This window comes from Melopsittacus undulatus, chromosome 7, assembly GCF_012275295.1.
Source record: "Melopsittacus undulatus isolate bMelUnd1 chromosome 7, bMelUnd1.mat.Z, whole genome shotgun sequence".
Classification (NCBI taxonomy): domain Eukaryota; kingdom Metazoa; phylum Chordata; class Aves; order Psittaciformes; family Psittaculidae; genus Melopsittacus; species Melopsittacus undulatus.
The window spans coordinates 26,661,061-26,805,239 of record NC_047533.1 but is presented as its reverse complement, the minus strand read 5'-3'; the positions used below and the strand labels follow the sequence as shown (position 1 = coordinate 26,805,239).

The following is a 144,179-nucleotide window of genomic DNA, read 5'->3' as shown; positions in this document are numbered from 1 at the left end:
TGTACTCCAGCTGAGATCATGCCTAGTACCTTTTCCTCTCCGCATGTGAAGTCATAGAGTGAAATTCCTTTTCTGTACAGTATTCTGGCAGAGCTTTAAGTTTTGCATATCCCACCTGACACAAAACCCTATTCTATTGTGCAACTTAGTCTCTTGAAATTTGGGATCAGAGTGGCATTTATTGTGATTATGTACATGTGCAAAATGAACACTTGGAGGATTGTTATTATGTAATCAGCTAGTCAAGCCTAGCATTTATAGTAACATGTCATTTATAGTTACATCATTGCATATTTTTGCCATTAAAAATGAAAATCTTCTGAAATTCAAGCCTGGTTTTACTGTCTGTATTTCACAACTACATTAGACTGAAAGATTGTAATATGCCTTACAATTTACATAATGAAATAATTTTCTGAAATAAAGCCTTCAAGTTTTGTTTCCCAGTCTCATTTGGTGTGAATTGCCTTTTCATTGTTTTAGATTTGTGGGGGTGTTTTGTTTTGGTTTGATTTGTTTGGTTTTTTTTTTTTTAATTTTTTCTTTTTTTTGCTAGCCACAAGCCCTAGCTACATGCTTGCACTGAGTACTCTTGTCCATTGCCAGACCAAACAACATAGGGTGTGCATGAGGGTGGAAGTTGTGAGGTTTGCCCTTGGGCCTGATAAAATTACCCTCTCAAGCTGAAAACACTCAATATAAGCTTAACTCTGAGATTACACAATGGGAGACTGCAGTGATATGATTTGAACTGCTATGTACAAGCAGAGATGTTTGTGTCCTGTAAACATCTGGCCTAAGGAGTATTCAGAAAATGTATATATGTATGTTGGATGTATGCATGGATGGATGGATGGGTAGGTGGATAGATGGGTGGGTGGATGGATGGATGGATGGATGGATGGATGGATGGATGGATGAACAGATGGATTGACTGGGAAGAAAGCTGACACAGAAAGCAACCCAAACAAAGAGGAGCTAATGCTGTGCTGACTGGACCCATTTTGCACCAGAACACCATTGGCAAGTGGGAGTTTTTATATCGTTGCTCCCCAGCCTGGCCTTTCCTAAGGGAAAGTAAGTTTGGAAAGGCATTAAAAATTTTATAATTTAAGAGTATTTTAAACCATCTACATACTGTGGCTATACTACTGAGAAGTGCACCCTCCCTGAATAATCTAAAACATGGATCATTGACTGCCACATTTCTTGAGGATTAATGTGCACATACAATTTCATCTTTTGGACAGTGTATAGTATTTGGTTCAGGTTAATAATGACTTAAAGTAATTAGTCTTTCTAGCCTATATAAAACAAACTGGGTGTCTCAATCTTCTAAGGCCATGTGACACAATAATGGAGAAAATAGGAAATGAATACGTTTTACATCAGTATCTTCAGTCTTTTATCCAGGTTTCCCTATCTTAAATGCTTAATTCAGCAGGATGCATAAATAAGAAGCCTTGTCCTTGGTTTCCTTCTGAGCTAAGTACAATTCAGCCTCTAGTCCTTATTTCTTCTCATCTCCAAACTCTTTCAACACTCTTCCAAAAAGCAACCATTCAAGCCTTACTCTTAAGTATCACATGGGAACAAGTATCTAATGGAGTCTAGAGTTTAAGATACTATTCAGGAATCTCATTTTTTTACACTGCAGATAAATAACTTGCTAGATATTGAGGTGAATCTTAGCAGTAACTCTTTTCCAGAGTTCTTTTCCTCCCGCTAGATCAGTTCTCAGGCATATTTAATGCTAGTTTGGGATTCTTGCTGACTATTCCTCAAATCAGAACAACTTCTCTTTTTTACACTTTCCTTGAACTTCACTGTGGTCATATCAGTTCTCTGACATGAAATACTCCAGTTTTGGGCAGAATTCTGGAAACTATTTTGAGCCTTTTCTGTTACTTGTGGTCACTTTCCCTTACTGGGGGCTGTTCTGTTTGTCATCACTGTGGTTCAGCTTCATTCCCCAACAGCAATTGACCTACATCACCTTCGCCTTCTTTGCCAAGTGGGAGGTAGTCCCAGTTCATAACCCAGAAACCCAACCTCTGAGCTGTGGATTTCCACAGTGTTTTTAATAGTAACTCTCTCCTCTCCCTTCCTAAAATGTGGTGTAACTTTTCAGCCCACTGAACATTTTCATCTGGACATAGCAGAAGGTTGGAGATCTCAAAAATATGAAATTGCTCCTAGTTTTGAAGGAAACTGATGAGAACTGCTGTGATAGAATGTCTGTGGCTTCTGAGCTCTAGACTTTGACCTGCTTTTGGCTTACTGATCTGTCAGTACAGTGCGGGCTAGCTCAGAAATCACATAAGCATGGGTTGCTTCTTTCTCCATATACAAGAAAACAGATTTCATGAGTTTTCCTGCTCAGTAATGATTTGTTCTCCACTTGTGGCTCTTAGTCTCTGTAGACACCAAGGTCAGTGGAGGAGGGGAGGAGGTTCTGCAGGCACCAGGGCAGAGATTCCCCTGCAGCCTGTTGTGATTACTGTGGGTAAGGCACACTGTCTCCCATGGGAGGGATCTCACACTGGAATGGGAGAAGAGTGTGAGCAGTTCTTCATCTGAGGAGGATGGAGCAGCATAAAGAGTAGGTGATGAACTGACCACAACACCCATTCTCCATCCCCCTGTGCTCTTGACGGGGAGAAGGTAGAGAATTCAGAAACAAAGTTAAGCCCAGGAAGAAGGGAGGGATGGGGGAAGGTGTTTTGAAATTTGTTTTTATTTGTCTTATTACCCTACTCTCAACTAATTGGTAATAAATTAAACTAATTTCCCCCAGTAGAGTCTGTTTTGCCTGTGATGATAATCGGTGAATGATCTCCCTGTCCTTATCTCAACCTCTTAATCTTTCTTTATATTTTCTGTCCCCTGTCCAGCCAGAGGAGAGGAGGAAGAGTGGCTTTGGTGGGCTCCTAGTGTCCAGCCAGGGTCAACCCACCAAGGTATCTTAAGGAAAGCCAGGAGGCGCCCTGAACACCTAAGAGAGATATAGTCTCCTACGTTTGTGTATATTGCCATTATAAGAGGTATGAAATGTATACACACTAAGTTTATTTCCCCCAGGTACATTATCTTGTTTAAAACTGGCTCAGAAACCTCTTCTTTTTATGGCTGGAAACATAGGCATGCCAATCCTATTTTCTTCCCCCTGAACTGTGCTAAACTGGGCATAATTATACTTTATATATTTGTACCATAGTGTCAATTTAAACTTGACTAAATCAGTTACATTCCTAGTAATGGCCATCTAAAAATGATAATAAAGGATAGTAATAATTCCTAACCATAACTCCATAATCATGGTCATAACTTTTAGATTTTTAAAGTAGGTATGATCAGTAATGCAGTGATGAGCCTCAGTATTGTTTCTCTTGCCATATATAGCTGCAAATTTTACCTGTGATTGATGGGTATGACTAGATTTCAACAGTTACATCCACATGTGATCAAAACAGAGCTTCTGACAGTAGACCTGCGCAACCATAGCTCTTAAACAATCACTGTACCATGTCCTTGTGTATGCTTCATTTGCATCCACCAATGTAGAAACTACTTATTGTCTATTCCAGTCTGTTTAAAGCACTGCAAAGCAGTGAGTCATGACAGGAGCAAAGATTATTTCCAGTACAAGAGAAATTAATATGTTATTGGTTCAGAGTTTTACTGTTATTTGCTTATGGAAAGTAAAAGCTCTAACTCAACTCTAGTAACTGAAAGAAAAAAAAAAAACAGTGGTTAAATGGTGTTGCAGTTCTTGTTTTGACATGTTCTGTATCACACTCCCTTCCACAAGCAATAATGTTTAGACTGCCTTAAAAAGATAATCTAGAAAACACCTCTAATTATCTCTTTTGCTCATACATATTGCCTAGTACTGCAAAAGTCACAGAGAGTGAGAGATGTGTATTTGTTAATTAATAGCTTAATGAGCTACTCCCTCAGAAAGTCTATTAGGTCATCCTTCTGGGTTACAGCCATTATTTTTAAAACAAACAAACAAACCCTATTGATAAATCTCTTTCTTGGGTTTCTTTAGGTAGGTGTTGGATGATGATGTCAAGTTCAGTGCCATGCGCTTTTGCCAATGATAACATTGGATCAAGGAAGACACTAACTGTTACAGATTTACCAGAAGCAAGAAATCAGCTGACCCAATGCTTGCAGCTGTAATTAAACTGAGCCCTGTAGCTAACAAGAAAATTGGGATAAATGAAGCGAAAAATTGTTCATTGTCTTTTGTGTCCTCTTTGACATTAGTATTTGTAGAATAAAAAAGTCATGAAAATCTTCTGCCATGTTCACAGTTGCAAAGCATTACAACCATTACCATAATGAACAAGGCTGATGTTTGGGATAGGCAAATTGCTTAGGGTGGGAAAAACCCCAGCAGAAGATTGGTAATCATCCTTATCTGTCTTTGATCAAAATAAAATTACCTTTCACTGCTAATCTGTTAATTGCTTTTGTCTTTACTTGCTGCCTAGAAGCTTTTGAGTCTTCTGATGCAGTCTGACTGGCAAGTGACTATGCAGGTCAGTATTTTGCTTTGCTTAAAACCAGGTTTAACCAGGTGAGTGTGCAGGGGGAAGGGCTGTTTCCCTTAATGTGGAGACTGTTAGATAACTGTAGACTACCTAGGTAGGGACTTTGTGTTTCTGAAGTCTTATGAAAGCTAATCAAGGCATTCTAGTCCTACTAATTCTTAGTTTGATTGTTAATTGGTGTATTTGAATTATTCCATGGCTATAATGATTAAATTCATCCTAGTCATATGTTGAATAATACAGCTCTGAGCATTAGGCTTGTTGGTATTACCAGCAATGAGCTATTGAAAAGAATTAATGGCTTTGTGAAAGCAAAGATGCTTTGACAGGAATCTGACTGAAAATATGTGGTGTGATTTTTTTTAGGCTTGTTGTTTCAGCAGCTCATGTGTGGTGTTGTCTCCCTCACCCTTAACTAACAACCACTGCTTAATGCTAGTCTCTGTGCCTCCTGCTTTTTCCTGCCAGATTCTGTGCCCCAAGTTCTGTGTCTGAGCCCATGGACCACTGTGGCCATGGTTTCCCTCTGCCTTTGCTGAGCAATAGTATCTGGCTGCTCAAGTCAGGAGCTCAGAAAATGTGCTCCTGTGTCTCTCCAGACTTGTCTCAGTATTTTTGGCTTGGCGTGCTGATCTAGCTCTCTTATCTCAGAGTAACTTTAAAGTGAATTGTATTCCTACCCAAGGTAGCTCCAAAATCTCTGCAAGTCTCTCTTGTGTACATGTTGAGCATATGCTAAAAATCTGGATGCAATAGAATTTTGAATTATTAGGAGTGAGTTTTGATCTGTTCCTACTACCAGACACTGAAAATCTGTGTGGTCTTGAAGTCAGTTTTCTGACAAAAAAATGCCAAAAAGTATTTTGCAGCTCCTTTGTTCTTTTCTGAAAGCTTTTAAATACACTTTATCTGAAAAGTATTCCAGTGCATAACAATCAAAAGAATCAATGGCTGCAAGAAAGCTCTTAAACGTGAGTGATTAATGACTAGAAACATTGACGGTTTTAATTACTTTGCAAGTAATATGATTTACTTGTAAAAAAGATGAGGTTATAATAGATGTTATGTTACTCTTAAGGCACTATTAATAAGGCAGATTTCCTTATTGACTTTAGTATGTTGTTCTTACCTGTTTTATACATGTGATAAAATGAATGATGATAAATGCAACAGACTGCTTGGTTCAGATTGCTTGTGTCATCATGTTAACAGAGATTTCTAATGATGGATGATGCTTACAGAAAATGTTTTCCCTGAGCAGTTTCTCCAGCACAATTGTTTGCACTGATATTGTTGAGAAAGGATGCTAAAAGAAAAAAAACCAACCCAAACCAAAAAGCTGTTTAAGAAGACAGTCACTGTCAGCTGTCCTGGTAAGACATTTTCTTTACCAAACTGGCCATTAAGAATGTTGAAGCTATTATTTCTTGCTAGACTTTCCTGCTCCTCCAGAATTCCTCTGGAAGTTTTCAGGACTGATTCTTAAGAGGCTGCAGTGACAATATTCTACAGCCACAGGATAAATCCTGTACCTCTTCAATACAGTTCAAGGTTTTGCTAAAGTCAGTGGCATGTGCTGTTACCAATTTAGTTCACCCCTTCTACCCTGGCTGACAGTTTCCTATTTCCCCCCGACACTCCTTAGAGAATCTGCATTAAAAAGCCATCTGCTGGATGAAACCTATTTGAAGATGTGCAAAAACAAAAATAAAAAGTCTGCCTAGCAATGAGAAATAAGAGGCCACCGTTTTTCAGTGTAGCTGAATGGCCATTTGATCATAGCTGATGCATACCTGTGTTGGGAGCACTGCAGAAAAATGAAGAAGAAAAGGCAGTCAATTTAATCTGAAGCTGAGCAAAATTTAAAATTGAAATGAAGCCACTGGGCTCATTTGCAGCCCAGCGGTTGTACTTCAAAGAGATATGATAAGCTCCACAGCAATTGCAAGGTGACATACAGTGGCCTGTTTATGCTACAATATGTCACTATAGAGGATTATGACATGCTGAGTATGAAATTCTATTGAAATTAAGAAATAACACCATAAATTCCTGAATTGAGCACTTAATGCTATTTATGTTGGTCTCGTGCTGTTCCATGGATAAACAAACGTTGAAATTATGCTATATTTTGACATACAACAATTGCTAAAGTCTTAAAAGTCTTCTTGGGTAACATGGTTTAATGTGAGGTGTTCCTGCCCATGGCAGGGGGTTTGGAACTGGATGATCTTAAGGTCCTTTCCAATCCTAACTATTCTGCGTAAAAGTAGAGTAGTATGTAAAATAAAACCATATCTGTCATAATTGTGCTTTGTTTTCTTTAAACATTTTGACAGTGTAATTTATCTGCTAAGTGTCAATGTCCAAGAAAAAAAAATAATCTGCTTGCTAATCTTTTTAGTTCTAGGGTTTAATGTGATGTTAATAAGCATGCCCACAACTTGCATAGATTTAGCAAAAGCATGAATCACAGCACAATTATATCTTGGTGAATTGAGGAATTTGTAAGTGAGCCAAAGTACTTAGCAGTTCCTGCTATAAAAGTAGTATAAGAATATGGTATAGTGTTTCCAGATGCAGATCTATTACAAGCTGCACCAAGAGAAGTCAAGGGGAAATTTTCATATTTTTGTGTGAAAGCAAAGAAGAAGCTGTTAATATGAGGGTGGTCTTAGTCGCCACAAAGTAGTTTAGATTGAGACAAAACCAATAGAAGTGTGATTGCTAAATATAGAAATCTGGGAAATACTTATCTAAAACTATCCTGTAGTGATGCACATTCATATTTTTTTGAAGAAAAATAAAATATTATAAAAATTGGCATTTGAAGGGGTGCTTTATTTGGATTGCACAGTAGTTAGTGGTTGCCCCATATCTCTGCTGCCTCACTTTTTATTGCTGAAGAAAGATTTACTGCCTTCTAGGACTGACAGTGTCCTGGGAGCTTGGGCAAGCTCCAGTTCTGCTGGTGAGAATGGGCAAAGGCCTGGCAGATGCTCCAGCATGCCTTATTCTTGCTACAAAATGATTCATTGGAGTGTTTGTTTTTTTTTAAACAAACAAACAAAACCAACAAAAACCAACAAAAAAAACCCACCAAACACAAAAAAAAAAAACAAAAACAAGCCAACAACCAAACTTTCTAACTGTTAGGCCAGGTAGGATGCTTAACGATCCTTTAAATTGGTTTAACAAAAATCAGTTTTCATCTGATTCCAGACAGTCTTGTTTTCAGATTAGAATTTAAGTTTTAAACTGTAATTGCTTTGTCATATGCTAAAAAGTTGAAATGCTCTATTACTATGGCTCTAACTGAAAACTGTAGGAAACAAGGTTAAAGAATAGGGGGAGCCTGTCCAGTCTGGTGCAGCTGAAATAATTTGGCCAGTGCTTTACATCTAACTGATGAGCTCCTCTCTGGCTTTCCAAGTTAAAGAAGGGAAGCGAGTTTGATGTCTGCCTGTTACTACTGCAGGGAACTGTGGTTCTGGCCTTGAGAGTGAAGCAGGAAAACTCTGACCTGGCCAATTCCTCCGACTCAAGCAGGGCCAATTATGTATAAATATTTCCTGACAGGTGTTTGTGATGTGCTCTCAAAACTGCTGGTGAGGGAGATTTCTCCACTCCTATAAGAAGATCCCTCACAATGCTTAGTGCTGGAAATATTTCTCTCTTGATCTCTAGCCCAAATCTCCATAGGGGCAATTTAAGTCCATCATTCCTTGGCCTTCCTGCAATGGTCATGGAAAACAGATTAATCTCTTCTTACTAGGAGCTTTTGCATATTAGAAGACTGTTCAGTCTCGTGTTAGCTTTCTCTTCTCCAAACTAAGTATCTGCAATTACTGAGAACATGTTGGATGCCTTGCAAAAATCCTTTTAATTTATCTTTTTAGTACATATATATATATATATATATATATATATATATATATGTACCTCAGGGCACAAAGATAGCTTTTCAAGATTGACATTGTTGAGGACTATTAAGTTGAAAGGCTTCCTTTTCTTGTGTTTGGGCAGCTGATCCCTTCTAAGCACAAATAGAAAATACCACTTTTTTTCCCCCTACACATAATCATTTCACAAATTTGTTGAGATTATTTTGAATTCTCAAGCATTAGTTATAAAACGAAATCAAACAACCCCAAAACCCAAAACCAAGACAACCCCCCCCCCAAACCCTGGGTAAAAATAATCCACACAAAAACCCTAAACAATTAAAAAAAAATAAAAATCAACCAACTGAACTCAAACTTCAATAGAATCAAGGTGGAAATCTTATGTCTCTTATACCTGTTGAGTTAAAATAACATGCACCCTACCTTTCCATATGGTTACAAATGAAGTATTGTAAAGGACTGATAGCATGATGCACTTATGTGCAGTGAAGGCAAAAACCTATGCCACTGTTATCTGCCTTTATCATAGAATCATTTAGGTTGTAAAAGACCCTTTAAAATCTATGTGAGCAGCAGGTCAATGGAGGTGATTCTCCTCCTCTACTCTGTTCTTGTCAGACCCCACCTGGAACACTGCATTCAGCTCTGTGGCCCCCAACAGAAGAAAGACATGGAGCTGTTAGAGTAAGCCCAGAGAAGGGCCATGATGATCAGAGGCTGAAGCACCTCTTACAAAGACAGGTTGAGAGAGTTGGGCTTGTTCAGCCCTGAGAAATAGAAGGCTCTGGAGAGACCTTAGAGCAGCTTCCAGTACCTAAAGGGGGCCTACAAGAAAACTGGAGAGGGACTTTTTACAGGGGCAGGTAATGACAGGACAAGGAGGAATGGCTTTAAAACTGAAACAGGGTAGATTAGATTAGATATAAGAAAGAAGTTCTTTACTGTGAGGGTGGTGAGGCACTGGAATAGGTTGCCCCAAGAAATTGTGTTGTCTTCCGCATCCCTGGAGGTGTTCAAGGCTAGGTTGAACAGGACTTTGAGCAGCTTGGTCTAGCGGAAGGTATCCCTGCCTGTGGCAGGGAGTTGGTGATTTTTAAGGTTCCTTCCAGACCAACCCATTCTGCGATTCTATGAGTACAACCGTAAACCTAACACTGCCAAGTCCTGTACTTTTGCTTCTGCACAGCTGTACTTTATTGTGCTCTGATGTTAGAGGCATTTTATTACAAAGGACATCTTCCAACTTATCTCACAGATGGTAAGTGTAGAAATGTACAGGTACAGAGAAACCAGAAGGTGTCAAAATATTTAGAATAGTTCTTCTTAATCTTCTTAGTAATCTTAATAAATTTAATAATCTTCTTAAACAGATTTCAACAATCGGGACCAAACTCTACCATTCATTTTCATGCAAGTCGTCATTTGTATGTTTGTAAAGTAACTTCTAACTGAGGCAATGTGACCTTTTTCTTCCTCTTGGTTCTGGACTATTATTTTACTTTGATAAAACCTTCAGCAGAGTCATATCTTGCCTATCACTTTATCCTTATGAGTGTTCTTTCATGACTTCCTTGAGTTTCCTGCTCTGTTTACTTCTATCTGTATAATTCACTACAATCTTTCCAATATTCTTTCAAATTTCAGGAAGCATCAGCACATTTTCACTCTTTTGTTCAGTGACAGTTTGTCTGCAGCTGAAATCAGAAGATATCTGCTCATTGCTGGTAATATTTCCATTGAATTCATCATATTTCTTTGCAGGTAAGCCACTGATAGGAGCGGTATAATTAGTTGCCACAACTAAGCATTAGCTAATGACACTTACTGCAATAATATTGATGTTTGAAACAATATTCATTGTATTATCAGTCAGAAACCTAGAGGTTTTTCTAAGACTGCAAATCATATCCCATTATATTGTAGTTCATTTTGCTGTATATAACGATAAACGGAATAGCTCTTTAACAATGTTAGAATGGCTGTGGATTTTTTCTTTTTCTGTATGAGCTAAGATGGTAACAGTATTTTTCCTTCCTTTGATGCCTAAATGCTTTCTGGGACTGGAGCTTCTGCGTATATAAGTTAGAAAAAATTACCCTGTTCTCGACTAAGTTATGTGTACTACCTGCAAAAGAAGCAAATTAAAATTTATGGGAGTAGAATGGCTGCAGCAGTAACTTGGAGCTGTCTAAGGATGAAGAAATTTCATGATGGGTTTAGTACCTCAGAACATTTTGTAGCAAAGCTTTTTAATTTTCACTGCTGAATCTGTAGTTCAGGAGGATATCTGCACTGCTTAGCCACACCTTACCAGTGTAGGTAGTACCTACAGTGTATATGGTATCTATGTACTACTAAATGTAGTTATAAAGGTGGAGTCTTCCAAACTCTTCCTTTCTGATGGTGCTCAGAGCTCTGAAGCCTCTGTAGGAGCGCCTCAAGGCACTTCACCCCCTGTCAGAATTCCTCTCATGGGCATGTACTTTAAGTGCCCAAGTACTTTCATGGGCTCAATAGAAGCCTTAAATCCTGTGGAAGTGCCTCTCATATTAGTTGTCTCTTCTGTAGATTTTTCCCCCCCCCCCCAGTCCCCCGGTGCTTATTTTAATTGTATTAAACCCTAAAAGGTAAGAGGGTGCGAAGCAGGCAGAAATACCTTCCTGGGTCTGCAGGGTTCCTGACAGAATAGTTCTGAGAGGTGTGACTTGCTGGTGTTGAATGTTTTTTTATCTCTCAGTCTTAGCTGTTATGATATATTCAACACCTCTATTCAAATTTCCAGGCAAAGCATGCAAATAAACATTGGATGATCTATATAATTTACAGCAAATGATAACTAAATTGGATACCAGAGTGAATAGACCCTGGTTTGTAGGCAGGATATAACTTTTTTTTTGCAAATTTTATGTCTTGTTTGATAACATAACTCTGAAAGAAATGCTGTAATTATAACAAAATAAAATAGGCAAAAATGGCATAAAATGGAAATGTAATGGGAATATGTAAAGCAGAAACAATTGACATTGTTCTTTAAATTTTTCCCAAAGATGTCATAACCCATCAGACTGTGGCCATTTGTCTGATTTGAAGATTTTTCCTTTCAACAAAAAGTGAAATGTTTCCATGGAGATCAGCCAGAGATAGCCAAATGACGAACTTCTTGGCTGTACTTTCAGTTTGGTTTCTATGGTTTCCAGACAAGGAGGGGGAAAAAGTGAAGTTGCTAAGGTTCTCTTTCTTTCTTTCCTTGCTTTTTCTGTATGTAAAAGGTTACTGTAAACCAAATAATGGAGTTGAAATTACTGTAGGGGTATAAGAAGCAAAGGTAATTGTTGTGTTCTTGGTTCTTGAAAAAACTTGTAGAAGTCATATTGTACAGTTTTACACCCACAATCATCTCTTTGTTGGGATTTCTTTGCTCTACAATAAGACTTTCTTAGTATTATGAATAAAGTTCTAGGGAAAATCTGTCTATAATGACTAGACTTACCTTGGTTGCATCCTAAACAATGAGAAAATGGCAACAGGATTGACTGTGCACACTTATTTTTAAAGGACACAAGAGCTAGCAATGAAATATTGTATCTTGGAGAGACCCAAAGGCCTTCAGAAAAAGCAATGCTGCAAGTCTTGCTAATAGAACTAAACTGGATGGGAAATTTTAGGTATTACAGTAGTGAGCAGGGCCGCTCATGGATTTCTGTACAGAGTCAATAGAACTGTATATTGCTAAACAAAACTGCCATCTTGATAGCTAAATTCTCATTTTACCTCTCACCCAGCACCTTACACTTTTTCTTGAAGTGTCACGTGGTGGTTTGCAACTGGTAAATATATCCTTTTTGTGCTGCTTCATGGAATGTTGCACAGACAATGTTCCTTCTTCATAGATTCAAACTATCATTATTTTCCTTTTGTTCCTGCTTCACTGCTTATTCTTTTGCAAGAACAGGGAGGTTTTAATAATATTTATTTAATTTAATTTTTTTCAACATCTATCAGATACACGCTTATTTTCACTTCTCCACAGGTCTTTTTTTGGTTGTTGGTTGGTTTGTTTTTGTTTTTTTTTTTTTTTGTGTGTGTGTGTTGGTTTTTTTTTTTTCAGGGCTAATTCCATTCTCTTCTATCATCTCCATCATGTTTCTGAGAAGCCAACTTCTGTCTCTTGCCACTGATTGCATCTTTCTTTTTCTGGCTTCCTTGCAGAGAAATTGTAGAAAGAGTCATAACTCAGAATAAACAAGATGTGATGGTATTGCTATGTGAAAATAGCTGAAGTGAAGATAAAGTGAAACTTGATGACTTGTAAAGCCTCCTATATCTGCCCTGTATGTATGACTCTGCAAAGTTAATTGCACATGCTGTCTCCAGGCGAAAAACTGATGAAAAAGGAAGCTATGTATATCACATAACTCACTGTAATGCCTAAAACCCTACTTTAAAAAAAACAAAACAAAACCTAGTTTAAAATCCAAACCATTCACTTTCAATTGAAATGCATGGTTAAAGAATTGAAGAATCTGGCAATGGTAAAACAACTTCTTGGTTCTACATTAAGTAAAAAAAAAAAAAAAGCCTTTATAAAACATAGGAAACTCAAAAGTGAATGTGTAATGCAACTAAGACCACAGAATATTAATAAATTTAGGTATATAATCTCTTCTTTCTGAAGGCCTTTGAAAAGGTTTTCTACAGAAAAGAGATGGTTGATGCTAGCTGAGGAGTGGGAAGAATCCAGGAAGCATCACTAGCCACACGATCCACAGTAACTTGGTGAGGGAGGGCTACAGTACCTTAAACATGTGAGGTAATGGAAGGTGACAGCCAACTGATTCCTGGGCACAGTGCTAGTTCTTCTGCTGGTGAAATAAAGCGAGGTGGGAACTACTGTGTATGAACTGCACAGAAAAAAGGCCATTCCTTCCACTTATGGCAGTATCTCCTTAAATTGTCCTGTGGATCACTGTGAGAGTACAAACAGCAGAAAGAAGGTAAAAGAATCAGTGGGAATCTGGTATAATGCTGTTCTCAAATAACCTTAAGTCAGATGCAGTTTGCAGAAGCATTACCAGGGGAATTGTGTTGAGATTGGTCTGTGTGGGTATGAGATCTGGTTAATACAAATATTTAAAATATTAATTAATCCTTTACTTCAAGATCACTGCATGAATGGAATCTTTTAAGTAATTAATTTAGTATTTACCTTGATTAAGTGCTAATGAAAATAGTTCACTGATGCCCACTTAAATTATGACAAAACAGTTTTCATCTGTGTAATGATTTTTAACTGTGTGGTACATGAGAACAGGGCTTATTAGTGGCTTGCAGAATGGTGTCTTAACTTGTGTAGGAAATACCTTCCAAGATGGAAAATATTTTCCTGGAGCATATAGACTCTTATTTAGTGGATTAGCTTTCAGAAAAGACTTAGTGTCATGTTCATCATTGGTGATACCTTGATTTCCTTTCTATTGCCTGTTAAAAATGAAAGATCACTTTCCTAATATTTGTTCATCAAACTAGCATGAGCTGAGATAGGGCCCATGTGCCAGATGCACTTCACAGAGAAATTCTTCCCCTTTACAGTATGCTCCTGTTGCCATTGTCTGGGTGCTGCTGAGGATTATCTTCTACCCTTGCATGTGGGGAGGGGTCAGAGAAACAAAATGCTGCCGTGTCAGTCAGAAGCTGCTTTCAGTTCATGGAATCATAAAATTGTTTAGACTGGGAAAGACCCTTATGATTGAGTCCAACTGTTAACCAGAATTGCCACGTCCACCACAAAAGGGTGTCCCTAAGCACTGTATCTACACATACATACACATATCTACTGTATCTACCTTCAGGGATGGTGACCCCATCACTTCCCTGAGCAGCCTGTTCCAATGCTTGACAACTTTTTCAGTGAAGCAGCTTTTCCTAATATCCAATCTAAACCTTCTCTGGTAAAACTTGAGGCCATTTCCTCTTGCTCTATGACTTGTTCCTGGAGAGAGAATGACACCACCTTGCTACAACCTTTTAGGTAGTTGTAGGGAGCAATAAGTTCACCCCTCAGACTCCTTTTCTCTGGGCTAAATAACCCCAGTTCCCTCAAGACTTGTGCTCTAGAACCTTCACTGTTTCACTGCTCTTCTTTGGACATGCTCCAGCACCTCAGTGTCTGTCTTGTAGTGAGGGGCCCAAAACTGACAAAGTATTTGAGGTGCAGCCTTGGCAGTGCTGCATACAGGGGGACAATCGCTGCCCTAGTGCTGTTTGCCGCACTATTTCTGATACATGCCAAGATGGTCTTGTTCATTTTTGGCCACCTGGGCACAAGCTGGGTGATATTCAGACAGTTGTTGACCAACATCCCCAGGTCCTTTTCTGCCAGGACAGCTTTCCATCACTCTGCAGCATTTTCTCTGCTGTGACCAGCCATGTCATGTGAAAAGCATGCCTCTTTAACATGCACCATATGTGCATCCTGTGACATCTGTGACCTGCAAGAAGGAATGCAGAAGCTAGCTCTTCTGCCTGCTCCCCCATGCTGCAGTCCCATGACTGGTGCTGCCACACAGCAAGGATGTGACTGTACTTTAGCTGGGTAGTAGATGTGCAAATAATCGTGACAGGAGAGGGGGATGTGGTTTCCAGTGCAGCAGAAATAGATCTATGGCCACCCTCTGGCTGAAAGTGTAGGTGTCACTTCCCTCCTCTGCACGTTTTTACTAAGTTGAAATGAAATTCACACCATAAATGAACTTCAAAAATCCATACCTTCTCAGGCATACCTTTCTGCAGTGCTCTCTGATCCTTAGAAAGGAGAAGAAATCAACAAGCAGGAGGGAATTTTACCTCTGCTTGGGTCCTGGGCTACCTCTGTTATCAGAACTTTGCAGTAAAATGTTGTTCACCCTTCCAGGGAAATCTTTTCCACCTAAGCTCATGAATATGCTTTGCCTCTTTTTAACTTAGCAGAAACGGCTCTCCAACCTGAAGCTTTGCTAAACATGCTCTGAGATGCCTGCAAAAATACTTGTTGAGTTTAGTTCTGCCAATAGTAAAAACAAAGAAAGACTTCCATAGTAAATCTGAATATTTGGCTTTTACAAAAAGACTGGAAACAAAAAAGCTGCAAGTAAAACAAGCCCGATGTCATCTATCTTAAATTTATAGACAAGGCAACTAACTACCTGATTTTACTTAAAATCCCTGATGGACTTCTGAGAGATTGTGGTCAGCAAAGTCAAAAGAGGCCATAAAGCTGGTAGATGAAAATGCCATAGTCTGTGTTGAAGGTAGGTTTTTCCCAAAGTTAGAATGTCTCTCTGTATTTCCAGCAACAGGATTTCTGAGGAAAGGGAACAGGGGGAGGGAAGAAAAAGGTTCCTAAAACTGCCGGGAGAGCTGTGTGGTGTGCTGAAGCACTCCTAGCCTGATCAGCACGTGTTTCCTAACCTACTCTCCACAAACCTAGCCATCTGCCTCCAGCTCAACTTACTGTACCAGTAAACATGGACAGTATGACACTACTGATAAGAAACTAGAATTTAGTGCAGTTCTAACTGCCACTGCACCCATAGCCACTTCTGCTTAGACATACAGACGACTGAGAGGAATTTATAGGGTATGCCGGTGAACCTCCTGGGTTCACAGCACTATCTCTGTTGCTGCTGATGTTAAGGTTGGTTTTGGACATTCAGAAATGATGCTGTGGATACTGCGTTTAAACTTTTAGTCAGCATCTATATAAGAAACTGCTAGTTGCTCCAGAACTTGGCCAGTCTAAAGCAGAAGATACAGGTCTGCTACTGAATACAATAGCAAAATACCAACTTCTTTTTGCAAAATTACTTTTTTAAAGTGTATAGAATGATTCAGGAAATGAAAGGTCTTGTGGTCGATGTTCTGAATCCTTTTAATATAGAAAATGAACAGCGAAATTCAGTGTTCTGAGACATTTTTTGTCTGAATGCTTCAAAGAAGGCATAGTTTCCTTTATTACTGGATAATTATCTGCTCAGGAAATAATGTTGAAACATCCTTTGTGTGGAAAAACAATGTTAATGGTCTGCTTAAATAGTTTTGTAGCTTAAATATTTTTATATACAAGCAGATATAGCTAAATATCATCGTAAAAACTGTGTCCCTGACAATCCTAATGCAGTGCCTCTTTTTGTGTGGCAGTAGAAAGACTTAAGCATGTTCATTCCAATTTTGAACATTCTTCAGAGGCTGCCAGTTTGTTGCCTAGTTGTGATAACCTGTCCAATGCAGTGAATTTACAACATGTGGGACTGGAAAGAGGTGTTTTTGTTTGAAGATTTTTTCACTCTATGATCACGTAAAATGAAAAAAGGGAAAAATAGAAAAAAAAAAGAATTATGCACAAGGGGGGTGTGTATAGGGGAAGAAAGTTTATTTTGTAATAAAAAGATATTTTAAGAACAGAAAGTAATATTCTGAGTAGAGGAATTGTTAAAACAGGAGATTGGAAGCTTGATCCAGAAAAAATTAGTTAAATTGAGGACAAGAAGGAAGCATGAAGTAACTTTAAGACTCCCAAAAGACCCATCTTTGCTATTTTTAATACACATCCAAATATTCATGTAGTCTAAATTGCATCTTGCTTCTAAACACACAAACTGGACAAATTGTTTACTGAGTTGTTATCGAGGTCTCACAACTTCTGCAGCCTTTGTTTCTGTGCAGATGACTTTCTGACCTGACTTAGCTATTGCTTTCACTGATTGTTGTGCTTCATTTTAGGATTTTTAACCCATACCATTTAGGATACAAACAAACACATGTGGAAAATGTATTTTAATTCCTATAATTGACATGTTTTTGATGTACTGCAAACCTGTCAGGACACTACTAAATGGTCATCTTATGAAGTTCTGCACTGCTGCAGAGTATACTAGACATTCCTGAAGACGCCACAATACATGGCAGATAACGTAGTGTCTGAACTCTGTTGGAAAGCTTGTCTCGTGTTTCTGCCAGGCTGTTATCTTCCTTCTCCGACGCTCAGGAGAGAAAGAGCTTCTTGCTGCCATCTATTGATACAGCGGCGGAAGGGACCATCGGGAGTCAGACCCCCTTGGCACGGCGCGTGGCCCTGCGCCTCTGCAACCGCCTCCGCTGATCTGGTTAATACTGGTTTTTAATCTCTGTTTATGGAGATAATGAGGTGTTGTAACCTTCCTGACTGAATAAGCAACAAATGACTTGAATTTGATACAGGGCGAGTGAGGCTTCTGTGTTACCAAATCTCAGCCGTAGACTGCCGAGCACGTGAGTTCCGTGCTGCAGGGGCATGGAGAGAAGGGTAAAGAGGCTCTGGGGCTTTTGCCAGAATGAAATTCACAATGAATTGCAGTACGAGTTAAAAGAGCTGACAGAGTTAATAATGCTTGTAAAGCAATGATTGCTAGACAGTTAGAGAGCATGAAAATCCCTTTCCAGGGCTGTATTAAGGGTAGAGGACCAACAAGTGAAAACTAAAGTGTGCAGGAGCAAGTGACACAGCCAGGCAGTGATACAGCCAGGCACATAGCAACATAAAGGTACCTCTTCATGACAGAGCAAGTCCCTGGGAGGTAAAAGCAGCATACGTAAGGTTGTGCCAGGGTCTGTAGCTTCACTGACCATAGGTATTATGCAGGGGATCTCTGGAAGCTGGGAGGGAACCATGGGACTAGAGAGGCCTTCAGTACCAAATATTCACATCAATAAATGGGGAAATTGGGTCAGAAGACTCAGAATGCCAAAGGTGTGGAAGTGTGTGCTTCATTTTTTGTGCAAACACCTCTGTGATTTATTGGTGTTTAATTCCTTGAATCGATGTAAAATTTTTCTTTTCCATAGAACTTTTTGTTTCATACACAGAAGGATACTGCCTGCAGGAGGTTTTATGACATTTTTCTTTAAATTTTAGGGTGTCTTCAAAGCTTCTGTCTCCAGTGTGTAGAAGTAATCAATAGATATTTGATCCGTACCACCTTTGCTTGCAAACACCAGTTAAGGGTTAAAGTGCCACCAAACTGAATTAAAAGATTCACATATAATGTTTATATAACATTTATTGCTATTAATTTAATATTAATGGGAAAATGCTAAAATCAGACAATATGAAATTGATAAAGGGCAAAAATCTAGCTTAAAAAAAATCTAAAAGTGATACAATGATTATGTGAGGCAAGTGTGGTTTTCTCTCACAGTTTTTGAATATTTTTAAATGTAATTTAAAAGATACTCAGAAATTGCATTTTACATCTGGAAAAGGAGAATATTAATGCCATTTTAATTCCTGCACAGGCCATTGGGGTAGAGCAATACTAGATATTGTGCAGATTGTCTTTGTGTCTATTATCAATAGAAATGCATGCAAGAAAAAAGATCTCTCTAAAAAAATAATCTAGGGTTTATTTCTGGTACTTTGTAGTGTCTGCTTATTAGAATCATATGGCTCCTCAAAGCAGGAGACCCATAACTGCTCCATTTTACGAAGTTAACTGCTGAAGAACACTTTGCCAAAATATAGTTGCTGCTGCTCATGGTGAGTAACCTAGTCTGTATGTCTGTCTGACCTCACAGATCATCAGAAATGCTGTCTGCCAGAATGCGTGCAGCCTTTAAATTGTCTATGGTGTTCTTTGGTGAACTTGTAAGGGCACAGTTTTGACCAGGTGATTAGATCTCCAGGCCTTTTGGCCACTTCAATAAATGCCTCAGGGGTTTGTTTGCTGGCTGTCCTCTGTTTGCTGGCTGTCCTCACACTTGCATACTTCGTCTGGAAATTCATGCTGCTGGAGACTTGGCTTACTCTCCTACATCAGCCATCTTTGTGTAGGCATGATGTCCCCTTCTTACTGGGGAACACTTAGGCTGCCTTTGACCTGGTGAAATGAGCAAGGTGCTGCTGAGGTACCTCCTTTCATGCTGGCATTCTCAGCGTAGCGGTAATAAATTGCTCTGATGGTCTGCCTCTTGCAGTCTGTTCACAGCGTCACCACTGATATCTGCCTCACCGTCATAGTTCCTTGTTCAAGTGAGTCAATCCATAAAGCATTTCACTTGGTAGTCCATTTGACTCAGATTAGCAAAAGCAAGCAGCTGCTGTACAATAAGAGATCTCATTTTTAAGATTGCTTTGTCATAATTTTTTCCCCCTAAACTCTGCTAACTGCTCCCTGAAGATGAACTTTTCCTGGAAAGCAGGGAGAAAGAATGAAAGCGTCATGGAGGGGAAGAGCATGTGGTTTTTGATAATGTACTCTATGGGATGTCAGTGACAACTTGAAGGGTTGGCAGCTGCACTGGGGAGCACAAAGGCATGGAAAGGTTGTGCTGAGAGAGCTGAGATCTATGGAGAAGTTTTGGAAAATAATGATAGGAAGAATATCAAATTGTTTTTCGTGGTGCATCATCAACTGACAATCTATACATGAGCTTGAGGAACAATGTCAGGATGATGGTGTTTGATGCTGGCACTATTTCTTTTTCCTAATATCTATATTTCCTTTGTATTTGCTGTTGATGAGATTACTGAAAAAACTCTATGTTTAGTTCTGAAGTACATAATTTACAAAAAGAAAAAAATATATTGGAGAAGGTTCAGAAAAGAAAGAGTGAGAGAATAATAAGAAAATAGGGCTTTAATGAGTTTCTGAAGAATCTCAGTCTATTTAACCTATCAAAGAGAAATTTAAAGGCTGAAAAGCCTATTTATAACAGTTACAGCAAACTTTGATAGATGTTCAGTATCTGAGTTGTGAAAGAAGAATTACTAAAACTTGAAATTTGTGAACATTCTTATTAAAAAGTGACTGTCCATTGGAATGGTTTTTCACAGTGAAATAGACTCCTCAGCTCTGGAAGGTCTTTAGTGGTGCTTGAATGCTTTTCTAATTAGTGTATGTGTTGTGTTTGTTTGGTCCTTTTTACTTTGCCTGTCAGGTAGCATTTTAATGATCATATAAGCATCATATATTCACAACAGTGGAATATTTGAGAGCTACAGTACTAGAAATTTTACCTATAAACTAACTGGAGGTAGTTTAGATCAGAGAAGTAGTATTTGACACTGTGTTCCTGTTTTTCGTTTGATCCTTATTCATCATTACAGTTTCTAAGCAGCTCGCACATACACACTGGTGATTTCATGTTTCATAAATCCATGAGATGATCAGTGTTGTGTTACAGATTATTCTAGAGGAGAAGAACTTTGCCTTGTGAATTTTATCTGAAGTCAATACAGAGAGCAGAGCACAGGTCATAAATATGCATATTTAGTGTTGCTAATGCAGTGAAGGTGTAATTACTTTCACCTCCAGAGTAGAAAAGCTCTTGGAACATCTTCTGATTGTTAATTCTTATATACCATCTTTTTCTTAGGGATCTATTTTACCTATTTGTCACTGTGAAGTGGCTTTTTTTTTCATCTCTGCATTGACCAGAACATGGAGCAGGCAAACATAATTTGGTTTTGCTTGGACCAGAACTTTGCACAAAATGAGAGCAAAAACATTTACTTTAAGACAAAATCTCGAAAACTAATCAGAAATATGGAATTTCAGTTATTTTGCATTTTTATCTATTCTTTATCTTTCTCAATTACATGACCTTAAAAAAAAAATAAATTCGGGTGTGAATTTATCCCTCATTTACAAATGACCTTCATTCACTGTAAAAGGTTCTGGTTTTACTTCTGGTTTACTTTTACTTTTCAAAAAGTTATTTATCTGTCATGCTGTCTGTTTTTATAAACATAGGTGATTCTGAAGTAGTTTTTATAATTGAGAACAACCTGACAATAAATTATGACTTATTATACTAGTATATACAATATGTTACTACTTATGTAGCAAGGGGTTTATGCAATTATATGAAGGCTTGTTTTTTTAGAGTCAAAGTATCTGCAGGTAGACTTGTGAGATCAAGTTCTAGGTGAGATCATGTGTTGATTAAGGGGGTTTTTTTTTGTTTGTTTTTTCTTTTTTTTGTTTGTTTTTTCTTTTTTTTTTTTTTTTTTTTAGCCAGAGGGATGAATATGAGAAAGCCAGATGATACAGCTCATAAGATATACCATCAGTATGACTTCTGTTTCTGTGATTACTATCTGTACAATATTCTCCTTTTATACAGACAGCTCCCCCTCTAAAGTGTAAGCATGAGTCTGGTTTTTGACAAGTTATTTCTCTAACCTGCTCCTTGCTTCATGAGAGTGATGTGTCCTGTGAGAAGACATGCTTGTTTTATTGTGTTTTGACCAAATCGCTTTTAGATTTATAATAATTTCTAGACTGGTTGTAACAGAATTTCTACCAGATGTTCCATACTTGGTATGACTCGTAGTACCATTTTTTGCACATCCTTGTGTTTAGTAAAAAATAACTTGTTTAAAAAAGTATAGGATTCAAAGCAATACAAAATTTACAAAACTTTCTTCCAGGATCATTTGTATTCCTTCAGACTGAGTACACTTGGGCTCACAATTTAGAGGGTGTGTGCTTCCATTAGCAGAAAAGAGATTGCATATAAATTTCCTTGTTTAGCTTAAATATTTCATGTCACTAAGAAAGCAATCAAAATATAATCTCAAGAGCAACTGCTCTTCAAGTGTTATAGCCATGAAATTCACCAGAAGGTTTCTTACAACTGAATGTAAAGCAAAATTGGAATCAAAATAATGGGAACTGTATGGACAAAATAATCACTTTTTGTATCAACATTGAAGTTTGCTGAAAATAACACACTTTGTATTTACTATTAACTTCTTGATTATTGTTTATCACCTGTGGAGAATGCTGACTGACCCACTATATTTCATTGTTCTCAACACTCATACTTTTTAACTTCCTTTTTTTCTTAAAATGTTCTCTAAACTGCTTTCTATTTCTATTTGAATGTTTTTGCCCTTTCCAAATGCCAGTACTTAATGTTAAGACCAATAGCTCTACATGCCATGTAAGTACCCCTTCAAAAACAGATGCCTGTTATGGAAAGGCAACATTAGGAAGACACAGATGTACTGGGGCTCTTAGGGTACTATAACTATTAACTCAGACGTGGTACATGCACCCACTGTTACCTGATGTGACTTGAGCCAGGGAGCAGAGCAAAATAGCTTGCCTTCCTCTTACATGCCATGGTTTTGCCACATTTATGCCACAAAATGAAGTATTTCCTTACATGTCTTAAATTGAGTAGTTTTTCTACACAGTAATACTTGTTTTCATTGCTTCATTAACCTAGAAAATATAAGGAAGGTAACGTACAAAGATTGAATACAGCAATTTTAGACAGCCAAATAATCCACTGCTGAAGTTAATATGAGGTCTTTTTTCTTCCCTTACAGCTATTTATACTGATAGAGTTGCCTTGGTAGAATATTATGCTTTTATACATTAATGTCAGATCTGTCTCAATAATTTCAAAGTTAGTATGTCTGCCAGACAGGAGCCATTAAGCACTCCAGAAGTCTGAGAGCAAACTAAGAAAAATGTTCTTTATATCCTTTCTGATTATAAGGATTAACTGCATGCATCTTTTTCTTTATCTCCTACAGTCCTACTGCCTTGATGTGTGTTGTATGGATTAGCAAAGCAGCAGACTCAGAGGAGCTGCGCTTTGATGGGAAGTTTTAGGTGAAAGGCATACTGTGGTCTTTGCTGTTGATATCCTTTCTTTCATTTGTACTGAGGTGAAATGAAGCACTGAAGTGGTATCTGATTGCCTGATGCTGGGAAACTCCACTCCTGCTTCATGCCAGGGGACACTGCTGCTTTGGGGATATTTTTTTGTGTTTGTTTGGTTTTCTTTGGTTTGCCTCTTGGAAAAATGGGCAAAACCCAACTAATGAAACTGCATGCAGCTTCCTTGTAGGGACCAGTCCAAAGTGCTATGAGCACATCTGTGGTGAAGCACACCACCAGGAGACATTCCTAAACTCTTAAAAAGAGTTAGGGAATGAGAGTTTAGACTGGGAAACAATGCATTCTACCTAAAGGAGATCTGGTTACTTATATTGCATAAATAATGGAAAGCAAATGATAACTGCAATAGAATATATAGTAAGTGTTGATCATATAGATGCCTGATGACGTTGTTTAAAGAAATAATTAAGTACTGGTGATTACTTTGGTTAAAAAACACACAAAGAGTCTCTGGTATATCTGAGGAGTAAAAGAGGTTCAGTCAGAGACATGGCTGTTATTAAACATTGGTTATAAATGATAATGCAGAAGCAAGAGGTTCAATAGCCAACACTATTCTGAAGCAGGGTGATTGATAGCTACATTGTGTATGGTGTGGTATGTAAGTTACCAGTTGTAGCAAAGAGAGAAGTGAAGCATTATGTATTAAAATTGTTTTCAAACTTACAGGTTTTGACAGAATATATTTAGGAATTCTAAAGGGACTCAGTAAACATATATATGTTTTCAATTCTAACTTACATTTCGTCAGCCACAAACCCATGATGGTGTTAAAACAATACATTTGGGTAATATAAAACAAACAAAACCAAAAACACCCAAACACCAAACAAACAAATATTCCCCCCCAACCCAGAATTCAATAATGCCTGTGACCTGAGCAAGAAGAAAGGAAAACATAAAATTGCTGAGAATATTATCCCAATCTTCACCAAAGGGTCTCCAAGACAAAAAGTGCTCACTTCTCCAGCTCAATCTCCATCAAAATCCAGATGTAGGCTGAAGTTAGAAACCTCCAGTTTCAAAAAGGCAAGGTCCTTCACATGAGCATAATCCAGTGTTTCAAAAGAGTAGCATTGGAGGTATGATACTGCTTCACTTTCAGAAACCTTAAAAAGGAGGTGAAGTATTTTCTAAAAAAACATTTGATTTCTGCTGGCCTAGATTCCTTTTTTTTTTTTTTTTTTTACTTTAAAATCCATGGGTTTATGAATTCTGTTGGTTTTGTTGTGGTTTGTTGTTGTTGTTTTGGTTTGTTTTTTCTTTTTTTTTTAGATCCCCAGGTAAAATGTGCACTGCACTCAGCATGTTTCTAACATTTGCAGCAACATAACACAAAGCAGTAAGTAGAACTGAATCTCCAGCTTCACCTGAATTTCCAGTGTCAGCTCATTGTGTAGGAGAGTCTGGAGGAATTTACACAGTTTATTTATTTATCTGAACCTTCAAAATTTGGTCAGATGACAGGGTAAATTAGGAAGGTTGTATTCATGTTGCTAAATATTACTGAGAAACCTCTGCTTAGTGTCCTTCTATGTTCAGGGTCACAGCAACCATCACAAGCATCTGGGTAGCTGACTTAGTTCCCCCCACTTAGGTATTGATCTTTGTTTTCTTGCCTGAAAAAAAAAATCAAATCTATTTATGTATTAATCTAAGAAGTGTAAAATTTCTGCATAACTCAAGTGACAGGGCTCTGTCACTTGAGTATAGATGTGTCTGCAGGAAATTACAATGACCTGTGACAATAGTTACCCAAGCTTTGAACACACATGTATCACTGTGAAGCTTTAGATTTATTTGTACTCTACTATGAAAGTCATAAAAAAAGAAAAAGCCTTGTGCATTTTGTTGTTTAGTAAGCTATAGATCAGCAGTGATCTGAAGGCCAGATCCTTGGCGTAGATAATGTAGTGGCTTCCTCTTTAAGCTCTGTGAACATGGTGTGAAATTGGAGTTTTCTTTCTGTATTCCGTTTAGTCACTTACATTTTTATTACTTGGTTTCTTTCTACCCCTATTTCAGTCTTCTTCATTGCCTTCCATGCCATTGAAAGAGACTTTGGCACAGATAAGCAAGCCAGAATTGTTAGTGGTAAAATTCAAGAAAAGAATTGTGACATTTTTTCAAATATTCCTGTTAATATTCTTAGAGAGCAATGAAAAATGACTTCCTGAAACAAACTCATTTAATTTCTTGATATTTTGTAGAAAAAACCCAGTACTGAACCATCTTTGATCTTAAGGGCTCAGTTTTTAGCATAGCTGTAGTGTGTATTGGTGAAGGCATTGGGAAATATTTATTGCCTGAGAGACAAGAAAATACAGGAGAAGCTGTGATTTAGTGCAAGAGTAGAGAATATGAATCATGGTGGTTTTGTTGTGGCTTTGTTTTGGTTTATTTCCCCAATCTAGTATGAAATAAGAGAAACTAGTCAATCTTCTTGTTAAAGTCTTTGGATAAACTTCTTTAGTTCTGTAAAAATCACTGTGGCTTGAAGAACGTGTGGAAACACTCAATGAGTATTTATATATCTCATTTGACATGGGGAAGAAAGCTATCCCAGAATGACTTCACATCTATTACTGTATATTGAGACATTGCTCCAGCTAAGAGAAGTGCACACAAAAAATGGGCTTCTTGTAATAGAATATTGTTCTTTCTCATTGGCATACTTCAGTGAACAATGAAAGTGAAGTAATGAGGGTTTTTTTTCTGTTAAAGGTGTTATTTCACCTATGAAATTATGCAACCAATTTTTAGATGATGTAATTAGGCACCAAAAAAAGGAATCCAGAGGAAAAATATGCTAAACTAACGTCAAAAGTCTGATTAAACATGGGAAATGCAGGAGTAAGACTCCACCAAACTTTTCTTATTTTTGTGCTGAAGTATTGTACCTCATTTAGTGTGTAAGATTTCCTTCCCTGATACATCATAACAGCTGCAGAAGCAAACCTTTAATGAGGTAAGGACTGATTTAGCCTTGGCTGTAAATAATTTTTACTTCATGCTCCCCTGCCTCAGCTATATCCTTGAGATGCAGCCTTTCATGTAAAAGTGGTTTAGAAAGTAGAATGCAAGAGAACAAACTATAGAATGTACATACTAACAGGAATTTGAGTTTCAGCCTCAATTGGGTTTTTTTGCTAGTATTTTGGTTGATGGAAAATTACACTTGAGCACTCTCACAACAAAAGTGCTTTTTGGCTAAACAGAACTTTTGTATCAAAACAGGTGCTTTTCTCAGGAGAGACTGACCTGCAAAGGGCAGCTAAAGAACAAGTGCAGAATTTTTCCTAGAAAAGCTTCAGCAGTGTTTCCAAACTTTGACCAAAATATTTGGATTTCCATATTTTCCTCATCCATGTGTATAATCCACCATTTTGGTCATGGCCATCATCTACAAGCTGAATAGATTCACTGGAAAACTTAGGAGCAAAATAGAATACATATATGTTATCAGAAGCTAAGTAGCAATGAGTTTCATTGGAAGTGACTGCTGTTGTGCATTGCTCAGAGAGACTGTTAGGGAGCAGATTTGATAGTGAAAGGTTGGAAACGGTTTGAGTGATGAGGCTATCACAAGGATAAAGTTCTGGGTATGTGTATCTGTCTGACTTAATAAATGGTGTCAGACTATGAGACTTGCTCCTACAAGAGCTGTGATTTGTTGCAGACTTTATTTTGCTTCAGTACAAAGTATGCAGAAATCAGCTCAATCTTTTCTTGTAACTCAGGGCTTACTGATTTTGTTAGATGAGTAAAAACAGTTAGCATCTCCCTGGAGTTGAATGGGTTTTGATCCAGCAAATCTGCTTTGATCAAAAGGCCATTTCATATTAAAATGAGGCTATGCTTAAGCTCATAATCTGTTAGTTTTTGCCTTATTTAATGTCTCATCAGGGATTTTTCTGGGAAGTTTTTCCTTACTTGAAGACAATCTTGTTCTTCTGGCATTCTTTTCTATAAAAGCCAGCAAAAAAAAATCTGGATTTGTCTACAAGTAGTAAGAATTTTTCCCTAAGGAAGATTTATAGTTATGACTTTAAAGATGTTAAAATCAGAATCTGAAATTATGTTTAATGACAGTCAGAAATCATGGAATGGCATTGCTGATGTTGTAAAGAGAAGTAAATTGTCTATTTACTGTAATGGCCCACTTTTGCAATAATAAGCTTAATAGGCAATATGTAATGCTTACCAAATTAGCAAGTGTAGTTTGTTCACTGTATATATCTTGAAAGTAAAAAGTCAGACTGTGGAGTCATTCTAGTGGAGGATAAGTGGTATGTGTGTATTTCTGAGAGGTAGATTAATCTAGATAGTTTCATGGGGTCTCTTGCTCTTTTATGTTCACATTTCCTAGATGCTGACAACAAAAGAACATTCAATCAATTGAACATGAAGCTGAGTGAAAAACAATATACATTTTTTTTGCAGTGCATAATTAGCCTCTATCATGCATTGCCTTAAGATGTCATTGCAGAGAGATGGTAAGCAGGACTCCAAAAAAGTCTTAAACTTTTATGTCTCTTCACAATATTTATCGTTCCATTAGAAGAGGGAATTATAGAAGGGATCCAAACATTCATACTGCCACTTTTTTACAAGATGGGAAGACAAAATAAAATTAGTTAGTTTCAAGTTTTCTTTTTTTAGTTAGCCATACACTGTTCTGTATGAGACAAATTATCAAGGTCTGTGTGCCAAATCCTGTGCTCCTTAATTGAGCAATGGCTTTTGCCTGACAAAGGCCTATGGAATTCAGCCTAGTTATGTTTTTATTGGTTTTTTATTCTTGTTGTTTTGGGATTTTTTGAATGCAATGCTGCGTGCTGGGAATTAGGATGCAGTAGTATGACAATGCAAGTCCTAAAAAATTCATCTGTTTTCATGGGTAGGATATTATCTCTCACCCATCATTAATCAGCAAACAGCCGCTCTGTATTCTATTCACCACTGAATGGTTTGACACGTCTTTAAACAGCCATTTTAGTGTGCTGAGTTTAAAAGACTTGTGCTGCTGATGGAGCAATTGCACAGCTGGCTGGCTGTCTCTGCTTTCAGCACTAATGTAGTTGGAGCACAGCTGTGGTGAAGTAAATAATGCAAAAACACTGACTTTTAAGGTTGGTCTAGTTTGTGATACAATGAAGAATATGTTCCCATAAGTTTAGGAAGGCAGGTTTGTATTGCTGTGATAATAAAACAGTAGTAGATTTCATGGAAGAGCTACAAAAATAATTCTGTGACTAATGCTTTCAAGTTATGTTGTGAATGTTGATGATATACACTACTGAAATAAGCAAATTTAGAGGTGTCTTATAGTACATCCAAGTACTACATACAGTGAGTACCAAATTCCATCAGATATTAGTGCATTTAATGCTTTGCATTAAAGTAAACATGTACTGCTGAAAGAAAGATTATTTTTGTGACAAAACCGTGTGGACAAATTGGATGGTGGAAGAATAGCTTTTTAGCCTAGAGCTTATCGTAAAGAGAAAAAGGAGTCAACTGTCTCATAATGTACTATTTTATCATAGAATATGCAATCTGGTTTAGACTTAAACAACTTTGTTTTCCAAAGCATGTAATAGTTTTGATGATTTTAGTGTTGCCAGTGTTTTAGCTAACTAAATTGGTATAATCTTTTTAAATCACTCAGGGCTATTCCATCAACTTAGTACTATCATCTTATGAATCAGTTAGGCAATGTGTGAAAATATAGCCAGATTTTGGAACAGAGAAGCTCCCATTAATTTGGAAATGTCTTTCAGATCTTGGAAACTGTTCTTGTGTCTAAACAAAGTCTTTTTGGTTTTTTGAAGTCTCATACCATATATGAATTTTTGGTTTTACTGTGTTATAGATGACCTAAATGGAATAGAAATGCAAGGAAGTCTGTTACAAGGATGACATATGCCTCATTGTACTGATGATAGCATGCCACTGAAATCTCCTTAGAAAGTGCAAAAGTGCCCTGGAAGGCTCTAAACAAATAATAAAATAAATATTTTTCAAGTGGAGAGAAGACAAAAGTTTGTGTAGTTCTTTTGAGCTTTCATAGGAATACTTCAGTTGTAGAAAAAAAAAAAGACTTGGCTTCAGTGGTTGTTTAGCCCAGATTGAGCTGTCAATCCCCCTCAATCCCCTGAACTACTCCCTGCAGATCCAGTTACAGTAGATGCTAGTGTTGCTGCCTAGACTTTAAGGACACAAAAGGGCTTTGGCTTAAAATTAATTTATAGAGTTTTGTAAGTTAGGGATTGTTGGTTTTGATTTGTTTTTTTGGGGGTCGTGGGTGTGTGTGTGTTGTGTTTTGTTTTTGGTTTATTTTCTTTTTTTTGTTTTATTGTTTTTCAGAAATATTCAGTTTTTCTGATTTGGAGTTGATTGAAAGAGGAAAACACTATATGCATACAAATGCCTCCACAATGCAATGCCCAGCAAATGCTTCTGTGGCTTTCAGTCTGGGGCATCATCTCTCCCAGCTGTACCAATATAAACTGAAATTATCCTTCACAGATAGAGAAACTGGTTATTGTGAGAAGTGTACTGAGAACAGAGTGAGCTCAACAGCAGAGGAGAAGGGAATTTTCAGGAGGATCAGAAAAGGGGTTCAAAGTAAGGAATAAATAAAGAGTACCTACAGGGTTGGAATACATTTTTTGCTATTCAATTAAACATTTGGCTTCCTGTTGCTTGATTTCTCACCAATAGCACAAAATCCCATGCCTCTGTTGAGTACTGGAGATTCAACAAGAAACTCTTTTCCTCAGCCTGTTCAGGCACCCATCCTTCTGCCTGTGTCTCCTGAGCACAACAGGCCTGGAAATGGTCCTCTTCCCATGGGGGAGCCAAACATGTGGCCCTGGATTCTGCTTTTGAAACCTGCTCAGAGAAATGCAAGTGAGAGGTAACTTGTTTTACTAACTGGCAGTGCAGAAGGAATGGAAGAGTGGTCTTTTATAATTACAATAGCTAAGAATAAAAGTTAACTACAGCAGTCGCCAAAACTCTGATTCTCCAGCTAGAACAGAGGAAAGCCCTTCTTGGCCTTTCATGAGAAAACTTGTGTGAGATATTGATGTATTTGGTTAATTTGTCCATACCTCTGTGCCCTGACAAAGCAGTGTACTATGTTCTGTAGTGTTTATAAAGCCCTGGGATCCTTGGATGAATGCAGTCTGATAAACGATTGTGTTTGGTGCTTTGAAGTCCCTTGAGAACATGACTGGGGTAAATACCAATTATTAGGATGTGAGGCACCTTTAACAAGGAACCACCCTGAACATAAGATTTTCTAAGCTCACATGGTGAACATAATAGAAGGTAGGATGATATTAACAGTACTTCACTTCTGCCTGACTTTGCAGAAAGATGGTAACCAAAATGTAACCAGTGACTGAATTTACATTCATATACAAATATTTTCCCTTTATATATCTTTCTTACTATTAGTTACTAAAAATATATATATACATGTTTAATGATCTTGAATCATTATTTGTTCCTCTTGATCATCTGTAGACAAATAAGTCTTTTTGTAAACATATGCAGATTAAATAATAAATTGCACAACATTGAACAGTACATGATGCCAGATAGTTTCACTGTTGGAGTTACATGGGTTTATTAGTATTGATAATTCAGTGCTCTTAGTTATACTTGAATTAAGAGTCATTAGTACTGAGAAAGTAAGTACTAATTAAAGTACTCAAAATCTGAATTATTCTTATTAGGAAAAGAGTAGGAAAACGTATCATGACTGAAGATGCTGAGAGGTTAATACCTGTAGTAGAGCAGCTCTTGCTGTAAAGATGGAAAATTTGTCCGTAAAGATGGAAAACTCTCTAATAAATCAATTTTTTAAACTTGCCAATAACTATGCAAAGCAAATGAAGGTAACTTGTGTAAATTTTCCTGCTATTCAGATGAAATAAAGCTCATGACAGGATTCTTGAGGCATTGCTGTCTGAAAAATGTTCAAGAGATTTAGATCCATCTTCCTGCAGATATTAGAGTTTAATATTTTTCCCCAAGTATCTCTTCTAGTTCATTATTTCAAAATACAAACAAAAAAGGTATTTGAGCTTAAAATTATAAGGATTATTAAGTTAGAAAAACCCTTTTTTCTAATAGAATTTAATAATTATTCCAGGAATATGAGAATCTATTCACAAACAAAAGCTCACGATCTTGAGTTAATAATATACACTTGAGTTTTATAATATAAACCCTACTAAAGTGCATTTTTTTTTGTTTGTTTGCTTGGATTTTTCTTTTTCTTTTTTTTTTATTTTTTGGAATTAATCAATATATTTAAATGGTCATCTATTTTAAACTAAGACGTGTGCTTTAATACTTTTGGAAATCTTGTTAGTTGACTATGTCAAACTATCGAAAGAATTGCCAGGATAGGTGGAAGTAATGATCCCTGTAAATGACCTGGAATTGTGAAGCCATAAATAAATGCCATTTTCAAAATCTGACATGAAGTTTTATTCTCATTGTACAGCATGCATGCAACTCCCAGAAGTGTTTCAAGCAAAGATGATACATTCCCAGTGTATACCAGCCTTACCATGAAAACAGGATGGGAACTGAATTATAGTTTCTTCAGCTACAATACCTTAATTAGATATATGCAATGAAACAATTTATATGTGGAAAACATAAAATGCTGACTTGTTCTACTTATCACTTCAACTGCCAGCACTTCACAGTTTTACATTTAATGCTTCCACATAAACTAGTATCATTTTAAGTAATCACTACAGAATTTTTTTAATCAGTATATGGAAGAAAAATGACAATGTTGCTTCAGTAACAACTGATAAAGCACTACTGTTCCGTTTGTATTGGAATCTTTCTATCTAGGAACAATAAAATTTGTTTAACGACTATGTATTTGTTTTGGTAACAAAGAGTACTTGGAAGTACTGCTGCCAGTATGCTGCCATAATGCTGCCATTACCCTAAGTAATGTGTGGCATACAAAGGCTGTGCCTTTTTGGCTGTTTTTTTTTTAAGCTCTCAGAAGAGCCATAAGTATTAACTTTTCCTTTTGGTTTTGCTGCTAGGTCTATACAGACAGTGGATATTTCCATGCCCTTTTTTTGCCTTGTCTTAAAATACATGATGAAATAAAGGTGCTGAATCAGTTGCAATGACTGTGCAAAACTAGAGGGACCTCGGCAGAAGGCTACAAGGAGGCTGTATGTGAGTATGACATGAACAAGAATATAAGGAAAGAGAACTTCAGTTGTTTTCTTTCTGAACAGCAAATATGGGAAGGCAACCTGCTCATGAAACTATATTCTAATGCAGTCTATTGCACTATACTCATTTCATGGAAACTAACAAAAAATGCTGCCTTTTGGTGTGTCAGTTCCTCAAAAATTACTGAAAGTTGTAGGAAACAAAGTATAGCAGTTTTATGTGCTTGACTTTCGTACAGCAATTTATTTCTTATATTCTTTCTTGAGTTCAACACTACTGGAATAACTAAGTTCTTTTCAAATATCTGAGCACAGTTAATGATTCCATGATCTACATAGATACAAATGAAGACTCATTGGCAATTATAAGTATGAATTGCCTAAAATATTATTATAATTCTAATTTTACATGTGGACTTCAGCATCCAGTAACTTGTTTCATTACCAACAGTGACTGTGATGCCTCCCTTACAACTTAATGTGTGTGTCTGTATATAGAAATACAATGTAAGCCTTCAGTAACAAACTAATGAAGAAAGTAAAATGTGGAAACACAGCTTCAATCATACTCTACTCAACATTGCTGCAACAGTCTGCTCTTATGCAGCAGGCTTCGATTATAACTAACTCCATCTTCACGTAGTCTTCCTCCTATATTAATGTGTCAATTCAAGTACTTTTTATTCTTGCCCTACATTTTTTTAAAAAAGAAAAGAGAAAAAAAAAGAAACATCTGGGCTACATAATTTTAGAATAGGCTCCATTAGTAATGGTGACCTTGATTGACCTTATTTTTTGGTTTGGAAATGTGCATGCCACATATTTGAGTGAGCTAAAGACCTATTTTCTAGGAGAACATAGAAATGAGAACATAATGTTAGTGAAAGGAGAGTGAGAGGCTAATCTGAACTTGGAGTGTAACATGCAGTCGTCACAGAAGAGAGCAAGGGAGAACAGGAGCCATCATAATCTAGCGGCTGTGCATAATGACATGCAATATTCAAAACGTCTCTCCAAGTAGTACGGACAGATTATCTTCACTTATCCACATTTCCCCTCACCTTGCAACATGCCGCCTGAAGGAAGCGAGGTAGCTCAGCAAAATGATGAGACAGTACAGGGAAGAATTCAGATTCTTCCCTGCATTTCAGTGAACTCAACCTGTACAATTGTGCTGCTCCAACATGGGAGAAGTTGCACTGGGACATACAGTCTGCTTTGCCTTTATGTAATTCCTGAATTAGACTCCTGAAATCCTGAGTTCCCTATTCCAGGATGTTAACAATCACAAAAGGTATTCTGTATTCAAATGCAAATGATTCCTTTCATGGTTCTCAGAAAATAACTAACTATCCCCAGATGTGAAGGTGGGAGGTACATCTTCAGAAGCTTGTGAAAAAACTTTCTCTGAGGACGATTATAGAAGAATGGTTGAGGGGTTTGGTTTTGTTTTCCCTTAAAGAGTCTAATCAGACTTACAGGGTTTAGAAATAAGAGGCAAACACAAAATCCAAAACAAATGCCAGGTCCCACTGCACTTACCTAAATGTGCAGATTCTGTTGCTCAATGTCACTGTTTGTGGACTCTTATAGGCAGCAGGACACCAAAACATGCTGCTTTATTGACATATGTGAGGCCTTCATGCACTGGAAAAGTTCTTTTTCCTTTTTATGTAACTTTAATCTTAGCAAGAAATTAATTCATTAATAAAAGAAAAGGAGTGAATTATTTATGAACTGAAAATGGCAAAGATTGAGATTCCCTGTGAAATTTCACTGACATATGTGCACACACAAATTAGAAGGAAGATAAGGTCATAGAGAAATTATTGCAGGGGAAGGCAAAGGAGCAAGTGAGGAAACACCGGAAGTGGCAGAACCTGGGGTAGTTACTGCTCTGGAGAATGTATGGCATGCAGTTTTTGAGGGAACACTTAACCAAATACATATATCAAGTTATTTCTGAGGAGCCCTTAAGTGACCTCAGCCACTGAAGTTGTGGACTGAGCATGAACTGCTCACTTCCATCTCTCCCTCTTTTTCTGCCTCTGTACCTGTATCTCTTGCTTCCTGCTGTAGGAATGAGCACATCAGACACTGCCTCCATGTGGCACTGGGATTCCAGAGTAAGGGAGTGAAGAGGCTCTGCAGCCAGGAGAAGGTGCAGCAGCCCCTTGTCACTTGGTTAAAATTGGGAGAAAAACCACATCTAGCTGTACTGATTTGTGACTTGGGAGTAGAGAGGAAAGGGAGATGGGGAGGGGAGATAGTCACTCTGTGACTTTGTTACATTTAACTTCTGCTTCTAGAAGCATAATAGAATAGTGAGGAAAATGTCTCTAAACATATATATACCCACTTTGAGCAGGAAGTATCATGATTCTTATAAAAGTTTTTTATCAGGCACATTTTGAATTGTCCTTTTGTATTGAAAGTACAACAAAAAACCACTGGTTGTACAGACTGCAACACATCATATGTCTTGGGATTTAATTTCAGAATTTTATCTCATCCTATGAAATCAGCTGGCAAAAAATAATTCACATTCACTTGAACAAAAGTAGTACCTCTTATTTCAGAAAAAGGGCTGAAAGACTACCAGATGTGTTAAAAATAACAATATGTCAAACAAGGTGGGAGATGTCTAATAAGCTGTTTTAGGGACTAATAATTCAGGAGCTAAAGTTAACATACAGCAAAGGTAAAGCATATTCATGAGTTTCAAACAGGCAAAGTAAATTGCAGAGAGAACACTGATTTAGAGTCAAATACTGGATTTACAGACAAAAAATAAAGTAAAATAAAATATGAGGGCTCCAATGTGGAAAGATGGCTGTTATAATGAGAGAGATAATTCTGTCTTTACTGTAGACATAGTAATATTTAACATACCCCTCTCATGAGTGTCTTTAAAGAGGAGCAAAGTGCACAGGGGAATATTGCATGAAAGAAAACCTGCCCAGAAACAGACTTCTTTATATGTAAGTTTGGCCTTAGGGACTGTATTATTTATTATGTTAATTCCACAGGATTTAGAGAGCTTTTTCCTAGAAGTGGAACACTCTGGAAAAATATCTTTAAGAAAATATGAAGTTTTCTTCCCCTGAACAGCCTTGCCTAAAGATTTCATCATGGATTCTGTCCTTACGCAGTTACAGATGAGTCAGACTTTACTGAAGAGCAAATTACCAGATATATAATTGGCTTACAGGTGAAGAGGAGAAACAGAAATAGAAGGAGTGACATATGGAAAAGGATAAAATGGTGTTAAAAAATGCATAGCTTGGCTTCAGAAATGACTTTGGCTGTGATGGGCTTTGATGATAGTTTGCAGCTATTGAAAAGGTGTGAAATGAAAAGGAGGAAAAGAAATTGTGTGAAACTTATGTTTACACCAAGTCTGAATTCAGCCGTATGTTTTCTGTAGAAGTGGCTATACGTTTCTTTCAACCTATATTCTCTAGATTTTTAACTAGACTGCTTGCACACTGTGAATAAAGAGGATATTCAGACCTAATATTTAATTAGGTCTTTGCCATCTGTATCTCTGTACAAATCATGTCTATAGAACAGGGAAGATTGTTATTTTCATTTCACAGATAGAAAGGCTTCCAATGTGACTGCAGGAGCATGTGTGCATCCCAGTGCAGGCTTGTGTGTTACTAGCAGAGCCCAGTGGAAAGCCATGCCATGGTCTGCTGGAAAGAGCAGACTTGTCTAAAGTAACTTATAAAAGTTTACTTTAGAAGTATGTGACACGGCAGGGAATTGAACCTGCTTGGTTTCTCACATCCCATGCCAATGATACTGCATCGTATTTCCTTCTTCTTCCTCTTTAGTTGGACATGCAGTTGTACCTGGGGCTTGGCATGATGGAGAATACTACCATAGAGTGAAAGGAATTCTGTCTCATGAAGAAAAGTATCACTCAATTAAGCATTTTTATAAGAAATTGGTAAGCAGCTAGAAGAGGTAAGTAATCCTGTTCCTATGATGATACCTCATTTTCTCCAGTAGGAACACAGATGTTTCAGCACCTGGAAATCAGTTCCATTTCATTGTGAAAGCTGCATTGCAACTATATGAGGCTGTAGTCAAAATTAAATTAGTGAATGTAGTGTTTTTTCCATAAAGTAGTATCTGCAGAATGGTCAAGACCTTCCTGCAGCTTTCATTTCAAGCTTCCTCTCTTGTTTTTTTCCACTTACTAATTCTAGTAAATTTGTTGGTATATGTAACTGGGTGTTGCTGCCAGGTGGTTAACTTTCTTTTTTTGGTAGTTTTATTCCAAGCAGTTGGCTTCCTGATAGCTGTATGTCTTTTCCCATTAGCTGGCTATTGCTTCTTAATGATTGAGCTGCTGCTTCTTGTTTACCACTTTCTTTTCACAGCTCTCAGCTTGTTGCTTCAGTTGACATGTCAGTAGAATCCCTGACAACATCAAGTATCTCCTTGTGCTACCACTCTTCCTCCTACTGCCTCTGATTTTTGATATGCCTGGTATTCTGGTTCTTGTTTATTGCAGCTGTTGTTTGGAATAAAAATCAGCATTTCCCTTTTTTTTTAAATAAAATCATCTGATTTTATTTCTGACTTTTTACTGTTGTACTTTATTTCCCATTGTATTTTTGGCCTCAAGCTCTAGAATTTTACTCAATACTGTTGGACTATTTTGAATTCTTGTATTCAATATTTGTCATACATATTAAGGCAACAGATAATACTAGGTGGGCCCCAGTGGCTAAGTTTTGTATTTTTCATTTGTGCAAATGCTTTTCACATTTTTAAAGTTTCTGTTCCTAACCATATTTCTGCAAATCATATTGATTAGTGATGTTAACAAAAACTTCAATTTAAGACTATCACCTATTTCAAAATGCAATATAGGTAACACAATTAAGCTTCCTGTTAAGGAACCAAGATCTGGTTTTAATTGAAAGATATAGGTTAATTAGTGTGGAATGTGGATCAGAGACATTGAACAGCAAGACTTTTGTTTTTCAAACTCTAATCTTCAGAAGTGCTTTTCTATTGTGTGCTTTTCTAGTGACTATGCTGACGGATAGGTGGAAGGGATGAATTTCAAAATCAGATTTTAAAGTAGCCTGCTAGAAGTGTTGAATCATTTAGAAAATAATTGAACCCAGAGTACTTACCTTGGTATAGAGCATTAGTTCTGCATTGATGGATGTCTCTAAAATTTTGTATCTGTGTCACATAGTTTCTTTTTTTTTTTTGTCAAAAGAGGCTCAGGCTGAGCTCTCTGCCTACCCTCTTTGAGAAAGCTGTCACAAAACTCTGACTGCTTCATATATGTTTATAATTATTTCTGTGCAAAGAATCATACAACAAACATTCTGAGGCCACTAAACATTTTTTTGTCTTTACATGGCACTACATCGTGTTCATGAGATGAAATAATTTACAAATAGTAGCACAAGAGAAAATGCTCTTGCATATAGTGATATTTGGTTTTCTGTTTAAATTGCATTAATATTGTACATCTACTTCATTGTATTGTCACTATTTATAGCAATGATATGTCAGAAACAGCTTTACACTAAATTATTACAAACCCCACGTTTACAAGATTACCTGAAGTAGCAGATTTATACAGAAGACAGTACAGTGTCCATTGCTTTCCTGATCACCATCATGTGACTAGGAGGTTTAAAAGCACGAATCATGTGACACATAACATTAACAAGCAGTGCAGCTGGATGACCTGGGTGACAAAGCCATCTTTGAATAGCTACGCCTCAGTTTTGAACAAGCCACTAAGCCAGAAGGAATCTTGTGATTTATGCTAGAAGCCAGAGTGGGCTTTTTTTCCTTGAGTTAGTGGGTAGCAGCCCATGAGTCAGGCATTAGGTGGTTGCATCTGTCTCACCTATTTGTGTCCCTCTCATCCTTCAGGCTGCTTGGCTCTTCCCATCCTATGAAAAGGAAAATCTCAGCTATTCCTTTGTACTGTTCCAGAGCTTTATCAGGGTGCAGGAGCTGTCAGAGCTGCCTGCAGTCAATTGTGTGGGAGGTGTGTGAGGGGACTTATGCATTAACTGTGCTGAAGTAATTACTGTATTTGACTTGGGTAATAATCAAGTGGTATTTGTTGCCAAAAAAAAAAATAATCTGGACAGGGGGTAGAGGAGTATTTTGCTCATTAAACTCTACTCAATAATTCCACAAAGATGGAAATATAAAATGCTTTGATGAAAAGAAGCAATTACTTCTGAAAGCGTAGGAAGCACTATTTATGAAATAGGCACCATTTGTTATGATTTTCCATTCAAAGTTTAAACTCAGAATACTGAAGTCTTTGGAGAATAAAATGTTAAGTAATTCTGCAGTCTTAATTTTTTTTAGATGCTGCAGTTTCCCTGTGTTGCCATGGAAACACACTTTCTGTATAATTGCCAGGCTGCCTTACAGTGATGCAAATAAGTAAAGAAGCTGTCATATGGCATGACCCAGGATTATATTTGAGTGGAGATTTATCACCCACAGAGCACAAATGACACCAGATATCTTTCACCTGCAGGATAAGGAATTATACGTTGCTGAAGTGCTGCAGAAACTAATGGCAGTGAATGTGAGGCTCTGGGCCTAGGTTTTATGCAGGAGCACTATAAGCTCTCCCCCAAGCCTGCTCATGCTGAGCTTATTTTTACTTACGCTTTACGTGAGTGGAGGATCAGAACTTCTATTGCTAACACCAGCACTAAGCACGTTATTTAGGAATTTTGTTTGTCTTGGAGATACAAGAAGTCTGGAAAAAAAAGATTTGCAAAGATTCATGGCTCTGACACTTCCCAACAAATTTAGCCCCTTCACCAAGAGGAATTAGTGCTGGAATCAAAAGAACCGTCCACCCCAAGAAGAAGAGAGACATTAAAGTTCTCAGTTTCTTCTTGATAAAGGCAGGTCTTTCATCTTGCACACTTCTTCAGGATATTTTTGATGTGAACCACAAATCCCAGTGATTCCTGGGAATATTCACATCCAGGAGCTCTTATCTTGGCCATACTTTCTCTCCTGAGTCCTCACTGTATTTTGATTTGTTGCTTCATAAAGAAGAAAGCACTCAGGGTAATTTCTTAGTGATGAGCCCTGGGCATTTCAGATGAGCAACCTGAGGGTGTTCATCATCACATGCAGTTCCAGCTGAAAATAAGTTTCTTGAAATATGAATTTTAAAACATAAAAATCAGAAAAAAACCCCAAACAAACACCCAAACAAAATCACACACAACCCACTCCCCCCAAAAAAACCCACCCCAAAATTAAGAAAAAACAACAAAAAATCCTGAAACCTCCAAATAAACCAAAACAAATTCCCAAAATCAAAAAACCCACCCTGAAACAAAAGCCAAAACAAACGCAGTTCTGAACCAGTCTTGGCACTGTAAGGATTTTCTACTTGCTCCAAATTACCCAGCATGGGGACACAGCAGCTAGCAGAGCTGCTCTTGATACCACGTGCTCTGGGGTCTTCGCCTTTTATAGGTCCTCTTTGTTCCTTTATTAAGGATGGATTCTGCTAAAGCTCCCTCTTTCACTGCCTCAGCCTCACAGGTAGGATGGGTGCTGGGGATTGCAATTAGATGATCTTAAGGTCCTTTCCAACCCTAACTATTCTATGATTCTATGATTCATTTGTTATTTTGTTTGGTGGTTTTGGTTTGTTTGGTTGGTTGGTTGGGGTTTTTTTTTAAGGAGCTCTTTCTATAGGACCTTTTTTGAGCTTTATTAAACTATAGGGTCCCTAGAATGAGTTTCTCTCTTTGCTCTCAGAAGGCTTTCCTTCTTGACTTTCTTAAATATATCTGTGAAGTTACTTCCTCACAAGGGTGGCTAGTTGGACATTTGTAGTAAGCAGCAGCGTTTCTCATCCCTTACTACTTCTCTTCCCCCAGATTCGCCTCTAGTTAATTAGAATTGAAGCTACCTCACACAGATACTGTGTTCCTTAACTAGTTTTTCTGTTTTCTGTCTCTTTCTGAAAATTATTTTAAGGCTATAACAGAATTTCGTCTTCCTAGATACGGAGAAAGATTCACTGCTCTTGCACAATAGAGGGCTTATGGCTTCCAGCTTACCATTAGCTTCTTTCTCAGATACCATATGTTACTAACTAATAAAAGTAAAAAATGACATTCTAAGTCTTTGAGTCTTTTTTTTTTTTCCTTTTCCCCCATCTGTCTGGAAAGGTCTTGTCACTATAATGTGTAGCATTGTAAATTGTGAGCTAATATGGGCAAATCATGACTGTCTTCTTCCTATGAGAAGGTTTGCAGCATAATAGATATGCAAACTATGGGAAGTAGCCATAGAACTACAGAATAGATTCAAACTGCATGTAACCCATAGCCTCACAAGAACCATAATAATCTTTTTAAGGAGAAAAGCATTGTGAGTGGCCATATTTCAAATCCTAATTGGATTTCAAAAGTCACTTCTTGCTTTCACAGTATGGGGGGGTCTTTTTTCTGTCCTTCTTGCAGGAATGGATTATCAGCTGGAATAGCAGAATACAAAAAGCAATGTCTGAGCATATCTGATAAAGAATATTGCCCAAGAAAAACTGTAATCCATCACTCTTGCTCAGGAACAGTAAAGCAGCATTTTAATCAACAGGAGCATGCAAGCTGAAGTCCATAGGCTTATGCCACTGACACTCATAGCATGATAATTTGGTTTTAGTATTCAGGATGCTCAGCTGTATCAAAATCAGGTTTTTCCTTTTTACTTGTCCTAGAACTCTTATGTTTACAAAAATATTACTGATTGTCACTGAATAAAAATTACTATACCTATATTAGTTCTCTACTAAGCTTGCCTTAAAATTCTAGTTATTTTAGATTTAGATTTTAGAATTAGAAGAAAAAAAAGTTGTCTTTGAAGGTTCTGTACTTGCCACCATTCAATCAGAAAAATCACTGCAGTACAAAATGATTCTCACTATAACATTTTACACATCCCATTAAAAAGGATATGTAAGTTATCTGAAGGAGGAATGATTTTGTTGTTGTCTTTATAATGACATGTTGGTCTATTACTCCTCCCCAATGATAGTAATAAAAATAATTGTCTATAATTGGGGTGTCCAATAAAATGTTTTTAAATTGGAGGAAAGGAAATTATTGTGTGAAGGCAATAACCTTGGTAAGGTAGATGAAGACTTGTTTATAGGAGTCTATTGGGGGAAAAAAGAATATTTTGAATATATGTGATATGGGAATTTTAAATTACTAGCTAAATTCTTTTTTCTCCTCTTTCTGATTGTATTCTCCTTTGCCCTTTTTCACATTCTCTATTTTGTTTTCTATCCTCTGTTGCTCAAATGAACTACTGATACTTAAAAGCCCAGGGGGAATTATGAGATGTTCATGCAAACTCTTGTCTCATCCTCAAAACATAAGCAAACAAAGACTCTTCTCTCTTATTTGTGAAAATTAAGTTTTCTTTTTACTTTGTGAAATCTACCTAAATTTCCATTTGTCATCACATTGAAAATCGTGAAGAAAAACTATGGATTTCCAGTCTGACAATGACACCAATATTTTTTTAGATATTTTTCCATATGACTTCAGCATGTGAGATAGACTCTTAGGCCACAGAATGCCCAGGCACACGCACAAGTGTGTGTGCTTGTCTCCCATTCACTCTAGTTCTGCTCCTTTTGATGATGTGAATACAGAACAGAAATCTAGAACCTCAGTTCTTGCCCTTTTTTTCCTATCAAAATGCTGTTTAGTCTTGAACATATTACAATGACAGCTTGTTTCCACACTTCTAACGCCTTCTGTAAACCAAGCAGGAGACTGTTTCTTACCAAGTTGTCTCCCTGGGGTGTCCTAAGGATTAATTGCTGTAAGTGCAGTTTCTGGAACACATAAAGTTCCCTATAAGTGTCCATTATTAAAGGTTATATGCCCTCAAATACTTATTCACATCATTTTTTTTCTTACTTAAGTAGCCTCAGTGATATCTGTTTCTATTAATTATTTTTATTATTTGCCTCTCTTCTTAAACACAAGCTAAATGGCTTTGGCAAAGCAAATTCACCAGACAGCTGCTTTCTTCTGTGTTTAAAGTCTATGCAGCACTGTCTTTTTACCTTTATTCACTTACATTTATTTTTGTCAGCAAATTCTTTATTTCAGTGGTCTTCTGACTATTGCTTTCCTTATTAGGGGAAGTATTTGAGAATATTAAAAGTAAGATAATGCACAACCCAATAGCAGAGGAATAAAGTGGAAGACAATCAAGAAATATCATGCATGCTTGCAGCTGCCAGAGGTCTTACAATTTGCCTAACAGCCTGAAGAATGAGAAATGAGGAGGTGGCAATGAAGATTTTGGTAAGCAATGACTTCAGCATGCAAAAATAATAAAAACCTATTTCATTAACTTCTAATTAGTTCGGCATCCAGTTAAAAAATTGCTTAGAAGGTTGTTCTTAAAACTCGCAATCATTATCTTCCATTTTTCTGCTCCCTCCATTCATTGAAACTGCCTCCTCTCTCCATGTGTAGTTTTGCATGTGTAGACATAGAATTTCTCTGTCCTGAAGTTGTGCAGGCAAAGGGCTCCATTTCCCGATTCCCTGTTAGTGTCTGTAGTGTATTTACAACAGTGTCTAAACATAACTAACAAAGTCGGTAAAACCAAGTTAACCCATCCTCTCGTCTCCACCACCCTTCCACTAAACAAATGTAGTGACTCCATTAAGTAATCAGAATTTAAACTACTGATTCAGTTTAATCTGCAAGAAAAATAGGTAGAGAGGCATAATCTGATGACCTAAATGAATTCTTCACCAGCAAGGAAGCTGCTTCATTCTTTCTGCTGATGTGGTTTCATTGCTTTTAGGGGTGCTGTGGTTTAAGCCTAGCTGGCAACCCAGAACAACATAGCCGTTCGCTTACTTCCTCCCTTTCCACTCCAGCTCTGGGAGGGATGAGAACTGAAAGAATGTAACTCCCATGGGTTTTGATAAGAACAGTCCAGTAACTGAGATATAACACAAACCCACGAATGATAAGGGAAATAAGGGAAGAGAATACAACCGCTCACCCCTGCTGACCGATACTTAGCCCAGCCTGAGCAGTCATCTAGCCCTTCCGGGTAACTGTTCCCAGTTTATATACTGGGTATGACATGCTGTGGTATGGAATACTTCTTTGGCTAGTTTGGGTCAGGTGTCCTGTCTCTGCTTCCTCCCAGCTTTCTCTCCTCCCTGGCAGAGCATGAGACTCAGAAAGTCCTTGGTCATAATAAACATTACTGGGCAACAACTAAAACGTTGGTGTTATCAGCGTTGTTTCCAGGCTTAAAGTCAAAAACACAGCACTGCACCAGCTACTAAGAAGGAGAAAAATGACTGCTACTGCTGAACTCAGGACAAGGGGTTTTCCTTGGTTTGTTTTCCTTCACAATTTATTTTGCACTATTAGCAATGTCAAGGTAACTGCAAATTTAGGAGTCTTGTTCCTCTCCTTATTTAAAACAAGATAATAATAAATTATTATTAATAAATAAATAAATACAAAATAAACAAATAACTTTCATCATGAAACTAGCTAAGTACTTAGGACATTCATGGCTAGGCCAAGATAACCCTGGCTCCTGCTGACTTTGAAACTTTCCAGCCAAAGTGCACTCCATCTTCCTTGTCTTAGGAAGTGGTTAGCAGTATTAGAAACTAATTAAGGCTTAATTAAGGCTGAATTCATCATTAAGCCTGAGCATGCTCCTTAGCTGGAGGACACAAGCAGTTCTACTGACTTCATGTTCTTACTCCTAGGCTTAAATTTGAGTACCTTGCTGAAGTGGAGCAAATTATGAAGATGTTAAACAGGAAAAAAAGTTCATTTGCTCTAAGTGAAGCAACATACAGTGCACATTCCGAATGCAGAAAAAAATATGCAGTCCTCTCCCACTCTACTGAAAAACACCCAACATGTTACACATGCCAAGTGCCATGTACTTGCCAAATACAGGGACTTATTACTTTCAAATTTAAAATCTATCTTTGATTTATCTTGGTTCAAAGCCTTGGAGCTGTAACAAATTGTTGAATGCTCTTATGTGGCTTCTGATATGTCCTTGGCAAGGACACATATAAAAGGGAAATTAAAATCTTGGACATTTTGTAGGAGAACTCTTATCCCGGGATTCTGCAAATAAGAACTTTATCTAGGAATACAAACTATCTTATACTCATGTATCAACCAATTCATGTGCCAGATCTGACAAAATATTGAACATATGAAGCTGCAGAAACTGAAATTAAGGGTGTACACTAGGGATCACAATTCACTTTTTTCTGTACAAGTAGTAATACATAACTATGCAGCCAATGCCCAAGGTTCAATATTATTATCAAACAGAAGGACAACCTCTCCACATCAAAAAAATCACACAAAATAACCAGATTATTTCAGCAGTTTTCCCCACACTCCATCTGCTGCATAACACTGTTTTTCACCTGTATTTCCTCCTTTTTTTTTCCATTCAGGAGTACTCTGTATTGTAGCAAGAGCAGTCATCCTCTGGTTCCCAGCAGTAAAGTATGCAAAGCAGATGGAAGCCAGCAAGTTACCAAGGCCAGCAAGCATTGAGCTGGATGGAGGTAGGCATAGTGTCTCATTTACTGCACACGAAGAAAGCTACACCAAGTAAGTACTAATTACAGATGTGCAAGATGGAAAAATCCATGTCCTTTGTGCCTTTTAGAAGTCTTATGCTTTGCCTTGATCTGACCATTCTTCTCCCAGACCCACAGCCTTAATGATTCACACAAGACCCCCAAATTAATATTTCAAATTAACCTGTAATTATTCCATAAAAGCTTTAAAATTGCCCTATATGTGCAACTACTGCTCTCAGCTCACCTCGTTTGAGTGTGAATGTGGTTCTCTTGTGGCAGGCAAGGGACGGATTGAAAGAGCAAGCAATTCACAGTTCTTCAATAAAATTTTAAGCTACAGTTTTAGTGGCAACTCTGGGATCTCTGGCTAAATTAGGCTTGGAACCTTTATGGGTTCCAAACATCTTCATATATATTAGCAGGGATGAAAGACAATGGATAAAGATTTTAGCATCCTGAATGAGAATTACCACATTATTTTTGAGTTTACAGTTTAAACCTGTGCTCTTATTCAAACTTTAATAAAGCTTATTACATGGATGTTGAAGGGCACTATAGTAGAGTCGTCTGTTCTCTGTACATATAATGGCATCTGGGATAAGACAAACGCGTTCAAGACCGTTTCTAAGAAAGTGCATTCTCCGAAGGATCACCATTCTAGGCTGGAATTGTGGACGAAAAAGAATACAGGTTTCTTAATGGTGTAATTACTTGGCCACAAAAAAGCATGCTTTTAAAACAGAAGGTACTTTCAAATCAGGATAAAACAGCTTGTGATGACTTTTTCTTTAAAGGAAGAGAAAGTGGTGAGGCACTGGAATGGATTGTGAATGCTTCATCCCTGGTGGTGTTCAAGGCCAGGTTGGACAAAACATTGAGTGGCATGGTTTAGTGCGAGGCTTCCCTGCCCATGACAGGGGGATTGGAACTTGATGATCTTAAGGTCCTTTCCAACCCTAACTATTCTATGATTCTAAAGTACTTCATGCATAAGCCACAGCAAAACTGAGCTGCTGGAAACTTGGATTTCCTGGATTGTTCTCAAAAGAATATATTGGAAAGGCCAAATAGAGAGGATGAGTTAATGACTCTTAACAGTGTATTTCTTAGGATATCAATAGGAGAGAAATTATTATCATGAACAATGGGAGAGAAATTATTATTGTGAATCCTAAGGTTGGCAACCCAAATAACCTTGTCCTTACAAAGTTTAAAGTGAGTCTGAAAATCTCCCTCTGGGGCAGTAATGGCTTGCGTTAGGAGCCTTAGATACTTCCATCAACAGCCTGATAGCCTTAAAAAGTCCAGCAAACTCAATTGTTGGCATTAAAAGGAAGTGCATTGACCATGAGGCTACAAATTCCTAAAAGTAAGCAAAAAAATCTAGGTGGCAGATGCTTTTGAGTAAATAATAAAGACTGTGAACTGTGGTAGTCTGGCTACAGTCCAAGTATTTACTAAGTCTACAGAAAGTGGATGACATGGTACCCTTGAAGCACACAGTCCCTTCTGGAAAATGGACATTTTTGCTCTTGGGTGCATCAGAAGGCATTCAACCCTGTGACTTTTTTTTATGGCAATAGGTAAAATGAGTCCTTACTATTCTTTTTTCCTGGCTGTGGTGTAAGAATGGGTTTGCTGCCTGTATCTTGATATACAGCTTTCCTCAGTCTTGGACTCCATTCACAACTACATTCCCTGGGCCAATAAAGTAAACATAAGCTAAACAAGGACAGCAGTGCACACACTCATATTATGAATGAATCCTGCAAGTCATGGAATTCTTTTCTTAAGCTGCCAGAAGTGAGTCAGTGGAAACAGCATATTCCTAGGTGAGATTCTGTTCTCACACGAGGCTCTTTATCATTCTGAAGGGAAAGTTCACTGTGGCTAGCAATTGGCTAATAAGAAACAAACTCTCTCTATAAAAAGTAAAAAATACAACTTGGTGGGTATGTTCTTTTTTACACAACAGTTTGTGAACACATCATTAAATACTTATTCGACTGTGGGCTTGATTTATGGCTCAGGGATATATAATCAAGTTCCAGTCTTGCCTATTTAATTGACTGATGGGAAAGTAACTTGCTGTAATTTAATAAAACTGAAAGCATCAAACATTTTTAGAGTGGTGTTATTTATCTTGGGAAATTGATCATAAAATATGCAAGACAACCCTCAGTACTTGCTGGAACCAAAGGTCCTAGCTGCCTTTTATGCTTGTTTTTTTTTCCCTACAACACATCTAAGAGCCTTGTCTTTCTCTCTTTATCAACAGAGACTTAACACTTTCAGGCCTGAAGTCTTATACATTGTGAGCACTCAGACTGCTTTATTCCCCCACAACATTCCCATCACTTTCTCCCTTTCCCCAGAAAAAAAAATAAAAATAAGCCTACTAATGTAATCTCCCTGCTCTGTCTCTGTGAATTGCTCTTTCTTGGAATCCTCATATCCACTGATCTCCATATCATCATCCATAGTAATTTTTAAATGTAAAGTGGCAAGGAGAAAAATCATTACTGTTGTACATTTCTTAAGATATTTGTAAATGTTAACTTGAATCCTTTGTGCAAGCATTTTATTATTTGCATATGTAAGTAAAGCTATGACTAATGAAGTCATTCAGTCAAAAGAAGCCTCAAAGCCTCAAAGCAGAAAGCGTATACCCTCTGGTGACATAAAACTCATTGTGTTTTTTAAGCGAGCATAACATTGGGGCTTTATTGCAAAATGTTGCTGTAAGTTTTTCAGTTATAGAGAAGGAATATAAATATTTTATCTAGAGAAAATTAGCTGAAGAACATACTCTACTTATTCTTGCTTTTAAAGAAAGGTACAGAGAAATATGTTTGCCATTGTCATTGATTTTGTAAAGGTTTTTTTTTGGTACTGAGGTTTTATTTTTACTTTGCAAATTTCCTCCTTAGAACAAATTCTATTGTTAGAAAAGCACGGTGGTAGAGGACATCCCTTGTGCTGGCAAGTTTCTCGAATCAGAGTGGCTCAGTGTGCCTTATACATCTTGGCAGTAAGGATACCCTGCAATGTATGCTAATGCTCAATACAACATTAGCAGCACCTGTGGTGGGAGGTGGTAAGAGTGGGAAGGCATGACTAGGGAGATGCAACAACCCAATTTTCAGATGAACTTAAAAAGCCTTTTTAGGGAAAGATCTGATCAAGGGTGACAATAAAATCTTCACCATGACAGTAGCAAGGATTAGCATTGCCTGGCAGCCATTTATTTTGGTATTAAAGAAATACAGGAATTATAGCTGTGTGGTAAACCACGCACAGAGTGCAATTAGTGCTAGGGGATAAAAATAGCATAAATCCAAAAAAGGTGGTTGGAATCCAGTCTTTCTTTAGAAACTGTTCCTCCTCAAAGTAACTAAATTGAATCAGCTATTAATAGTGCAGTGACCTTCTGAGAGATTCAGCCCATAGATGTGATTTAGTCTTGATGTGCCCAAAGAGCAGTGTTTTAAGAGGATAAGCAGAAGTTTCAGACTACAGGGGTTTTTGTTGATTATGTAGTTATTGATCCTTCACTGGAAAGAGGACAGCAGGTGTATGTTGGGATCTTACTTTAATATGAGACTCAAGGTAAGCCTGGATACACATCAGATCCTGAGAAGTAGAAAACACTCCAGTTTCAGATTGATCCATGTGTCTATTCACTTAGTGTATTTTCAGGTCTTAAGGAATTCATATTGCCCCCCTCCCAACAGTTAAAAAAAAAATAAAAATAAAGTATCTGTTCCTGCTTGTATCATGATGGCAGACATGGTCAGGTGTAACAGAACCCTGTTGAATAAATATCTTATTGGCTGACAGTGTGGCTGGAAGTACAGCTGAGCCTGTCAAACAGCTGCTGGCTGATATAAAGGCCAGACCTGTTCCTGCCTCCCAGTTAAGCTACTTCGTTTTTGGGTTCCAGCATAGGCTCATTACACTGAGGTCCTGTTCAGCAGCAAATTTGTTCAGGGAGCTGAGCCAACAGTAGTTAGGGTACAGTTGTGTTTGTTAGTTTAATGCTTGCGACTGGTTTGCTGAAAGTGAATAAGCATAAGGAAAATGGTGGGAGCACTTGGCTGCAGCTAGGGGTTAGTTTTCCTTAGCTGCAGTATGAAAATGCATCTTAATTGCATATAAACACATACACATATGCATAGATACAAATCTACTAACAGGCTTTAAGGAAGCATCTCCATCAGTAGAAGTGGACATTAGATGGGCATAGCTTTGCTGCCTTTATATTTACTGACATCTGCTGTCATTTCCCTTTTTCTGTTTTCTTCCTGTTCTCCTCTGTGACTGGCACATTTCCCAGCAGTATGACCCAAACATTATATCTATGTCCTAAGACAACTGATCTCCGAACATTCTGGGGAAAAAAAGAGAATCCTGTGCCAGCCACAGGAAAGGCAACTTGCAGAAAGGCAGGCATTTGAAGGCTATGACTTCAGCTAGGGTCCTGTGCAGTGGGTGTACTAGAACAGTTCTATCATACCTCTATTTTGCTAAAAAAAATATGCAGAGACTGAGATCAAATATTGGTCTCCTGATTGTCTGAATTACTTAACAACTAGCTGTGGTTTGGACCATCCTATCTTGCTTTCTAAGGCTATGTCAATGTCCTTTGTCATGTGGACACATTTATCTGGCTTTTATTTAGCAATATAGATATAGCTTATGTGATTTAGAGAAAAGTCTCTAGGGAAAATTGCTCTACATATCCCACAGCTGTAATTTAATCCTAGCCATTTTAAGCAATTATCACCTTTCGTACTCTCTCTGATGAGTCAGGTACTTAGTTCAGTGTGCAGGACTTGGGTGAGGATTCCCTTCCTCACATTTTATGACTGATGTGAGTAGGTCCTGCCCCTGCAGACATGAGATTTTATTTCTCCATCCATGAAGAGGCTAGGTTCTTGGGTAAGACCCAAGTCACAGACAAGCCCAATTTATGTGTGCAGAGAAAGAGAATGTTGCTCAGCAATTAGTTAATACTCTAGATCTTGGAATTCAAATTACATTTACTATCAGGTGTGTGAATCCGGTTTAAGTTTGGGTAGAGATCACAGAGTGTGTTTCCATGCTTATTTTTCTTCAGTCATATCAGCTACTGAAAGAAAAGGGCATTTTATCTGAGTCACTGCTGAATAAACCCTCAGATCATGTTCTGGCACGCCTGCATACTAGGTACCTTTGGTTTGTCCAGCAATTGTACTGCATTTAGATTAATAATGAAGATGTGACCCCAAGAAAACAAAAACCATCTGGGTCCTCATGAGTCTTTGAAAGTGTAGTTCTCTGAGAGTAAAGCATCAGTAAATAGTGAAGGTGATAAGAACTCTGAAACAATATTAAAATTAGTACATTGTCTCTTACTCCTTTTGTAAATCTAGAAAGGACTGTGTGAAGAAGCTGACTTCGGTTTAATTGAGACATAGAAGGCAGTGTTCCTCTGATATTACTTTAATTACAGCAGAAGGAAATATAGCAATAGCAGAAAGTCCTTGAGTAGTAGTTTCAGCAGGTGCACCAGCAGTAATAAGAAATCTCATTCTTTCTTATCATTGTCAACAGGGGGGATACTGTTCCTTCAGCCCTTTGCAGTGAATCACCAGATTGTCACAAATCAGTCCCTAAGTGCTATTTCAACAGCCTGAATTCGGGACACCACAATTTTCTGATGTACTCTCTATCTGTTCATTTAAAAAAATGGCTCTTTCCAGTGAATAATACAGGAAATAAATCCCTACCTCCTCCTGCTGCCACCATTGACACATTACTTGTGGGGACCATTATCTCCCTGATGTATACAGTGCAGTGATGTTCAACCACTACATGTCACCATGAAGACTAAAATGCTAACCGTACTAATTCTAGTGTTGTAGTGAACAGGAAATAAGAAACTTGAGATGAATGTAGAAGTCAGAAATGTTTATTAGTTGTCATATTAAAAGGATGTTAATTTAGAATGGATAGTAATTGGAGCTGATTGATAGATGCATAAAAGGACAGTATTTCTTTAAAAGTAATTTGTTTGTTCACTTTCAAGATGCCAGAGCATATATCCCTAATGAGAGGGAACTCCAACTGGTCAGCAGAACTGGGCGTTAAACAATGAGGGTATGTTCCAGTTTGGTACAGGCTTTAACAGCAACTAAGTGTAACAAAGATACAGGCTCAAAATATCTTAGGTAGTATCTCTGGATTCTTTTAAGAGCTGAAATTAAAATTTCAAAGGATTGAAGTAATCTCCCTTTCCAAGCTCTTGGGGGAAAAAAATAATTATATATATATATATATATATATATATATATATTCTCACATGGAGAAAAGAAAAGCTTTCTATCCTTTGGTGTATCCAAGCAAAACACTGAGGGTGGAAACTACTTCAGCCATACACTTCCACTTATGCATCCATGTGTCAGAGCTGTTTAAAATATATTTGAAGAGACAATGTTATCAGTTAGAGAGCCTTTACTTTTTAAAAGTTTTTTGACAAATACAGTGCCTAGTAGCACCTCTAAGCACCGGGATCCTCTGAAATGAAATGTTTTATCTGAAGTTTTTTTCTTTCTTTTTGAGGTAAAGCAGTTTCAAGGCAAAAAACCCTAATAGCTAATGTCAATAATTCAACACTCATATGTTCCCATCTCTTTTTGGTGGTGAAGCTAAAACCGTATTTTACAGAAAAAGTAGTGCATTTTGAGTAGGACAAGGACAAGGACAGTGATCAAGCTATTGATCTATTTCATAAAGCAGCTGATACTGCTGAAAAAGACAAACTCCTGCCCATTCAAATGAATTCCCCTTCTGCCTCTTTCCTGGTACCAGACTCAACTGTAGCTATTGTGAAGTGTCATCAAAAATGTTAGAATTAGATTATTGGAAATGTTCTTTTAAATCTCTTGAATAACAGTGGGCAAAATAACCCAGACTATGTTTCTATAACATAGAATAGTGTTAAAATTGGATTACATGCAATTGATTTCTCTAACCTGAATAACTAGGGTCATCTTTGCACAAAAAAGCAGTGATGTATTTGTCAGTGATGCCTGTGGGATGAAAGTAAATATTACATTTGTAAATATTACATACCTGGACTGAAACGTGCATTCCATATCATAAGAGTTCACTGGAAAAGATACCCATGAGGTGGAACAACTGCCAATTCTCTCGAAATCAAAGAGAGAAAAGATTCTTGTTGGGCCATGATGACTGAATTTCAGTAAATGTCTTCTTAAATAAGATAAAGTGACCTATAAATCTTGGGAAAGGCCCACAATTTACACATTTTACTAATGTAGCTGGTTTAAAATAAAATCTGACATATTTGTATCCCTGGCCTGAAGAAATTTAAGAGCTGTTCAAACTCTAGATGTCTTCTGTTTAAGCCTTTATTTGGATTGGAATGCTTATTAAAACATTCTTTTTTCTTATTCCCTGCCTTAAAAATTACATATCAGAAATGCAACATAACATTTGGAGGCTGATAGCAGAACTATACATATAAATTCAGAGCAGAAAGGAACACAGCAATTGCGTCTTCCAACACTTACTTTAAAGACTGATTATTTAACACCCTAGTTAAGCCTGATTAGACACGTTAAAACTTTACATAAAATCAAAAGAATATCATCTTAATATATTAAAATAACAATGGATAAGGTCTGTTGAAATGGCTGGGGAGGGATTTGCTTTATACTGTAAAACAGGTTTTCATGAAACTTCTACATGGGAGTGAGAGGTTGGGTTAACGTCTCTTTTAAGTACACTAGTGAACTAGTTTTAAAAACTAGTGCTTACTTTGCAATTGCCCCTGCATAGCACAGCTTGCATTTTCATGCAACATTTTCCTGTGTTATGTTGCATAACCCATTGAGTTTTAAACTTTTGCTCCAAAAATATGTTTTGTGTGACTTGGTATTAGACACCTTTTGGTAATTTGAAGAGAATAGTGTTTCTTGCAATAGTATTGCACAGCAAATTCAGATATAGATTTATAGTCACTGGCATCTTTATTTCATAGTGTATATTAATTTGAGGTAATGAATTGATTAAAAGGATTTGCATCAGTGGGGGATGCAGTCTGTCACCTATAGGCAGAAGCTTGGAGGTTAGGCTCAATAAGCATTTAAAGATTTTGCTGTTTCTACTTTGATAGCTACTTACACAGTTTCTCCTCTGCCCAAAATGGAATAGGCTTGAGTCTTTATGCACAACTGGGGCAACTATCATTGAATATCCACAAAACCCATGCACCACTCTGTTTAAATTATACAGTTCTGAAGCATATGGAGGAAAAGAAACAGTAACTTAACTTTTGTAATAATTTTTGGTTTTAAACAATTTCTGCAGGAATATGTGTGAGAATAACAGAGAATAGAAAGGCTGTTTTGTGGTGGGCTTTTGTTTTGTTTGTTTTTTTGGGGAGGGTTGGGTTGTGTTTTGGGATTTGTTGTTGTTTTTTTTTGGGTTTTCTTTTTTGGTGGTGGCAGTATGGTGGTTTTGTGGGTTTTTTGCATTTTTTTTTTTTCCCTCCAGATCACATAGCTTCTGAAAATCACCTGTATAAAGTTTCTGCAGGCCGACTTCCGAGCCTGTCTTGATACTAAGGAATATTCTCATAATTTCCATCCCTGTTTGGTGGTTCCTTTTTGCTTCTACATAACACCATGGGGTCTCAAGATGAGGTTTTTTAAAGTAGTTGTAAGCTCATGAGAAGACGTGTAACTACCATGTCCTCGACCTTGTTTGACCTCAACTTTCTCATGCCCTATGTATTATCAAACACGGGGTTTGGATTCTGCTTAAGTCCCAGTTTGGATAGAGCCTCAAGTGCCTGTCTCAGCACAGTGTGCCTAGGAGCTGGTGACTCTGCACACACTAACAGCAGGAGTAATGAGGGACAGACCAGACCATGATGGGTTCCATTTTCCTCCTGCTTGCCATATATAAGGTGACAACTGCATATGCAGAGAGAGGGTTTGCTCTCCAAAATACTCCTCTGGCCCTCAAGAACATACATAGAGTTAAATTGAGTTCTTTAGTTTGTTGATATATTTTCCCTTTCCTGATAGAAATAAAGAGACTCTAGCTGACTGAAGGAAGAATTTCTAATAGGTATATCCCTTTAAAATTAATCACCACAGGCAAAGCTCTTATACACAATCCTGTTCAATATATGTAAGCCAATTCACCAGTTTAACATTGTTCAAATAGGAATTATACCCTTCGTCTTCCAGGCAAACTTTTACAATCAAATGGTACAAGTGTATATGGCACATTCACTGGTTGCAATCAAGATAAGGCTTGGATGCTATGGTGGTTTTTAATTTGTAATGTCTATGGATTCCTCCCCTAAGGGTCTGACAAATGGAACCGTAAAAAGTTTTTTATTAGTAGGCTCAAATTTGCCATATATCTCTGCTGGGAGGTTTCTAGAGGTCTGCAGATTTATAACAAATTGAAAACAAACTGCATTAGGTCATTATATAAAAGGAGAGACAGAAGGATTATATACATATAAAAAATGTATTTCAAACCTTTATTTGGAAATCAGGGTTTTTATTTGAAACATAAAAGTGTATGAGTTAGAAAGATGATTATTGTGTTTTCATAGGCATCAGAAAAACTAGTGGTCCAGTCTGCACTTGTTAAATGAAACAGAGAATGAATGCCTAGAGAGGGCAGAAGGCTTGCCTGGCAGGTAAGGGAGACAGAGCAAGGGAGAGGAAGGCTGGCCACTGGCTGAATGCTGGTGTCAACCTACCTACAAACAACCTGTATAATGCTAAGATTTAACTGTATTCTCCTTGTTGTATAATTAATTTGTTTAGGTCTTAGAGAAGTGCCTTTATAATTTTAAATCTAAACAAAACCCTTTGTTAATTAGGGGGAAATGCAGCATTTTGGGGTGTGTGCTTCTTTTGAAAGCTCGGGCACTTAACTGAATCTCCAGGTGGACAGCTTTCCTGCTGCAATCTGGTGAAAAGCAAAACTCTTTACCTGGTAGCAGCGCTGCCCTGCAGGTGCCTTTTCTGCATGACTAAGGCAGCTTCTGCTGGGCAGAGCATGACTCAGGCTTCAGCAGTCCCTCTCCTGGCCGAGTGTGTGAACAACTATTCCTGAATTCAAGGAGACAATTCCTTTATTTTATCCCGATACTTAATTGCTTTTTGCTGAAGAAAGTATTCTAGGTTCAAGGTTTATGAACTCCCTGCTACATTTATCACTGTATTTTCTTCTTTAAAATAAGGGCATTGTGTTTTATAAAATCAGAGAATGATAATTCACACAAACTTTTCTGTATTTCTGATATATAATTTTGGATAAGGAACTGGAAGTGAGTGGACAGTGATTGCAAGCTACTCTTTTAACTGTATCCCTTATAAATAAGAGCCCAGTCATTGCAAACTGGTCTGTGCTCTGTTACTAAACAAGGTTGAAAAGAAGGCTGTAGACTTCTTTGGGGAAAACATCCCCTGTAGGAAGGGAAGAGAGGGGGGATTCTTGACCACTGAGAATGGCTTTGTCAGATGATTGCACTGCAGGAAATCTATAAACATGAAATCCAGCTTTAATATAGCAAAGCAACAGTATCCAGTCTAGCTTGTAAAGAAGCTTTTTCAATGGAGTTAATCTGCTCATCTTCCACCTTTGTAAAACTGACTTGTCTCTACTGAAAAGCATTTATGTTCCACATTTTCTTGTTTCAATGACATACAATTCTACATTCAGGTACATCTGAACCTCTGGTTTCTACTTTTAGCCTTAGATATCAAAGTTCCTAATTGAATTTGTGAGATAATTTTCTTTCCTTATTATGATCTTCCATTAATATTTCTCATTTCTCTGAGATTTATTATCTATCCTTTGCTTGCCAGTGGCTGGAATATATTTGCCATTTACTCTTGAAAGGTCCGGGTATCGTAATAGGGCTATGGATTCTAATCACATTAATTCTTAAATGACTTTGCTAATCTTTTTCATTAATTTTTTACTTTCTTGATCCCTTTTGGGATGGAAATTAACAATGCATATCTGCTTAATCAAAATCAGCCCTAATCAATCACAGTTTTCTAGAGTGTGTATATATATCTAAAAAATCATGGCTCACTGATGGAGAAAGAATAAATTTGAGTAGCGTTTCAAAGAAATTACAGTGATGTTGTAGGACCAGTAATTCTTTCTACACAGTAAAGTTATAATAAGATGCTATTTTATTAAAAATATTGTTTTAAAAATACTCTGGCGGTTTCGTAAAAATATTCTCCCATTCGGCAGAAAATCTCCACACTTGATCTTCATCCATGCATACATTTTCATGAAATTTGAGAAACCTCACTTACTTCTGTTTTATGTAAGTACTTATTTTACCCTTCTGAGGCATTCAGAATATATATTGTTAGAAAATATACAACTGTGATATCACTGAATCCATACTGAGCACTAAGTGGGGAAAATCCTAAGCTTATTAAAAAAGGAAATGAGCCATAGTCTGTTCTCTATGTCTTTGGAATAAGGTAGAGTTTGTCTCAATCCACTAAGGAATCTTAAAAATAAAAGTCATTATACGTTTAAAAACTCTGGAGCAGACATGGTAAATATTTAGCATAACCAAAGTGCTCACTCAACATATTTTAATACTATATATTTTTCTTAACCATAACCAGCTGACCGAGTGAGGTTGCCTGGAAAAGGGCAGGTCTCATGTGTGTTTGAAATGGAATCAACACAAATTATTTGTTCTACTAAAACCAATTTTGTGCAAAGACAGCTCTGTCCAAAAGCTCGACAGAGGTGGCATTTAAATACCTGTGCAACAGAAGTTATCACTGTTGTCAGGCTGATATTCGTCAGGCTCTTATGATAAAGTATACTTCTCATTTTTGTACCATGTTTGTTGTAATATCATTGCTATCATTAATTAGTTTTTACTTTTCTTCTACCATCAAGCAATAGTACTGAAACATTTAAGATGTGTAGAGGTAAAATGCATTACCCTGCTCTTGCCTAAAGCTTTCCCAGTCAATGCTCTCTTTCAGTAGACCATGCCACTGGGGATGATGAAAGAGGGCTCTCCAGTCAATAATTCCAAGTTAAAACAAAGAATATAAAACATATCCTAAACCAGAAAACACCCAAGAAAGGGATTGCTGTTCAAAGTGCCTCTTTGATCCCTTTTGCTTACCAACTACTGTGTTTGTCTCTCCCTCAGTCTCCTGTTCCACTTTGCTAGAAACACTAATTTCTTGAGTATATCTATTAAGTACCTGTGGACACCCACACCTTTTGTCCTTCAGGGGCAATACCTCTTTTTTACTTTGGTGTTTTCTAGAGACACCTCATCAGAGATTCCTTTCTCTCTTTGCCCTTTGATCTCCAGCCTTTGCTATAGTAAGCACAAGAAGACAAGTCTTGACTTTCTTCAGCAATATGAGTAGCCCTGTAATTTCAGTTGCCCTTCTGAATACACATTTCAAGTTTCAATTTCTTCTTCTGAAACATCAGTTTAAAAATTGATCCTTAATATTTCTGACAGGGTCAAACAAGCATCTTAAACTTTATTTCTCCTGCAAAAAAAAAAAAATTCCTGGTGTGTCCTAGGATCACATTTACTTTATGGTGCCACTTTACATTAGTGATTCAGAACCACCTTTCTTCTCTGTTTCTGATTAATGAACACCAAATTTAGCAACACTATAAAAGGAGCTACTTACAGATGTGGGACACACTGTACAAAGAAGACCCTGCCACAGTGGAGCAGCCACCAGGCACACCTCCTAAGGGGAACTCGACATGCCTGGACTCCTGAGTTGTTTATTCAATGATCTCATTGCATCCATGGGCCTGTTTGTAGTGCACTAGTAGTGATCACTATCTCCTGAGTAGGCTTTGAGAATCTTAAGGAATCTTGCCCTTCTACAAATATGAGAGATCTTCTTTTCTCTTTCCTATCACTTTGTACACACAAATTTATTCCTATTTCTCTTGCCTTTGATGTTTCATGCCTTCTGAAAAGAACATAGTGATTCACAATGTCTTAACTACTCAAGGCCATAATATGCTGCATTTTAAACTGTTAACCCTGAAGTCTTTGAACTACCCCCAATTCAACATTAATTTTCCTGGGTTACACGCCTTGAGTTAATTAGTTCTCTGTACTGTCTGCCCACATCTTTGATTTGTTTTAGAGGTTTCCTTACTTGCACAGGAAAAGATTTCTTCTTTCTGCATGTGAGTGAAGTGAAATAATTGTCTTCAGTATTCTGCAAGATTACTAATTCAGGAAGTTGAAAATCATATTGTCATTCTCTATGGGGAAACCTATTATTATATCACCATTAAGTACTGATTAAACATTCACTGTCCTTGTATAAATATACTATGCTAATAGTTCTTCCATGATCTTATAATACTTCAGGATTATTCCAAAACCAATACATACAAAAATACTACTTCTTTTTTTTTAAATTGATGATGTATTGAATTTCCTCTACGCAATCCATCTGATAACAGGTATAGGAGAGAGATTATGGAGCACAGACAAAACACTGGGGTTTTGCAACAGATTTCATAAAACCTTTATAGCCATCATAAACTTTTCAGGTGGGCTTATCTTGATACAGCCAGTATACAGTAATCTGCATACAAGCCTGAATTAATAGAACTAAAGCCATTGTTAGCTGAAGTTACCTCCTACTATGTGTCCACCCTGCCATCTCAAAATTGCCAATTCTATAGAGTAATTTTTGTTCTTCATGCCACCAGATTCTACTGCTTCAAAGTTTCTTCACATTTTTTCTCAAATAACTGCAGCATAAGAATGCTGTCATTCAAGTATAACTTCATTCAAGTATGGCACAGGTATTTGGGTGGAATAATGTGCTAGTCATTGCTGTTCTTGTGAGAAATACATCCAAAGGAATCACCTTCAAGTCAGACTCTAAAGTGAAGTCTTGGAAAGAATTATGGGACCTATGAAAGTCAAGAGCATTGGCTGGGATTTTAACACTGCAGCTTGGATTGCCAGATGACTGGTATGCGGTGATACATAAGAATTTGAGGAGACATAGTCACAATGTGCAATTGAATGCATGTGATTAACATTTTACAAAATGCATTTATGACAGAGTTGAAGTACAATGCATATAAAACTAGTGGAAATTGCAAACAATCCGAGTTTGTTTAAATAATGTGTTAGAATGGTATCCAGGATCCATCTGCATCCACTCTTTTATATTCAGCCAAATAAAACTATTTTGTGTCATTTGAGTTACATGGCTTTACAAGTATTATTCATGCCTTTTGAGACATGTTTTCAACTCTGTTGGTCTGTTAATGAAATACAAAATTCTTCAGTGCAAGTGTATTTTTTTCTGTTTCTTTTAAGTGATGGAACACCAAAGACTCATTTTCCATTTAAAATAATGTACACAAAATTAAATTAAAAGTGTTGAATAATATTTAACTTTGAAATACTCATTTTTCCAAAGTATTTATGATGTAACAGAGGAGCAACTTGAAGCCTGTAATTTCTTTCTTAAGATGGAACAGGCTGGTAGAAAATGTAGGAAGCTGAGAAGAAAATCACCTTAAAGAAGGATGACAGTTGGGCAAGAGAGATATATTTAAAGAAAAAGTTGTTTATGGTCTCTTTGGATAGCTGGATCCATTTGATTTTGTTTGGGATTTTTTTATTTGTTTGTTTGTTTTGTGGGATTGTTACTTTGTTTGGGTTTCACACAGGATAAGAATGAATTTGAGGAAACACTGTTTTTACACCTGAATTAAAGATAGACCTGCTGCTGTGCCAAAAAAATGCATTAAATATCCCCTATCTCCTGAATGTACTTGTGAGGGCTTGATTAAGCAACACAAAGCCAGGGAAGAAAGCTGTTCTCTGCCATCCAAAATACTCCAGTGAAAATGTGTGAAAGCTACAAGTCTGCTAAATTGGGCTGCAGGTACGTCTCTAATGTTGTACAGACAGTGCATGAAGACTACTTTGCATATTTTGTTCAATTTTTTGCACATAAGCTGTCGGCGTTTTTTGGTAGGTTGATCTCTTAGTTGACTACTTATTATAATGTAGTCTTTAGGCAGAGCAATAGAAAGGTGCTTATGCAAACACAGCCCCCTGCTAGCCCTTTAAAATTTCAAAAACTAAATAAGACTCAATGCAGCTACAATTTTTTCCTTGAAGAGTAACTGTGATTTGGAATCATAACAGCTATCTATACTTCTCTGTGGAAGTAATCCTGCTGCACAAACACATAGTTCAAAACCCCCACAAATAGTCAAGGATATGACAATATGAGGTTCCTAATGAACTGTTGCCTGTGGGAAGTAAAAAAGAGAAGTGGGAATTCTGTGAAGAGTGTGGAGTTCAAGTTGGAGATATGTGACTTGGTAAGCTAGATTTTAAAAAGGACTTTTTTGTGTGTGTCTCCAGTCTCTTGCATCCCAGATCAATGCCCCTCTGGTGCTTGTGAGAACAGATTCCGATTTTCAGGGAGACTCAGCACTGGGGAGGATCCCGCCCTGGCTAACAGGCATGTTTGTGACTCCTGGCTGTGCTCACACCTGCTTTTCAATACAGCAGCAATTTGGGGTTAGCTAAAAGTTTCCTTCATCAGATGTGGCACTGCATTCCCTAAGAAGGATGGGGAAGGAACTGCCCCTGTGCCTCCCACAGCATCCCTCAGCGCTTCCCAGGTGAAAAAAAAGAACCCAGGGACTTGCAATACTGCAGAATATTCAAGCCTCTGAAGCCAAACAGTGCTGTGAGGACTCATCCATGTTCTTGGACAACAGGGACCATCAGCAAGAGATCAAAGCACAAAGTCAGGTACCACAGTGTCAGTTGGAAAGGACATAGTAAGTTCTCAAATAATCTTAGTGATGTTGATAAACTCTTCCCCTGGGCACTTCTTTTTGTGTGGCGGATGGGAACAGCTATATTCAGAGCTTTTGGGTAATGCAACACTTGCTTTGTAGATGATAGCATAATATTTTGCTAGCAGCTGCTCAGTTGCTCTCGCATGTCAAGCAGTTGCTAGTCAGATGCTCACTAGTACAATACCGTGTTGACACAAACTATCTGCCATGTGCAACTATTTATAGGTTCCCGCTGTTAGTGAGGTATGAGGACAGCTTTGCTTTTCCTTAAAAATCCCTTTGCACTTAAGACAGTTTTGATCCAGTGTTGTGAGAACCAATATTAAAATGCAGCTTAGTTTCCTCCCCCTTTAGAGCATGGACAGCTACTGCAGACTCACATAGGAAAGAGAAAGTGTGCTTTGGATTCCATTAGTGAGTCACCTCCATTTCACTGGTGATTCATTGCTTGAAAGGAGAGGAAGGCAAATCAAGCCTGTTTACACCAAGTGTTGTCCATCTATCTGGTTATTTATTTATTGTAGCCCAGGGCATTCTCAAAGCAATATAATGTGGCTGGACTGACAGCTGCAGAAGGCTGATGATTTTTCTTAGGTCTTGGGCTGTGCTTGGCACCTGCATGCATGGAAATGAGTAGAGATGAAATGAAGAACATTCACTTGTGTAAAGATCTCTTGCACTGAAGCATGAAAGCGTGGGGAAAGGATTCATACTGACAGCTCAGGAGTCTGCTAGGACTGTTTTGTATTTGTGCATCCTTGGGTACTTCAGCCTCCTCCAGCAGGGCTGGCTGAGAATCCATCTAACCAGCTCCTCAGGAGCTGAGGTGGTTCTCATCTGCCCAGCTAGGGAGTCTCCTGATCTCTCTATCTGTTGCTGCAGCAAGGGGCAATTTATAAAACAGCAATACATGGAGCAGATGCTGAAATCTAGCAGGTTGTTTATGTAAATGTCTTTACTGTGATTCAATTATCATCCTGCATGATATGTCATCTGCAGTGTGCAGAAAAGCTAAGTTCTTCTCTCCAGTGTATAAAAATAGTATAATGGCAATTACTTAACCCAGCTATGTTTATAAATAGCTCAATATTTTTGCAAAATATGAGCAAACTGTCACAGGCTACAGCTACATTCATAAGCAATTATGTGGTTTATGTTTTTTTTCTAAGAAACATGGGATGTGGCACAACACTTGTCCTAAATTTTACTATCTAGACTCCACAGACAAAGCAGGTGCATTTGTGTTGACTCAGTATGGAGCAATGTGATTCTTTTGTTGTTCTTGTTGAATCTAGGCAAGACATTTCATGTTAGAGCTGTCTTTGGATTATTTGTTGTTAGTGATAGAAGAACACATTCGCATGTGTTTTAGCTAACATTAGTCACAGACAGGAGAAAACTCTTTGAAGTCCTGGGAGGCAGAATCATTTTTAAAACACAGATTTTTTGCCACCCAAGATAAGGTAATCTTGGATCAGCAGCAAAAGCTTTCCTGAGTAGGAGCAGTTATTGAACAGACTCCTAAATTAATTCTGGCCATTCTTTTAAGCAGCTGAAATTAGGGCAAAGACTGGTATCTATTCTCAAGATTTCAGAAAAGCATCCATGTTTAAAAATTCAAATTTTCATTGTCCTGTTAGCAGGAATAATAATAATAATAAAACACCAACAACAAAAACAACCCATGTTTTTTTTTTTTTCTGCTCAAAACTGGTCACTGCCAGAACTGTCAATTTCAGCAATTTTCAGGCAACCTGGAGGTCTGTATTGTGCTTTTTATTCTAGAGTGACAAAAAGACAGTGTCACAAAAGACAGTACCTTTTGAACTAGCTTGTCTGGAAAACTCATCCCTTGTTAATCCCTTTGTTTGCCATGACTTTAGCTTTCTGATTATTTTTACTAATCTTTCATGCTATTGAATCTCCAAAAGCAGAATTTAACTAATTAAATATTTTAGACACAAAAATATCACTTCTTACTTGCATCATCTGCCTGCAGGCTGCATTGTGATGGGGGAAAAGATGTGCAGGAACACTCTCAGAAGTCATCAGAGGCCTTGAAGCTCAGGCAAATCCATGCTCATTAATAGATTCATGTGTGTTGAACATCATTTAGGATGGCCAATATTAGCTAGTGAAGAGGGGAGATGAGGCCTTTGCCAAAGCAAAGACAGCCACTGATGAATGATTCCTGGTATTTCCAGATTCAAAAGTCAGCATATGGCAATTTTGTGGGCAGCACAAGGTGGCAGAAGTCCAGTGTCTTTCTTTTCTATTCCTGGAAAAAAGGTTGATCACAACTGGCCCTATGTCAGTAAAATTTTCTCTGAACATCAATTTCATTGTAGCAATAGAAGAAGATTTTCTTTTGAACTTCAAAATATATTCAAACAAAACGAATTTCACAGTAGTTCTGTATTGTAATTTTAATTTTTAGAAATGCTGTATATTTCTATCCCTCTAATAAACAAGCCCTACTTGCCCCAAGCTGGACAACCAGAGCATGAAACATCACAGATATGTGATGCTTTACATGAAAAACATCTCCTGAGTCCAAGGAATATTTGAGTGAACAGTTGAAAGATAAAATAGACTGTATTTGTACAAGTAACAAAAATGTAAATATACATATGAAATTACTTAACATATATTTGCATTTTCTGAATTCTGTCTTGCCTACCCAGAGCCAAAGTCTTGCTTTGCTATAAGCTTACTTTCAGCCTGCTGTGATATGTGCACTCCCCAGAGATGAAAAAAGAAAACAGGAATTTGCAGCTGACGAAAACTGTTGCTTTTAAAAACTTAGATCTTCCTCTTACTAAAACCATGAGTTATGAACCAATTCTATATATCTGAGCTTTCCTGTCCCAGTTGGTGTGTATGTTGCATTGCCCTTTACCACTTCCCCTTACGTTTGTGCCATCAAGGAAGAGCTACTCTAAAAGGACAAGTCTCTCCATTAATGATATATAGCAAAGATTCTCTGCTCATTTTTCCTGTAGGTGTATTTGGAGAATGAAAAATCCTCATCTGGTTTTTAAGATTCAAATTTGGAAGAAGCATAATATGTAGGATGGGAAAGCTCATTTCAATTTCCTGTTCTGCTGAACTTCTCCAGTGCACTTTGCAAAGTAACTTGCATCCAATTAAACAGTGTTGAATTAAAGCTGGCACTGGCCATTTACTTCTGCTTTTCCATTAGGAAGTCTATCATAGTTAGAACTTTTGAACAAGCACAGCAAATCTTCCCAGCCCATGAGAGTTACACTTAGATAGAAAACCCTAAAGATAAATGTTCTCAGGCACCTACAACAGTGGGTACCACATAAGGCTGTAAGATTGTTCTTGCTTTCTTGTTTATTATACTAGTATCTACTGTTGAACAGTACATTTCAAAATAATTTAATCTCTGGGGGATTTCACCGAATCACAGAATGGTTTGGGTTGGAAGAGACCTTAAAGATCATTGAATTCCAAGTCCCTCTGGAATTTGGGGTGCAATCCTGCAGAAAGTTAGTGACTAGAGGTGTTGTGGAGATCTGAGTCTTATTTTCTTACAGAAACAATATTTCCATCACCATTCAATAGGGAATAATGTGGAGCTGCTCCTGAATGGAGCAGCTCTTCCCTTCTTCTTGCTCAGGTTGGGATTCGTGTTAGTTACATGATGAAATAGTCTAGGGACTGACTCAGTCAAAAACTGATTTCCCCCCTTTGACTTTTTATTTTGTCATTATTCACCTAAACAAAATAACATACATGTTTAAAATTACATAGACATTGTATCTTGGTTACATATCTCAAACACTTGCATGTGGATGGTTAATTACTTAATATCAATAGAAATTTTAAAAGGATAAATAAAATAGTCTTTTCAATAATTAATATCCTATTGATTGAGATGCTGTTTATGCCTTTTTAGAGATTAAATTTTTTTAATGCATTTAAAAAAATATTCACTGCTATATCACATGTAAAAATTGGATATATCACTTCAGTTTTCACATATATGCATTGCTTCATTTAACTCCAATGATAATTGTTCTTATCCTTACAGCTAAGAGTGTTGCTGGCCTAGATATAAGGGTGAGGATTATTCTCAAGCAGCACAAACTATATGATGATTACCTCAATCTGCCAAAATTTTTGTCTGGAACTGGTATACTGCAAAACACACCCCAGATCAGCATACTGTGTTAAGTTCTGCTCAGCTCTACCTGATTACGTCCACCTCTCCTGTGATTCTATTACTTCTAAACTGGAGGAAGTGCTTATAAAATGTCACATACTTGCACTGCTGTTCAAGTTGTTCTCACAGAGGTAGTAATTCCAATCTCACAGAAGTATTGTGAAACATCATTTATTAGCATGTGCAGAGTTTGAGATCCTTGGCAAAGGGGAATAATAGGATTGTTAGGTCCTTTTTTTAAAAGGTATTTTTTAATATCAAAATAGGGATTTAATTCTATTTATATATTTCAGTAAATACAGCAGAAAAGAAATAAAACTTTTAAGTAAAATATTTTGTTTGCACTTTGAAAGTAACAGTTTGTTACTGCTGCCTTCCAATGGATTATTTCAAGTCCTGTTCAAGCCAATGGCATGACTCTCTACTTCCAGGGCACTTACATCCAGACTCAGGAGAGTATCACAAACACTGGTGACATATTGGACACTGTCTATGACTCAGAACTAACTGAAATTAATTCAATAATGACTGAAATAATTCAATATCACTCCACAGATAATAACATGAAAGGAAGGAAGAGTTCCCTTTTGACTGTGCACCGGAGAGGGCTCAAGTTTCTAAACAAGAAGAGCTAACACATCTAGTGTTTGTGAGCCATGCACGTATGCTCACAAACCAAGCAAAACAATAAAACCCAAGCAATACACTTTTCTTCTCAAATGCCTTCCAGCTTGTTGGCAGCATGGGCTTTAAGCCTGTGGGACTAGCATAAGGAACCTTCACTCTGGCAGTAATTATATTGCCTCTGATCTCTCACACCCTGTCATGGTGGTCTGTCCCTACACTCAGCTTCCCGGTGATTCAGGATAACCCACAGGGCTGTGCACTTGCCTGAAATGGAAATGAGGGGTTATTTTCAAGTTTCTGATAGTTTCAAGGTATGTGGTTTATCTGAAGTGTGACTTCAAGGCATGAAGCTATGGTAAATCTCAAAGAACATCACAGGCAATAATTGTGATTAGAGCCTCAAACCCAGCACATTTTTCTGGGGGAAGGCTTTGAGCACAAGCTCATTATAAATACATATCTACCCCATGTGGCTTTTGAAGAATGACAATATGTTATCACAGCAACAAGGAGCCACTGTGACTGCTTTCCTTAACAAATATGTTCTTCTATTTTTTGATTCATCTCACATACAAAGATTAGATTCTAGTTTTAGTATTATGGTTACTTGAAGTGTCATTTGGGAAGGAATGCTGTGCATGCCTGTGGAAAAACTTATTCTGCTTCTATTATGCAATGTATTTCAGATAAGAATAAATCACAAAGGCTCTTCACTTTTAATGATTATTTTTTTCTGCATACTGATATTTGTGAAGTCACCCTTTCTTAGGACAAATAGTTTACTGTTGAGGGTTGATTTTGTCTTTAGTGTCAGTTGTTAATTCCTAATATGTGGGGACTTACAGGTAAATCCGAAGAACCCTTTAGGTTGACCACAGATCACACAATGAAGGTCTGTGAACAGAGTGCATTTTCATATGTGGACAGTAAAGATGAGGGCCTCATACCTTAGACATGGTCAGGGTTAGATGACTGCTGAATGTGTGTTCTTTCGATTTTGGTTTTTGCACTTGAACCCTTATATTTGTCATTTCCCCACAGTCTGGACTATCATTTTACTGGTTATTTAAAACCCCCAAAATCCAGCTTGCTCTCTCTCTCTTCCCAGGCTTACTGCAAGTTATGAAATATCTCAGAGTTTGAAGTAGCAAATTATCTTCACAGCCCAAGCACGTTTCTTCCTTCTATTGTCTCTCATTGCTCTGTTGTGGAGTTGTTACTCCACTAAAGGAGAAGAAAAATGAGGGGACCTCCAGGTGCAAGCACCACAGGAAACAAAGGAAAAACATGAGAGAGTGGGGAGAAGAATACCCCAATTTTTGGAGTTGATTCTATAACCAACTGAAGAATTTTATGTAATTTTTTTTACACCCCCCCCCCATGTCTGTGCACGTTCATTTTGGAAGTGGTAATGATTCAGAAGCAAACTTCAGCAAAGCAGCTTCAGTCAAAACACAGTAAGCAGGTAGGCCAGTGATGCCAAGAGAATAACTGAGCTGTATTTTTAGCAGTTCATAAATTGAAAAAAGGATAGATGGGGATTAGTTTAAAAAAAAACCAACAAACAAAACCCACGATGTTATTATGTTATTGCAGGTGTTATTTAATTATTTCCAAGTTAACAATGTGAAATGAGGGTACACTAAATATAACCCCTCATCTGTAATTGTCAAACCTGTCCTGATCTACTTGTGCTGGAAAAGCTAAAATCAATGTGGATAAATCCTAGCAGGGGTCCAGTTCCTACCAGAGAAGGGCTGAGTGTAAGAAAGGAGGGCAGCGTGCTTTAGAAGGCAACACGACCGAAAGTGATGCTATCTGAGCGGAACAAGAGAGGTTTGTTTTCTTGGCTGCCTGCATCCTGAGCTCACTTTAAATGACAGACTTCTCTCTGCATTTCAATTAGACTGTGCCAGTGGGCAAGCGGGGAATATTAATGAGGCAGCCTCTGAGGGCCACGAGGGCGGGAGCCGCGGTCTGCGAGTTGTTCGTTCCCCCCCAGCAGACCGGAAAGGGCGCGGGGCCGTTGTTGGGGTTGTGCCCTGTCACGCCCGCATTTAACAAGAGGTGATTAAAGGGTCGGGAAGGGCCGCGGGAAGCTGGTGTGTCGTCCTGGGGATCGCCCTGTTCATCGCTCGCGCACAGGCGGAGTTGTCGCGCAGGCTGCAGGCCGGCGGCTGAGCCGCCGCTCGCCAGGGTGACTTGCATCTACCCTGCCCCGCACACCCTGGGGGGCGCATCCGCACCCCTCCGGCGCGCCGCGCCCCGTGGGGCAACTCCGAGCCCGCGCAGCCGCCGCCCGCGCGCGCCGGTTCGCGCAACCCTCCCCCCCCCCCCCCCCCTTTCTTCCCCGCCCGCCTCCGCGCATCGGCACGCGCGCGCCCGCCGTTCGGGATCCGCTCGGTGCTGGCCGCGCTCCGCCGCCGCCCGCTGCCTCCTGCCCCGCTCGCTGCTGGCACCCTCCGCCCCTGTTCCCCCCTCCCTACCCCGGCCGCACGCTGGCTCCAGGTACGGTCCTCGGGGGTCCCCGCCCTGCCCCTAGCAGAGCCCTGCTGCCGACCGCAACTTGTCGCCCTGCGGGGCTGTCCCCCCCCGCCGGTGTACTGCCGAGCAGCTGTCAAACGTGCTGGGCGCCCGGCGGCGGCTGGGGGCGGCTCGACAGCGGTCTCCGCACAGAGCCCCCGCGAATGGCGTGACTTCCCCCCGCCGCCCCCCGGCTGCGGAGTGCCGTTGTGAGGCGAGGAATGGTTAAACCACGGTCCTTTTGTACATGCGGGGGTTATTTTTTATTTTATCTTTTTTTTTTTTTTTTTTTCCATTCCTTTTCGTCTTGGGGCTTACGGAAAAGGAAAGCATCTGATGCGTCTGCTCACATGCCACTTTTGATCATACGTTGCCTCTTTGCACAGAGCAGGATCGTTGGGAAAGATGGAGATACAATAAGTTGCTAGTAGTGAGAAGTGCTGCAGAAACCCAGTGGTTTCCTCTCTCCACTGAAGTGACATATTTTTCCTCGGGTTAAGTTGAAAGCACTGTGTGGCGGAGATTGACTGTAGCTGAGAGTGGGTTTGTGTTTTTCTTGCACGGTTAGGTTTTGCAGGAGCAGCGATGAAGAGGAAGCTGGTGCTCTCCGAGATGCAGTTGGTTCTTCTCGTTTTATTGGTGTGGCTACCAACAAGGTGAGAGGATGTTTAGTTTTCTTGTTCCATACAAACATGTATGTTACGGTCTGCTAACGGTAAGCCTGTGTGAGAGGTTATGAAAGTATGGTGTATAGTAATGTCCTAAAAAAAAATCTTTCTTGGCTCTTTGAATGCAGTCTTTCATAGTTTCCAAAGCAAATTCATTAGAAGGTAGTCTAGGGACTGTATAAGCCTAATTGCTTGTCCTTAAACAGTTTGTGAATAGATGTTTTCTTTCACCATTAAAATACAATTCCTTTAAATGCCTTATTGAATCTTAAAGATTTAATGGAGTTACTGTACCACTGTGATTGTCTATCATACAGAGGAGTTAAGATGGAGACATAGATTAGTCAGTATAGCAAATCACAGTCTCCAAATTAATGCTCGCATGTTTTTTATTACAGGCATGCCATTTTTTTTGGCTTTGCTTTTTTTTTCTTGATCAACATAACAGAATTCAAAAGGATACTTAAGCTTTAAACCTCTAGGTGGAGATAGCATACAACTTCACACATACAATAAAACAATAGCTTCATTTATTAATCAGCTTTTATTATGTTGTTTAAAGTTCTCCATTTATAAAGTGACCGCATAACAGAAAGTAATTTTAATCACCTAATAGTTTGGTGTTGCTCACAGTCCATAAATGTGCGATTACTTGTAGTTTGTAACTTGGGTTCACTTGCTTTGGCTCTGACTGCAGTAGGTCTTGTCCTGCACTGGTGAGGGTTGTAAGCTAAATAATGCAAGTTTCCTACCATTTAAAAACTCTGCATTTATTTTAATCTATTTCCTAGTTAACAAAACAAACTATGTTTCCTATTTCACTTCATGCCTAACTCTGGTGCAGTATTAGTTGAGTCACAGTGGGCCAGATCCTGCAAACCCTACTCAAGTGAGTAATCTCACTGACGTCAAAGAAACTACATGCGTAATTAAGGAGTTCATGCCTGAGTAAAGTTTGCAGGATTCAACCCTAATTTGATATTATATGATATGATTTTTAGTGGTATCTCTGAGATAACAGCAATTCTTTTAACTTAAAAGAAGCTTAAAAAATGGCAGAGACAGTCCAGAAAATAATTTCTTAAAAAATTACCCATCTAGTAATTAAAATTAAGAAAAAACCTCACACATTATTGAAATCACACATGACATTTTGGTATGGGCTTTGTAATTTATAAGATTTTGGTCAGTTCTGTGACAGAAAGCACAGAATGCAATGATTTACATTTAAGACTTCCTCCATGCTGTTGAACTGGGGACCAACATAAAGCCCTGCCTTTCATAATTTTATAGCTTGCTTTAGGGAAAATGCCACCCAAGCCTACTTTTGGTTTGGAGGAGGAAGGAAACATTCTTGGTTTTATGGCATTGATCAGTAGTTCATGTAGAGATGATAAATGCTAAGGTGTTTCAGGTTAAAAATGTAGATGGCTAGAAAAGGTGTAGATGATGAGTGTAGCATATGATGCTTTACTTCTGAATACTAGTATTCTACAATTAAGCAAGTAGAACTGATGAGCTCATGCATTTCACATGCATGGTGCTTAAAATTGTTGGCACAGTAACATTTGCTTGTGTACATCTTTCTGCATGGGAGTGTTTCCCTAGCAGACAAAAGCTTTGGTCTGGGTCTCCAGATCAGCACCACAGCCAGCTGGGCAGCAGATTCATGCTCCAGACCCTAGTGTTTTCTATAGAGATATGACCCATGAAGGCTGTAACATCTCTTTCTTCATCAGGGAAGTCAGAAACAATTGACGATCTATAGATTATTTCTGATGCTTCATTTAATTTTTTTCTATCCAACTTTTATAAGGTCTGTCTGCATCTAGTGGAACGTCAGATACTGCTTTTATAATGAAATAGCATTTTAGTAACATGAAATCAACCCACAGCTGTCCTGCTTCTTGCTAGTCAGCATCATTGTTCCCACCCACCAGACACTGACATCAGAGGACTCCCTGAGCATGATCACCGGAGTTTTCCCTCATGTTAGTTCTTCTAGTCATGTACGTTACATGACCATTGGGTGGAAGCATATCCACAGAATTTATCCAGAGATAGAGTATGCGTAGGTGAGGACAGCTAGGATAGAGCTGGAAAGAGACAGTTTTGTGTGTGGGAACCCAGGTTATCTGTCCAGGGGTGACATGCCACTGAGGCCTGGGAAGCTCTTTTAGACTTTTGTGCCTGCACAGCCAAATGTGTTAGTGGAGCTTGAAGTAACACCCATGGTGGTGCAATGTTGACTAGATGTAGAGGCTACTGGAGAATGACTTCCTGGAAATTTTAAGTAGTATATCATCTACTTTTATGTTTCTGAACTTGTTATGTACAATTTGTGTATTCGTATACTCTTAACTATACCCTTCCTGTTAGAGGGCAGAAAGTTAAGTATTCAGGGCCAGCCTGCAAAAACTGCATGTTGAGTGTACATTAAAACTTACATAGCACTTTCTAAAATGTAAAATGTCCATTTAGATCAGTGCTGGCTGACTCCCTGGAAGATGAAGCTAAGAATAACATCACCATCTTTACAAGAATTCTAGACAGACTTCTGGATGGTTATGATAATCGTCTCAGACCTGGATTAGGAGGTAATAAAACCAAAGATCAATTAAAAAAAAAATAAAGCTTTAATGTTCAGATTTTATGCAGTGATATTCCCTCTGGGATTTTTTTCCCCCCAAACATCTGGTATGTATCTTGAAAAAATATTTAAAACTTTATATTCACCCAGCTGAATCATGTGAAGTTTGAGGAAAATAGCATCTATGAATGGAAAGGAGGAAAGGAAGCGCTTTCACACATTTATCTTAAGGAAAAGGAAAACAAAACTCTGGTGATTTAGCACAATAAAACAGAATGAGAACAAAAATAACATCTAAAGCTGTTATTCCAGTCAGGGAATTCTGGTTGAACAAGGAATGCAGGCTTGATTCCCTGCAATGCGATGAACGTATGTTTTCAGAAATCTGCACAAGTGTTTTGTGTGGTGTGTGCACAATCCACATTTTAGATTCATTCGTTATTCCAGTAAATTCAATGGTAATGCTGTATTTTTTACTTCATTGGAATTAAGGTTTTGCTGGTAAATAGCATTTTATTTCTGGGTACCTTGCATGTATTTGGGCATTTGAAAAAAAAAAACAAAAACAAAACACCAAAAGAAACAAGGGAATATTAGAGGGTAGAGGTCACTGCACTCTTGTGCCATGACTGTCAGTTATTTCTCAAAATGTCAGTTCACATTTTCATTTCAAAGCTGTATGCCAGCTCATGTAGATATGTAAGCAAGGAATTTAAGCAATTTGTTTGGTGTTGGAAGGATTAGAATCATAGAATTACCATGCAAAAAGGTCTCTGTGGTATGGGGAGGGGCAGAATATCTTGGGTTTGATAATATTTTATCTACTATTATTGTTTATCTGCTATTAACACTAACAAATGTAAGTATTCATGAATCAAATAGAACACTGTTATTATCTGTAACAGTTTTGGTAATTGTCATTTTCAACCTGGAGACTGTTTAACTTGCTAAAACTGATTTTAGTACAAAATCCCTGGGAGCCATTTCTACTGCTGTTGATTTCAGTAAGATCAGGCCCAAAGCTAGAGACCTGCTCTAACAACTCTGATCAAATCAGGAATTAGTTAAAACTCACAGTTTTTAGCCAATTGTCTGCCGTCCTGACCTGTGGCTCTGCTGCTGTTCTGGTTCTGGAGAATCTTGGTTTGCAGCTGACACAGCAAAAAGTGGGAGCTTGCACTAGCTGGAAACCACTTTCTCATATGCGTTAATCTTAACCTAAGATATCTTTTTATTTCCATTTCTGGACTCTGCACAGGGGAAACATAAAATATTTTATATTTAAGGACTTTTTATTTTAAGTGATCCACAGAAGGATATTTGATGTGAGAATTTCTGTAGTGGTGTTTTACACAGGGATTCAATTAATTTGCAAAATACCCAAATTTTAAAATTTAGATGTAGTATGAGCATACAGATGCCTTGCAGGTGACTTGCAGAAACATTTCATATCACAGAGCTCATGTTTAATTGGCAGAGCTTTTAAAATCCTGGGTTTTATTAGAAAAATAATGAAGAATTCTGTTCTTGTTTACCAAAAGGACTGTGCCATTTAATAAGAGCAGTCTGCAGTTCTTTTGCATATCAAGTATGCTTTTCATATTAAAATGTATGCTGTTGAAAATAATTCCAAAAATTATTTTTATAATGGATTTTTATTTTAGATTTTCTATTAAATCTAATTCAAAATGCCTCCCTCTTTTCCTTTGCCAAGCCTCCTAGGCAATTAAAATATACTTTGGGAGCATAAAAACTAAAGAATTAACATCTGTTTGATGTTGGCGTACATGGCAATCAAGCCATGCAGAACATGTGTGAAATGGAACTGTGTCATGCACATTAAACCATGATGATTCATGATACATTAATCTTAATCTGCAAGAATACTTCAGTGGTGGATGGACTAATTCTTGTAGTTTAAAAGAATGCTTATGAAAGCCAGTTGTGATAATACGTGATCTGACATACACCAAACATTGCCTTTGAACATAATGCTTAGTAGTTACGGAATTTTGTATTTCAGGATTTTGTAGCACTTTATTACTTTTTCTCTATTAACCTGTATTCTAAAAAGAAAAACGAAAAGAATTAATATTTTTTTTAATTTTTTTTAACACTGTGTGTTAGTCCTCATAGTTTCTAAAAGTGTTGTTGTATAGACTGCTGCATTTTGACCACGTCACATGTCATTAATTTAATACACTTAGTCTCAGTTCTGTTCTACTTGCATTTATATGAATCTGAAAGAATTTAACTGAAACTAGTACAGCATTTACTTTGGCATAGCAGCTTGCATTACCCTGACTACACTACTAGGACTGAGATCCCTGACCTAAAGTGCTGCAAAAGAAACTGGCCAGGGTCTGAGATGGGTTCTTCCGAGGTCTTCTGAAAGCAAGAGTTTTTCACCAGCCCACTTTCACTTGTTGTGAAAGACATTTTTAGAGATGACTTACAGCAAAAAATCAGCTCATTGCAAAGAACTGTTAATCACATAATGTTTTTTAATAATGAAAAGAGTTAGCTTCACATTGGAGTTGTATGTAGCTACTGACCAACCAAGTAGAAATGTATAGGCTCCTTCAAAGACTCTGTATAAATTCAACTAAGTAATTGTCTGTTTGGGAATTTGTTCTTGAATTTATAATTAGTTTTACTGGCAGACTTGGTGTGAGTACTTACAGTATGTAACTTGATGCTTCTCGACATCAGTATAATACAGAATTGAATATTATTTTCTATAGACTGTTAAAGCAGCTTTAACTTTTACTGATGGCACAGCTATGTCCTATAAACAGGTTTTGGCTGTTGGCAGTTCTAGGAGCTGGGATCCTTGAACACTCTAGTGATGAAATAGCCTGCAAATGGGCGTGGGCAGGGAAAAGAAGGCACTGCATTGTCTCCTAAATCCAGGGACATCTCATATGAATTAGGTAATACCCTGACCTACTATGTTGATATGGGTAGGCGAGAGAGTATTCAAGGGAAGATAATTTTTTCTCTGTACTGATTTTATGCTAAGCACAGGACCGGAACGCTCTTGACTGCACTTTCGGTTCTGACATAAGCTATTTTACCCAAACATTCCATGCCATTTCTGTTGAGACATCAAAATAAGTTACAAATTCAGTTTCAAAGTAAATTCCCCATGCCATTAGCACTGATTTGCATGAAATACAGCTGTGCAAATTACAAGTTATAAAGAGTTTGATTGTTTATGAATTTCTTCAAAATCATGAAGGTATTTTGTTCTATTTATTTGTTGTAATGTTTGCAAGACAGTGCTTTACTATGAGTCCTTTGATTTTTGTTAACATATAACAAAATAAATTCGCAAAACAACGGACAATAAAATTAAGGAAGAGATCAAAAGAGTTTAGATCTTCAAATAATGAGACAGTAGAATGCTGAAACTGAGATACAACTGCATTAAAATCTAGAAGTGATTGAATTATGTTTCTGCTCTGTCTGCTTTCCTCTGCCCTATGGACAGATACAATTAAAGGAAAAAGGGACATATGTTAAGGCAGTCCCCTCTTTTAATATGTTGATGTTCTTGTGTATTAGGTATATCAGCAATAACATACAGAGTTTTTAAAATGGTAACTTCTTTTTAAAGATGAAAAAGAGGAAGGAAAGGAGAAATAATTGGATGGTGCTAGATTTTTGATATCATGTTGGATACTTCAAGAGTCTTACCATAAGCTATTCAGCCTGCTTTGCTTTCTCATGTTTGAAATTCATAGAATCATAGAATGGTTTGGGTTGGAAGAGACCTTAAAGATCGGCTAGTTCCAACCCCTCTTGCCCTGGGACACTTTTCACTAGACCAAGTTGATAATTTTCAGCAGCTATAGAATGTCTGTCGGTTTTGCTCTCCCAAATTTATAAAATATAATTGAGTGCAAGACTTAGGATCTATAAAATTCAAATTTTGGAGGGAAAAAAAACCCCAAACCCTCCACCCCAATACCCCACAAAGGGAAGTTACAAAGACGCAGGACTGGGCCTCAGAGTTTGAAGGCCAGATTTTGAGATGCTACATTAACATCAGAAAGAGCTATGCAAATTTATACAACTTGAGGATCTTTCCACAAACTGTGGTCAGTCTCACCAGCTTCTGGAATGGCATTCTTATTGTAACCAAAGAAGTGAATTTGGGTTATTAAAGAAACTGAGGAAGATCAAACAGTAGGTAGATGAAAACTAAATACCACTGTGCTTCCATTTTGAAGGATCCATCTGCAAGATGACTTTCAGATGTTCTAATTGCTTTAAACAAGAATCTCCATTGTGTTTCATGTATAGAAATGCCAAAACCTTTTTTTCCACAATGTTTTCTAAATAAATTGAGCAGGAAAACTGATGAGAACCAATAAGGATTATTACTATCAGAGAGATGATGAGCAGTGTTTACTTAAGGATACAATCATTTATCTTTGCAGCACTGAATATACTGTTGCATAAAATTGGTGTAGTAGCACACAGTATTAGACTCTGGGATAAAAAGTTGTATGATGTATTTACCAATATGAACTAAAAAAGAAAAAATAAATTTATTTCATAAAAAACTTTTCCCCCATTCCTCACCAGATCAGAGCTATATATACATAGGTATGTTTGTGTTTCAAAGCAATTCATGATGTTAAAGCCACAGACCTGGGAATGAGCAAAGTGAGATTCAAAGCAGAAATAGACTTTGATGGACGAGTTGTTACTCGTTCTTACCTGGAAAAACAAGACATTGAACAGCTGCTACAAGTATGTTTTAAAAAATCTTTCTGTAACTTGTAGTTCTTGATATTTATTTTCTAATTTCAAGTATGTCTAAACCCTAGATTTGCAAGTAGGTGAGAGATATTCCACTACTTCTTTTTGAAGGATTGCAAGTGATTTTACTTTGTGTTAGTGTGCTAGATATCTCTGCTTGGAATCGTATTATGTACTTCTGAAATAGAGCCATCTGTGGACTGAGTAGGGCCTGGATTGGAAGAGGACAGATATTTTTGTCCAAAATAAGGATGTATTTATTCCAATAAGTTCTTACTTAATTACAAGATCTCTAGTTAAAACTGGAAGCCTGTCACCTGAGAATAAGCATCTGTTTTGGCAGAACCATTTGACTTGGGTGCTGAGGATGCAGTGTTAAGGCTTCCAGATCCTGAAAGCCAGACAAGACTTGAATATGGATTGCTTGCATCACATCACTTAGCATTTTGACATTGTTTAACGATTAACACTGTCATCAGTGTCTGTCTCTGATTTTAGTGTTGTTCAGAGTAGCTTTTCTTAATTCTTCTCTTCAATATAGAAATGAAAAACTGTTCTCAGCTGGATTCTGCATGGCAAAGCTATGAAATATGAAATAAAGAATAATTTAACTAAATTACAAGATCTTTAAGTGAGCGAAATGTTTTGCTTGCTTACGCATTTTCACCAGTAACATGCTTACATACATTTGCTTGCATACCTACAAGATTTTTTTCTTTGCTACCCTTTCAAAATGAAAAGCAGATGTCTGCATTTTATGCCTGCCCATTAGATAAGACTTAGAAGTTATCTGAGTTTACATTTAAATTACTGCAACTTTTTTAAACCGTTAGTCAGTGTCTGAGTTCTTAAAATGTACTGTAGTGGTAGGACAAGGGGTAATGGGTTTAAACTTAAGCAGCAGATGTTTAGATTGGATATAAGGAAGAAATTCTTTACTGTTAGGGTGGTGAGGTACTGGAATGGGTTGCCCAGGGAGGTTGTGAATGCTCCATCCCTGGCAGTGTTCAAGGCCAGATTGGATGAAGCCTTGGGTGATATGGTTTAGTGTGAGGTGTCCCTGCCCATGGCAGGGGGGTTGGAACTGGATGATCTTAAGGTCATTTCCAACCCTAACTATTATATGATTCTATGTGTATGTGTTTATCAAAGAGTTGTATCTCTTCAGTTGCCAGGAAACAAGGCCATGATCACATGCTTGTAATTGGCAATATGTTAAATTTAGGACAGTATATTTATATGTCTCTGTGATTCAGAGTTTTAATCAGCTGTAGAAGAGTTTGTAACTGCAGCAGTCCCCTAGCTAGTCGTTCAAAACTTAGCAGTGTTTGTCAGTCTCATCATGCTTAATACACATTCAGAATACCCTAGAAAAAGGTCCTTCAACTATTTTTGCTGTAGAACACTACAGGAAAGCTTTAATTATTGTTTTTTAAAGGAAAAAATGCAGGTCCCCTGCTCAGTTCTTGTTGCTTCCTTAGCCCTTCTTTGCTCTAGTTTAATCTTTTTGAAATTGTAATCTCTCTTTCCCAGTGCTAGTGCAGAGCAATTCGGAGCAGCACTTGCATTTTCTGAAAGCCCACTGTCTATGTAGTTATGCTGGGATACAAAGGAGTTAACTACTGTATGCTTACTCTTGGGCATACCTGGAAGGGTCACATGGAATCTGGCTGTAACAGTGCTTTCAGAAGAGTTAGTGAGAAACTCAGATTAATTTATGTTAAGAGTTCTGGATAATGTGTATTAGCAAAAAACATTCCTTATAAAAAATGGAAAAGCAATAGAGAGGAGGAGATGAAAATCTCATTTAATTAGTTATCCAGGGCATGCAGATGGTATTAAAATCCAAGAACAGAACTAACTCTGTAGTTATAAGCATTCTAGGGAATGAATCATTAGGAAAGTGGAAGGGTAAAAAACCCACAGAAGCTGTTGTGATACTGAAGAACAAATCAGCAAAAATGCTGTATGATAGGATAGTGGCTGAGGAGCTAAACAAAACTTACTTATGTATGTATGTATCTATTTATTTGAAGTCTGTGGATAAATCAACAGTGAAAATATCAAAACAAAATTTACGTTGCTACTGTACAGAGTATTGCAGTTGTACAAAGAGGTAAAATGCTGTTTCACCACAGTTAACAAAAATCTATGTGCTTTACTGTAAAGTTTATATGCCTATAAAGGAGCTTGTCTGGAAGGATCTCCCAGTTTGCTAAACATGTTTGTTCAGTCTATTTTTATTTTTTTATTTATTTTTTTTTCTCCTCTTCCTGTCTTATCATCAGCATTTGCTTCTTAATGCTTGAAATACTGCTGATGACACCATGGCTGAATTAAGGTTTTGCTTACTTTTATCTCAGCTACAAGGAAAATGTGAAAGCAGATACTGCAGATTTCTGTAGAGCTTATTGAAGCTCATTGTAAAACAGACTGATGGGATGGTTTCATTTTTCAGCCAGGTTTGATGGGCTGAGACAAACTGCCTTCTTTCAGTGATAGATTTATTCTGGGTTATTTAGAAACTAGCTGAAAAGCATTGTCCTTGCTAATACCCAAGGTATTCTGCTGTTGACTTCTTCCCACTAAGGCCTCTTACCATGTTACATAAATCTTGCAGTAAGTTTGCTATCCAAAATACAGAGCTGCTTCTCACTCAGGCTGGCTAGATTTAAGAGCCAAGTACCAAAGGACTACAATATTATAGTTCCAAAATTTTTATTACCCTTGTGAAATGACAGAATATGTCTAATGCCACCTGAATTGGAAATACAATTATGATTTAAATAGTCTAACTCTGAAATGTTTTTGGAAATGTTTAAATGCATTAAAAAATTCATCCAGGATATCTTTAGGGGATTTTAATGGATTTAATGGGTTTTTAGTAGTGGATTTTAACCAAACAAAAAGTGATTTTAAAATACAGAAATTGATGTGTATCTTGCTTACAGTGAAAAAAAACCCATGTTGGTCATTCTGTAGCAACGAAGACATATTTTGTAACGCAAAATTAACAGTACTCTGGCTCACACTAAAAGTTGAACTTTATGTTTCTACTTACAAACAGTATCAGGGAAATTCTTTAATGTTTACTGCTTTGATGTAGTCATGGAGTACTCAGTTTCACATATCCTTTCTATAGGAGGCATACAGAAAGTTCTGTTTCAAATATTTCTTTAATAATGTATACCAAAAAAAGAGTGATAACTAAGGAACATAAGAAGGAAGCTATAGAGATCTCAATTGCACAATCACCTAAATATGTTAAGAAAGCTTTGGTGAAGAAAAATCCCTGCCAGCATTCAAGGCCGGGTTGGACAGAGCCTTGGGTGATATGGTCTAGTGCTAGGTGTCCCTGCCTATGGCAGGGGGGTTGGAACTTTATGACCTTAATTTCCCTTCTATTAATTTCCCTTCCCTAACTATTCTATGATTCTATGAAAAACTGTTAAACCAGCAGTCAATAAAAGCATTAATGCTCTTTGAATTCTTAGGTTTAGATATATTAGACAATATTTGGAATACACTGTCCTTCTCAGAGTTGGAAAATAGACCTTAGGAGTATTTTGATTTAAAGAAAATGGTAGCTACAGCATACCGTGATATAAGTCACCGTTTTACTGATGTTATTTCTGCTCATGTGACAGCAAACAATATTTAAGCAAATAATCATAGAATCATAGTATGGTGCGGGTTGTAAGGGATCTTAAAGATAATCTGTTTTCATAACCCCTGCCAAGGGCAGGGACACCTTCTACTACACCAGGTTGCTCAAAGCCCTGTCCAATAATGAATAACTTGCTTTCAAGACAATTCATTGTAAAGTTTTCACATTTTAATTTTAATGGAAGCTAAAACCTTGTGATTAAGTAGACATACAGAACTCCTTCAGCTTCTTTGTGTAGAGAGCTTTGGTTTTTTTTAAAACTGACATCTTGCCGCCTCTATTAGCAAATATGTATTTCCTGTATTTTAGCACCTCATAAATCAAACTGCTGTAAGACACACCTCTTACTATGTATTTTATTCTGCATAGCAGGACAGGTTTCTGAGCCATTCAAGGTCTGATTGTAATGAAAACAATGTAACAATACTATCTTTTATTTATGAGACATAATCTAAAATGATAAAATAATGAAGAAATATTACTTTCCCCCTTCCCCCTCCCTAGCTGTAGTAGGCAGGATCATAACTAAGGCAAATGATGGTGATTTGCAACACAGTTGTAAATGTAATGGCTACTCAGTGATGGAACTTCTGTGGAAGCACTCAAAATTTGACAGAATTTTGGGCAACCTGATCTGCCTTCAGAGTTGTCTCTACTTTGGACCTTCCAAAGGTGCTTTTTAAATTTAGTTATTATAAGATTTCATGCCTTCTAACCAGCAAGAAGTTTTCCATCTTAATTGGCAAGTGTGAAAGAAAAAAATGTAGAATGTCAGTTCTGGAAGATACAGATGAATAATTATACCTGTGTAGATGAAAGGTTTAGACTGCCTATGGACAGAAGAATGCACAGTATTATACAACTCCTGAGTGTATTGTTCATCAGCAATCCACTGCCATGAATAAGAGTTAGGATAAATGGGAAAGATCTGGAAAAACACAGAAGACCTAAGCTTTTTTTGTGATGTTCATCTTGGGTTTTCTAACATTCAGCAAAATCGGGGACTTGACTAATGAAGTGACTCTAGCTACATTTTCCCTCTGTCACCATAACCTGGAGCTCTGAAAAGGGTTAAATATGGGAAAAGACAGTATTTTAAAGTAGGGGCACTGTATTTCATGGAATCATTCTCAGTTTACTTTGTCATTGCTGGACAGGGTACAGGGAACTGAAAAGCTGAACAACGCCATATCCTAAAGTTCAGCACCTCCTCAGGAAGCACCCAGGAGCCTCTAAACCCTGCCCTTCCGAAGTGTCCTCATGGATGTGTTAATTTTTGTTCTGTTTTCATGTCTTTTCCCTTTCTAAATGTATGTTCTAGAAAATGCCCAACTCTTACTTGACAAAAATGGAATGAATTTATTTTACTCCATCTAGGCACAGCTTTCCCCAAATACCATGACATGTAGATGCAGCTGTAGAAAGCAAAGATCTTTCTCTGCCCACAGATTGTATGGCATTCCTTTTGTGCCAGTATAATTTTATTGGTGGTGTTGAGTGGTTTGAGATAGATCTGTTGCTTCTGGCAGTATTCCTGACTACATATTCCTGCTTCTTTATTCTTGCAGTACCACTGTTTCATGACCTTTCTTAACAATAACCTTTTCAACACACAATCTAGTGCATCTGATGTTTAGAATTAGTGGTGCGTGGAGAGGGGTATTTCATCAGCAAGGATCATGCAGAAGGACGTTGTAATTGCCTGTATATTAAAAATGCATCTGCTTTGCCTTTTACAGTATTTTGATCTCTACTAGCTGATGTTAGCAGTTCATATTAGTGGTTACTATTAGTATCTAACAGTAGCTTCTAAAGACTCCCAAGAAACAGACATGAAGTAAAACATAACACTGTTTTCAACAAACTAGCATTAGGATAATACAAGCCAAAAAAACCCCACTCTGAGCAAGGAACAGGGGAAAGGACAGACCAAAAGAGATGGAGGGTGAAGAAGGGAGATAAAATGGCAATACTGAACATTGGCTACTTTTAAACAACTGGCATATTAAGACAGCTGAATGAGTTTTTTCAAATACTCTTTGGAAACTTGATAGTAGAATAATGGAAACAGTTCTATCATTATGGTATATGTATATACTTACATTTCTGATGTTAATGTTTTTCAACAATGAGTCATCTGTCTCAAGATGCAGCTATAGTGGATAACATTTTTTGTTGCTGTACAATTCACCAGCCTGCTAAATTAAAGCATCAGCAGAAGATTTTGAATTAATACTGTCAAAAGTCTAATAAATTTTAATTATAAGAATCAAAGCACTTTAATATGCTGAGATTAATCTTTAAACACATTTTTATAGCTGTTTTTTTCAGGCTAACACTCAATCACAAGCGAAAGGAAGTTTTGTTTACTACTGTCATCCTAATAATAGTTTGCATTATAATGCAGAGTATGTCAGCACTAGTTTTCTGAAACTGTCTGTATTTCACTAAAGTATGATTTTGCCAGCCTTCTGGAAGTCATGTTGCTATTTGGGAACCATTTGTGTGATTACTTTGCAGCACATAGCTCTCAATTTACATTCCGTAATTCCTCGCCATATGTGAGGGCTATTTAATAATTAGAACAGTTAACTCTGTGAAAGCAGTGTAAGTCAATTTTCCTCTTACCTGGGATTATTGTGCACATCAGAGGACATGAAACACTTTATTAAAGTTGTGTAGCTGCAGTATGAGGTTGGATTTAGTTGCATCTTACCAAATTCCATTTTTTTTATGCCCTTATATATTTGGTCCTGCACATACATTTTTTTCTTGACTCAATAGAGATCATGCATTCTAATCTGTAATTTGGTTGGTAAAAACATGGATTCCCCGTATTCCATCTGCTTAATTTGTGCTTTTACAAACTATAAATTAAGTATCTTATAATCTTGTAGTGTTGTAACTGATAGACCTGATTGCAATCCAAATTCAGTGCATAGACCACTGACCTTAACTCTGTTCTGAGACATACAGTTCAGTAAGAGTAAGTTAAAAACTATCAGTGCTGTAGAACTACATGCCCATTATATGTACATCATGGCTTTTCTCACAGCAGCAACACTAAAATTTTGTATCCAAGTAAATACAAAAGGCACATGAGGGTGAAGTAATTGGGAGGTATGATCTGCTATTGGTAATGGAACAGATCCATGTCTCCAAGCCCCAGTACAGTGCTCTGTTTTACAGGTCACATAATTTCTAAGACAGATTTGACTTGAGTGGAGACGTTTATGCAGTATAAGTCCACCTGGAAAGATGACTTCTAAATAAGCTGGTTTTTGAAACTTCTGTTTTTTTCCTTGGAGTGTTTATAGACTGCTTGCATTTGTGATTTTTCATGTGAATGTAGTTTCCTGGAGTTACTTATCTGCATTTAACACCTTCTTCTGTTTTAATTTTAAAAGTTGCTTCCAGTTGTCTTCTGGAACATTCTCTGCTTTTTCTTTCTGGTATTAATTTTCAGTTGCCATAAGATAACAGGTTCTTCAGATGACTTCCATCAGGAGACTGGGAATTATTAGAGCCATCCTTTTCTATTCCCTCAAGTGTATGAGCCTTTTAGCAGGACACTAGAGAGCAGAAAGGGAATGGAGAGGGAAGGAGATTTTACATTTGTCTGTAAGAACTGAAAGGGGGGTTGAAGGGGCAACTCCTGCTCTAAATAAAAGAGCCTAATGTTTTAGATACTTCCTTCTGACTGACAGCCTAAAGGCTCCTGTAGATACCTTTTTATTCTCATTATTTGAAGTAATTTATGTGTTTTTCAAAATTTCTAGGCTCACTGAATGAGGAATGAAGTCCCTCTGGATGAGAAGAAGCTGAGAAGCAGTTGTAGTGTGGCATATATAAATGAGTAAAACCAGAAGTTTGAGCCTTAGTGTGTTGATAAATGGTGTGTTGATAAACATCCTCTGCCATACTGAGGACATGCAATAGCACTTCATGCACTGTCCTTATCAGTTTCCATAGTATTAACTGAATACCAGTGAACTTCTTTCTACTAGGTCTTTAAATGTTAACTTGGTACTGCATTACTTCATGCAGTTTCTGAACAAAAGGGAAGATATTTTCCTCCTGGAAAAATAAATAAATAAATAAATAAATAAATATGAGAAGGGAGAAGTATAAATGCCTGTTGTTTGAGATAAGGGAATGGTTACATCCATAATAATCCCTTCCCATCTGCTGGATGCTAAAAGCTGTGAGAATTTTTTTTTTTTTAACAGGCATTTTGTATTTAGTTGCCTATTAAAAAATGAACAGATAATCTCTTTGTTACTGCATAATATGCTATTTTTAAAATAATCAGTTGTTTTAAAATAATATGCTGTGGTAGATGCTGACTGCTTTTCCACAAAGCCTTAGTATCTGCTTAGAGGAATACGCACTTTAAGAAACTGGCTTCCAATTAAACTCATATTTGGCATTGCTTCAAAGAAAAAAAACACACCTGTTCTTTATTTTTAACCTGTTAAAATCCCCACAAACCTGTTCATTTAATATTAAAAGCAGATTCTTGTCTCAAATATATAGCTTTTCTGCATATAGCAGCTTGCTGGGTTCTGAATGTTCCCATGATGCTCCCGTGAACAGCCAGAGGGGAATTCTCTTGTCACAGGCAACTATAAAAGACAAATTTGAGGCTGCTTAATCTAAGCCCTAGGAGTATCCTGGGAATATGTTTTAGAGGAGATTCTGGGAAGCACTGCTATCTGTAAAGTAGCTTGGAGACATTCAAGTAACTCAGCTGTGGGACTTTTTGAGTGTTACAGTACAGTTCTTGCAGGCGCATTACTCAGCCTTAATCTAAGACCTTGGTTTTTTATTATTAACTAGATGACAGAAGAGTAACTGACAACTCTGGAACATGTTAAAATGGGACTTAAAAAAAGATTGCCCCCTTACTGTCCATGTTACTATTTTTTTTTCTCATTTGGGGGTACTTGTTCAATTGAAGTATTAATATGATTCTCTGTTGGTTCAAGCCATGAACTTGTGGTTTGTCAGGGCTCCTGTTTAGTAAGAAGCTTATTATCCATGACCAGCCCACGGGTTGTCCTGCCAAACAAAAAGATGTTAAAAACAAAATAACCCCAAGTAGCTTGGCAGCCAGTCTGATTTGTGCTGTACCTGAAACCCTGTACCTCTCTTCCTTATTTCTCTGCATTTCAGCAACTGGGGGCATCAGGGAAGTGTAAAGAAAAAGTATGCTTAACTGTTCTTATTCACCCTGGGTATTTGCAGTGTTAATATAAACATACAAACAGCCTCCTGCTGATTTTAGTAAATCCAGGCTAGCTTTTTCTGAGACTATTAGGGCAGTCTGGATAAACATTAATTTCCTATACCTCATAATTATTTCACCTGGCTTAAAATAAGAAATGCTGGCTGGTTGATAGAAGGATTAGAATGCTGTCTAGTTTTTTTTAACAGGTTGTCACAATCACCTGAATGCTATTACGGAATTTCATAAAGTATTACCTATTAAAAATATATGTGAGGCTCCTGCTGCAAAAAATGTATTGAGTGCCCACTAAATACACGCCTCTATTAAATAAAGGCACTACCTTTTTCTGCCATTGGTTCCTGTCATGCTTGAATGCAAAGTACAAGGCTAGCAAAAGATAAAAGAACTGTAGCTCCATTTTTAATGACTCTACAATCCTGGACTGTAGTAACCAGGCACTATACATAGACAGTAAAATTAATCTGTCTGAAAGGATTATAATTTTCAATGCTTTCCTAAATCTGTTGATTTCTAGAGGAACTCCATCAGTCTTTGGGACTTAAGAATATGTGAATTTCATACTTTGCTCTGATAGCAGCAAGCCTTGGAAAGATGCTGACCTTTGGTGACAGTGAATGCCACAGAACAAGCGTGTTCTTCCAGGGCATCATCCCTTTCTCTGTCAGCTCCAAGGTGACAACACTCTTTGCCATGGCTGACCACAGAGAAAGGTGTTCTCCAAAGGCTTCCTCTGACATTGGCCATCACCAGGGGAAACCCTTTTCACTGACCTCAGTGGGTTTTTGTGTGCTACCCAAATCTTCATTAAATAATTAGCAAGGGTAATAAGGACTCCGACAGTGCCTGATTCAGCTTAGAAAAAGTAGTATTTAGCCAGAGGGTGAAATCCTTTATGTATTATGTTTACTGTGAGGGTGATGAGGCACTGGAATGGGTTGCCCAGAGAGGTTGTGAATGCTCCATCTCTGGCAGTGTTCAAGGCCAGATTGGATGAAGCCTTGGGTGATATGGTTTAGTGTGAGGTGTCCCTGCCCATGGCAGGGGGGTTGGAACTGGATGATCTTAAGGTCCTTTCCAACCCTAACTATTCTATGATTACCACAGTTACTTGGTCATTCCACCATGTGTACTGCAGCTGTTTCACACATCCTTGGTGAGGAACGACTTTGACTTCCAATGTTCTTCCATGGAATTACAAGAATTTCTTTTTTTTTAAAGTTTGGAATATAGCAAGGCACTGGAGAAGAGCTGCCTTTCATAGCCTGTACTTTCATCTGCAAGTTGACATGTTACCAGCCTAAGCCAAAGTGGCTCCTGAAATCAAACTTGAAGAAAACCTAGGCTCAGTTATCTTGGTCAAAAAAGAGCCTGGGCCTATGTAAGAGGAGATAAACAAGCAAATAAGCTAGCAACTAAAATCAAGTTAGTCAAGAGCCAGGGTGCAATAAAGGCCTATCTTAAGCAGCTTAGACTTGGCCACTTCCTCACCGTAAAGAGAAACTAGAAGCTGCTGCTTTTAAAATTGATACTGCTGTTATGGGGACATGTGTTTTGGAGTGCAGGAGGGGCTGGCAGAATGAGCTTATCAAATGGGATGAATGATAAATACTGTGACTTGGAATAAAACACAGATTAAACCAAAAATTAATGTAGAAGAGTAATGCAGCAGAATTCTACATGGTCTTGCATGATTCTTAAGTACCAAGGTCATATAATTCAAACATTTAAAAAAAAAAAGAAATTATGAATATAAATTCCTAAATCTGGAATATTTTGGGGAATTTTTCTGCCTTACATGCATGTTATGATTTTCTTTCTAATAGCACAAGCATCTAAGCAGAATAGATGGAAACACAGTTGCATGGGAATAATAACTTTGCCATCCCTACTTAAGTGATGGTACTGATTCAGGTTGGTCCAAATGATTACTGCTCCACTTGATCAAAGACTGCTCCCTTCCATTTCTAGACTTGAGTGCTCATTCTCTTTGTCTTCTTCTGTCACATTCTTTAGACTGTGCTGGGTCAGTCTGGTTCATTTTAGCTTTCATTTATCATACTCATCCAGTTGATCTAAACAATGCAGTAGTCCCATTTGTTACTCAGCCTGGTTATTATATACAACCTCTTTGCATCTTGATGGAAGCTGTAGTGTCTAGAGGGATAAGGTTTAGTGCTGATGTTTTATTTTTCATTTGAATGCCATGCAGTTTTGGTTTGCTGCCAAATGCGTTGTGTTAGCTAAGTTCATTTTACTTTGACCTTTTAAGTAATCCATCTCAGCAAGATCACTTCCAGCCAAACTCAACTATGTTTTCACTTTCATGTTTCTACTAAACATTTTGTGCAACTCCAGCTTACATTTGTTGTTTATTTTAGAGCTGAATACTTTTTAATTACTTTCCTTTTTTTTTTTTCTTGGTGTGGATCAGAAACCGTGTCTCCCACTTTTCCAGCTCTGTTAACTGGACACAGGGCTTTTGATCATTCTTCTAGAGTGGTGTCTTCCACTGGAGATATTTTACTTTTTATAAAAGATCTACGTATGTGTCAGAACATGGAGTGAGACCTATTTTTTGTACTGCTGGATGGAGAGCCATTCACAGTCTGGCTAGTCAGCCCCATACAGACTTAAGGCTTAGGTTTGGCAGTGCCTACATCTCCTGGAACCCAGGTATTGTGCAATTAATTGCTTCAGTCAGGTCTCCTATGTAAAACATGGGGAAAGCTAGGGGTCTTGGCACACCTCAGAAATAGTGTGGGCATAGCTTTAATGGTCTGCAAAAGCAGTTCACAAGGTCAGTAAACAGTACGAATCTGTCAACTAATTAAAAAATGCTGAAGAGAGACATGCACCTGAAGCCTTTTCTTACCAACACAGGTGAAACATCCAAGCTTGTGTGAGAAAACATAACCAGTCTCCACTTCATCTGTCCACAGTGATGTACTTTCTCTACAGCTCATGCCATTCCTCCTTTCCTGAAAAGAGCAGTGAGTGTAGCTGATAGCCTGGGATGATAGAAACTTGTGGGAAAGCAACTATTGTCAAGTTTGTTCTCTGATTTAAAGCAGAAATATGAACTCAGGTTACTGTGTGTCAGGGTCTTTCCTGACCACAAAGGTGAATTTTCTAAGGGCATGCATCATTGGTCTTTGAAAGGAATTGTTCTGTTTTGTGTAAATAATTAGATACTGAGCAGAGACTTCAATTTATGCCTACTACATCCCATGAGTACTGCTAGGCTGTGGAATCAGTCTCTTGCTTGATTTCTTGCTTTCTCTCTCAAAGTCTTTCTGGCACAGTAAATTTGTAATTATTTATAGTCTGAAGAACTCATTGGGATTTGGTTGAGAGCCAGTTCTTTAAGCTGCTTGGCAGTATTAGGGTATTTTTTCTCTTAAGGTGGAAGTAAAGCAGCCAGGGAATTTTAGGTACTGATAGTGTTAGGAATTTGATAGTAAACGGGGATTCAGATATTGTGCAAAACGGAGACATTAGGATCTGGACAAGAGCGACATTCAGATTAACTTTTATTGATTTAAGTGGAAACTTGGAGCCTGAATAACTTTTTGGAGCTTGTCCAGTATACTTACAGAGATAATTGGGCACCAAAATCAGTCTGTAGCCCTATCCTTGAGTGACTTTCTGAAACTCATGGAGGAAGCCTATAATAAAACTGTACCTCAAATGTCACTTGTATCCAAGGCACTTAATTTATAGGACCCTTTGGAAATGTATTTGGTTTTGTTACCTGAAGTAATAAGATTTGTAAATTAAAGGTTTCTTGGTAGAGAAGAAAAACTAGCAAAGATAGTGTTTGTGTATGTGAGCTGTATTCTTTTGAGTGAGAATTAAACCCTAAGTCTGTCATATGGATGTGAAAATTATCTTAATAACGTGTAAATGTGTCACTCGGCACAGAGAGAACATTTTAATTTTCTGTTCACTAGCTGGAAATAGTGCTTTTACAGGTTGCACCAGTGTTTTAAATACGTGACAAATCTCAGTATTCACCCTACTGTGGAGATATATCATGTCATCTGAGTTGCAGGTATGACTAAATTTCATTCTGTGCACATTTTGTGGGTAACCTACATCTACAAAAGATGTTAGTTCAGCTAAAAATGTATCTGACAATGTTTTCACAAGTCATATTTTTTGCTACAGAAGAAAACTATGTTGACAGGCTAGGTTAATGTGTGTTTTTTGATGGTTAGAAACTCTCTGAAGGTCCACCTACTTTTAACTGGATTTTTGTATTACCCTATTTCTTCCTCGAGTTAAGATTTTCTTGATATTTCAGGCCAGCTGTTCAGATAAATTCTGGAAAAATAAATATTACTTTTCTGAACTCCAAGAATGGGCTTATACTCAGAACCAGGTATTTAGTTAATCGAAGTGACACAATGGTATTTATTTCAAGAGTATGGTATTGCTTTACAGGGTTGCCCACCTTCATGAGTTCTGTGTAAGCCTTTGGGAGGGACTCTTACAGTCTTTGCATGGACCTATTTAGTATGTGGTGTTATGTCTGTTATTAGATGTAAGATATTGATAGGGAAATCAGTTGGGGTCTGTTAGCCTACTGGCTTTCAATTTCTTTATCTTCCTCCAGAATATTTTCTCCAGAATATATTCTTGTTTCAGTCAACACCATGAGAAGTCAAGTACAGCCTGATTCAGGTCACATTTGCAACAAAATGAATCAAGAGAGCAACTGTTTGGGGTAACACTTACAGGTATTACTAGGTCTTACTGGTAAGCTTACTTTACATATGCTTCATTAAAGATGGAGATTTGAAAGAGAAGTCTACTTATAGTTTGTATTAAGAAATTGTCTTGCTGATAGTTTGAGGATAGAGAGGCTATTGGAAGTAAAGTGCTGATGTCCTGGGAAGGGAATTTGTTTCTTCTCACAGCTGGCTTAAATTTGCAAATTGGAAGTGTATTGTATAGGCACATATGGCTGGATAATGAATGAAGATGATGAGTTGCTGGACAGATAAAACTGTCACATAAAGCACCAAAACCAAGTATAAATAATTGGCAGAACACTAATTTGAAATATTTGCATTCCTATGGATTTTGCTGTTCTTGCAGCTTCACGTTACATGACTTAATCTGACCCCCATTCCCTGGCAGCCAGAGGTGTCTTGAGCTGTCAACAGACATGCTAAGGAGCTTGTCAGATAAGGACAGCATGTTGAGTTGGAGCAGTGTTTGATGGATTAAGACCCTGGCTGTTTCACCTGTGCGATTTGTGACTTGTATTATGAATGACAATTTCAAAGCCTTTGGGCAATATTGCCAAGCATGCCCTTGGAGACCATATTACAATGTCAGAACAATGTCAATTCCAGTTAAATAATTTTTTATAGCAAAATAATTAAAGTAACATCCAGCTTTTGACAGCATTCCCACAAAACCTCAGAAATCCTTAGTTAAGGCTCCCACAGTACTGTGACTTGATCTTTTTTATTTTTTGTTGACATAATTAAAGAGCAGTAGTTTATTTTAAACTTTTTTTTTCATGGTAGAGCAGCCCTTCAGTTACAGCTTTTAATGTTCTCCTGGGTAAAAATTACTTCACATTTAAAATGATGTTTGTAAGAAATTGAACTCTGTATGTATGTTTTAAAAGCTCTGTCCCACCAAGCATGCTTCTGGTGGTTTTGGATTACCTCAGAGAGAATGGCTTTTATTTTTTTATTTTTTTTAGCTGCCCAAACCCTGCATTTGTAGTTTTATTGACTGAAAATTCAAGTGAAAAAAGAAAGTCCAACCCAATGTGCTAGCCTGTTTTCTTGTGAAGATAACTTTGACACATTAATGGATAATATAGCTAGCTTCTTGCAAATGAACATCTGGAGCCTTGCTGATGGTCAACTCTGAAAACTCTCATTGATCACATTCCTTTCTTCTCTTCTTTTAAACATACCTGGGACAAGCCATTCATCTTTTGTCACTACTCTCTGTGAAGAAAGGATTGTCAATTATTTTGGTCAGAAGAGAGAAGGAATGAGCAAAACACAGGTCATTCTGGAATCTGAGAAGTATTTGGAAAATTTATTTCAAGAAAGATAATCCTGCCTAAGATTTCTTCAGGAAAGGGAGAGCTCTCAGGTGTTCCCAACCTTGCATGTTGAACCCAGGACAGGACCCCACATTGCAGACACTGAAACTGCTTCAGAGGTGCAGGTACCCAAGAAGAGACACTTGAAAGAAAGCAGGAGTTTTGAAAACTGCCTGGCAGACAGTAGTCCAAAGGAACTCATTCAAAATAGAATTGCCTTTATGGAAATTTCCAATTTTGACAAATTGGTAAATGATGATGAGGAACCTTTTCATCCAACTTCTCTGACCACCTCCGTCTTAACCTGTGATTGATTTAGACTTTAGCCATCTCAAATTCTGTGCCAGGCAGCCAACATCAGCTGAGTGAGTTCTGCTGATGAAAGAGTATCATCAGGACTTCAGACCACCAAAACTGGTATCCCAGTGGAAGTTTTGGCATAATGGAATGAGCGAATGCACTAATACCAATTCTAACTTAGTTCTGAACTCCTAATTTTTGGTTAGTTAATGATGCCGACATTTTCAAGTGTGGATACTTAATGTTGGACAGCTATAGTCAGCTGTAGTAGGACCCCTACTCCGCATTACTTACGCTTTTTTAAGCCCTTCTACCTCAGCTTCCAAATACAGAAAAATGAAAATAATAAAATCTTTATCTTCAGAGAGAGGTTATTATAATTAATGTTTGTAAAATCTTAAATGTCATTAAAGCATACAGTAAACCTTTCAGCTAAGATAAGGTTCTATAAATCCTCTGAAATTTGGTGTATTTACTGCTTTTTCTTTTTGATGTTTTTTTTAATATTTATATGACAGTTGAAGTAAGGAAAGGGAATCAGAAGAAACCAATGCTTGAGAACCACATGAAACATGATCTTAATTGGTTTTGCTTTTACTACTTCCATAGGGTATTTTTCTTCCTCTCTTTATTCCTAACTTTCCTGACATTTTTTTTGTCACTTTACCTTTGGCTTCCATATTCTCAGAAACTGGCTTAAGCTAAGTCAGCTAAGGCTTCTCTTTTAACATTTCTGACCAAGGCAAGTTAGAAATGGTGCTATAATAGTATTTCTTGAATTTCAGAGCATTTCATGTGACAATTGTATCTACATGTCATCTTCACGATTTCTCCCCCTAAAAGAAGCATCAGAAATAGAAACTATATTCTTACCCTTTCCTGTTCATATTTGTTTAACCTTCAAAGGCAGTGATTCAGAATAACTCAAAAGCTCGCAAATATAAATGAATCAGCCCCCACTCATCCCAACAGAGGGTTCTTTAAAAAATAGACTTTTTCAAAAGCACTGGGCTTTCATTGATTTAAGCTGTTTTGAAAGTTAGGCCTTTTAGATACATGTTTACATGTCAATTGAAGAAAAAGGTTTTTATAATTCAAGTGGAAAAAACTTGTCCTTAATTTCCCTCAAAAGAACAGACTCAAGATTGTTCGTGAACACATGTTGCATTGAACATTTTTTAGCTGAGTACATGCCTTTGGCTTTTCCACAAGTACTGATTATCCAGAACTGTCTGAATCTCCAGTGATAACTTGTGTTGTTCTTGACAGAACGTGAGTTATAAAAAGACTGTAACTGTGGTGCCTGCTGGGTGAATTCTGATTAGAGAGTCCACCTAAAACTGTTCTTTGTGCCTCTGAATTGTTTTCAGTGAGTTACTGGAGGGGTAAAGCAGTATGTTTTAATACAGACTTTATTTGACAAGCATGTATTCTTTCAAAGCAGTAACTGCAATATTTATTGTAAAAAAGGAGGATTGATTATTTTTTCTTTTTGTAGACACGGATTCTGAAACCTTGGGTTCAAATCTGTAATTCAGAGGAATTTTTATTGTAACACTAAGTAAAGTAACAAAGAAGAAACGTGTACAAGGCTTAGGCTGCTAACATTAACAGATGGTAACAGGAATAATTCAAAATTTATTACATTTCAGCTTCTTTTGTCTTTAAGGACTAGTTTCTTTTTATGTAGGGTATGAATAGAAGCTTATAAAATATGCAGCATTTTGAGAGAAAATAGGAGGCAGAAATAAAAATCTGCCAGCTCATTGCTTATGTACTTTTCTCTTTTTTTTTTCAATGCCTTCTTTTGTTCTCTTTTCTTGTCCTTCTTTTTTCTTCAGTCTTATTTCTTGTAAGTTTTCAGCTTCCCTCATCCTTTCATACCCTGTTGTGGTTTAAGCTGAACCCAGGACATACCCTTTTGCAAGACATTCTCTCTGCTCCCTTCACAATGCTGTGGCGTGGCTCTTGCCAGAGGAGAAGCAGCCTGGTGGAGTGGCAGCTGTCAAGATGAACACTCAACTTGGGGGGGAGTAATTTGGTTTCATTGAAAGTTACTGCTGTCACCATTGCCTGGAGCTACACTGCTTTAAGGCAGTTTTGGCAAAAAAAAAAAAAATAAATGAAGGTGCATGATTACTTTGCATCCATTCCCATTCCTGAGGCTATCAGCGATGAATTTTCCCCAGGACTTTTTATATTATTGAAGGGTTTATCTTAATTATATCATCCTTAAATAAAGCTCTTGCAGCTGACGATCTGTGGATAGCAAGCCTCCTCTTTTTCACATCTATATCCTTTTCAATACCCAAGTTGTGATCCTTCACTCCAAGGATTTGAAGTGATTGATGTACACTACCAATGGAATCTACAGACTATTGTAATTTACTAATAATACTATTCAGTAATATATAGTGTTCAGTTTTTTTGTTTTCAGCTCTGTCTTCTCTGCTCATTTCTGATGGGAGATGGATCCTGAAACATGTAGAAATAATAGGATACAATATGGGATGATTTTTTAATTAAAACTAAAATACAAGGCAAGCCTGAAGATTCCATGTCCTTTGCAAACTGCAAAGTCATTCCCATGTGTCAAATAACATGTCAGATGCAAACAACTGGTAGCAGTAGGGTGAATTTACAAGAGGACTATCCTTCCAACCACTTGATGGGTGTGTGTGCAGATTAAGGTTTGCCAAGTGACTTTGTTGCCTACAGTAGGGTTCCATCAGATTATTATTGTTATTTATACCAGTATAATTGAAATTAGCCTTTATTCCCTGCTGTGGGGATACTTGACTGTCAGTCATATTTTTGTAACAACAGTGTTTTTCATGGACTTGTAATTAAGATTTTGTGTTGTCGTTAATAGCACAGGCCAAATTTCACAGTCCCTGCAGCCCTGTTTTACCCCCTGAAGAGTAGCTCTCCTGTCACTTTTCCATTTCATGTCAGCTGTGCCAGGTATCTATTCGGAGAGAATAATCTCTCTTTCTGGAAAGTCTCCCACAAGCAATTTCTGTCACTGGTTTTCTGGACTGCACCTGTGGTTTCTGTATGATATTTCAGCCAGGCCCATACTTATCCTTGTTGAATGCTAAGAACAGTGCAGACTCAGCTCCTCTTGTTGTCCACTGACTTAAAATTAATTTGTAAAATGTTTGGAGTAGAAATCAACTCAGCTTGTGCATGGATGCTGCATATGGGATTACTGAAATCTCTGTCACTCAGATGAACATCTCCCTGGACATGGAGGGGAAGTGCAATTGTGAACTTTGTGTGACACATAACAAGAGTCAGTCTTTAGCTATTGGCTTAAAAGCAGAGATGATCCTGGAAAGAAGATTTTTTTGGATAGGTGAGGCTTTACAAAGTCCTTTATGCTAATAAGCATATCTAGTGTTCGGCTGGAGAAGAAAATTCAAGTTTCCGTAAAGTTGAGAGTGCAGGAATGTGCCTCCCACATGCTCCAGAAGGTTTCTCAAAGTACTCTATCACCCCATCTCTGCTTTAGGTGCAGCTGCATCCCGTTCAAAATTGACTGTTCTCCATGCAGCCGCTCACCAAACAGCCTTGCTTTTTCTTGGTGGCTGTTAAGAGCATCTGCTACTATGGGTGAGCACTTCTGATTTCTCCCAGTAGAGGGCAGTGATTATACTGTTGGCCTCAATACCACGAAAAGAAAAACTTGCCTGTGCTACCTATTTGTGAACAGGTAGCTCTTAGGAATATAGAAATTATTAGCTATCAATATTAAATAAGGATTAAATATGGAAATAATGATATAGCAGCAGGATCACTCATATAATGGGCAGCTATATTTTTAGGAATGGGAAATTCTGGGATAAGTCAACTTGTAGCTTGCAGCTACTTGTATTCGAATTTTTATTTTCCAGCCACCAACTGGCTTGAAGGCAGAGAATTCCTCGTGTTGACTCTCTTGAATGCAGACAGTAGTTGGCAACTGCTATAAGAAATTTCCTCTGTGTTCTATCCCTCTTAGTGAATTCTATTCTGAGCCTAATTGAAAACTGAAAATACAAAACTGAGCAATTATTTGTCCTTGCAGTACAATATATAATATTCTGATTTCATGGCTGTCTGACTACAATGATTAGGAAGAACATTTTCTTACAGTACTTACAGTACCACAGCAATGTATCAGGAGTATTGTGTATCAAGAGAAGGAACTATTATGTTAAAATATGTGCCACATAAAAACATATCTAAGTAAAAAGTAGGATGCTGTTGAATGTTACATTTGGTGTAGTCAATAATTGCGTTGTAAGCCTTTTCATCTCTTTGGCTTTGAAAAACCTATTCAGGATGAAGAAAACAGCCTTGAACTAGAAAGTCTGTAGTAGGAATGTTCTGCAACAACAAAGAGAACCTCTGCAACAAAGGCATTTCATGTTTAGAACTGTACTACTGTATTAAGTCCGAAACAGTGTGGTTATTTTTTTCTGGAAAAATGTGAAATATGTATGTAGTTGCTGGTGGTTGTATAGTCCTTTAACTGAGACAAACTACTCAGTGGGACAAATTCTCATCTGGTAACCTCTGTGGAAGTGGGATAGAGACCCTCAGTACTTACAACAGGATATTGGTTAGGAGAAGGAAATAAGACAGAAATTGTTTAAAATGTCCCATAATTTTGCATAGACAGCTTGAACAAGTACTATAAATTTAATGTATTTGCTTGTTTTTTCTTTTTATATCAGATAGTATTACTGAAGTCTTCACTAACATCTATGTGACCAGTTTTGGACCAGTTTCAGATACCGATATGGTGAGTTTCTGAATCTTTTTCACATATGCTAAATGATGTAAGATATATACTGTTAACTTCATTTAAACTTGTATTTTACTTCTACTTAATGTGCACATGTTGGGAATAATTTCACTGAAGTCAGGAAGTGCCAAATTCCAGTAGTTCTAGAGATGGAATTTGGTCTTCATGATAAGTACCTTGTGTTAGCTGTTTATTTTGCACTGGTGAATCTTCCACTTGACCCCACTGACTATACTTTCACTTATATTCTGGAGCAATCTTGAACTGGATTCCTCTTGGATGAAACTAGAGCAGAAGATGCACTGTAGAAGCACACTTAATGTTGCCATCAGAGTGAGGGATCTGACTGGACTCAGTCTAAACTGAACTTCTAGAAAGATGTAGCTTGGGAGCTGGGTCACCAGCATGTTTGTGTTATTCTATAGACCTGTCCTTTATAGTTTGCACAACTTAAAGGAAGTTAGTGACATTAAATAAAGACAGAACCTGTCAGAATACTGCTCTGGATTACAGTTTTTCATGAAAACAGAAAAAACTCTTAGGGGTCTTCTGTAGTCTCACTGCAAATTGTACACAGATTAGGGAGAACGTGTCACACCAGAAAGATCTTCATGGATATAACATCTCTAAAATGAAAGAAGGAAAGGACAATATGAGAGTTACCTCAGCTGCTCTTGCCATTTCTGCAAGAAATTATTTCCTACTTGAAACTATTTTTTTAGTGCTTTCAGTGTTCAGGGTTATATACGAGACATAAAATGCTACTTATGTGTATGTATAGGTATTAAAAATTGAGTAATTATAAAAATGGACAACTATGGAAACCTACAGGTTACACATTGTATAAACCAGGAAACATCTTGATGCTACCAGTTAGGTTGAAACATACCTAAATATTTCATGGTACAGTGTACATTTTAGAAGTTATTTGCCCACGGACTAACAGGTAGTCATAGCTTTGGAAAATATATCCTGGAGTTTTGTGTTTGGGTTTTGTGTGCAATAGTTTCAGTTTTCAAGCTTTAATTCTGATGTATACATTATCAAGGCCTCATACAAAAAGTCATTTCATAGGATAGACATTTATTTTGATCACTATAAGTGTTACTGGTTCTCTTGTGGTCTTTTTCTGTAATGAAGTTAAGTTTCCAAAATTATTCTTATTTTATTATTAATTATAAAAAACAGGTATCCACAGCTATATACAAAGGTGGTATGAACATCTTGACCTTGTTAGTCTGATATCTCATGACTTCACTGTGTTCACACTTACAGTATTCCCATGGAATGGAGAGATGATAACCCAGTTTTAAAGATCTGGTACTAAGGCGCAAGTACTGAGACTTAACCAAGGATGTGCAAGTCATCTCTTCTTAAATGGGAATTTAATGAAAAGCTCCCTAAGCATAATCCCTGGATCCTGAAACACTTTTGGTGTCAGTGTGTAAATGTGTCAAGAACTCTGTGTGTTTATTTGCACAGATTCCAGTGCACAGCAAGGGGTCACACTGGTTGATGCTACAGCTCTAGCAGCTCTGTGCAGGGGTGTTAATCAAAACAGAGTGGCAGCTGTTACTGTAATGGGTAGGTCTGTTTACAGATAAGTAGATAGGTAAGTAAGAGCCATTTAACTTCCAAGTTTCAGGGTTAATTTAGCTTGTTCAGTTGATAATTAAAAAATCATTTTGAAATGTATGAGCAGTCAATTAGAAAATTTCAGCATGTGAGTTTGGAAATAATAGCTTCCAGACTATCATATATTCCCTCAAACATGAAGCTGACATTAGGGTTTTTACCATTTAGGTATTACATTACTGAATTGATAATGTAAGCTACTATATATAGAGGGTTAACTGGTCTTTGCTTCTGTAAATGTTGGAAGCTCTGGAATATTCTCATTTTATAAGCTTCCTTCTTAAAAGGCTTGGAAGAATAAGTTTAACTCTTGCCCATGACCTCCTAAATTTCCAGAGGATCCTAAACTGAATCTTGGGTCTTTTCAGGTCCCAGCCCTTGAGGTTCTCTGCATTCATGGTATAAATGGGGAGGCCCTCAGTCACATCATGTTTTTAGTCTGGACACTTCTTTTGCACAAAACTCTCATAGTCATTGCTGCCAATAGAATTCTTTCCCCTGTCATTTTTCAGATCAACAAGTCAGCAGATGGATAACTTTGTGTTATCTTTTTGCCAGTTTGTTTTTTTTCCCCTTGGTTAGCATCTTGTGAAGAATAACAGTGCTCAGAGGAAAAGCGTGTTGAAAATGGGAAGGGGCTCGCTACCATGGGAGATGTTTAATATGTTTTTATAGTGTTGGAGAGGGAGGTGACACACTGAAAATGATGGGTGGACAACACAGTTGTTGTATGGCAGTGTCGATTCATAAAGTTGATAAAATGTCATTCTAACCTTTGTTGTTGAATTGATAGCAATTTGTGAGGTTTCTGTTTTCCTCACTAAGTGTAGTAGTTGCCATTAATGACAATACAGTATCATGTGCAGTCTGTGACTCAGTATGATTGCAAGAATGTGGGTGTCTATTCATATTCCCTGTATTTTTCCAGTATCACAATTTTGCCAAAGAATAATTAAACCCAGGGAAATTTGGTCTTTGATTTTAGGCTGGCTGAAGTTGTCATTGATAATTTTAGGAGGTAAAAGCTGAGGTTGAGTTTTTTCTCCAAATGTGTTAAGAGTCAAAAATTTGTTGTGGTTTAATATTTTGGCTAAGTTAAAAAGATGTTACTCTCTGTTCCCTCCAGGAGAGTCAGCTACCAAATCTATTGACTCTTGGACAGAATTCTGTGGCAAACTGTCCTTAAAATGAACTGCTGTGACTAAAATATTGGTGTATCTGTATTTGCTGTGTCATAAGAATGCTATTGTTCGTCAACCATTGCATTTAATGTCAAAGGAAATGCCAGTGCACAACAGGAATTTTCAACTTTGTTTCGCAAACTAATGGGAATCGAGTAAGGCAAACCAAAACATGGGATTAAACAGATTTTGCTTTTACTTTTCTGTCTTTTTGAGTTGTTATTTCTCTGAAATGTTTAAGTTCAGTATCATGATGCTATGTCTAATAGGCTTCCAACCAGATCAGTGATAAAAATTTGACGTTAGCCTTAGAGAAGAGCTGCATTGTTTAGAAAAACAAACTGAAATTTGAACAGAACAATTTAAAAACTAAGCATATCTGAGTTTCTAAAAAGTTAGAAGATTAAAGAGGCTAATTAAGAAAATTGTAATTAACTTTAAATATTTAATATTTGAAAATTCTGAGGTGAAGAATAATTTTAGTTGGGTTATGATTTGCAAGATAATGAGTTGAAAATAATTTATTTAAGCATTATAACTAATTATTGTTCTGTTGGGCTTTTTTTAGTTAATTATTTGAAATCTGGTAGAATGATGTCTGTTTACATATGCTGATAACTCTGATGTTAGCACTGCAAGCCAGGTACTTTACAGCTTATCCTGAGCCTTGCTGTCTTTCCAGGGCCTTCTGACACTTTGGCTTCTAAAATTTCCTTCTAAAATATAATAGCCTTAAGCGCTGATGTCCTTGATAGAAAACAAAAAAAAAAAGAGTAACATATTTACTCCTCAAGCAATAGTTATTGCATTGTTCACGACTGAACATAGGCTTTAAAAGCCTCTATATGAGGTCTGCTGTGAAGGAAGCCTTGCCAGGATTTTGCCAAATTTTGCCTCAGAGCAGTCTGCTGCAGCAGTAGAACTGTAGTAGTCCTGCAACAGGTGACAGGACCTGAATCAGTTTTGATTGAATATTAAAACTAGCAACCTTTCTAAAAGTTTTGATTTTCAGCTTTTGACTTTAGCTTTTCATTGTCTTTGGGGAGTTCTCTTTACTGTGGTTACATCTTTGTTTCTCCCTATGTTTGTATGCAAAATTTTTTCCTAGTTTCTTGATTTTTTTTACTCTTGAATCAAGAAATATGAACATTCTCCGTAGAGACAGCCATACCCAACTAGTTCATCACTACACTACACTACACTTTTGCTTTCCTAGTTTTTAATTAACCTTTCAATGAGTGTTTCTGATATTTCAAATATAGCTAGAACAGAATTTTTTAATGAAGGCTGTAGGTCAAATACAGAAATGACCTAAAGTGTTGTTGCTGCATCTCTCACTAAAACTGAGGATGATTCTTTAGAGACAGTTGCTGAACTGGGAACTGCATTTCTTTTTTTTTTTTGTCCTTTTTTCAAATTCCCTCATTCTATTTTAGATTTCTTTTTTCCTACAAAACTTATTTTTTAACTGTTTCAAAGCCTAATTATCAGCTATGGTTCCTTAGCTGGAGAAGAGCTGTAAAGGGGTTATATGATAGGTAAGTTAGGAAGAATAAGGGAATGCACCAAGATAATTTTTTTCCCCACAAAGATTAAAAACATCGCAATAATCTTACTGTAGCTTTTATTTTAACAGAAGACTAAAGTGCAAGAGGCAAAAAGAAATTATAGATACACTTGGCTTTCTTGGATGTTGGAGAGCATATAGGTTGTCTTTTTATCATTCATACGTTTCTGAAAAGTCAATAAGTTGGTTGCTCTATTCCCTTTTAGTCTCAGGTCATTGCCTTTGGAAGTTAAATGCATAGGCTGAAATTTTGATGAGGATATCTCATGCAATCTCTTGCAGAATTTCTGTCCTTTTATTCTGTTGGGATAGCTTGTTCTCCTGTGCAGCTCCTGCGAATTGGGTCGGTGTTGGAAATTGATTTGTCAGAGGCTGTGTCCAAGCCCTTCACTGACATTAGCTGTCAATGTACCTCTTGTTTGGATTCCTGTCGCTGGCACCAGGCATCCATTGTGTTTCTGGGTTGCTCTTTCTCCAAGTCTGAATAAAAAAGGATAATGAGAAGTGTTTATATTTTCAGTGACAGCACTGTGAATGATATCCTGCAGTCGCTTTTCTAAGTAATCCCTATTTGTATCTTTTGTATTCCTCTCTTATCCCTCTTCAGTGCTTATTTTAGACTCAGATTTCATTCTGCATCAGGTCTGTGGAAAGAAAAAGAAAATTGTTCAGAGAAGGTCCTTTTTCATAAATGAACATAAATAGGAAGACATTCTCTTCCCTAGACACTATCATTCAAACTGGTTAAACACATTTTTTTGCAGATTTTTTAAAATACTTCATGTTTAGATTAAATACTTAGACAAAAATGACTGAAGCTGGCAGATGAAACAGAAATAAAAGGCTTGAAATGAGTTCTTCAAGTAGAGGAAAGTCATGAAACAATTCCCTAGGAATATACCAGACATTCTTATAGTATTAGAGGTTGTATACATCTGGCAGACATTACTTATGTATTTAAAAATACATACATGTTTGAAATGCAGTGATGGTATGGTGTTCAGGTTTTTAACAGGGCTATATGCAGCCTTGCAGAGAAGGACTTGGGGGGTGTTGGTCGATGAGAAAATGAACATGAGCAGGCAGTGTATGCTTGCAGCCCAGAAAGCCAACCGTATTCTGGGCTGCATCAGAAGGAGCGTGACCAGCAGGTCGAAGGAGGTGATCCTGCCCCTCTACTCTTATCTTGTGAGACCTCACTTGGAGTATTGTGTGCAGTTCTGGTGTCCTCAACATAAAAAGGACATGGAATTGTTGGAACATGTCCAGAGGAGGGCCACGAGGATGATCAGGGGACTGGAGCACCTCCCGTATGAAGCCAGGCTGAGAAAATTTAGACTGTTCAGCCTGGAGAAGAGAAGGCTGCGTGGAGACCTCATAGCAGCCTTCCAGTATTGGAAGGGGGACTATAGGGATGCTGGGGAGGAACTCTTCACTAGGGACTGTAGGGATAGGATAAGGGGTAAAAGGTTAAAAATTAAACAGGGGAGGTTTAAATTGGATGTAGGGAAGAAATTCTTTACTGTAAGTGTGGTGAGGCACTGGAATGGGTTGCACAGGGAGGCTGTGAATGCTTCATCCCTGGCAGTGTTCAAGGCCAGGCTGGATGGAGATTTGGGTGACATGGTTTAGTGTGAGGTGTCTCTGCACATGGCAGGGTGGTTGGAACTAGATGATTTTAAGGTCCTTTCCAACCCTAACTATTCTATGATTCTATTAAGGACTTTGATGAAGAATAACTAACAGTGCAGTTTGAAACCAGGACCCCCCTTCTAAGAGAGTTTATTCAGAATGTTTTCAAGAATTCTGTTTACTGGCATATAAGATTCACACCTCCCAGAGATCTGAAAGAAATTTCTGGCTGTCTGCTATCTTGTTCTATGTTCTGTGTTTTGTACACACCAGAAGGTGAGTTTTGATGAAGAGCAAATAGACACAGTTTATACATCTGTTCAATGAGGTTTGATGTTAGATACACAGCTAGTGAAGTACTTCTGCAGAGCCTGAGCAGTCAGTGTTTGTGACATTGGGGGAGAATTGCATCCTGAACTCTTTCAGTTCTAATATTGTTAGACAATTAATTTTTTTGAGAAAGAAGTGAGGTGGAAACATCAGAAACATTGTTTGTCCAATATGGTAGACAGGCCAAGGTAAAGCCAAGCAGTGTACTTCAAGAATTATGGGGTTTTGCAGACTGTTGTAGTGTGTTAGCCGTTGTGTATGCCATTTATATCATGCGTAAATCTATTCCACGGAGAATGAAATGACCAAGATAAGAAACCAATTATTTGATCCTCCCAGTGTAAAGCTAATTTCATCATTCACTCAAAAGCTAGAATCCAAATGCTAAGAAAGTTTAGTAAGTCAATTTGCAGAAGATCAGTCACAAACTTGCACTCATCAAACCCACAAATATCCAACAGTAACAAGAATGCATATACTTGGCATATTATTTTGGATTGAATAACTGCATTTCTTTCAGTCTCCTGTATAGAACTCATATTTGGAAGTAGTTTTAATACTTGCATACCCAGCCATGTTAGTATTCAGCAGTACTACTTGTATACTAGTATTATTCATGTTTTTAAGTTAAACTGAAAGAAAAATTACACATTGCCTTAAGGTAGATATGACACCAAGAATGATCTTTTTAAAAACTAAAATTAAGAAATCATACTAATGTAAAAATAAATATTAATATGAAGCCCTTATATTTGTATGTGAGATTTAGGTCCATGAATCTTATGCATTTCTCTTGTTGATATATACCACAGTATTTCTGTCTTGTAGGAATCGGAAAAAGGGTATGTGTGCCGTTTACCCTTTCCTTTTTGCCTTTTTTTTTTGTATTTGCCTTTTTAAGGTTTCATATTTTGCAACACTTAAAATTTGCTTTCATGGTTATATATGTGTGTCAGTTTAACAGTGATTAAAGTAAAAACCAGACTTTCTTTAGAGAATTGACTGATTAAAATCTTTACAAGTAGGAAATGAGGAACCTTGACCAGAACAATTTACTTAACAAAATGCTGTGTTCCAGAGTGTGCATAATAAAATGTTCAGTCTGCTCCACGACAGTACTGCTTGCTAATGGACACTAGCAATTTTTGAGGTGTTTGGAACACTTTCATCTTTTCTCCAGATGGAAAAAACTGCCCAAATCTGCCAACCATTATGAGAGGATGAGAGTACAGTTTTTGTTGTTTGAACTTTTCCCATACAAATCTGGCCTTAGCAAAAAAGAAGATGGCCATGTAGTGAGAGGGGTTGCTTATACGTGGGTCAGTGAAATCTTTTCCCAGAGATGCTAGTATCTTTTTTTTTTACTGTTGTCATGGTTTAGACGTATCCAGTAACTCAGCACCATGCAGCCGTTCACTCACCCACCTCCTTCCCCCTTTTCCCAGGGCGGTATGGGGAGGAGAATCAAAAGAATATAAACCCCACAGGTTAAGAACAGTCCAATAACTAAAATAAAGCAACATATAGTGATAATAAAAAGAATACAAATAATAATAATAATATGAAGCAACAAGAGAAATAATGAAAGCTGAGAAAACACAAGTAATGCACAATACAATTTGTCACCACCTACCAAATGATATCTAGCCCAACCCGAGCAGCTGTCCGTCCCTTCTGGGTAACTCCCCTCTGTTTATATACAGGGCATGATGTGCTGTGGTATGGAATGTAAGCTGTTACAAAACATACTTGAAAGATTGTGTTTAATTGTATTGTGTTCCAGTCCAGCTGTGAAAGCACCTTTTGAGGCACAAATCAGTAGGAAGCATTCACTTGTTTAGAAATGATCACAGGAGGCCTTGATAGCCCTGAAAGTATGCTGTTGTGATTTTGTAGAGATACTGTACTCTATACTGAGTGAGTGGTAGGTAATGTCCAGAACAGCACAGATTTTTTTTCATATAGGAAAATATCTGCAGATTGCATGAAATGAGTATAAGGTATTAAACAGAGGGTTTTTTTCTAGAGTCCAGATTTGTTTCTGATACAATGTTAGTGTTGCTTGGAAAGTAAACATTACACAGCATTTACCACAAAGTAGTACATGTATGGAATAGGAAATAGTTATAAAATCTTTATGTAGCATCTTTTGATAAATGCTGGCCTTTTATCACATCAGTTTTATTCAAAATACTTTAATAGTTGCCTGTGTTTTAATTTGTTTTGTATGTTAATCATCTTAAAGATATTCTTGATCATAAGCAGAATAGATTTGATTGTGAAGGCGACATGGGATTGATTAATATAGTGCTGGGATGCAAAAGGCATATATTGTATTCTGCTTTTCATAATCACTCAGTAAATGGACTGGGATGAGTTAATTTCATCTCTGTGCTTTGGTTTCTCTTCATACAAAATTGAGTTCCCAGTACTTTCTTTGAATAATATACTGAGGTTTATAGAAAGATAAGTTATTTAAGAACTATGTGAGATTTTATTGTTATTATGGTAAATGGGAGAAGATGTTCACTCATACCAAAACTTGGTTTATTCTGTGCTTCCATCTTCTAAATGGGTTATTCAGCAAATAAAGTTTTCCAACATAGATTGGATGGAGAGATTAGAATTACCTGTGAATCAGTCAGAGATTTATCAGTGGGATCATTCAAGGCTGCAGTGCAGATTCTCTCCTGCTTATTCCACTTCCTAAGTAGTTGCTATGCATCAGATGTGTTTTTCTGAAATGTTGTTTTGATTTAGTGGAATTTCATGTTTGCTATTCTTTTTCCCTGTGTTATATGTCTTGTAATTCTTTTTATATATGGTGAAAGACAGTGAAGAAGTGGGACCTTTGAAATTCTTTATTGATGGAAACATTACCAAAACTTAAGATTTATATTCTAATTATTTATATGTGGGGGTATTTGTCAAAGGAGCCTGTAGGACTTACCACTCACTTCTGTTGAACTTCAGTGGGATTTCAAAGTCTTACTCCCTCAGGCTCTTCTTTCCACTTCTTTATACCTCAAACATCAATCTTATCACATATAGCAATGATTTTTTGGCAAAGCCCCCCAAACAGAAACAACAAGGAGGCTTTCAGTACAATTGTTTTCCTTGAACTACATGGTATTTCTAGCTAGATTTAATATATTCCCCCTGCTTCAAGCACACTGTTCCTTCTACTCCTAATCCTCAGGGATTTTACGCATTTTTTGGCTTTCCATGGTTTACAACTAAAGAGATAACCTGGAATTTGTAAATGGGATTTTAAGTCATATGATAGTTAGCAAGTAAGCCAACATATAAATCAGCAAATAAAACAGGATACTTGAATGTGATCTATTGTGGAAAAATGGCAAGCTATTTGTCATGAGGCAGTGTCCCTGGCAGTGACGAGAGACAGTAAAAGATCAGGTATAATGTCAAAGAAATTAATGTTTTAGAAGTCCTAACTTTGTATTTCACAGATATATTTGCTAAAATATTATTAGAAGTAATAGTAACTGGCATTAAAGAAATTAAATCAAAATAATTTTCAGTGTACTGTAGTGTTAATTTTATTTAGTATTTGTTTGAGTAACTATAATTTTAATTATAAAAATTGAAAAAATTATATAGTAGTAATGTGAGAACACTTGATATGGCTAAAAATTCTGCTTGTGGTTTTGTCAGATTAGTTTATAAGTATCCCATTACATCGAAAGATATCCCCAAGCACCTGTCACAGTTCCTAATGACAACTGCTTTCTCTCCTTCCCTGCCATGCTCTTCAAGGTATCAGAATTCTCTTTTCTTTAATCCTTATGCTCATCTTAGCCCCTGGCCCTGACCTGGAAAATGCAACTCACAGCTCCTTGGCTCACAGACCAAAGGAGCTGAAAAGGGTTGTCTCCTCTCACTGTCTATTCAGCACTCCTTTTATACCACCATATGATTTACGGAGAAAGAACTTACAGCCTTGTTAATCAGCATACAAGGGAGCCAGCAGAAAGTGATGGGCACTGATCAGTTCCTTGAAATCCCTTGATTATTTTGTATTGGTTGAATTTTATCAGGACTTTTTCATTCAAAGATAATTTACTCAAAAATGGTTTGTGTAAACTGTAGCATTTACAGTGTAACTGCAATGCTACAGACTGTTGTAACATACTAATATTTTGAAACAGTGGGTCCATTTTGCACCTGTGCAACAAAACTGAAATTGCACCAAGGTTACATTTGCTAATACACGGAATACTGTTTGCTTCCAGTAAAGTTTGTAAGCGATTCCGCTTTCAATTTGTATTCTATGCTGACAGTAGCAAACCACTAAATGCATTTACAGGTCCAATTTGCAGTTAATTGATGAATTTATATTATCAGTGTTTAATCAGTGTCTTTTTTTTTTTTTTCTTGTATATTTAGAAAAGCTACAAAATCCAGCAGATGGAATACCCTGTGTCTGGTCTAGGTCATCAGTCTGTTTCTGCTTACATCCTTTTCTCCAGATTGTGCTTCCTTCCCAATATAAGGCATCAGAGTAAAATTCAGTGGACAGTGTCACCTGTTAATCATCAGATATTGTTCCCTACTTATGTACTCCTATTAATAAAATCCATACCACTGCAGAGCCTTACTTTCCTGTTTGGAAAAATCTTCCTTATATAGCCTTGCTTCAATATATTGTGCCTTTTATGGGTAGCCTTGTTTCCTTCCTTCCAGTCTCAGCCATTCTCATGTGCTCTTGAAATGCTGGGTTATTATCCTTCAGGTGCATCTGCTGTGGGAACTATTTAATATTCTTTCATTCAATATTCTTCTGTGTATTTTTTCTTCCCTCTTAATGTAAAATAGCTATGTATTTTAAAATTATCCTTGTCACACATACTGTCTGCATCAGATACATAAATTAAAGATAGGAACGGAGCAATATACAAACAACAGCTAGCAATCATAAAGGAGAATGTCATACCTTTAATAATTGACTTCCTATTTATTATTCTCAGAATTATACGATTTTGTGTGATGGTTTTTCTCCCTTGACAATTTTACCAAAGGAATTTTTGCAAGCAGAGCTTTTCTACTTTGGCCTTCAAAAAGCAGATTAATGTTTCATTGCATCAAAACCAAGCATGTCCTTATTCCATTGCAGGAATACACAATAGACGTTTTCTTCCGTCAGAGATGGAAGGATGAGAGATTGAAGTTTAAGGGCCCGATGAACATTCTTCGATTAAACAACTTAATGGCCAGCAAAATCTGGACTCCAGATACATTTTTCCACAATGGGAAGAAGTCAGTGGCTCATAACATGACAATGCCAAACAAGCTTCTAAGAATCCAAGATGATGGGACTCTCTTGTACACCATGAGGTAAGTCTTTTTGTCTGTTCTCTACCTAAGCTATTTTTTATGTGATTTTTCAAGATAACAACTTGGTTGCAGTAATGCTCTCTTTGTTTCATTTCTGTCCCAGCAGAAAAAAGCTATGAAAACACATTTTGTTTCTAGTTTTGTTATGTCTGTTGGTTGATTATGAGTTGAGTCAGTTTTCCTACATGTTTCTCAGATTTCATACCTCTATAATGTATTAAAAGATACTTATCGCCTGCATAAAGTGCTTTGAGACCTTCAGGTGAAATCAGTATGTAAGAATTGTCAAGGATACTCAAAGTTTACCAACTCCATCTCAGAACAATTAAAATAATATATGTTAAGTGCCTGCTACTGCACCGATTGTACCAAACGCATAAGTCCTTAAGCAAATTTACTATTAAGATCAGTGGCAATAAAAAATAAAGAGGACGAAGAAACGGTTAATAAGGCCTCAAATTCTTTGCAGCAAGAGCTACAGGGAAAATGTCTTGCTCTGTAATAAATCTTTCTTTATATCTAATTACAATATTTTACTTAGTTTTATTTTTTGCATCTTGTGTATGATTAGCAGCTAAGATAAACTTTTAGATGGTAAAATGTATTAAATTTGCTTATAAAATACTTTATGAAAAATTATAAATATCATGTTTGCATAGGCATAAGCAGCAGTTGTAAAAGATTGATTTCTTCTTTGATTATTCTTTCTGCAGTAATATTACCTAGATGAGTTTTCTGGAAAATTCCTATCCAAACTTCCAGAAACATCTAATTAGTTTTTCTTCTTTTAATTTTTTTGTTTTTGACAATGTTTAATAAGTTGAATTAGTTGTAAATATAGCCTTAAAATTCCCAGGCTAAGGAAAATCTAAAATGTGAGCTGTAAAGCAAGCATGTGCATTTTTTACCATGCAGCAATACCATCATCTCTTAAGCCTGATTTACTATACAACACACTTATAGTATTGGGTGTTGATGGGTAGACTGGTAATAATGTTGAATGATGTGGTGGTTGGAGAGGTTCAGAAAGGTTTGCCTGAAATAGAGACCCCCATTTATATTATTTCTGCTCGGGCTCAAGTCAATATTTGCACTTGTATTTTGTATAAATTGACTGAAATTCTCTTCCTCCAGAAGGCATTGTAATCATATGCTATAAATAATAAGAAATACTGTTTGAAAGCATTATGAAATTTTTTTTAGAAAACAAAAGATTGGTCATGTCAACTGGAATTAACTAAGCTTTTTCCTGACTTTTAAGTATGTTGCTTCTGAGGGTGTGAGATTAATGTGTAAACTGTTTTCATTGTCTATATTTTCAACAGCCATTTTTATCTGTATATTTAAAATCATAGTGTGATTTATATCAGGGGCTCATGCAGTTCTTTTACCTTCATACCTTCAGCTGTTTGCTGACTCATCTCTCTCTCTCTGCCCCTTGACTTTACTTTTTCTGTGGAGTGGGGGAATAGTAATATGTAATATTTTGGGATAGAAGGGTGGGAAAACAGTGGGGAATACAATGGCTGTGAACCAGTGGGAGTGCAGGTAGCTGCCTTTTAAGTCTGGATGAAGAGGGATGAAGACATTAAAAAAAAATTCTCTACCCAGAGAAGACTTGCAAAATAGAAAGGAGAAACAGTTTTGTATTGTTTGTTTGTTTTAAAACTAACAAGAAAGAAAAGTCTATCAAAAACCTTCTTCAAACTGTTGATTTTTTTTTTAATCCCTATATTTGATACTGGGATATTGGTGGGATTTTTTCACAAAAGAAGCACAAGTGAATGAATTGTTAACATATTGTCGTGATCATATGTACATAAAAATAATAATAGCAAGTAACATGGAGAATGAGTGATATCGGTGTTTTTTTCAAAGAACACAAATGGGGTTTTGTCTGTCTTCCACATCTTCAATTCAAACAGAAAAAAAAAGGCTCCAGGAAACTATGGAGCACAGTCCTTTGGCAAATTAACTGTATTTATGTGCTTTTGTAATGAGCCTTTGAGAGCCATATAATCACACATGTACCTCAGAATATTATGAGAAGAAAATGACTGTTCTTAACAACCTGCAGTTACACGGTTACATAACTTATATTTTCATTTAAATGGCCTTTGCTCATAGTTTTGAGGTCAGTTCTTTCAAGTTTTTGATGTGATAAGTCAATGCCTTCCAAAGGAACACATAAAAGAGAACGAGCAAGAGCTGATTTAAATTTTAATTAGTTTAATGTAACATTTCAATTTCATCTCCTAAAACAGCATGAACTCTGTTCATTTCTGTTGAAGAGATTTTCTTGTACTGTTAACTGACTTAAATGCATAGCGGTCTTTTGCCTTTTAGGCTTACAGTCCAAGCTGAATGTCCAATGCACTTGGAGGACTTCCCTATGGATGCCCACTCATGCCCATTGAAATTTGGCAGCTGTAAGTATATAATAAGTATAGCCTAGGCTAGTGAATACCTAACATTGCCCACCATCACTTTGTTTCAGCAAGTTGTTACATGAGGAGTTTAAACACAAAATGGTTCTTCTTAAAAGGTTTGTAACCTGATATATCAAAATCTTTGTGTTGTGTCTTCTACTGTATTTTAAAGCTTTCTTGACTCCAGTTAACAATAAACACTATACACCTAGTTCAGCATTTTATTCCAGTGTTGAAACCATACTGCTGAATGCAGACCTGCGTACATGTAGCCCATTAAGAATTAATGAAGAACAGATTAAAGACTTCAAATAATGGGTTGGGTTTTTTTAATTTATTTAAACACTTACTTTCTCTATATTATTAGTGAGATTTGTTTTTACATTCTTGATCAATGAAGGCTTCTTGTGTTGAAAAGTTTCACTTTTAGCACATCTGCATGTTATAAACAGGTGGACATTGATCTCAGCAGTATTACTTTAACAGCGGCCTAACTCCATTTACCTGTATGACAGCCTTTCTTCTTCTTCATGAACTAGAATCACATTATCTTTATGTCCTGGATTTTGTACACTGAAAGGTTTTCTTTTTTTCTTTGCCTGCAGTCTACATTGGCCCAGGAAAGAGAATGTTTTTTTTAGGAAACCAGTTATTACCTTTAAATTCTGGCTCATTTTACACCACAGGTTACAAAACAGGTGGTGAGCTGCCACTAAGGACAGCATTAATCACATGCTATGCACACTCTCCCATAACCCTGACATACTTTTCCTTGGAGTTTGAAGCAAATTAAACGGAGCCTGTGTTTCTGATGATGCTTCCACACTAGAGGGAAAACTTGGCTATGGAGATAAAAGATCATTAGAACTAATAATATTTGTATCATGGAGCATTACCCACCCCTAAATATTTTATGTATAATATATAATACAGCTTAACTAACACTAGACATGTTAGCTGAAATCAGCTGCTGTCTAATACTTATTTACATATATGTGCACAGCAAAGTATGTTTGATTTATAAGATGTGTTAGGAAAAAAGACTCATGTAGCCTTATTTGGTAGGGTCTTTTTTGTTAACTAATTTGTTCTTTGCTCTGTGCCCATGATTTCTGGTTTTCTGGTAAGAAGGAAAGTTGAAGCTGTAAGCAATGTGATTTTAGAAAATCTGTCTTTCATTTCCCTCATACTCACCTGTACACATTCAGGGGACTCTTATTTCTGTCCATTTAGAATAGCTTCACACTCATTTTATTTCTTTACTGACAACTCATTTCTAGACTGTTGTGCATTTTTCAACTGTTATTCTGGGATAGAATTGAATGATGAATAGTCATAAAAATAAGTCGGAATCCTGAGGATTTTGGTTTAGCTGAGACAAGTTTGCCAGTGATACGTGTTTGTTGCAGCTCTTCTTATGCTGCTACTCTTACACTGCTAGGAGGATCACAAGCCTCTACTTGTGTCTGTTTGGGTGGGGTTTTTTTATACATAGGAGAAAAGACAAACAGAACATGTTGGAGAAGCTGTAGCTTAAAAGCTTCAGTGTGAGCTCACAGCCCAGAAAGCCAACAGTATCCTGGGCTGCATCAAAAGGAGTGTGACCAGCAGGTCAAAGGAGGTGATCCTGCCCCTCTACTCTGCTCTCATGAGACCTCACTTGAAGTATTGTGTGCAGTTCTGGTGTCCTCAACATAAGAAGGGCATGGAACTGTTGGAACAAGTCCAGAGGAGGGCCACAAGGATGATCAGGGGACTGGAGCACCTCCTGTATGAAGACAGGCTGAGAAAGTTGGGGCTGTTCAGCCTGGAGAAGAGAAGGCTGCGTGGAGACCTCATAGCAGCCTTCCAGTATCTGAAGGGGGCCTATAAGGATGCTGGGGATGGACTGTTCATTAGGGACTGTAGTGATAGGACAAGGGGTAATGGGTTATAACTTAAACAGGGAAGTTTGGATTGGATATAAGGAAGAAATTCTTTACTGTGAGGGTGGTGAGGCACTGGAATGGGCTACCCAGGGAAGTTGTGAATGCTCCATCCCTGGTGGTGCTCAAGCCGGGGTTGGACAGAGCCTTGGGTGACATGCTTTAATGTGAGGTGTCCCTGTCCATGGCAGGGTGGTTGGAACTAGATGATCTTGAGGTACTTTCCAACCTTAACTATTCTATAATTCTATAATAGACAGCTTAATAGCCTTTCTTTATCCTTACCATAAAATCTAGCCAACAGTGGGGAAAACTGGGACAAATCAGCAGTTGGCAATACTGTTGGTTTGCATTGAAGCAGAGGTCTTCTTGTGGGAAGCTGGAAAGACAGAAGGGAATTGTTAAAAATCTCTACATGCTACCCACCTGCTAGATTTTGTTAGTCATGTAATCTATAGCTACTTGCATGAAAAAGCTTCTTTCTAGGCCTTCAAATATTTCTCAAGCAAAAATTTTTGCAGCCCAACAGAAATGAAATGTTGCTGATTCTTTCTTTCTTTCCTTTTTTTTTCCTCCCCACTGCAGTACAGTTATAGTATGAGACTTAAAATGTACTTTTCTTGGTCAATCAAACTGAACACAAAGTTTCATCCATCAGTAGTTTACCACTTTCATTTTCCATTTGTTAGTAGGGTGCTAGACTGGAAAAACTAGCAGCACATACCCAATTATTTTCTTTTTTACTTGTGGGAGAGGCATTTATTTAAAATTTAGTTTAAAATGAACTATTTAAACTATAGTTTTGATTTGCTTTCATTCTAGTTTATTTTGACAGACCCTAGGCTAAATGCATGTATGGAGAGAAAGCAGCCTGCTTAACGTCAGTGTGTCCTACAAAAAGATGCTATTTAAGAGGGTAAAATTGAAGAAGGTACACAGGACAAGGCACAGAGCAATTGCAAGTTTGTTAACGGCATTATCACTGAATCTGACTTCCCATGTTTATGTATGAATTTCAGTTAATATTAAAATGCTTATGATACAATCCCAAAGTGGAGAGTGGGGACAATAGAAAGACAGAACAATATAGGAATGTATTTTCAGAAATGTTGTACATTCTAAATCTTGCACTCTGATGCTTTTTTCATCCAGTTTACATGAATTTTAGGATGCGTATAATATCTGATCTCTGACAAGTTGTTTTAACAATGTAGGAGATATGTTGTTTGTAATTTAGTAGCAGTAAGTTGTGGTTGATAAGATCACAAATGAGTGCCCTGTTCACATGCTGCAATAGGCATTTACCCTAGTGTAAAGCTATTTTAAATGCCAAAGCATATTTTTCTCGTATAATTGTAAACTTATGGTGTCAACTTTTTTAAAAAAAAAAAAATGTAGCTCTTCTAATTTTATGAGTTTTGATAGGAACTGTTTAAATTTCTGATGAAATATTTTATCTTATTTCTCACAGATGCATACACAACTTCAGAAGTGACATACATTTGGACTTATAATGCTTCAGATTCAGTGCAGGTGGCACCAGATGGCTCAAGATTGAATCAGTATGATCTTTTAGGCCAAACAATTGGAAAAGAGACAGTTAAATCTAGTACAGGTTAGTAAAAGTAATTTTAACAAAAAAGGCACTCAGCTATGAACAACATAAGCATTGCTGGTGGTGTTGGAAGGCTTCTGAAAAACACTTGCAAAATGTGAGATACTAGGCAAAGTCTATTAGTGTATGCTACAAGTAATACATAGCAGCACTTTACTGACTATTTCAAGTTAGTAAGTAAACTGGTGACAGCAAAGGTGATCTTGTCCCCAGTAACTGTTTTTTTAATGCTGTATCTGGAGCTTAGCCTTGAATCCTAATGTGTTTAACCCAAGACTGGGATAATTATTTAATTTCATGTGATAAATGACACTTTTTGTCTACTAAATGGTGAAGCCTACAAGTTTCAGACATTTTTCCCTTCCATCATGTTTTTGGCATAAACATTCTACCAGACTCTAGACTGCATTCCTACATGCGCCAGGCTGTGATGGACCCCCATGATTGCCTTTTGACTGAAATTAAATTCTCAGGGTGCCTTTGCATGAGCACAGAATGTTGTTCATGTGCAGAAGCCTGCAAGACTAAAGTTCTTGTCAGGGCATACAGAGTTCCTGTAAATTCCTGAACAATGATCTTCCTTGGAGCTCAATGGGCATAAGATGTGGTTGTGTTCAAAAACTTTCTTATATTCCATGGGATGATTTCTACTACAAAATATGTTCTGTGCAATGTAACCCTAGCACATTTAGTTCACATAAACTTACCAAACCCCTTTTTACCAAAGAAATGGAATTCCTTAAGATGATAACCTTTTGTTTCATTATATTTTGTTTGTTTGTGGCTCCTAGGTGAATATACAGTAATGACGGCTCATTTTCACTTGAAGAGAAAAATTGGTTATTTTGTCATTCAGACTTACTTGCCCTGTATCATGACTGTGATTTTATCTCAAGTGTCATTCTGGCTGAACAGAGAATCTGTACCTGCCAGGACAGTTTTTGGTGAGTATACTGGGCAGTGTTAGCTTTGTTTGCAGCAGATGAAGCTGTTAGGAAGCATTTCTGAAGTATGCTTGGTAAAGGCCTTTTTAATCCAAACTGGTGTGCTTGTAGAATGTGATACTCTTTCTAGTCCAAATCGGTTGCAGCTACAGCTCACAGATCTCCTGAGAATCCTGAAGTTTTTTTGAAATTAGCGCTTTGGAGAAAAATGTCCATATATATGTGACTCTTTTGAGAGAAAAAGTTTTCACAAAATAGAAAAAGACAATGATGCTTCTATTTAAAAAGTAAATTTAGATTATTTTCTGAAATGTCTTTCTTACCTTGATATTATATGAATAATATTTTGGTACTTGGCAGATAAGCACATTTCTAAGTATATTTTTTAAATTAAGCAAATTAAATTTGAATTTGTTGAATTATTTTAATGTGTTAAACTTTGCAAGGTGCAGTTGTTTAAAATTAACCCTATTCTGGGAGTGTGGGCAAAACTTTCCCACTAATTCAAATTGAAATGTACTACAAGGCAGTGAACAGCATCAGCAGTGCAAAATAGTGTTTCTCTTACAATAAGGTTTGTTTTCTTCTTTATTAAAGCAAAGTAACAAATGTTTTTCTTATTTGCATAACCTAAAGTTATTTTAATTTGTTTGTTTCTAAAGAAAAAGAGACTAATACAACAAGAGGGAAAGCAATGTCTGTGTGAAATCAACCATCAGAAATGCTGCATAAATCATATGATTAGTCATCAGTAAACACTATACACTCTTAAAAAATAGGTCAAACTCACTTACTGTCTCTCCTTGTAGAGAAAATGCCACACAAAGCATTGTGAAAATTACAGATTCTAATATGAGCCTTATTGAAGGGAGATGAAATGGATCAGTGGTTTTAGTAGGACCAGACTTCTGCCACGTTTTCCCATGCAGTTATCCAGCTGATTTTTTTTTTCTGTCTTTCTTCAAAATCTCCTGTGAATGTGTCCATTTCTGCTTGTCAAAATTCACATTTCTGTTTTCCAGCCTTGCAAATATACTGTCAAATACTTCTATATCTCTGACTTCACCCCTTGTACTCCCTCCTGCACATTTAATGCAGTGTAACTGGTCTATCCAAAAAAAAGTCTCACATCTTATTTTCTTAAAATGTCATCAGTAACAAAGCATTAGGACAGTTTATATGAAATGTTATATCCCTTCCTGCATATCTCTTTCTTTCTGATTTTTTTTTGTTTGTTGTTTTTAATTTATGGTGTTTTCTTTGGAAATAAATAATACCTGCATGGCAGCCTGCTGCTTTATTCTCTTGGGGGTTTAGCATAATATGGATAATAAACAGTGTCCTGTTTCAGGATGTTTTGAGGGAACTGGGTAAGATGGCTGCAAGAACAGAATCACACCACCCAGTGACATAAAATCTAAAATATGTGTACTAAGCACAATGGGTATATTGAGGAGATAGCAATTTCTATGCTAGTATTTTATTGCTGCCACACAGACATGCTCCTCATGCACCAGTCTGGGTTCCATTCCATTCAGGCCAGTTTAGACTGGTACCCTGAACCCAGGGGAGCAAGACATGTCCAGGCTCCAAGGAGCAGACTAGCCCCTGCATGCAGCATTTGCACCTTGGGCTTAGCCTTTGGCATTGGGTTGGAGATCCCCTGAGGAGCTATTTCTTAATGTTCTTTTACATTCTAGATGAGATTGTCAGTATAAGATGCTGGTGGCTTCTCTAATCGCGTAGCCCCAGGCGAATCTCCTAGTCTTCAGACTTACTGGAAGCAATTGTCACTGTATCAAGAGAAGCGTGACCAGCAGGTCAAAGGAAGAGATTTTTCCCCTCTGCTTTCATGAGATCTCACTTGCAGTACTGAATGCAGTTCTGTTGTCCTCAACATAAGAAGGGCACGGAGCTGTTGAGTGAGCCCAGAGGAGGGCCACAAGGATGAGCAGGGGACTCAAGCACCTCTTGTATGAGTACAAGCTGAGAAAGTTGGGGCTGTTCAGCCTGGAGAAGAGAAGGCTGCGTGGAGACCTCATAGCAGCCTTCCAGTATGTGAAGGGGGCCTACAGGGATGCTGGTGAGGGACTCTTCATTAGTGACTGTAGTGATAGGACAAGGAGTAACAGGTTCAAACTTAAACAGGGAAAGTCTAGGTTAGATTTAAGGAAGAAGTTCTTTACTGTGAGGGTGGTGAGGTACTGGAACAGATTGCCCAAAGAAGTGGTGAATTCTCCATCCCTGGCGGTGTTCAAGGCAAGGTTGGACAGAGCCTTGGGCAGCATGGTCTATTGTGAGGTGTCCCTGCCCATAGCAGGGGGGTTGGAACTTGATGATCTTAAGGTCATTTCCAACTCTAACCATTCTATGATTCTATATTTATGATATCCTTCTGGTCTCCTGCTTAAATATGTTTCAAAAGTGTGAATTTAGGTACAGTTTCATAGCAAAGTTCATCTATTGCATCTTACTGTTTTCTGCCTCTTACTGAATTAATCTTGGTAATTAGAGTTGGGCAGGTATACTCAAGATCTTATCTGGGTGATACTTTCACATATACTCCAGCAGTGATACATGAAGCCCATACTACAGCTAAGTTAATAAAATAAGCTATTTCCAGCAGGAAATATAAAACTTGTAGGAGATTTCACTTTACATTTTTATTGATCATGCTTAATTTTTAGTTTTTATAAGGAGTTGTCACTAGATACCCATCTTTGCATTGTATGATAAATATATAGATATGACAATAATATATTCTACATAATGTATAAACATAATAATGTTCTGGGTATATGGATATAATAGTATAGCAATAATTGATGTATAAATGTTAAAATATTATTAAGTAGAAAGTGTTACTTTTGATAAACTGTTTGTCAAAATAAATAAGAAATTTATTTCAAGTATCTTCTTGAGAGCTACCAAGTCCTGGAAAGGGCTAACTCCTGGGGCATGGTTGCTTTCAAAGGAACTTAACTGCCAGGTATTCAAAGCAGCACTTACCATTTATTGTTTAATGTTTGAAAGAAGTTACTTTACTTTCTCCTTTCTATTCTCTTGCAACGTAGTTTCAAGTTCTAGGGTAACATTAAGGGCTTGGTAGAATGAAGCTTCTTTTGTAATAGAGCTCCTTAATCCCTTTCCTTTATGGCATCTATTTAATATTGTTGACCTAAGTTATCCCAAATGAATTATGGACTAATGTTACATTGTTTCAACTTTGCTTTAAATTAATGGAAGAAGAAAGTTTTATCATCGTTAATTAAGTCTTGAATGTGTTTTCTCTAGCAGATAAATTCAAAAGGCATTTGATTGCATTTTTAATGAAAGGGAATGTGCCTGGTTCATAATGCCTTCACTTAGTGCAAGATTACAATCTGTTTCATTTAGTAATGTGTTTATTGTTGCACGTTTAGTGTCAACAATGTTAACAAAGCTAATCTTGTGCAGCTTATTGAGTTCTCAATTTTTAATGGACATAACATTTAGAAGCATCATATATATTTGAATTGCAGCACTACAGGCAGGTGATAGAAAAATCAGAAATTAGTTTTCTTAGTGCTTTAGTTATCTGTGTGGTTTAACTCTCACACAGAATAGGAATGAGAGTGTTAAAAGGAATGTAGTTATATGTGTGTATATATATATATATATATATATGTATATATAATTTGATACCCAAAGCAAACAAGAACAAAAACTGGGAGTTGTATTATTATTTAGTACATTGTCCAAGATGCAGAATATTAAATTCACATAGCCATGTTCTTTTGTCAGGACTGTATTCTCTGTGATCATATTATTATGCTGCTTTCCTGTTCCTGTGTTTTGCTTGTTCTTGGTTTAACTTTTCTGAACCTAAATTAATTACTGTGCATTTTGAAGCAAAAAGCCATTTAGACCAGAAATAGCAGAGTATGTACAAGTACAGAAAGGGGAACCTAAGATAAGTGCAGATTTGCTTTCTGGTTATTTTTACACGGTAATTCAATAATGTAGACTTTTCCTTTTGAACAGTTATATATATGCAAACTATATTTTCCCATGCTGTTGAAAAAAAAAATCTCAGCTCTCTTTTTTTGCTTCTCCTTTCACATGTTGCTGATTATAATTTGTGCCTTTAGAGTTATCCCAGCACTCACAACTTTCAGTCTATAATTTCTTAATTGGGAAATTCTGCTAACTGTAGGTATAACAGTACTGGTAGGCAGTGGGCAAGCATACCTGGGAAACTGTAGACCTTAAGTGACTGAGGTGGCTGCAAACAAACTAATGTTTCCTCAGCTCAGTGGTGTGTAAAGACAGTAGCTCATGTTCCAATAGTGGCAAAATGATATGTAACTTTACTGGAGTTAGAGTAAATAGCACTTACTGTTTGGCTTTAGTTGTCTTGGTTCAAGCCCAGCTGGTAACTCAGAACCACACAGCCAATCACTCACCTGCTTCCTTCTCCCCCCCCCCAGGCAGGATGGGGAGGACAATCAACAAAATGTAATTCCCATGGATTGAGATAAGAACAGTCCGATAACTAAACTATAATACAAAGCTAATACTACTACTACTAATAATAATAGTAAAGGAAATAACAAGGGGAGAGAATATAAAGCTAAAAGAGGAAAAGGAAAAGAAAATAATAAACACAAGTGATGCACAATACAATTGCTCACCACCTGCCGACCGGCACCTAGCCTGATCCAAGCAGTGATCTCCCCTTCCAGGTAACACCCCCCCATTTATGTACTGAGCATGACGTGCTAGGATATGGAATACCCCTTTGGCTAGTTTGGGTCAGGTGTCCTGTCTCTGCTTCCTGCTGGCATCATGTACCTCTCCTCACTGGCAGAGCCTGAGCGACTGAAAAGTCCTTGATCAGGGTAAGCATTACTGAGCAACAACTAAAACGTCGGTGTGTTATCAGCATTGTTCTCAGACTAAAGCCAAAATACAGCACGGCACCAGCTACTAGGAAGAAGAAAAATAACTGTTACAGCTGAACCCAGGACAATTCAGACTTATTTGCCAGTGTCTAAGCAATATCAATGTAAACTTCCTTTGCATTGTATTCTTAAGTAATACATGTACATTACATAAATAAAAAGAAACAATATGGTCTGTAGCCACAGTTATGGTATAATACTTCAAAATTACATTATCTATTTCCAGAATTTTTAAGCTTTTGTTTAGACCTCCAACTGTTTACTCATGGCATGATAAAATGGGGCAGCAATCTGTATCTTTCAAAAAGGTACAACAATCTTTTCTTTCTGCTACGTTATTTGTATTTATAAACCTATTCAGGTTTTGGACCAGATTGGGTGATCTAATTGCCTAACAAAATTTGCAATTACTTTTAAGAAAAAAGAATGTGTGAAATAATAGAGCAATTGAATTAGGCTTCTCATGCAAAAAGAGCAATTTATCAATCCTTTTGTGAAATGTTCTTCAACCATCCTGTGTGTCTTTGCAAAGTGTTCTGGTGAAAAGATAAAATTGTGGGAGGAGTAGCATGATATTATAAGAAATGAAACACATTTTAGGCATTTTGTACAAAGTATTTGCAAAACTGAAGTACCACTTTTGTTACAGAAATGTTCTTTAGTAACTCACTGTTTAGGCCTTTGGCTTTCATTGTAGGATCATAGGATAGTTAGGGTTGGAAAGGACCTTAGGATCATCTAGTTCCAACCTCCCTGCCATGGGCAGGGACACCTCCCACTAAACCATGTCACCCAAATGACCATGTCATTTTCAAAGGATGTGCCTGCATTCTAACACGAGGAGGCTAGGACATGATATAGAATCATAGAATGGTTTGGGTTGGAAAAAACCTTAAGATCATCAAGTTCCAACCCACCTGCCATGAACAGGGACACCTCACACTAAACCATGTTTTGAACACCACCAGGGATGGAGCATTCACGACTTCTTTGGGCAACCCATTCCAGTGCCTTACCACCCTCACAGTAAAGAACTTCTTCCTTATATCTAATCTAAACTTCCCCTGTTTATGTTTTAATCCATTACCTCTTGTCCTATCACTGCAGTTCCTAATGAACAGTCCCTCCCCAGTATCCTTATAGGCCCCCTTCAGATACAGTTAAATAAAGTCTGTTCAAATTACAAAAGTCAGCTGATACACAAGAGATGAAATTAGGGTCCAAAAGAGCTTGTTGCAGTCAAGGAGTAGCCTAACTTTTTGTGCACAAATGTGTGCATAAGCTATTCATCATGACAAGATTTTAACTTTAATATTTATGTGATAACTCCTTCAATTTCACTGAATGTTTTTAGTTAACCATTTCTAGGTTTCAGATTACCTCTTCTGCTGTTGCATGGCAGTGCCCTAGACTGCTGAGTGACAGAAATTGTTTGCCCAGAGGTGACTGTCTGACTTAAAACGTATGTTAGATGGTATCCATCTGTCCTGGAATCAAAAATATGTCAGAGCTGGTATTTTCCACATATGTAAGTTTAGTGTCATTTGAAAGTGTTGAATTTGGAGTTCTGGAGATGGGTATCTTCCCTCCACTGAACAGATGCCACTTTAAAAGTAGCACCATAAAAAAATCCTAGGCAATCAAATAGCTCCAGAATGGATAAAACTGTAGTGGTACAATATATTTAGCATTTATAAGCTTGCACTGCTGAGAAAAAAAAAATGTATAATATTGGGTTACATCTACTGTCAAGTATAAAATGCTTGGTCCTCTTTGGAGATACATCAACCATTTATGTTTTGGATCCTTTTAAAGACTAATTGGTGGCTGCTCATGGTCTCTTACAAGTTGATATGTGGCCATGTCCTTCTGGCACCTGCTAAGTGCCATATCTGCCGTATATGGTAGTTCTTGCCATGTCTATAAACTGGTCCTTCTATATCATAGGGAGATAGCATGCAGTCTTTACATAGCCTGTTAAATTATTTAGGCTCTTCATAGTCATATATGATTTAGGAGAGAAGATTGTTTTTCTCTAGTTGTTTGGCTACCTCATTGTACGGGGACAATCTACTCAGTGGGTTTTATACCAATTTTAGTTCACTAGTGTTACAAATTAATGGAAAGAGGAATGTTTTTGATCTAGTCAGTATATGGAGTTTAAGTTAAATCTTTGTGAGATAACTGTGTTTTGTTTTAAAAGTTGACCGTATTCTTCCACATTAATAATTTTTCAGTCCTATCAAATTTAGCAGTGACAAGGAGTGAGGTTATTTCCATTCAGTCCATTTTTCTAAAGAAGACTTCATAATACTGATTTTTAAAATGAACTACAATGTGCAAAATCATTTGTCTTTTGACTGAAGCAAAATAGCAAATATAAAAATATTAGAGATTCCAATACTGACAGGTTTCACAAGTGAAATTTTCTGTCCATTTTTTTCCCACTCTGATGGTCAAGCTACCACAGGTTAAATCACTGTGGTAGCTTGAACATGCCTGAATTTATAGAGTGAACCAGTAAATGAAAGTGCACTGGCAATTGTCTGACAATGGGCTGTTTGACTGACATTTGGGTCCCAAAGTGGTGTGGTTTGCTTACCTTTTTAGAGGAATTGTCAACTGGTACCAAGATACACGATGTAAATTCATGATGTTTTAATTGAGACTAGAAAAGGTCAGCAGTTAAATTAAATTTCTGAAGAAGCCAATGGGGCTTCCAGAAGATTAGTTTATTCTAAAAGGTAGGACTTAAGCAGAATATTACCTTAGCAACTGTATATATTTACATGCAGATAAGGTCACCTTATCTCTGAGAAACAATCACTTTACTGATACTTCCGTGTGATTAAAATGATTTATTTGCAGCTCAGAACTGGTGTTAAAATTTGCATATGATAATTTTAAATGTAAGATAGACTGCCTTTCCCTGAGGTGCTGAAAATAATTAAGCCATATGTTGTGTAAGTGTTAGAAGAGAATAAGTTCTTTACAAAATATATTGTCTGCACGTTTTCACACAATATAGTATGATAGTTGCTTCCTTTTCATTGTATAGGCTAACAGTGTCATGGCTGATTCCAGATTAAATCCACTACTTTCATTTATGGAGGTTGAAAAATGGCAATTACAAAATCATGTTTGCTCAAGTGTCTGGATACTGTGTGACTCAGCAGGTTGTTTCTGTCCCTTATTTTCCCTGCTGCACAGGCCTTTGGAAGGCCTTTGGAAGTCTTTTCAAGGGAGAGTAACACTGAGGCTGAGACTGCTTAGCTTTGTGCTGTCATCCTGTGTAGCACCCTCAGAGGTGGAGGTTCTTCACAGGAGGGATGGAAATTGCAAAGCCTAAAGAGGTCTGAGTAGGCGTAATTGCTGCTTCTCTTCCCTCTCACACAGCAGTTTAAAAATGCTTCTCTTGTAGCAGAAGGAAAATCTGATCTAGGTCAATCCTGCAGAACCCAGGTGACAGGTTGCTGACAGTGAAGGATCTGTCTTAGGAAGAGTGACTTTACTTTCTCTTGGGAATCCTTTTACAACAATTTTATGAGTGTATAGTTGTTGAAGCTGTGATGTGCTGTTACTAATGTTTCTGCCATGGCATCTGCTTTGCCTGTCGTAATGGAGTGTAGGTTTGTTGATTTGTGCTAAGTATATCGCTTTGTGTTGCTTTTAATTCTGGAAACGTATTTAATGGCTTGCCACAAAGGGAATAGTTCAGTTTGTCTAAGTGTGGTTCAGTCTCATATGGGAGAACTGATTTACTTAAGGAATGGAGACTGTGTTTGTGGCTGTGCATTTCTGCTTGCTAAAACTTGATTTAAAAAAATGTTCTTCCTTTCCTCCCATTTATCTTTTTTTCTGATTTTTTTTTTTTTAGTTTGATTCCTGGCTTCCTACCGAGTCTTCATCATGTACAAAATACTGTGAAGTGCTTTTAATAACTGCTACAGTGAAAAACAATCTTCCTGGGTCATGAAGTCTTGTTTTGTGACATGGTTATAATAATCTAACATTTCAAAACAATATGCTGCTCTAGAAAAAAAAAAGTCCATGTTACCTGAGTGAAGACTTTATCTGTTTATATCTTTAACTGTCACTGAATGGTTAGTGAGAAAGGGTGCCAGACATGCAGTTACTGCAGTGAAGCCATCCACAAAACATTAACATATTAATCCTTATTACTTAATGCTGTAAAAAATTATGGTTCCATTAAGGAATTGCTAATTTTTTTTCCTTAGCTGTCCTGATAGCTAAAAATTATCTATCTATCTATCTATCTATCTATCTATCTATCTATCTATCATCTATCTATCTATCTACCTATCTATCTATATTTTCTATGTCCTATAAGTAAAATCTTAACCTGATTAAAAAAACAGAAGTTCAGATAACAAAACTGAACTAAAATGCATCAAAGGAAACCCAAGATGCAGCTTTTAATAAGGTTCTGGCAGCCTGTCACCAACCTAGAAAAGAAAATTTTCCACTGTGTTCACAAACACACCAGAATAAATCTTGGTTTGTATTTTTGTTAACCTCAAAAATCCAAGTAAAATTGTTACTATTGTGTTTTTTTTCCCCCTTGCAGGAGTCACAACTGTGTTGACAATGACAACATTGAGCATCAGTGCTCGAAATTCACTCCCCAAAGTAGCATATGCAACAGCTATGGATTGGTTTATTGCTGTTTGTTATGCATTTGTATTCTCTGCATTAATCGAATTTGCAACTGTAAATTACTTCACAAAGCGAGGATGGGCTTGGGATGGAAAAAGTGTAGTGAATGATAAGGTAAGTCCTAAGGAAATTTCCCTATTTCCATTCAATTGCACTAAAGCAGCTATAATACATACTTTTGATAAAATTGGCTAGATAAAAACAAATAATACATGATGTTTTAAGACAAAAGAATGTAGATGTATTTTCAGTCCTGAACAAAAATATATCTGCCCTGATGTAGCTAATGTTACTTGGTCTCAGTATTCCAGGTTTATATATCAAGCACATTGCTTTTTTTACATTGGGAACTGACTTGTTTCATGACTCCTTAGATAAAACTGTTTATCTCTTTGTTCAGAAAATTTAATCTAAATTTATTGGTTGGTCACTTTTTTATTATTTAATCAATTTCAGTTGGAAATAAGAAAAATATTAAAGAGAGATATAGTGTATATTAATTTTCCTGGTAATTAAGGATAAGAAAAATAACTGAATGCCCATGTATGTAAAAAACTATTAATAGCAAAATCTGGGGGTTTTGAACATTTTCATTATTCTGAATCTTATCCTTAGTGATATATAGACATTGATTTTTAAACTATTTTAAATAACAATTTTACAAAATTCTCAGTACTTCTTCATGTATGATGCATTGTTGTTCTGAGTGCACAGAAAAACAGTCATGCCTTAATTTTCTGGTATTAATATTAGTTTAAGTGTGATAGCATGAAGAAATTTTCACCTGATAGAATTTCTCATTTCATGAACAAAATTAACTGGTGATATTCCTAAATTTGTGACTAGCTTTGCAGTCTGTAATTTTAATAATACAGAACAACTGTTAAAGCTGAATTATTTTGACTGACTGACTATATTATCTATTTTTTTTCTATCTCAGTCCCTGATTCTACCAATGGAAAAGTATTTCTTATGATAGAAAATACTCTTATTTCTATCATTCTCCTTAAATTAGGTAGAATATTATTTGCTTCCTAGATTATAGTATTAGATGTAAAGCAATGTTTAATTGACTGGTGATTTCTCAGCACTTTGAATGCACAATGCACAATGTGTAAAGAAACAAAATGTTCAATTAATGGTAAAGAAGAATTAGAGGAAAAAGTACGTTGTTTATAATTTCCTGTGACTGCCATTAATACATGAGCTGTCCATAGCTTCAGGGTCTCTTCCCTCATGCTGGAAGTAGATACAGAATCGCTACAAGTTTATCAACGTGTCACAAGTCAAACTTTCAGTGGGCATATTACCCTGGCCTTGTAATAGTGTAGAGAGCCCATATAAAATCTCTGATCATACTTTCACTGTTCCTTCAAATTAATATAACAATTAGTGTTGTCTCCTGATCTTAGGAGTGGCAGCTGTTTAACAGCATGATAGCATTTCTTCCCCAAGAAAAATAAAATTATCTACATAAAATTCACTTCTCCAGTTCTCTATTTTCTTCAAACTGTCTTAACAAAAAGCTAAACTTCTAATATACTCATAGTTTGTCATACAGAAATGTGATTCATCTTTATTATGCAGGTCTCTTTAACGGTTTTACGGATACGTTTTGAAAACACACTAAGTGTGTCTGAAAGGAAGGAATTATAGATCAGTTAGAGTGTTCCTCTTGTAATTAGATTTGCCAATTAATTTTGCCAAATGCATCTGTGCACCTAAAGCCAAGCTTACTCTTCACCAAATAGAGTGAAATATGTTTCCTCAGTGACAGTCATCTGTGTTCACGTTATACGGAAATTCCCATCTAAGTATTGTCAACATGGAATTTGTCTCACAGGAAAGCAGGTGAACAGACAAGCTACGGATTTGATCAGCCCTTTTTCACACGCCAGTCAATAAGGAGCAGTGCTGAATTCCCACTTGATCCCAGATTTTCTGTGACACCACCTCCTGAGACCTGGTATTAGGGGCACAGCATCTAACCATGAAGATCTTGTCAAGATTTGTAGATGGCCCTAATAAACATCAAATTAGAGCTAATTTAAAGCCAAAATTGGAAATTAGGTAGATGCCTCCCAGTGGAAGTAAACTTTGGAATGCACCTGTAGGAAAAAAGTCACACGGATTCCTTCACTTGTGCTGCTTTAATTATATCAAAAAATCAAACCAAACCAAACCAACAGCCAGAAGTTAACTGTTTCATCTGTTTAATTCTGTATTTTGTGAAAGAGATGGACTGAATCTAATATCTATTTGCCTATTTCTAAATTCTATATGGAGAGCCTTTCTTCCTGATAAGCTTCTCTTCCATTCTTTCCTGTCAGTTATTGGAAATTCCCTAGTTTGGGATTGCTGTAAAATGGTGAATAAATTACATTGTCTTGTTGCAGAACTAGTATGTGTACTTATGCATATGTTTAAAGACTCAAGCCTATACTCTTAACTTTACATCCCTGTATCTGTCTATGGATGTAGTGTCTCCATTGGATTGGCTTTGGCTGGAATTTAGCCATTTGACAGCATACGCAATCTCGTAAAAACACAGAATTGCTGAGGTTGGAAGGGACCTCTGGATGTCATTGAATTTAATTATTTTACCCCAAGCAGAGATAGATGCTTAGGGTCATATCCAGACTGGTTTTTAGTATCTCCAAGGATAGAGACTCCACAGCCTCTCTGGGCAACCTGTTCCAGTGCTCAGTCACGCTCACGGTAAAACAGGTATTTTTGTGTATTTAAGTAGAACATTCTGTATTTCAATTTGTGCCCATTGTCTCTTGTTCTTCCACTGAATACCACTGAGAAGAGTCTTTTCTGGTCTTCACTCTCTCCCACCAGATATTTATATACATTGATAAAACTCCCCCCTGAGCCTGCTGTTCTCCAGGCTGAACAGTCACAGCTTTCAGCCTTTCATATTTCATATGGTTCGGGCCTTAAATGATCTTTGTAATCCTTTTCTGGACTCACTCTCCATGTCTCTTGAACCAGGGAGCCCAGAACTGGGTCCGTCACTGTGGATGTCTTATTAGGGCTGAGTTGATGGGAATGCTCACCTCCCTCGGCCTGCTGACAACACTCTTTGTAATGCAGTCAGGGCACATTTCTGACTTGTGTTCAAATTGGTGTCCACCCTGTGCTTTTTCTGCATAGTTGCTTTTCAGTCCATTAGTCCCAGCCTCTACTGGTGCATGGTGTTATTCCCCTGAGGTGCAGGACTTTAATTTCACTTTGCTAAACTTAACTAAATTCTTGTAATTCCACCTTACTTTTCTTATATTCTGTTACTTTTTAGGTTCTAATCCCCATATTCATCAGTGTTACACATTTTTAAACAATAATTTCTGAAGAACAGAAATAGTTCTTAGGTTAGTTCTCAGCTTGCTTCTGCAACTACTAGGCTTGAGTCCTTCTTTCTCTCAACTGCAATCTCTTTCTGACATCAGTGTATGTCTATGTATATATACATGTAAGCACACACATATTTCTCCAGAATCTCTTAAAAATGTAGACTATTGGTGAAATTTAATTATATATTAGTGATATATTATGAGAGGTTCAATTAATAGTGATGCTAGATTTACGTGGAAAAGATGGCTTAATTTTCCTTTTATTACAATGCCAGGTAATTTTTTTTTTTTAACTTTTTTTTTTCAGTCCACCCATTCATTCCTTATAGTTCTTTTAACAGAGAATGTTTTAAACATCTTGCAATTATATTGTAAGGAGCCAGATACAAAGCAGCTAGAGAAAAAACTCTTTTCCAGATACCCTTACAATTGCAATAGTAGATCCTTCCTCATAGAACTTCAGTAGGGCATTTGATAGTGCAAGAGTCTATGCTTTTACAGCATTCTCATGTTACCTGTACCTTCTTTTTTGGTAGACTGGAAGTGTTTTTGTTTATATTTGAATTTATCAGCATGGTATTGCTAGTATTTATTTTAACATACTCGTTTGTTTCTTTTACATTTGAAATGATGTTTAATTAAGTCTGTTCTGGCAAATACACATTAAATATTTAACTTCATGCTGTCTTCCAATAGAAAAAAGAAAAAGCGTCTGTCATTAAGAAAAACAATGCCTATGCAGTGGCTGTTGCCAACTATGCTCCAAATATTACCAAGGACTCAGTGCTACCAACTATCTCCAAGAGTGCTACAACTGCAGAACCCAACAAGGCAAAACCAGAAGCGAAGCCACAGGAAGCAAAGAAAACATTCAACAGTGTTAGCAAAATTGACAGAATGTCTAGAATAGTGTTTCCAGTCTTATTTGGTACTTTCAATTTAGTGTATTGGGCTACATATTTAAACAGAGAGCCTGTCTTACTTGGCTTTGCACCATCAACCTAAAATCTGAATTGCACTGAGGACTTAAAGAATCATTCTAATCAGATAGGTTGTTCGCTATGTACAGTCCGACTAATAACTGCTAATCTGTGAACCATTATGTACAGAGTGTATATAGATGTCTTATCGGTGTATCTCCAAAGGAGGGACACACTGTTATTTCATGGGTCTGTAAACAGATAGCACCCATGGCAAATATAGCCAGCTGTTTAAAAGTTATACCCAGGAGAGTTCTGTTAAACTAGGATTCAAATATACAGGATTATATTCTCTCCGTACAGTGAAATGAAGATATGATCCTACGTAATTATTTAGGAACAGTATTTTTTTAATTTAAAGTTAAAATATTTTTCTATAAAGTAATTCTACTTTAATGAAAGAAATTGTCATTTAAAAAAAGTGATTTTTTTAAAAATGTGTAATTGTTTCATACAATAGTGGTACCCATGTACATAACAAAGTATGGAGCTCGTACAGTTCTACTGTTCACAAACATTCTGGACACTAGCTAGGCTGAAGAGGTAGTAAAGACTACTATATGGCAAAAGCCGCAAGTTTCTTTCTTCTGTCCTGCTTGAAGTTCTTATTAAACCTTTCTAATTGATTTCAGGCAAAAGCAAGTGTTAATCAAATTTCCAATTTCAACCAACTTCTGCTAGTGAAAAATCTTGTTATTTTCACTGTTTTATTTATTTGATGTTGCTAAGCCAGGTTTGTCTGGTTCAGCGAAGTGGGATTTTTTTGTTTTTTTTTTTTTTTATTTTGTTCTTAATTGGATTATTGTGAGGTTCATAAAAGTGCTCAGAAATCTTTCAGGGTTAAGTATATCAGTAATATAATACACTCTTTCCTTGCTTAATGTTAACCTAAAACCTAAAATCTGTATTCATTCCAGAAAGCATTCTTTTGAAGGGAAACAAGCATCATTACTTAAGTTCAGGAAATTGTCCATATAATAAAATTTACTGCTGCTTTTGTAAATTGCAACTTTGCATTTCGCTGACATAACTTTACAATGACTTTGTATACTAGAAATGGTTTTGCTAAGATTTGAATGTTATTTTTTTAATAAAAGGTCATGCATTTTCAGTAGGTATAAACTGTATTTCATATACACAAATATAACAAAATTGGAGCTGCCACTTGCAATTTTATATGAACATTTAATACTGATCAGTAAAATTGTTTCTCATTTGAGCCTTTGCAAAGATTCTTTATGCCCCTAAAGGCCTGATAAATCATAGCATAAGTAATAATTGTGTACTGTATTTAGATTTTAGTATACTTGGCCAATCAAAAATACTTCAATTCACACATACATTAGCAGTTATTAGTTGACCTTTAGAAAAAGATACACCTTTATGATGATGTCTTCTAGTAGAGACATATGTAGTCGTATAGTGTCATTTATTGCAGTTTTGTACAGTACTTGAGTATAGTGCATAAAATAGATATGTTCAGAGTTTAACAAAATTGTACAAATATTTCTAAAATCAAATAAAAGAGTATCTTAAGACATGGAAATGTGCTAAAAACAACAAAGAGAAACACTGCTTTCATTTCTTGATTTATTTTCTTGCTTTTTCTTTGCTTTTAATGTGATTCTGTTTTGTACTTTGTGTGACAGTATAGGTACCAAGGTCACAAATGCATATTATGAATAGAATTAATAGTTAAGACAGAGTTGACATCAGGAAAATGTAAGTTATAAATGAAATGGAGAAGCATGGACTAGGTGTGCTTCCCTTGAAGTCCCTCTAATTAAACTGTCAGATTAAACCTTTCTCATCAACAGTAGTTAAAAAATTAGCACTTTACTCAGAACATTAAAATTAAAATATCCTTATTTTCATATATATTTATATATAAATGTAGATTTTCCATGTAACATGGAGATGTGTGCAATAGTGAGATTATGAGCATAAGACTGGAAGGCAAGCAATAAACAAAGGTTTATTTCATGGTATAATTATACATTTTTAAAACATTTCATTTGTAAATTATAAATGATCCCTTTAATGTCACATTGTCCAGGTATGAAAAAATATATAAATATGTACATATGTACAAACAATTGTAAATATTAGAACTGTAGAAAAATCCCTCCACTTTTAACTCTGTTTTTGGCAAAGGGCTCTGACTGTATAGTTTAATGGAGGCCCATGTTAAACTGCTCTTGAACTTGAGTAGATCGATTATGTTTTCTATGGAAAAGGTCTCCTTCCTGTGACCTAGTGCAAGTTCTTACCTTCTGTTTGCATCAGCAAGATGTAGGAACTCTCCGAGCCTCATTGAACTGGGATATGAGCAACAGAGGTTTGTGTTTCACCCTTGGTCACTCCCAGGTACTCCAAACTCTTCGAAATATTTAAACAATGTTGTGTATTGCTCCATGCATGACACTGTATAGTCAGAACTCTCCCCACTACAAATATGAGTGTGCTTAGAGGCATATTGGATTAGCTGATAAGGAAGGATTTTGCATCCTAATCCAAGAACGGGACCTCTCAAAGGTTTTTGACAGTTCAAGTCTTCTACAACAAGATGACTTCTCTGGAAAATAACAGCTGTGTAATTCAGACCTGCATGCAAAAAGTGTATCTTCAGTCTGTACAAGAAGCCTGATGCTGTCTCATGTTAGTCAGCTCTGCTGCTATTGCTTTGTTTTTTTGGTAAAATGATGTTTTCACTCACTGACCATTTTCTCTATGCTTGTGTTATGCTCAGGAGTCAGGCAGGCAAAAACCCAGGTGTTTATCACATGCTAAAGATACATTTATTACACACTAATATAGAAGAATAAGTATAATGTATAAATTCAGTCAGTGAATGAGAATACATTTTAAATATACACATGCAGTTACTGTGGGCATTAGCAGGACTTTTGAGTGTGTATGCTCCACAAAAGCTTCACTTTTACATTTAGTTCAGCTGGTCTGTGTTAAAGCAAACACCTTCTGTGGGAGGAAGTCTGCTTTATTGTTTCACTACTGAAACATTTATAGTGAGTAAAATGACTACACGTAAGTTGCAAATTTGTAAAAGTAGTGACTGGAGAAGTGAATTTGAATGTAAAGATTCAAATGGATGCAAGCATCATACAAGGAACATTGGAATACAAGAGTTAGGCCTTTCAATTTAGTGGCGTTGAATCTGTGTCTAGGATTTGAAAACTGGTGTCACAAATTTGAGCCAAATACCCAGAAGATTCATTTAATTTAAGTAAAAGTTGCTGGTCTTAAATACTTAAAAATGAGGATAGGGAGCATAAGTGAGCAAATGCAAGAAATTTCGCTATCAAAAGACTTGCGCAGTGAAATTCTTTTACCAGTGAAATTTTTGATTGACATGTTAATATATTTTTCCCATTATTCTGGGGTCAGGGTGTTCATATTTTATGTGAGTTAATGAAAGGACACAAAAAAATACAGTGATATAACACTAAGGTAAACTTCAACTGAAATTACCATAATTACAAATGAGGTTTCATTTATGAAACAGGTTTCCAAGGTAGTACTGGGGCACGCACTGCTGGATGCACATGGGCAATACTTTAACAATAATTTATAAATCAGCATGAAGAATATGCAGATCAGCGGGGTTATCAGCCAGAGCTGTCTGCTGGAGACTTCTTAACTCCTTGCTTTTAAAAGAGTGGCTTCAAAAATTCTCAATGATGTTGTAGCCAACAAAATTACCTTCACATTCCGTATCTGGTTAATTCAACTTGTAACTGCTGCGTTGTTGATCATCTTAAAAAAAAGATTATGCTGGATGTTCCAAGGTACAAACTTTAGGCTGGGAGACTACTTATAAAACTGAACATTATGCTAAATTAGGAAGCATGAAAGAGCTTCTCCAGATGCCAAACAGAAGCCTTACTGAATTCTCTTCCCTTCCCAGTGATTATAGATAACATCTGATGTGGTGAGACTTTTCAGAAGTGAGGTGACCACAAATTGTATGTGTGAAAGCAACTAGAAGCAACTGGGAAGAGGTAGGGACGTATGGGGGAAGAAAGGAGGAAAGCAAAGAAGCAAATGTATTTGTTACTCTTAGTGGATTGTGAGATGGTTGAGGAAGAAGCCATTGAGGGACGTAATATGTATTTTTGTATCAGCTTCAGTTCTGAGCCTTCATTAGCATGAGTTGTGGGAAAATAACTTTTAGAACATAGGAGATTTAAATACTACTTGTATAATTCTGCTGAACTTGAGGGACATGAATTGTGCCTTTGAAAGTGAGAGTCTTCTGCTGGCTGCATTCTGAAAACCATGCAGTGTTGTGTGCTTCTTGCATAAGAGACAGCTAGGGTGAAGGGGGGAAAGGAGCATCATTAATGAAATAGAACTTTGTTAATTCTATTTTTTTCTTAAAAGGTGTGACTTTCACTTAAGCACAGGTTGTCGGTATCTGTTCTCCATACCTCTCAATCCTATTCTGAAAGCTGAGTGGTGAGAAAGTTTTTACCTTGGCCTTTCACAGAACAGAGGAAGCCTATACTTCTGAACATTTCCATTCCTAACAAATATTCATGGATGATGATTTCAGTACAGATATGAAGCTATCATCAGTCTATGCCTGATTATGGGTAAATGTATAGTGCTAAAAAAAAAAAGAAAGCAATTTAGAAAGCAATGTGATAGGTTTTAAGGAGATGAAGACATTGTAAATTAGATCAGAAAGTTAAATAGCCTAATTTAAAAAACAGAACATGAAAAACCTACAAATGTCTAAACACATCTAAATAGAATATCTGAGTGTGGTATAATTTGCTGTCATATGAACTTTTTATCTTAAAAACTTTGAAGCGTTAAAGTGGTTAAGTGATTTTATATGAAAGTCAGCTCACACTTCAGCCTCCAGTACAAGGAGTGGTTCTTTCAAAGTCAGAGTTTTAGGATTCCTTCCACCTCTTCACAGTGACAACGTGCCTTCTGCTAGAACGTTGTCAGTTTGCAATATAACTTGAAGTTATATCCCTTTGATATTACCTTCTTTTAAATTTTTTAGTCTAGGAGACCTCTGCCACCTCATTTCTGTATATAATCCAAAATCCCTAACAATCAGAACTTCTAATTCTGTTCTGAATTCAGCTGTCTGAGAATCAGTGAGAGACTTTATCACTTTAGACCTTTAGTAGTAGAAGTTAAAGGCTTTAAAGTTTGTTTCAGTGAATGGCAGATGTTAATCACAAATATTTTAAATCCATTTAATTTTCTAGATTCACATCTCTCTGGGTGAATCCTTGGACTCGTGTTTTGGAGTTTGTGATTACATCTGACTGGAAGATGCTAAACATTGCAGGCTGGACTGAGATCAGGACAAAATTTGTACTGAATTTAAACTAACAATTATTAACATCCTGAAGATATTTATCTACGTCACTGAAGTCAGTCAGGATTTTTCAGAGAAGGGGAGTACACCTGCGACTATGCCAGGGTCCTCCTTTGGATAGAGGTGGTTTAGTTATTTAACCTATGAAAATAAGCCTTTAAAAGAGCCAACCATACTGAAATACAGGACTTGATGTCTGTTTCACTCCTAGTATATATTAATGCCTTTTGAGAATATTGAGAAAGTGCCATGAGTTAGGAGCAGGTGATAATGCAAAAATTTAGATGAAGTTTTGAAATATGCAAGATAATGTATACTTTTCCTCTAGTGTTGGTGTCTACATAAATATATATGAATATATTTTTATTGTTGGGTATTTCAAAAGTTATATTTTTCTTTCAAATTTTAATTCCTTACATAACGTTTTGAATACTTCACTTGATCAGGTGGCCTGGAGAGTGTCTTTATGCATTCAAGTTTTTTAATTATTGCACTGAGTGCTTTCGTTCTTCTGACATTCAAAAAAACGAGCTTCAACAGTTTGAAGTATTATATTTGTTTTCCAGTAATTCATCCATCTACCTGTGTTGTTGAGGATGGATGGAAATACAGAATGGAACAAGGTATTGCTTTGATCAACTGCTTTTGATATTCTTTATTAGACATTAATTTTGGTCGAATTTATCAGTTTATAGGGTACTGTAGTTTAGCATTAGCACGGAATGCAATGTAGTACTTTACATCTCTTAGAATACATATGCACCGTATCTATAAACAGTTAAAAATCAGTTCTTAAACAGCACCCATTCACCCTCTCCTCTCCAAATAGTCACTTTATTAGGAAACATTTGAAGGCACTTTAATTTTAATGGAAGTGATTATACTAAATCTTATTACATACTTGATTAAAAAAAAAAAAAGTAAATGTGGAGCCTGATTCAAATATTGTTAGCAATTTCTCAGCTGGGTTGGAATCAGAGAGCATTTATGCATTCTATGACAAATCTACTTTAGTGAGTCACTTAGGTGTGAAAATATGTAGGAATTTGAAAATAGATGCTTCTGGTATATTAACAAGAAATAAGCAAATGGGAAGAATGGACCCAATAATTTTAAAGAATAAACACCAATCAAATATGCACAGTAAGAAACTGCATGATAAATGTAAGTATACTTAACCTTGAACATCAGTGTCATACAAAATCTTCTGGGTGACAGTTCACTTATTTAGTAGGCTTCATAGTTATAAATAATTAAAGAGGATGATAATGTGCTGTAATTTGTGACCTTGTTTTAACTGGAAAAAAAGTTGTTACTTTTCTAAAATGTAAAAGAAATAACTGGATTTAAGTTTGAATGTGTCACTGCTTGCTGTTGAAGAATATTTATTAACCACATGCAAAATATTGCTTAACATTATCTTTTTGTACTTCTTATTAAAGTTAATTTAAATATAGCGCATTTTGTATTTTTGTTTTTAATGCTTTGACAACATAAATGTGTAGTTTCCCTCATGGCTTTTCTCTCAGGGTTTGTGGGGGTGTTTGTTTTTGTTTGCTTGTTTTTAAGCAACCCATTACAGCATCTATGAAGGTGCTTTTTTATTAAGGATAGAATTTCCCAAAGGAGGCAAGCAATATATTGGAAAGAAAATATTGGTGAGAGTTTAATAGGGTTTTCTATTTATATAATGAGAATGTCCTCATGTATTCATATTACACATGACAGTATTTCATGTTTCCAGAAAGTTCTAAAATATACTGCTGCAGGGTATACACTGTTCACTAGATAATGGGAACGCAACAAACCTCCTACTAGACAGCTCAGTTTATCAAAGGAAGTAGATGGGGTAACAAACCTTACTCAGAAGTTATATACTGTTAGTAGTATGTGGGCTTTTGGGGTTTTGTTTGTTTGTTTTAAAATGAGCATTCTGAGTTCCAAGTCTTTCAGTGGAAATGCTATAAATATTTCAAGCCTAGCCCTTGCGTTTCCTGTATAGCTGCATCTTCTTATGACAAACACATAAATGTTCTTCATAGAAGATGGACATGATATTGCTCACTGGAAGGTATTTGGGGCTCCTTGTATCTGGGCTGGGATTATGTAATGCCCTCCAGGAACACCTGGGAATGCCAAAACAGAGTGAGAGAGATCTGTTTTGTTAATAGATAAATATAGCAGAATTGCAGTAATTTACACTGGAAAGGATCCCTGCAGGTCATCTTGTCAAATCCCACACTCAAAGCACAGCTGCATTATATGAAGCTATGTGAAGTCTTGTCCAGTCAAGTGCTGAGTCATCACCAAGGATGGAAATTGCACAACTTCTTTGGGCCCCTTTTCCTTTGTCACCCCCCTCATGACATAAAACCATTTCGTTGTATTTATATATATACACTCCATCTGCAGATTGGAACAGGCTAAGTGAAGGCATTGCCTCTCTGTTAATGGAATTGCTTTTTTTCTGGATTGCTTTGTGATAGCTCAGAAATGTTGGTTTTCTGTTTTGTTTGGGTTTTTTTTCTTTGTAGCACACCTTACACAGTCAATCTAGTCTTGATCCTGAAGTCCTAAAGAGCCTGTTTTATGGTGTTAGAGACTGTCTTTGAAGTACATCACTATCAGTGAACTCCAGTCCTACCACAACATTGTCACAGACACTGTTCTCAGGGAAAAGCCTATGAACAGCACATACGCTGCACATTGGGCTATATACTGGGCAATGTGTGGGCCTGATTCTTCTCACCACTTTATAGCTTGACATGTCTTTGATAATGCTCCAAACAAACCGCCCTGCCTGGAAATAGTGCTGAAACATGAATTCACACTCAGGTGCCGCTGGCAAGAGACTGGATATGATTGTGTAAACACACTGATAGGTATGTACTTGTTTTACTTGGTCATTGCTTCCTACTCTTCATTAGGACTACATATCAGTAACTTTTGAGTGTGTACCAACAGGGTCCTATCTATCTCTGTTGCATGACCAGTACATTCCTCATGTATCTGTTCAGGATACTTGCTATTAAGAGATGTACTGATTTATTAGGAAACTGCAAATAACACCCCCTGGAGCCACTGGATGAATTTGACTTCCTTTTCGTTTCTTCCCCTTCAGAGAGAATGTTGTATTATAAAGCAAAGGAACATCCTAATGCCAAGGTAAAACTCAGGATGAGTTTATTGGTGAAAAAACAGTCTGTTTTGCTTGTCTCTTTATACATTTCCCTCATGGATGCAAAAATGTATGCAGACAAGATGTGCTTGGGGGCAAAATATTCTCTCATTTACTACTGTCCCAACACAGCTATAGTTCCATTAGAAAGTGTGTTTCTTAGTTAGATTTTTTTCTTGAATATTTCACCTGTATCAGAGTATTTTTATGCTCTTATGGAATGCTGAAGGATTAATGGCAATGCAATAAATGGTCCGTAATATAGTATATTTTTTCGGTAAACTTTTAATCCAAAAATTGGATTGTATTGAATGAGGATTTCAACAGTATGCTTTATGTACAGATACAAAGTAAACAGGGGTCCAGAGTAATATTTGCAGAGTTGAAAAATAATAGAATCATAGAATCATAGAATAGTTAGGGTGGGAAAGGACCTTAAGATCAATTAGTTCCACCCCCTGCCGTAGGGGTGAAGAGAAGCATTTAACTAGATCCAGCATGGAAAACATTTTGAACAGCTGTCCTTTGCATTTGTGGTGGATTGGAGCCAAGTAAAAGTGAAAGATGAATATTCATAACATTTTAAATGTTGAGAATCAACTCTGCTTTCAATTTCTTTGCAGCTCTTTTGACATCCTAGTATAAATTATTAAAAAGGAAGGAATTCAATGTCTCTTCCTCTTTACAAAGACTGGCATTCTTTGCTAATACTGGACATGAGTGGCAAGTGTAAAGAACGGGACTGAATTTCATGAAGATTACTGTTTTACTGCAGAGCAACTTATTTAACTGTGCACTCCTCTCCCCTCCAAGTCAATTGTCAATATTTTGAGATAGTCTGAACTGACAATGAAAATTCCTCTAAATTGTGGCTTGGCATATTGCTGTTAAGTCTCTCTGATGGAACATATTTTCCTTCAAAATCCTTTTCTGTTCTTCCTTTCTATCAGAGCCACCTGACACTAAACCCACTAGTGTTTGCAGAAATGACAGTGATGGAAGTCTTGAGTCAAACCATGCTTCAAGCTGCATTATAGGTAGAGTTGAACTGCTTTTACTGTGGGCTGTGCATGGTGTTCTATGTTTCTATTTAAAAAGTAAAGAAGCCTGACAGCATTAATATACTAAAACAAGACTTCCTGCTGGAGTGGACTGTGGGTCAACCTGATACCAGCAATAGCATTCCCTATAAAGCATGCTGCAAATTAATGTGTTTTTCCCCTCTTCACTTTCAAATCCAAAACCTGTAAGTATAGCAGCCAGATTTTCTTCAGATCCCACGACCAACATAGGCTACATAAAGAAAATACAAGTAAGTTAGAAATCACAATGATAGCCCTTCAACTCTAGAAATAGATTGACTTGTATTTAAATCTATTACAAAAAAAAATTAATACCTACCTCTTTTAAAAGAAGCCTATAGATACAGTAAGTACTTGAATTATCGAAGTCCCAAAGACATACTTAACCTTACAATTGAGCCTGAGGCATTCTATTACTGATCTTCTTTTCTGTTACCTCCTCCTAGCTAATCTGAAAAGTTCAGAATTTGGTTCTTCATGAATTGCATGGTATGTTAACAACAGTGTTGATTCAAGAGGAAAAAAAAACAATAAAACAACTCAAAAACCAGAACAAAAACAAACAAGGCCAAGCAAGCAACCAAAAAAGCAAAGGCAGGGAGACTTATGTGGGTATACATAAATGCAATTATGAATGCATATATGTCAGTCTTTTAATTCGAAAACACTGTAAGAAATCGTGCACAACAGGGAATATAGCCTGTTTCTGTATGGGAACAAACACAAGTCATTATACTCTAGTCACTGGTTTGCCCTCTCCTTTAGAAAATGAGGAGTCTCATAACAGGGAAACACTGAGAGTGACTGAAGACAAAGGATTCCGCACAGCTGTAGTTAACACACACACCTTGCTATTTTGTTAAACTTTACCAAATTGTTAGTCTCCCATAGTCTTTGGTTAGTGCTTGCTTTCTGATCATGTCACACCACACTACAAACAAAGCATATGCAGTGTCAATCACCTCAGAAAACACTCTGCTACAGCTGTAATTCAATGTAGATCCATATTTGTTTCACTAGAAGGAACAGTCATACTTTAGAAATATGATACAGCCTGGATTTTGTTATTCAAGTTTGTGCTTTTATGAAAGTCATGAGGAAGTCGTGGCAAAATGTATTTCAACAAAAAACCTGAATCACACTGAACAGGGGATGTGAGTTATGTCTGATATTAATGAACCATAGATTATTAGAGAAATATTGTCCATAAGATGCATGGCTAAGCCACGGCTTTATGGCGATCATATTTGTGTTATAATTTGTGAATAATTAAAAGCTATTTCTTGCATCACATTTTAAAACACCTAAAGGAGAACAGCTAATGTCTCTTGAACCAAACTGGTTTACATAAATGAGGAAGTTTCCTAATCTGGATAGATATAATAGTACAAAATATTGAAACACTACTACTGATAGTGATGCTAAATGCTGAATTCCATTGATTTATTGATTGACTTTTTGCAAGATTAGCTCCTTAATTTGACCACTTGAGCTAAAACAGAGAAAAAGTGCTAGCTAAATGAAGGAATGGGAATAAGCATCCAGAGGTGAGGGAAGGGCTTAGCATATCTGTAAACCCACATCTTTCAGTTTTGCCTATTCTGTTGTAGTTTGAATGCTTGAGTGAAATGCTGGTTTGATTTCTGCAAATTGTGAAACCCCTTTTGGCTCCAGGGTTGGTCCTCCACCTTGTTACTAGCATATATATATATTTTTTTTTTTGTCATTTAGCCTTTTGGTAAATGTCAAACTTGTATGAAGTTTTCTGTAGGAGGCACCTCTCCTGTTTATCAGCAGCTTCTTTGTCAGCTGAGCTCTCTTTATGTTCAGTGGCATGCTCCCATAGCCTGCTTGGTTAGCCAGCCAGGAAAGCAGAATTTAAACTCTGTCTAAACTCCATGGCCCATATCCTGCTACAGGGAGGAATAACTTCACTTAGGTTAGCAGATCCACTGAACTCCAGGAACAATTTGTGCGTGTGACATTACACATCATTACAAAACATGGCATCAAGAAATGCATCTTTTGCAGCATTAGCTGCATGTAGTAGGACATTACAGCTAAAAGTATTAGGATTTTTTGCTAATTCTGCAAATATTTATTTCTTACATTGAGGGAATTTAGGAAGAACTAGCTAGATGTCTTTTATTCACACCACAGTAGGCAACCCATCACTATTGCAGTTTCTTATCTTGTGTGCTGATGTCTCATTTTTCATTATAAAACCAGCTTTTATTGCTTGCAGTTGCAAAGAAAGCATCTGAATTGTATGCTCGACATCAAAAGTGACAGCACACTCTAAATCTGCAAGGCAATCTGACAGATCTCAACAGATCTTTTCTGAGAAGCATCATTTTAGGGTGCTGTGGACTAATCAGTTAATCATTTAATTCATGCTCCAATTAAGATAATTTAAGTAATTTGAGCAAGGAAGAGGTTTGTTTCCTCTTCTAGGCTTCAAATACATGTTTTTAAGTGTCTATAGTACTTAGGAGATGGGAAAGAGGAAATCATAAAAGAAAAGCAAATGGAGATTTATGCAGTGCCATACTATTACAACTCAAATAGAACTAAGTGTTGCAGGTTGTAAGATAGGTTTGAACTCATTTAAAAGTACCTACAAAAGTTACTAGAAAGCTATAGATTCTACTGACAATACAAACACTTGCCTTCTAATAAGGACTATTTCCTATGGTAGGACACAGACTAGAACTGCAGCTATGCCTCATTTTGGTGATGGTAGGGAGAATTCTTTTTGCCACCACAGAAAAGCCAGTGTGTGAGAAAGCTTTTCACATGGTTCATGCTTTCAGCAGTTCATTCTTCACTGCATGTCTTGATCTCTTATTACACTCTGGTAGCTAATGTTTATTAAAGATGAATGAAATTGTCTTTTTCATGTTAAGATCCTGCAATTGAAGCAATGTTTTTTCTGCAATTCATTATCCATTTTCACAAGAAAAATTTCTAAATTGTCCTTTCACTCTTGCAGAGCATTAATGACAATCAGATGGTTTCAATTTATTCTGAGCTTATCACAATGTCATAAAGATCTGACTATTGAAACTATTGCCTTTCTCACTCACACAATATACTTGTTGCCAAAGCCTAAGTATTATGTAGGAAGTGTAGTTGCTTTGTTGTCTAGTTATAATAATGGCAAAACTTTAACCTTCAAGGCCAGTGGCTATGATGTACATCTCAATATTGTCTGAATTATTTCACTGTTGATGAAATAGTCATCTCCAGTGCTAAAGGAATAATCACAATTAAATGAGAATTTGCAGTGAGTGATATTTTGTTAATATGGTCAGTGTATTTGCATTCTGACAAGAAATATGTCTCAGCTATTACTTCACTCACTAACTTCCACTGCAGATCTTAATCTTTTCTGTTCAGTTTCTACCTGTTTTTATTAACTGAGGGATTTTTGTGTTTGATAAACTATTCCCTTTCTACATAGGAAAATTGCTTCTGACATTTATTTTTTTATGGATGTTGGCATTTGATTTCTCATGGTAGTAATCATATCTGAATTCTCTACACCTGCTCAAGCACCAACTGACTATTATATCCTTGCATCCAATTACATTTTCCAGTAACAATTAATTTTTTTTTTTTTTTGCATTGTGGTATATGATGCACTCACAGATTGAATACTGCTGTTCAGAATGTTTGTAAGTCTCCATCAGAATTTTATTTTGATCAATGGTGAAGGAATCTTATAAGATTTGAATCTCTAATTAATACATGGTACATATATTATTCACATTGTTTAATGGTTTAATTTGCAAGTTCACTTAGCAATAGCAATTCTGACAGCAATTTCTGAAATGTAGCCCATACATAAAATCTGAAACAAAAGGCTTAATCCACCTAAATATTTCTTCACTTGGGTAACGGTGACTGCATATCAGAATTACATATCTCCATTAGAAGAAATTGTGATTCAGACAATAATGTCTGAATTTTTCTATCTATTTCATAGATATAAAAATTTCATATCTATTCCTGGAGGAAAACTACAGCATTTGATTTTGGAATTAAGCATTAAACTGCAAACAGCCAAGAAGGCTGAAGTTATACAGGCAAGTAGACATTTTTGACCTGGTGAGCACTTGACTTTATGATCTATCAGATGTTCTCATATGTAATTGTCTACATGTTAAATTTAATTTAAAGTAAAGGTCAAATCAAACATTATTAAGTACCAGTCCTTCACCTTGTGCCTCACCAGCTCAGACTTCTGCTTGAATTGCAGAGCAAACCCTTCTAGGTCACAGTGGAAGAAGATTGGTGTGGGTTGCATTCCCACTTCACTGAACTTCAAAGGCTTCCTGTCATGAAGTCATTTGAGCCTCTGATATCAGTGACCAGAATACTATCCTGAAGAAGGCAGAAGGTAGGCCTACATTCAAGAGAAACTCATAGTGACCCAAACAGAATGCAGGATTCTGTTGAGGCAAAATCCTTTGGTACTCATTTCAGGTCTGATTTGCTCACTTGCTCGAGTGGTGGTTAATTTCCTCAATTAATCACATTTAAATTAATGGAGCTCCTTTCAAAGCACTTGACTGCCCAGGTGGGCTTCAAAAGCAGCTCTGGATTACATGACTTTGGTTCCCTTCAATACCTTGCAGAACCACTGTAGGAGAGCAGAGCTTAATGGCTCTCTGTCCTGGTGATCTTCTGAGGTCCTGGAGATCTGTGACACTGTATTTGATCTGGTACATAGTAAGAAAGCCACTGAACTGGCTAAGGAAGATAAGCACCCTGCCAAATACCCTTTCATGGTGCAGGTGTACAGAAGGAAGGGAAGGTCCACATTTGTCTGCTATCTGACCTGCTCATTTGAAAGCTTAGTCCCAAAGCAAGATGGCATGCAGTGAGGATAAGGCTATTGCTCTGTCCTCCCATTGCAGTGGTCCATACTGTGGTCTTGTTGCAGGAAAGATTATGACTTTTTTTCATAGGAGTTATACCAAGAATTGTCTTCAACCTACCTAGTCATGGAATGACATTAACAATTAAGCCTGAAGGCATCATCTAGCCTTCAGGGACAATTATGTTCAAATTTTGCATTTTGCATGAAAGCTTTTAAAATATGATGTAAAGTTAAGGTTGTAAAATAACCTGGATATCTGCTTAGCAACCCACTCAAACAATATTTAAGTTAATTCCCTACAAAAAAAGGAAAATGGTTTGAATGAAAGAGGAAAAAGTATAAAATTGCATCTGTTGTATTGTACAGTAACATAGGGAACAAAAGAAAAGTAAAATGTTCAGTGTCTAAGAAAAGAGTTACTTTAATTGGGAAATAATTGGAAGGGGAAAATCATCCAAGAATGCTTTGGAACGTAACTTGCACTATATTCATAGCAAGTTATAAACTGGTTGCTTAGAAATCTGGTATATTATTTGTATATTTAAATATTTGGAATGGATTTCAAAGATAAAAATCTTAGAAAATGTTATTTCTAACCTAGACTGCTTCCCAGCCAGACCTATTTTTAAAGAATTGATGCTTTTAATTTTCTTTTGCACTTAAAAAATCTGACTACAT

The 144,179-nt window shown here is 37.0% G+C and overlaps 1 protein-coding gene across 1 annotated transcript; it reads left to right on the top strand.

Annotated features, from left to right (window-relative positions):
- Nucleotides 1-68,617: 68,617 nt before the first annotated feature.
- Nucleotides 68,618-129,320, top strand: GABRA2 (gamma-aminobutyric acid type A receptor subunit alpha2). Its single transcript, XM_005149099.2, has 9 exons — nucleotides 68,618-68,973; nucleotides 71,467-71,582; nucleotides 96,358-96,425; nucleotides 107,908-108,128; nucleotides 110,475-110,557; nucleotides 113,954-114,097; nucleotides 114,889-115,041; nucleotides 124,573-124,775; nucleotides 128,714-129,320. The coding sequence occupies exons 1-9, from the start codon at nucleotides 68,903-68,905 to the stop codon at nucleotides 129,020-129,022; spliced, it is 1,368 nt and encodes a 455-aa protein (XP_005149156.1). The 5' UTR covers nucleotides 68,618-68,902; the 3' UTR covers nucleotides 129,023-129,320.
- Nucleotides 129,321-144,179: the final 14,859 nt, after the last annotated feature.

Bases quoted from the DNA above. Each gene is read 5' to 3' on its own strand.
- GABRA2 (XM_005149099.2), top strand. From the start codon at position 68,903: ATGAAGAGGAAGCTGGTGCTCTCCGAGATGCAGTTGGTTCTTCTCGTT. The intron at 115,042-124,572 runs GTGAGTATACTG...TCCCCCTTGCAG, and splicing joins ACCTGCCAGGACAGTTTTTG to GAGTCACAACTGTGTTGACA. The intron at 124,776-128,713 runs GTAAGTCCTAAG...GTCTTCCAATAG, and splicing joins AAAGTGTAGTGAATGATAAG to AAAAAAGAAAAAGCGTCTGT.